The 122,229-nt window shown below is 41.9% G+C and overlaps 3 protein-coding genes and 1 pseudogene across 11 annotated transcripts; 3 read left to right on the top strand and 1 right to left on the bottom strand.

Annotated features, from left to right (window-relative positions):
• Window positions 1–14,364: 14,364 nt before the first annotated feature.
• On the top strand, window positions 14,365–15,579 carry LOC307208669 (multifunctional methyltransferase subunit TRM112-like protein pseudogene; annotated as a pseudogene). Its single transcript has one exon. The product of its transcript is annotated as a multifunctional methyltransferase subunit TRM112-like protein pseudogene (transcript).
• A 4,576-nt stretch (window positions 15,580–20,155) lies between these two features.
• PPP1R13B (protein phosphatase 1 regulatory subunit 13B) lies at window positions 20,156–87,246 on the top strand. 6 transcript variants are annotated; one of them, XM_079984933.1, is made up of 18 exons: window positions 20,156–20,418; window positions 44,014–44,161; window positions 46,276–46,395; window positions 49,174–49,238; window positions 68,135–68,236; window positions 69,289–69,463; window positions 70,975–71,171; window positions 72,145–72,309; window positions 72,795–72,975; window positions 74,655–74,810; window positions 77,741–77,907; window positions 78,127–78,628; window positions 80,732–81,492; window positions 82,314–82,451; window positions 82,547–82,680; window positions 82,819–82,985; window positions 84,467–84,666; window positions 85,969–87,246. In XM_079984933.1, exons 1-18 carry the CDS (start codon window positions 20,410–20,412, stop codon window positions 86,008–86,010), a joined length of 3,429 nt encoding a protein of 1,142 aa, XP_079841059.1. In that variant the 5' UTR covers window positions 20,156–20,409; the 3' UTR covers window positions 86,011–87,246. The 6 variants fall into 6 exon arrangements, with proteins under 6 accessions (XP_079841059.1, XP_079841058.1, XP_079841057.1 ...); XM_079984932.1 differs by lacking the exon at window positions 20,156–20,418 and adding an exon at window positions 20,547–20,651; XM_079984931.1 differs by lacking the exon at window positions 20,156–20,418 and adding an exon at window positions 34,784–34,986 and having other exon boundaries at window positions 72,145–72,285.
• Window positions 87,247–87,423: 177 nt separating this feature from the next.
• On the bottom strand, window positions 87,424–103,927 carry ZFYVE21 (zinc finger FYVE-type containing 21). 2 transcript variants are annotated; one of them, XM_079963045.1, is made up of 8 exons: window positions 103,726–103,927; window positions 101,334–101,384; window positions 99,735–99,903; window positions 98,567–98,642; window positions 96,396–96,487; window positions 92,894–92,947; window positions 88,943–89,085; window positions 87,424–88,155 (listed from the first exon to the last, which is right to left on the bottom strand). In XM_079963045.1, exons 1-8 carry the CDS (start codon window positions 103,855–103,857, stop codon window positions 88,120–88,122), a joined length of 753 nt encoding a protein of 250 aa, XP_079819171.1. In that variant the 5' UTR covers window positions 103,858–103,927; the 3' UTR covers window positions 87,424–88,119. The 2 variants fall into 2 exon arrangements, with proteins under 2 accessions (XP_079819171.1, XP_079819172.1); XM_079963046.1 differs by lacking the exon at window positions 92,894–92,947 and having other exon boundaries at window positions 103,726–103,924.
• A 334-nt stretch (window positions 103,928–104,261) lies between these two features.
• On the top strand, window positions 104,262–120,332 carry XRCC3 (X-ray repair cross complementing 3). Of its 2 annotated transcripts, none has more exons than XM_079956835.1 (8): window positions 104,262–104,351; window positions 106,410–106,504; window positions 107,294–107,431; window positions 107,815–108,027; window positions 109,315–109,469; window positions 113,808–114,020; window positions 115,176–115,225; window positions 116,260–120,332. In XM_079956835.1, the coding sequence occupies exons 2-8, from the start codon at window positions 106,450–106,452 to the stop codon at window positions 116,501–116,503; spliced, it is 1,068 nt and encodes a 355-aa protein (XP_079812961.1). In that variant the 5' UTR covers window positions 104,262–104,351; window positions 106,410–106,449; the 3' UTR covers window positions 116,504–120,332. The 2 variants fall into 2 exon arrangements, with proteins under 2 accessions (XP_079812961.1, XP_079812962.1); XM_079956836.1 differs by having other exon boundaries at window positions 104,348–104,357.
• Window positions 120,333–122,229: the final 1,897 nt, after the last annotated feature.

Below are 122,229 nucleotides of genomic sequence, written 5' to 3' on the forward strand. Positions count from 1 at the left end.
GTTTCAAAGGTGTTTTGCAATGGAATGTGAGGAAAATAGAGGAAGGATGCTATTTAAAGGAGAGAACCAAAACATCAGTGGTTCCTTGGATCTGATTAAATACTGGCAGAATCCAGGTTTGACTCTGTGCCATGTAAACTAGGATATGACGATGAATTCTGGATTGTTTCCATTCCTGTTCGCTGGAATTCTGTAGTGCTGGTTTAGTCACAAAGCAACAAATACTGAACATCAGACCCAGGTGTCACCTCTGTATGATCTCATCTCAGCTGGTGCCTGAAGTGAAATTCAGTGAATAAGAGGAAGCCTGCCTGTAACAGCTGCATTGCTGTAGTCCTGAAAGTTTGGAAATCTGTTCAAACGGAAGCTAGCAAGATTGGAGATTTCCCCTGAGCTTTGATTTGCTGATTACAAAGTTGGCAGATGGGAGAAATTAAATATTAGTAGTTAATCCTCATGAAACCTCTTCATCGTATAGCAGAAAGCTCTAGCAATTAACAGGAAGTTTAAAACAAAAACGAAAACAGAAAGGCAGCGAGGCTTTACGAGCAGCTTCTGAGAACTAGAAATTCAGGAATTCTAATTGTGGCAAATTGAGACCTTTCTAACTTGTAGTCACTAAAGTGGATTGGCCTTCCCTGTTTGCTTTCCATCTATCATTTTTGACACAAATGAATTCTACATGTAGGTAGTCATTATTTGGCCCCATGTTACATAACTGGGCTTCGTTTATTTCACTGTAGATTCTAGTTTGCTGCTGCTAAACTTTTTCTAGCTACTGCCTGCTCAGATAAAGGGCTGTTTCCTGATTCAGGTAAAAGTAGGATAATTCAGAGAGGCAAACCCACATTCAGTTCCAAATAAATTTCTGAAAGAGCCACATGATAGCAACATTACTCTAGTGACTTGAGGGATTCACATGTGTTGGGCTATTAAATCTGTTCATACCTTTATTGGATTTACTCCTCAACTTGTGACTACAAGTGCTACAACTTACACTACTTGAGTGTGTCCCGTAGTCCTGAATACATCTGAAATTTTAATTGCAGGGAGGCTGCATCCTTATGTTCCAACACAGCCAAAAAGAACAGCACTCCCAGCTTAAAAATGCCACTACAACCTTTGCAACTAATCATTTAAAATATTTTATGGGCAGTGGCAGCTTAGAAAATGCCATAAAATCAGATGAACATAGCCAATATAACAGCTTAAAAAGGAGAACTAAACAATAAAAAAATCACCACGGAAACCCTTTTGGGAACCAAGTCTGGAAGGTCTGCAAAGTTAAGAACGCAAGTCATAGGTCTTGCTGGATCAGACGAAAAATGTGTCTCATTCAGCATCTTGTTTTGAACAGTGGTGGGCCAGATTCCTATGGGAAGCCTGGCAAGCAAAATATGAAGCCAACAGCCCTCTTCCACACTTGTTTCCTAGCAAATTGGTATTCAGATGAATGCTGCCTCTGATTCTGGAGGTAGTATAGCCACTTGAGAGAAAGCCACCAGCCAGCATCAGATCTTGGGCCAGCAGCTTCCTTAAATTTTGTGTCAAGCATGCTCTAGTTATCTCTCACTTGGATTACTGCAATGCGCTCTATGTGGGGCTACCTTTGAAGGTGACCCAGAAACTACAACTAATCCAGAATGCAGCAGCTAGACTGGTGACTGGGAGCGGCCGCCGGGACCACATAACACCAGTCTTAAAAGACCTACATTGGCTCTCAGTACATTTCCGAGCACAATTCAAAGTGTTGGTGCTGACCTTTAAAGCCCTAAACGGCCTCGGTCCTGTATACCTGAAGGAGCAGTTCCCTCACTGTGAGAAGTGAGGTTACAGGGAACCAGGCAGAGGGCCTTCTCAGTAGTGGCGCCCGCCCTGTGGAACGCCCTCCCACCAGATGTCAAAGAGAAGAACAACTCTCTAACTTTTAGAAGACATCTGAAGGCAGCCCTGTTTAGGGAAGCTTTTAATGTTTAACAGACCACTGTATTTTAATATTTGTTGGAAGCCGCCCAGAGTGGCTGGGGAAACTCAGCCAGATGGGCGGGGTATAAATAATAAATTATTATTATATTATTATTATTCTAGTTGTGGTCATTCTGCTTTGTGCCTTTGCCTCATTTACGGCAAACTACCTCCTGTTCTGCCACATTAGCTTGAATCATAGAATCGCAGAATCGTAGAGTTGGAAGAGTCCTCAAGAGCCATCTTGCCCAACCCTCTGCAATGCAGGAATCTCAACTAAAGCATCCAAGACAGATGCTTTAATCCAACCTCTACTTAAAAACCTCCAAGGAAGGAGAGTCCACAACCTCCTGAGGGAGTTCAGTCCACAGTCAAAGCTTAGCTTTAAAGCGCTAGGCCTTTCTTAAGGTTCAGAATCCTCATGTAGACCAGGACCAGAATCTCCAAGATTAGGATCAGGGTTTGTTCCAGATTTTGGAAATACCCTCAAGCCAAACTTCCTCTGACTTACCTGTATCTTAGCATCTACTTGCTGGCTCAGAAAGCCAGCAGATAAAGGAGTAAGCATCAGTAGAGAGGGTTGCGGGTGGTGCTGTGGGTTAAACTACAGAGCCTAGGGCTTGCTGATCAGAAGGTCGGCAGTTCGAATCCCCGCAACGGGGTGAGCTCCTGTTGCTCGGTCCCTGCTCCTGCCAACCTAGCAGTTCGAAAGCACGTCAAAGTGCAAGTAGATAAATAGATACCGCTCTGGCGGGAAGGTAAACGGTGTTTCCATGAGCTGCTCTGGTTTGCCAGAAGTGGCTTAGTCATGCTGGCCACATGACCTGGAAGCTGTACGCCGGCTCCCTCAGCCAATAAAGCGAGATGAGTGCCACAACCCCAGAGTCATCCACGACTGGACCTAATGGTCAGGGGTCCCTTTACCTTTTCTCAGTAGAGGGAGGAGAGGGAGCACAGAAGGGACAGCCAAAATTATTTCCAGGGTGTTGATGCCCCAACAGCTCCAGCACTGGTTAGGACAACTCTCCCAGTGGAGATGGAGCCTTAGGGTGCAATCTTATACACCAGGGGTGGGGCATCTGTGGCCATGCAGTATGGCTGGACTACACTGCTTAGAGACCACTGTGGTTAAGTGGTATACAAATAGTTATCTTTCTTTTGGCTATCACCTCATGCTGGCTGAGGCTGACGGGAATCTGAGTGCCACGACATCTGAAGGACCACAAGTAGTTCTCACTCCAGTTATGGACGCTTAGCCGGGAGAAAACTCCATACAATTTAATGGTCCTTACTTCTGAGCAGACTTTTTTCTGGACTCTTAATCTTTTAAGTTACTTCACTAACGTAAAGGAACACACAGATATTAGGGTTGCCAGATCACCCTGAAAGTTGTTGAGCTTTGTTGAGCTCCCAGTATGTTTCTGAGCACAATTCAAAGTGTTGGTGCTGACCTTTAAAGCCCTAAGCGGCCTCGGTCCAGTATACCTGAAGGAGCGTCTCCACCCCCATCGTTCTGCCCGGACACTGAGGTCCAGCGCTGAGGGCCTTCTGGCAGTTCCCTCACTGTGAGAAGTGAGGATACAGGGAACCAGGCAGAAGGCCTTCTAGGTAGTGGCACCCGCCCTGTGGAACGCCCTCCCACCAGATGTCAAAGAGAAAAATAACTATCTAACTTTTAGAAGACATCTGAAGGCAGGCCTGTTTAGGGAAGCTTTTAATGTTTAATAGGTTATTGTATTTTAGTGTTTTGTTGGAAGCCGCCCAGAGTGGCTGGGGAAACCCAGCCAGATGGGCAGGGTATAAATAAATTATTATTATTATTATTATTAATTGTGATTTTTTGATTGACTTGCCTAAGATCCAGGAAAAAAACGCCGCCTTTTGGAAATCCCCCCCTCCCTGAACGTCAATTCCACCCTTGATATCTCAGAGGTATGGCAGCCCTAGCATATATACAGTCCTTGAACGATACATGTGTGGCTCAATCAAGAGTCACAGTGTGCTGCAGCAAAGACCGGGTTTCTAAGAAAGGGAATTAGCAATGAAAGAAAAATGAAACAGAACTTGGAACAGCTGTAGGAAATTGTTTCAACCCCTGAGGCCTGCATTCCCTTCTAGACAACTCTCTGGGGCCACATTCCAATGGTGGGTGGGGACAGAGGGAAAAGTAGGCAGAGTCATGGATGTAGCTCTTACCTATCTAGAGTATGCTAGACCTTATAGCTTAGTTGGTAGAGCATGAGATTTTTAATCTCTGGGCTGTGGGTTTGAGCCCCACATTGGGTGAAAGGTTCCTGCACTGCAAGGGGTTGGACTAGATGACCCTCAGGGTGTGGAAGTGAGAGGAACCGACCCAGACCCTGCGTTTGTCACCTGAGGCCCTTCTCTATGTCTCTCCATCCCAGAGAAGTTCAGAAGATGGCAACAGGTGAACGGGCCTTTTCTGTAGTGGCTCCCCGATTGCGGTATGCTCTCCCCATAGAGGCTCGCTGGGCGCCATCGTTACATTTCTTTAGGTGCCAAGCAAAAGCATTCCTCTTTACCATGGACTCACAGCTGTCCATGGAGGCACAGGTCAAATCTGTGTCCAAGGCAGCTGTTTACCAGCTCCATCTGGTACGTAGGCTGAGACCCTATCTGCCTGCGGACTGTCTCGCCAGAGTGGTGCATGCTCTGGTTATCTCCCGCTTGGACTACTGCAATGCACTCTACGTGGGGCTACCTTTGAAGGTGACTCGGAAACTACAACTAATCCAGAATGCGGCAGCTAGATTGGTGACTGGGGGCGGCCACCAAGACCATATAACACCGGTCTTGAAAGACCTACATTGGCTCCCAGTACGTTTCCGAGCACAATTCAAAGTGTTGGTGCTGACCTTTAAAGCCCTAAACGGCCTCAGCCCAGTATACCTGAAGGAGCGTCTCCACCCCCATCATTCTGCCCGGACGCTGAGGTCTAGCGCCGAGGGCCTTCTGGCGGTTCCCTCATTGCGAGAAGTAAAGCTACAGGGAACCAGGCAGAGGGCCTTCTCGGTAGTGGCGCCCGCCCTGTGGAACGCCCTTCCAGCAGATGTCAAAGCGATAAACAACTACCTGACATTCAGAAGACATCTGAAGGCAGCCCTGTTCAGGGAAGTTTTTAACGTGTGATATTTTACTGTATTTTTGGTTTTTATGGAAGCCGCCCAGAGTGGCTGGGGAGGCCCAGCCAGATGGGCGGGGTATAAATAATAAATTATTATTATTATTATTATGGCTATTAAATAATCTACGGCCTAGGAAAGTGTGGTGGAGAGGGCTGTTATTATGATGACTATTTTATTATTAGGCTATCTGTCATATGCTTGTTATTAGGTTTTTATCATTGATGTTCTGTAATGTGTTTTTAACATTTTTAACCGCCCTGGGATTTTTGATAAAGAGCGGTTAATAATAATAATAATAATAATAATAATAATAATAATAATATATTTATACCCCGCCTATCTGGCTGGGATTCCCCAGCCACCCTGGGCAACTTCCAATAAAATATTAAAATACAATAATCCAAAATTGAAATAAATTGAAATAATAATGATGATGATGATGTGGCCGGGTAAGAATCTTGGATGCCACGTAGGCCTGCAGGGCCACAGTCAGCCACCTTGCTTGAAGCTCCCCACTTTTAATTTAATACTAAGTTTATGCCTGGATAGCTCAGTCGGTTAGAACGTGGTGCTGATAGTGCCAAGGCGGCAGGTTCGATCCCTGTGTGGGACAGCTGCAGGAGGTTGGACTACTAGATTATCCTCAGGGTCCCTTCCAACACTACAATTCTCTGATTCTCCATTATTACGTAGCCATGGCAGAGGAGGGGAGGGGGAGTATAGGAGCCCGGGAAAGCTAGGAGATCCCATAATAATAAACCGTCCTTTATTGTGACATCCAAGCATAGCCAACAAGTTCATAAAGCTCCCCGCACCCACTAGGGAGACTTTACCTGCTATTTGGGAGTTGCTGGCTTAAGGTAACGTAACAGTCTAGCAACATTTGAGAATCCCAGCAGGCCCAAAGTTTGCTCTCGTTCCATGAGCATATTGTCTCAGAACAGATGCTCCTTGTCCGCTGAAACAAAATATTCAGCTTGAAAAATGTTGCTGAGTGGAGGATTGGTAGAAAACATGGCTTTGGTATTCTGTTAATCATTCCCTAAGGTCTCCACGAGTAATAAAGTTATTATGCATGTTTGGCTTTGCAAACAGGTTTGACCTTCAGCTGTTTGGCACTTAATGGCACCAGGTAAACCTTCATGAGAAAGAAATATATTTAACAAACCTCAGGTTCAAGCCTTGCGTAATTATGGTGTGTGGAAGAAAATTAAATTGTTTATTTGCTTTGGTAGTTCCTTCCCCCTCCCTTCATTTAGCACTTGAAGTGCTGCTACTGTGGTTGTGTAAGATGCTGAGCCAATGCACTTTTTTTGTTTTCCTGGTGAAGTATACAAGAAAAAAACTCCTGATCTTTCAGCGTTTTGTTAAAATGTCTTTGGACTGTTCTAACTGGGAGCGTTCCAATCTGCTGAGTTCCCCTCTCCACTAAAGTCAAGTGGATAAGGTAGTCTTAATTTTCTTTCCTAAGCTTCTGGGAGAATTTTGTGTGGCTGTTAAGAACTCCTCATTCCTGCAGGATGTAAAGCCATTATGTAAACAGATTGTGAAAAGGCTGTCTAATGAGCACTGATGAAGCCCCTCTCCTGTTCAGTGTGCTGTTAACCCCCGCAGAGCTTTGGGGATAATCACTCTGCCACATGGCAGCTGGTGTGCTGGGTTACGTAGGGTTCCACTTTGTCACTGGTATTAATGGTTGAATTTTTGTTGTTGTTCAGTCGTTTAGTCGTGTCCGACTCTTCATGACCCCATGGACCAGAGCATGCCAGGCACTCCTGTCTTCCACTGCCTTCCGCAGTTTGGTCAAACTCATGCTGCTAGCTTTGAGAACACTATCCAACCATCTCATCCTCTGTCATCCCCTTCTCCTTGTGCCCTCCATCATTCCCAACCTCAGGGTCTTTTCCAGGGAGTCTTCTCTTCTCATGAGGTGGCCAAAGTATTGGAGTCTCAGCTTCAGGATCTGTCCTTCCAGTGAGCACTCAGGGCTGATTTCCTTAAGAATGGATAGATTTGATCTTCTTGCAGTCCATAGGACTCTCAAGAGTCTCCTCCAGCACCTTAATTCAAAAGCATCAATTTTCTGGCGATCAGCCTTCTTTATGGTCCAGCTCTCACTTCCATACATCACTACTGGGAAAAATGGTTGAATAGTGTTGTTTAATATCAGGGATGGAGAACCTCTGGCTTTCCAAATGAATCCAGCTCTCACCTGCCCTACCCACAATGGCCAGTGGTCAGGAAGAATGAGAAAACTTGCAGCCCAAAAACATCTAATCTGCAGGAAGAGATGACCTGGCCCTTTGTAGCATAGCATTGCAAGTATTCGGATAACACCCATAGCTAGATTTCTGTGACCAAACTGTCAAAAGCTGCTGTTTCACTGCTGGACTAGTAGTATTTGGAACTGGAAACCACGATTAAGTGGATACAAGATGGTCAGCATAAGCTAAAGTTAGACACAAAGGAGGCAGTTCTCATCCCTAATCATTGGGGTGTGAGTTAATGATGAGTCAGCAATTGCTTGATCAATCCAGGGCTTCCTCGGAATCAGCATGTAGATAAGTTTCATAAGTTTCATTTTCCAATTGCAACAGGGCATGGCAACTGTAGAGTGTGGATCTTGTCATTGTTGTTCATCCCCTTGTAATCTTTATGACTATTTTAAGATGTCTCAAAACATAAGGATTTCCTGTCCAGGCCTAGAGCTGGGAGATAAGAGCATCGACTACCTTGTGTTGGTTTTAATCTTTAAAGCTCTTCACAGACTAGGATTAGCATACCTCATACAGTGTCAATATCATTCCTTCTCACTCTCTGAGAATTGATGGACGAGGAGCCCTGCTCCAGGGCTCTACTGGAGAAGCAGAATCAACAAGACCCAAGAGGAAGTTGTCCCAAAATTCTGCAATCAATTTTTGGAAGAAGTACACCAGCCCACCTTCCTTTTAACCAGCTCCAAAGCATACATTCTGCACGTAAGAAGCCCCAGCACAATCCTTGGCGCCTCCTATTAAAGGATCATGGCCAACACAGCTAGGAAAGGTCTCTTCTTATGAGAACTGCTGCCACATAGGGATGGCTATCCTAGGCTGACAAGCCAATGATCTAACCTCGTAACTTCATATGTTGATATATGTTCACACTTGGAATGGAGTAGCCTCAGGCAGTTTGCAGAGGTTTCATAGGAAGCTGTTTTATAGGAAGTCATTGGCCCCTCTTTCTCAGCACTGTGTACAGCAGAGGTGAGGCATGTTTGGCCTTACAGCTGATGCTGAACTATAGCTCCCAGCATCTCCAGCCATTGCCATACTTGCTGTGGCTGATGGGAGCTGTAGTTTAGCAATGTCTGGAGAGCCTAAAGTTCCCCTACTGTGGCCTACAGAGACAAGCAGTGGCTTTCCAGGATTTCAAGAAGCCATCTTTCTTAGCCAGTGATCCATGCGACGGTCACCTCCAGGCTTGACTACTGTAATTCGCTCTACACGGGGCTGCCCTTGAAGCTGTCCCAGAAACTCCAGCGGGTGCAGAATGCTGCAGCGAGGCTCCTCACGGGGTCTCTGCCATGGGAGCATATTCACTCAGTGCTTTTCCAGCTGCACTGGCTCCCAGTGGAGTACAGGGTCAGATTTAAGGTGCTGCTTTTGACCTTTAAAGCCCTTCACGGCCTAGGACCCTCGTACCTACGGGACCGCCTCTCCCGGTATGCCCCACGGAGAGCCTCAAGGTCCATCAATAGCAACACCCTAGTGGTCCCGGGCCCTAAGGAAGTTAGATTAGCTTCAACCAGAGCCAGGGCCTTTTCAACTCTGGCTCTGGCCTGGTGGAACGCTCTGCCTCATGAGACCAGAGCCCTGCAGGATCTGATTTCTCTCCGCAGGGCCTGTAAGACAGAGTTGTTCCGCCTGGCTTGGAGCCAATTTGATTCCCCCCCCCTCTTTCTTTTTTCTTTTCCTTCTCCTGCGATGAGGCTACATTTTAATATTTTAATGTTTCAATATTTTAATGTTGTATTTTAATGTTGTTTTTAAGTTGTAATCATTCAACTTGTTTTTATTATTGCTTGTAAGCCGCTCTGAGCCCGGCCTTGGCTGGGGAGGGCGGGGTATAAATAAAAATTATTATCATCATTATTATTATTAGCCCTACCTGGGATTGAGCCCTGGACTTTTTGCGTGCAAAGCAGATCCTCTGATACTGGGCCCTATATAGCCCTTTCCCTTGCAAATACCTTCTAGGATTTGTATTTCACAGCTGTACAGAAGTTACGGTTTCAAATAATTATTTCCAGTCCTTTCCCCACCTCCAAACTCCTTTTGCTGAACTAAATTTCAGCCATATGCAAGCACTGTCTTCTGCGCAGTAGAACATGGAAATGTGTTTTTTCCTTTAAAACTTCCAACTCTGCTGATTTAAAGAAAAGCAGAATGGTACGCAATCTCTTTAGCAAGCTTCCAATCAGTCCGGCCCAGCTGTATAATCCAGCAGAAGGAGTTTATCTAAATTAAAGTCAAGTGGTGCTCTCTAAATTACATATTCTTTTAGGCTAACCAGTCATATCCTTCTTGAACACAAGCTGGTACTTTAAGCAGTTGTTCATTTAGGGCCCAGAAGACAAAAATAGAAAACAAGGATAAACACATCTATGGAAAGAGGGCCTATGTGCCAATTTTGATTAAATATTTTTCTCTGTTTGTCTGGTTCCGACAATTACAGGAAGCTGCCTTCTAGTGCAGAAGTGACACACCTGTGGTCTTCAGATGTTGTGGGACTTCCACCAGTCCAGCCATCATTGTCAATAGTTAGGGAGGATGTAGGAACTGCAGTCCATCAATGTCCAGAGGATCACAGGTTAACCCCCTCTGGTTGAAATGTTTGCTTGAAAACTAGTCCCAGATGAAGTCAAAAATGGATGCCATGTGGTGAAGGTTTCAAAAGACAGGGATCAGAAAGGAGGGGGGGGGAAGGATGCAGCCAGGAAACTTAAGAGACATATTTGGCTTGATGGAGAAGCGCAGCAGAGGAACGAATAGACCAAGAAAGGGAGGAGGGGGATTGAAGAGTAGCCAGGCAAATGGAAGCAATAAAAACAGTGACATTTGAAAGGATATAAAATGAAGACCCGCTGTTCTTCTCTGTTCCCTGCTGCACCTTAAAGAATTTTGTGTGGCTCCCAAGCCCTGAATTCCACCTTGCAGAACAAGTTGTGCAGAATGCTTGTTTCTCTACATCCATGCAGTGGAAGATAGTCTTGGTTGGTTGGCTGGCTTTTATTGTCCGTAAGTGCACAATCCCCTGGATGGAGTCCAATTATTTTATGTGGTGCTTAACTGATTAATTCATCTCTTCCAAAGTGGGATTAGCCTATTTGTATTCTGTGCACCTGCTGAGATTTATATTGAATGAGTACCTTTTTTTCCTAGATTCCTAACTCAGTTAGGCTTGTTTTGGAAAATTCTTTTCAATTGCAACAGTGTTTTTGGCTTGCAGCCTAGGCCTGAAATCTTGCCTCCTTTTAAAATCAGCAAGACTTTGCCAATTAACCGTAACAGGGGCAAGATTTTGCATTCAGTTTGCAGAGTTTGCTCTCTCTCTTATTCACTTGTTAACTATTTTAAGGGTTGTGATGTGCCTTTTCGCTCCCATTATTTCACGTAAAAGGGGAGGAACAAGGGGGAAAATGTGTTTATGTAACACCCCGTGATAACTCTTTGGCACACAGATCACCTACTACTGCGCATGTTGAACATTTCCAGGCTAAGGATCTTACAAGTCTGTAAATCTAACATAGGCATTCTCTTTGTTCTACGTTCGTGCTTTCAACATTGCATGCCCAGGCCTACGCACACAATTGATGGTATTCATAAGAATTACATCCTATCACCAGTTAATCCAGGATGTTTAAAGTAGGGCAGTAGTTATAAGAAAGAGTTGTGGTTGCTGCATTGGTCTACGGAAATATATGTTGTAAGGCAGGGGGAAACGGTTGCCCAGTTACACTTCAGTATTTTATATTTGCACACTTTCTCCCAGGAGGACACAATAGACCTGCAGATGTTGAGTCATTGTGAACAAAATAATAATAATAATAATAATAATAATAATAATAATAATAATAGTATACTGCGGTTCATCTGAAGTTCTCAGGGCTGTTTGCAGCATAAAAATACAGAGTAAAACCACAAACAGCAGTACTTTATAAAAATATTAACAAAAACAGAACAAACCCTTAATAACTCCAGCCCAACCCCATATATCTTCCATATATCTCCCTGGGCTCTTATGGTGAAACACAAGCATCAGCTGAAGATCATTCTCTCTCACCAACTAGTAGCCATCATGCTCTGCCTTTACAACTAGTAACGCTTCTGAAGACCAGTTGTCTGAAACTGCAGAAGGGAAAGATGTTCCTGTGTTTTGGTTCCATTTGCAAGCTTCCCATAGGCACCTGTTGGCCTTTGGACCAGATGGGCCTTTGGCCTGATCCAGCATGGCTCATCTTATGTTCTTATTTTCTCCCTGCCCTGCCAGACAACATGGCTCCTTCATTCTTCCTTCCAGCGGAGACTCATCAAGTAAGACTTAGTAAGGAGGCTTAGTCAGCACAAACTTTGGCCAGTTTCTCCCTACCCTTTAGGCATGGTGGGTCCTACTAGTGCTGGCTGGTGCCCATTGGGGCTGGTAGGATGGAAGGCAAGGAGACCATCAGCAGGTGCAGCCAGAGCCAATGACAGGCAAAGCCAACTAATTATAATTTTGTCCTCCCTGCTGAGTTTTATGAGAGGCTCCCTGCTGAGTTTTATGAGAGGGAACTGTAGCTTGTTAAGGGTGCTGGGAATTGTGAGAAGTAAAGTACAGTTCTTGTGATTAAATGGGGGAGCCATACACTTTAAATGACCCATGGCAGAGGAAGTGACGCCCTTGGACTGGTTGTCCAAGATAAACGAGGCAGGCAAGCGAGAGCAAACTGAGGTTGATGAAGACAATGTTCCATTTGTCCAATGGGTCAACCTCCACTGACTCATTCTATACTTCATCAGGAGTCTGGCTCTGTTCCCTGGTGCAGTTCTACGTCAGAATGCATGACCTAACGGCAGCAACACAGAAACTATTATGATACCTGTGGGTGGCACCCATTTATTTGGGCTTACTCAAGATACAGCTTTTGTAACACACTTTTTAAGGGAGATCCCAAGAACCAGAACTTACCTGTTGTTGGCCCATAGATGAGTCGGGGCGGCAGCGGTGGGGGGGGGAGGAGGAGGAATACCGATGTATCAACAATCACTATCCTAGGATGGACAGCATATTGAGGCTGCATATCCCCCCCTCCCCCACTGAGGCATCTCTGGTTTCTTCCCTCATTTGGAATGCAAATGACAGACATACTAATAGGTGAAATGCGAAAAGTCTTCTCATCCTTTTTTCTAAGGGACTGCATGAACACTGATTAAATGTGCATTCATCTATTGCTACTTGTGGGCTGCAGTCCGATATGCATTCACCTGGAAGAAAACCCCACTCAGCTGAACGGAGCCAATTTCTGTGGACAGGACTGCACTTTTTAAAGGATAATGGCATTTAAAACTGTTGAAAACAATGCCTGTTTTAAGACATTGGTGATCTCTTCTACGAAACATGTCATCTCCTTCTGTGCCTTACTTTAAACTTAGTTTCTTTTTTGTTCTCTCACTAGAAAGCTATGGAATGGAAAACAAAACACTTCCTTTTATGAGTTTGTGGGGTGCGAGGCACCCTAAATTCTTGGGTCTGATAACAGTTAGAATTAATCAAGATTTGGGGAGTTGAACTGCAAGCAATGATCTCCCAGATCTAGTGGGGACTCAGGTTGGAAACAGCAAAGGCCAGTTTCCTGATGAGGTTCACCTGATGATGGTTGGTCCTTAATTTAATAAAATATGAGCCATCAGGGCATTCAGTACCAGGGTGACAATTCTCAGGGTTAGCAGTGAGAAGGAAGAAGGAGAGGGGCAAGGAGAACTATGTTGGCTGGCTGTGACAGGCTATAACAAAGAGACAGAGAGCATGGCTGATTTCTCTGTTCTGAGAGCCATTCCTGCTGCACCTATAGGAGAAGCCAGAGACCTTCTTGGGAAGACAATGCTCTGAACTCCCTCCATCTAGGCTCAGGTTGTATATATGTATAAATAAACCATACATCATAAAGACACCACAGTTTCTGCTCTTGGGAGTTGCAGACCCAAAATCTGGGAGGAACCAGATAAGGTATGTTTTCTTACAAATCCATAATGCACTTAATTCCATGGGCACTTTAACTTTTCAATAAATCTAAACTTGTGTTTAGCATCTTATCTTATCCTTTCCCAGGCTTTTATTCTAGGTGTACCGGGACCATAACATTTTGGTCAGCAGCACATGTAACATATTGGATGGGTTCCAAATAATGACTTTCAGGTGCGCCCAGGGTTTTGGGTGTGACAGGCTGCTTTTTTTTTTTTTTTTACATGTTTCATTTGAGTGGTGATACTCAAACACATATTACATAATATAGATTCCTGTTTACAGATTACAGGGTGAGGGGGATTTTCAGCAGACAAACAAACCATAGGGGAAGCTAGGAAGGTGCATTAAAACAGTCAGTCCATTGGTCCTTCAACTCAGTTCTGTCCATACCAGGGTCTTCAAAAGTGGTTGATTCTGGTCCCCTGGAGGTGAATGAAGACTTAGGGATCAAAAGGGCTTGGGGGGGAAGAACTTGGTGAGGTGTTGCTCCTCACCTTTGTTGTTGTTGTTTAGTCGTTTAGTCATGTCCGACTCTTCGTGACCCCATGGACCAGAGCACGCCAGGCACTCCTGTCTTCCACTGCCTCCCGCAGTTTGGTCAAACTCATGCTGGTAGCTTCGAGAACACTGTCCAACCATCTCGTCCTCTGTTGTCCCCTTCTCCTTGTGCCCTCAATCTTTCCCAGCATCAGAGTCTTTTCCAGGGAGTCTTCTCTTCTCATGAGGTGGCCAAAGTATTGGAGCCTCAGCTTCACGATCTGTCCTTCCAGTGAGCACTCAGGGCTGATTTCCTTAAGAATGGATAGGTTTGATCTTCTTGCAGTCCATGGGACTCTCAAGAGTCTCCTCCAGCACCATAATTCAAACGTATCAATTCTTCGGCGATCAGTCTTCTTTATGGTCCAGCTCTCACTTCCATACATCACTATTGGGAAAACCATAGCTTTTACTATACGGACCTTTGTTGGCAAGGTGATGTCTCTGCTTTCTAAGATGCTGTCTAGGTTTGTCATTGGCTCCTCACCTATAAGTTAGTTCAAATATCTCAAAGGCTGACATGTTACCTTCGCTTGCTTTGGTTGCCGCTGTCCTGAAAACATGAAGCTCCTGACGCACAACATGCTCACCTCCCATGTGCGAGGAGTGAGACTTGGTGGAGGATTCCCCCTTTGTATCCAGGCCACAGAAGTGAAGGTGAACAATGTAGATTTCAACCCGGAGTTCACAGCGCGGATGGTACCCAAAGTGGAACAAGCAGCTTTGGTAGAGGCAGCGGAGAGTTTGGGTCACCGATCAGATCTGTCCCCTGAGCCCATCCCTGACTTCGAGAGCAATGAGGATTTCCTTTGAAAAGTCCATCATGTGCTGATGGAGGTAGAAGTGGTGGAAGGTGTGCTGAAATGCCCAGAAACTGGGCATGAGTTTCCCATAACTAAAGGGATACCTAACATGTTGCTGAGCGAAGAGGAAACATGAGCTGGTTTATGTCAATGGAGCTTTGAGAAGCAAGCCTTGCGGGTGTGGGGTTGTGGGATATGTTCCTGTGGAAAGCCCAGCACCCTTATTTTTCTGTGGGGGGAAGGAGATGCTCTGGATATAATACTGGGTTGCTTTTTTGTGCATGTAAATAAATGCAAGTTCTTGAAAAAAAAATCTCAAGGGCTGTCACATGGAAGATGGAGCAAGCTTGTTTTCTGCTCCTCTGGAGGGTAGAACACAAACCAAAGGCTTCAAGTTACAAGAAAGAGGATCCTGACGAAACAGCAGGAAGAACTTTCTGACAGTAAGGGTTGTTTGACAGTGGAATGGACTCCCTTGGGAGGTTGTGGACTCTCCTTCATTGGAGGTTTTGAAGCAGAGGTTGGGTGGCCATCCGTCATGGATGCTTTAGTTGAGATTCCTGCATTGCAGGGGATTGGTCTAGATGACTCTTGGGGTGCCTTCCAATTCTGCAATTTTGTGATTCTATGTTGGGAAAAGCTTTACCTCTTAAAACTCCAGCAATGCAAGGAAGTGATTAAAACTGCTGGAAGATACATGCAGCATAAAAATGGAAGCCAGGACAGTACAACGTATGTTTCCAGCACATTCTTTCCTCCAAAGAATCCTGGGAACTGCAGTTTGTGAATTGTGTTGGGAACTGTAGTTCTGTGAGGGGCAGGGGTGCCAACTTGAATAAAGTATGGGGGAGCAGGTAAGTTTGACCCCACAAAACCGATCACAAGACACAGTGTTTGAATGGCAATGCCCATCAACTTTGGAGGGACCGGTCTCCTCAGATATTTTACTGGGTCCCTAGGAGTTGGCTCCTATGTTGAGGGGTGAAAACTACAGTTCCTGGGATTCTCTGAGAGAAGCCACTTGCTTTAAATATATGGTGTGTATGCAGCCTAAGTGTGTCACAGAACCACAGAATTGTAGAGTTGGAAGGGACCCTGAGGATCATCTGGTCCAACCCCCTGAAATATGCAGCTGTCCCATACGGGGATCAAACCGGCAACCTTGGTGTTATCAGCGCCATGCTCTTACCAACTGAGCTATCAATCCATTTAAAGTTACCCTGCAGGATGTCTGCTTATTGTCACAGAAAAACATTTCAGATTGGTTATTATTATTTAAAATACGAAATATTATTATTATTATTATTATTATTATTAATAAATTTATACCCCTCCCATGTTTCTCCAGCCACTGTGGGCAGCTTCCAACAAAATATTAAAAATACAATAAAACATCAGACATTAAAAACTTCCCTAAAGAAGCCTTGTTTTATTTTCAAATCTTTAATTTTTTTATTTTTTGCAATTCAGTGCTTGTGAATCAAAAGTCCCCCTCTGTAAAAAAAGGATACCGACAACCACTTCCCACCCTCCCCTGTGTTAGAGACCGACCTTAGGTTAACGCCGCGTACTTGATCCCTATAAAAGCTTTTGCTTTGCTTTTTTTATATTGTCCTCCAGGCAGCCTGCACGGCAATCTCGCCACCTCCCCATAACCTCGCCTTCAGGGAGCGCCGGGCGGAAGGGCTGGCCGTGGGCCCTCCCTGCTGCTTTTCGTAGTGCGGGGAAACGCGGCGACAGGAAACCCGGGGAAAGGGGCGGGGTCTCCGCTCTCAGCATTCCATGCATGCCTCGAGTCAGCGCAAGAGCCTGACAGCGCTGGGAGAGCCCTTTGCAAAAATGGCTTTTGTCTGCTGCCCACAGGGAATAAGGCAGGGGTGAGGAGGAAAAGGAAGAATTTCTTTGCTCCAGCAACCCTATTTTTAAACCACCATTCTCTAGCTGGCCAGGAAAAGCAGCAGAAGAGAGAAAGCTCAAGGAAAATGTGTGTGTGTTTTTTAAAAATATATTTTTAACCAGGCTCTATTTCACTAGGAAAAGCAGCAGGAGACAGCCAGCACAAGGAATATATTTCCCCACCCGCTAAAATATTTTGAGCACTGCCTAGCCATTATAAATAGTAATAATGAGGAGGTGTCAGCATGCCACACCCTGGGAAATGGCTTCGACTTGCCAGCTAAACCAGGTGAGGGTAGCCAGTGGGTCTCAAACCTTCAGTGAGTGAGGGACTTCCCTGCAGGTGAAGATAGGCTTCGGTGGATTAAGTGGATGAGGCCAATAGCGGGTCGAACGGTCGAAAAGGTGGTTCCTGCATGTGCTGTAGATGGAAGCGAGGGGCTGATGAGGCTTGTCAACCTGGGAAGGTAGCCCATCTAGGAGAAACAAAACTCTGATCCTAAACCTCCACTGCCTTGCAGGATATCTTGGGGAGAAGAAAAGGCTCAGGAGTAAACCCTACACAAATCTGGAGTGCAGTCCCTAAGACAGTTGGATGGTGCCTTGTACACCTCCTTCCAGTAACTCCTGCAACCCAGATGTTACAAAAAGTATTTCTCTGCTTTCCTTTGGGCCACACCTGCAAGCACACAACCCAGGTTCCCCCTAACTTTGTGGGAGCCCGGTGTGTGTCTGTATGATGTCACACAGTGGGAGAAGACCACCGGAGGGAGGGCCCAATGCAGGTGGGCCTGACAGTTCAGTTTTCCTGCATCTTGGCTTATGAGCGAGCAGCTGAAGTGTCCCAAAGTGGTCCAAAAAGTGGTGTGCAAATAAACCACGCCATACCATAAGAAGGGCCAAAGGGCTCTATCAGCTCCTCTCTCGCTACTCACATCACAGCAGACGGGTTAAAGAGCCTTTGTTTGTTGCAGCTTGGGAGAAAGCTGACAATATAACAATAATATTGTCTGAGAGGGTCCTTAGATAAATGATCTTTTCTGCAGCAAATACAGTCATACCTCGGGTTGAATGTGCTTCAGGTTGAGCGCTTTTGGGTTGCGCTCCGCGGCAACCCGGAAGTAACGGAGTGTGTTACTTCTGGGTTTCACCGCTCGCGCAGATGCTCAAAATGACGTCACGCGCATGCGCGGAAGTGGCAAAACGTGACCCACGCACGTGCAGACATGCCGTCGCGTCTTACATTCTGTTCAGGATGCAAACGGGGCTCCAGAACAGATCGTGTTCGCATCCCGAGGTACCACTGTATGAGGCATGTTCAGGCTTAGATTTGGCCCCTCGACCCCTTCTACTTCGGGGCATGTGTTCTAGTTCATTCTATACACAACTAGAAACGGATTTCTTTCTCCTAAAGAATAAGGTGTAACCTGCAATGTGGGACACAAGAAATCCCCCTCCCTAAACAACGTCTTAAACAATGTCCTTGAGCATTATGAGGGCTCCTCAAAGGTTTCATATGCTGCCAAACTCCCAGCCAGCTTGGGCTCTATCACTCAGCTGCTCATATGCGGTTTCCTGCACCACCACATAATCCACTTCTAAAGTTTAGGCTTTCTATCAACCACTGCCAAAATCAAGGTCTATGAAAATAAGCAAATTATGCTATGCAACGGAAGGAGGAAACCACAGCGGAAACACAGACAAGCCTTTGATATATCAGGGTTGGGAGAAATAAGGAAGAACTGCAGAGGAAGTATGTATCTGATTCTAATTATGTTTATTCAGAATAAAGCCCTGCAGATCTCAATGGGGTTTACTTCCATACAAGAATCCTAAATGATGTCAAAACAAGAGTGAGACCCATTGAACTGAGTGTGTGTGTGTGTGTGTGTGTGTGTGGTGTTTTAGGATTCTAGATTGATCATGAAGCAACTGATTTGCAGGAAGCACAAGAAGAAGCAATCCCAAATCATCAATGTATGTGGATAAATTTTATCTACCAGATTTCAGGCTTTGACTATCCTTACATGGGCAGATCTGGCCCAATTCAAAAGGCAGAACAGGTGAAGGCAGAACAGAAGGGCAGAGGTGACTGGCCTTTTTTGAGTTGCAAGGGACTATGATTTATCTAAAACAGGAGGCAATGAGGTGAGTGGTAGGGGTGGGAAAACTTTTCCCCTTCTGGGTAACATGCAGGGGGCGGGGAGGCATGGCCAGAGGCAAAAGTGGCTGCAGCAATATATGTAAACACTACCTTTGTGCAGCGGACTAAATTCTACACACATAACACGCCCTTCTATCCTTGCAGGCAAGCAAGAGGCATGAGCAGAGTTCAAGGACACATTGCAGGCAGGCAAAAACATTCAGGGAGGATGTGAAGCAAGTGCTGGACCTTGCTTAGGTTTGTGAATGTGCTCGAAGTTTTATTGCAACATCCACAAACTGGGGGAGAGGGGAGTAGAAAGGTGTCTCTCTACCCATGCAAAGCCACTTAACTAAAACAACACATTCCACCAGGGAAAACCAATGCACCAACTCCCAAAAAATTCAACATGGAGAAGAAGGCTATCAGTGGCCCCAATGGCTATGCTCTGCCCTCCACAGCAATGCTACCGAATACCAGTTGCCGCAAAACACCGGAGATCTGCCCTTGCGCTTGAATCCTGCCTTTCCCCCAGGCGGCTGTTTGGGCCCCTGTGGTGTGCTGGGCTAATGGGCCCCATATTGGATTGATTCGATTTATTATACGCATGCGCCGCTTTTCATTCAAACGAATGCCAAAGCGGATTACCAAGGGTGCAAAATCGATCACATGACGTGACACCATAGCTGTCAACATTTCCCTTTTCGTGGGAGGAATCCTATTCGGAATAAGGGGATTTCCCTTAAAAAAACGGGAAACGTTGACAGCTATGCGTGACATGCACAGTGAATCTGAATGGCAATGCCCATTGACTTGGGGGAGAGCTCTATTAGTAGATATGGGCCCCTTGGAGTTGAATCCCATGCAATCAACAACAGTAACAAGACCGAACGCCCTAGAGTGTCACAAACACAACACAAATCACGTAGAATAATTAGCTAACCCCCATAATAATTTCAATCTGGAAAACACTGTTCACAAAGCAGGGCTGCTGCTTCTTACTGCCCAGCTGCCACCAAGAGGCCCTAACAGGTGAGCGCGCCCGGCGGGGTGGGGCTGGAAAGCGACGGTGAGGAACAAATTGGAGGGGGGAGAGGAAACCCCGATCGCTTGCATTTGCTCCCCCGCGCGTCACGTGGAGCACCAAATCCAGGCAGGCAGGCAGGCAGGCAGGCGCGCGCCCGCCCCGCTCGCATTCCTTCCCTCCTCCCTCCTCTCCCCCGCCCGCCGTCCTGCGCCGCGCCGCACCACGGCCAGCTCCGCCCCCTTTTCGCTCCCGCCTCGGCCAATGGGGATCCGCCGCCATTAACCCTTCCCGGGGCGGAGCAGGGCCGGAATTCTGTGTGACTGAGGGAGGAGGGGGAGGGGAAAGAAAAAAAAACCTGAGGAGAAAAAGAGGCGGCGGCAGACGCGGAGGAGGCCGCGGCTTGGATTCCGACGGCGACGGGAAGGGGAGCCGCCGCCGCTGCTGCGACGACTGAGGAGAAAAGGAGCCCTCCCCGAAGAAGGCTGGCCCTCCGTCCGGCTCGGGTGGGCAGCGCAGCCGGCAGCAGGCCTCGTCCGCGCCTTCCCACCGCCGCGCGCCCGCTTCGCCCCTTTCCCTCAGAGCGGAGTCTCGGCTTGGGCGGCTCGGGCCTCAGCGGCGGCGCCGGAGATGATGCCGGTGAGCGGCGGCGGCGGGGCTGTGAGGGAGGCAGCGGGCTTCTCTTCCTCTCTCGGGCGGGATAATCCTCCCGTCTGTCTGTCCCGGCGGAAAAGGGCGGCCAAAGGCAGGCGGCTCTCGAGTAAAAGGGAAAAAACCACCTCATGTGCTCCCGCCTCCTCGCCTTTCCTTCCATCCCGAGCGGGGAGATCTCAGGAACGGCTCTCTTCCTCCCTCGCCTATCCCATGAAACGGTACAAAACGCACGCCAGGGAGGGATCCTGGCAACCCTCTTTTCGCGATCGGAGCCAGGCTGAGAGGAGGATTTAAGCTGTAAAGGGGGAAACGAAAAAGCCTAATCCGTGATGATCATGGCTAGCACTGGGTTGTGGGGCCGGCGCTGTTTAAAACAACGACAGGAAGGTTGATTTATTTTTGGGGTCGCCCTTTTGTGGGTTGATTGACGCTGTCATTGTTGTTGGTGGAGGAGGAAGAAGGGGGAGCGTAATCCAGGCGAGAGAACTGCGAGGTGTGTTTGCTTCCTGGCCTTATGGGTCGGGCATTGTTTTGTGTCAGCCCCTGCTGCCTCTGAATGGGCACCGCAGAAGCACCTGGAGGTAGATGGAGATAGAAGGGAATAAAAAGAGGCCGGGCGCACGAACGGGCTGCAATCCGATGCGCACTTGTGTGTAAGATCCACAGGGACTCGGAATACCTGCGCCTTACTTAGTTTTCGTGCCGGCTTGCTTTTGAGTAAAGCCCCACCGAATACAGTCGGTTTTGATTATTTCCAAGGAAAGATGCATAAGGCCGGGCTGCGGAGTTCCCTGTTAACCCTTCTTTGCATCACTGCTATTTCTTTATTAAAAATGTGCGATCTGCACGCCCCCCCCCCCACGGGATATGCATCTATAGCTGCTGCTTGCGTTTTCCGCTGCTTATCTCGGCATCAGTGAATATAGGCTTGCTTTGCTGCTTTGACTTTTTATTGCATTGGCAGGGTATTTCATTTTAAAATGGTTGTTTCTCTGATGGCCCGCTTTGTTGTAAATTTATTTCGATTCCTTGGGGAAATGCTTCATATTAATATGTGGTTTATTTATAGCTAGTTCTTAATGCTGATTAGTGAATTATTCATTTGTTGGGTTCGGAAGATTACTGTATTTTGCCTCAATTGCTCCGCAGCGTTTAAAGAAAAGGAAACTTGGAGGAAATCTAAATCGGAAATTCCAAAATAATTCACCCTCCTAAAACTAAATACTGCAGGGATTCCCACCCTTAACTATATGGAAGAGAGATAATGCTTGGGTATGAGAAAATAAGAAAGAGTAAGCAATGAATTAGGATTTATTATTATTATTTCTTCATGCTGAGAAGAACACAGGAAGTAGTATAAAGGGGGTTTGTCTGTTGCAGTGGTAATGTGTGACTTAAAATGCCCCTTTTGTCATACATTGTAAGACAAATACACATTCTCTCCCCTTTGTTGGAAATCTTAAAAAAACAGTCTGTTAAAATTGGCAAAAATAGAGTCACTGGAATGAATGGATTTACAAAATTTGGTTATGATCTAGGCCTCTGAAGTGGAACACATATACATGCATGTAATCTTACTGACTTTAGCTGCAGTCCATTAACCAGTTCCTTTGGAAGAGTATCTCCCATGACTTACTCGCCATATTCCAGTATCGGTGTTCTGGGGATTTCATCCCATGAGATGTAAACCATGATAGTGTGTGTAGTTCTTCTAGTATGCTCATGTAATAGCCTTTGTCAAGGCTGTAGCTTATGAATTTGAGATGATTGTATATGTTGTTAGGAGGGAGCTGTAAAACAGGCACAGTCAGTTTTACAAGCATAGCATGCAACCTGAAACATGGCTTGCATTTTCTGTCTCTGGATTGCATGTATTTTAATGCATAACTCTTAAAACAGTGTTTCAGTTATTATTTTGCTTTTTGTTTTAAGCTAGTGATTCATTAATGCCTATATTTTGTATTTATTTTATTCTTATATTAAATATTCTTTTTTGTCATATGAGACTGCAGTAACAGCAATGACTTTTGAATGTTACTTCATGTACCTTTCAGAAACATTTTAGTAACAATGATCACATTTTGTTCAATCTAAGTACAGTACTAGATACCACCCTGGGGTCCATTGGGAGGAAGAGCGGAATATTAAGTAAATTAAATAAATAAATGAAACAGGATTTGTTTTCCTTCCATGGCATGAAGTAGTAAAGTGATTTTCTTGATTTTTGTTTGATTTTGTATCTGTCATAATGCAGAAGATTATGCATAGAAAGAGTAAAATACCGTACTTATAGAGACTCTGAGTCCTGACCTTCAGCACCAGAATGTTCCTGTTCTTGGCTTCAGCATAAATTGCATATATACAGAAGTATGTCCAATTGTCTGATACCTCGCTTTGTGAATGAGGAGCTCAGTACAAGCAGAGTTACTTTGAATTGACCACAGCAGCTTTGAGCCTATGGCAGCTATCCACAAACCACTTAAAATAATTTAATCCTACTCAAGCCACGGTGGCAAAGCTTTATTAAGTGCGTACATTTATGTTCTGTAATAAAAAGGCCAGTATCATTGGGTATTGCAGTTGTTAGGGGTAATACACATATGCACTTAGGAGCCCCCTCAAAGTTGTGTTGTACCACATAGACATTTGCATTGCTGCATTACTGGGTGGGGTAGGAGGATTAAAGGGTTGAACTGTACAGAGTATCCTACTATTAGCATCACAGACCCACAGACTCATTTCAGTGTGGTGGAGCAGCTTTTCCTTTCAAAGCTGGTTTACTACCAGCAGTCTAGCCAGCTGCAGCTTTCTCTATCTTAGTCCACCACCCTCAATTGCAGCATTTTCCCAGTTCCTTGCCCTTACAGACTTTAAGACTGGAGGATTTACATTGAGTAGGACAGGAAACTGGAAGAGCCTGGCAGGAGTAGAACTGTGATGTTTGAGAGCCAATGTGGTGTAATGGTTTGAGTGATGGACTATGATGTAGGAGACCAGGTTCAAATTCCCACTCAGCCATGAAGCTCACTGGGTGACCTTGGACCAGTCACCATCTCTTAGCCTAACCTACCTCACAGGGCTGTTGTGTGGATGAAATGGAGAGGAGGAGAACCATGTACACCACCTTGGAAGCTAAAGCTCACTTGGAAGATAAAGGTGGTATATAAATGTAATAAAAATGTTTAATGAAATGAAAACCTTAACAGGAGCTGTGATGGGTATGAGATTTTCAGAAGCAGGGAGCTCAGTTAAATCAAAAGTCCAATTCTGTCCCAGTCCTTTCTCATCTATGCTGTGACTGTGGCCATGTTGGAAAGCATTGGAGCTCTAAAAAAACAATGTATGGATAAACCCAAAGAGATAAATGTAATTTTGTAGAATACTGTTTTGAAGTGATATTGGTAAAATTGATCAGAGCTATATTGGTGAGGTCTTTGTAGTTGTGCTTTATTGATTTTTTTTTTTTTTAGCATATATGGTAGATGAAATATAATGGTCAATTGCTACTCTAGCAGCATGCCAAGAATGGAATCTAGAAGGTGGAGTTATGCTGATGTAGGGTGGGGTTGTGATCAGTAGACTTGTGGGAGGAACTGAAGAGTCTGCAATTGGAGACACTGCTGAGTGGGGAAGACCTGCCTCTGGGCACAAACACTGGAGTTGTCAGGAGAGGGGCAATACTAGTTTGCATCCAGTAGGACTGTGAATGCTTTTAATTTGCTTAAATGGAGAAAATAAAGGGTTTGTTCCTATTACAGAAAAACAAAGAACTGGTGTTGGGGAAACCAGCACCTTTGGCACTATTCTCCAAAAGACTCCGGATTGCACATATACCCCACTGGTTATGTTGACAGGCATCTTAATAGAGTAGATAATTGTTTTTTTATGTATGCATATACATGTATTTTTAAAACACTTCTCTGTGTTCATCATGCCCCAACATTACATTTTTGTCATGCTAGATTGTGACAAAGGAGAGCTGTTGGAACTCTGTATAGAATACAGAAATCCACAGTGCCTTCCTTCCCCATTCCCTTTTATTATCTCTGTTTTTGCTCATTTCCCCTTCACAATCCATCACTCCTCACTCCTCTGTCTCATTGCTTCTCCTCTTATGTGTAGGACCCTCTAAGGTAGCATCAGCTTATTTTAGGGCAAGATCCTGTATACCTAAAGGAGCGTCTCCACCCCCATCGTTCAGTCCGGACACTGAGATCCAGCGCCGAGGGCCTTCTGGCGGTTCCCTCATTGCGAGAAGTGAGGTTACAGGGAATCAGGCAGAGGGCCTTTTCGGTAGTGGCGCCCGCCCTGTGGAATGCCCTCCCTTCAGATGTGAAGGAAATAAGCAGCTATCTTATCTTTAAAAGACATCTGAAGGCAGCCCTGTTTAGGGAAGTTTTTAATGTTTAATGCTGTATTGTTTTTAATACTCGATTGGGAGCCACCCAGAGTGGCTGGGGAAACTCAGCCAGGTGGGCGGGGTATAAATAATAAATTATTATTATTATAAGATAAGATAAGATCCTAAACAATATGGAACCATTGGGGTGGTGCCATGTTGTCCAATATACTGTCTTGAATTTGATATTACAGTATCTTAAATCAAAATAGAATTTTGCAACTGTAGGCAAAACATATCAAGGACTTGATCATGTGATCACTGCAGTAAGTTTGTTTACTACCAGTTGCTAGGGAGCATAAGTGGGCAAGCACTGTTGCATTCATGTCCTGCTTGTGAATAACTTCCCAAAGGCTTCTGCATGGCTTCTGTGGGAACAGGATGCTGGGCTAGATGAACTAGCAGGGCTCTTTTTAATTTCTTGCTATAACAGTACCTGTTGAATTTCAGAGCACTAAATGTAATTCTTTTGGCCTTTCCAATATAATAATGGTGGTGTTCGTGGGAAACTTTTGGGAATCTTTTTTGTTGTTAAAATAAAATTTCTATTGACAGTCTCAGCCATTTTTCCATATGTTGAGTAGAAAGCAGAAGCAATACTATTTTGGATTAAGTTCCAGTTACAGATAGGTAGCCGTGTTGGTCTGCCATAGTCAAAACAAAAAAAAATTCCTTCCAGTAGCACCTTAAAGACCAACTAAGCTAGTTCTTGGTATGAGCTTTCGTGTGCATGCACACTTCTTCAGATACACTGAAACAGAAGTTTCCAGACCCTTCTATATAGTGAGAAGGTGGGGAGGGGTATTACTCAGAAGGGTGGTGGGAATGGGTGATTGGCAGATAGCTGTGATGAGCCTGTTGCGACTCTTAACGACTGCAATAGGTCTTACAGGAAAAAGCAAGGGGTGAGAAGGTGAAAAATGGCTTTGTCATGTATAATGAGATAAGAATCCAAGGTCTTTGTTCAGGCCAGGACTCTCCATGGTTTTAAGTTTGGTGATAAGTTGCAATTCAGCAGCTTCTCCTTCCAGTCTATTTCTGAAATTCCTTTGTAGTAAAACAGCTACTTTGAGATCTTGTATAGAATGTCCTGGGAGATTGAAGTGTTCTCCTACTGGTTTCTCTGTCTTGTGATTCCTGATGTCTGATTTATGTCCGTTTATTCTTTGGCGTAAGGTCTGGCCTGTTTGTCCAATATAGAGAGCTGAAGGACACTGTTGGCATATGATTGCATACACAATGTTAGACGATGAGCAATTAAATAGTCCCGAGATGGTATGTGTGATGTTGTTGGGGCCAGTAATGGTGTTGTCCGGGTGTATGTGGCAGCAAAGTTGGCATCTGGGTTTATTGCAGGCTCTGGTGCCAGTGTCCGTGTTAGGTCTGGTTGTAGTATTATTGTGGGTTAGGAGTTGTTTAAGATTGGGTGGCTGTCTGTAGGCAATGAAAGGTCTTCCTCTCAGAGCTTGAGAAAGAGAACTGTCGTTGTCCAGGAGAGGTTGTAGATCTCTGATGATGCGTTGTACTGTTTTAACTTGGGAGCTGTATGTGATGACTAGAGGTGTTCTGTTATTTTCTTTTTTGGGTCTGTCTTGCAGCAAGTTCTCTCTGGGTATCAGTCTGGCTCTGTTGATCTGTTGTCTAACTTCATCTGCTGGGTATTTTAGTTCTAAAAGGTTTGCTGTAGATCTCTTAGGTGAGAGTCTCTGTCTGTAGAATTGGAACAGATGCGGCTGTAACGTAGTGTCACTACGTTACAGCCGCATCTGTTCCAATTCTACAGACAGAGACTCTCACCTAAGAGATCTACAGCAAACCTTTTAGAACTAAAATACCCAGCAGATGAAGTTAGACAACAGATCAACAGAGCCAGACTGATACCCAGAGAGAACTTGCTGCAAGACAGACCCAAAAAAGAAAATAACAGAACACCTCTAGTCATCACATACAGCTCCCAAGTTAAAACAGTACAACGCATCATCAGAGATCTACAACCTCTCCTGGACAACGACAGTTCTCTTTCTCAAGCTCTGGGAGGAAGACCTTTCATTGCCTACAGACAGCCACCCAATCTTAAACAACTCCTAACCCACAATAATACTACAACCAGACCTAACACGGACACTGGCACCAGAGCCTGCAATAAACCCAGATGCCAACTTTGCTGCCACATACACCCGGACAACACCATTACTGGCCCCAACAACATCACACATACCATCTCGGGACTATTTAATTGCTCATCGTCTAACATTGTGTATGCAATCATATGCCAACAGTGTCCTTCAGCTCTCTATATTGGACAAACAGGCCAGACCTTACGCCAAAGAATAAACGGACATAAATCAGACATCAGGAATCACAAGACAGAGAAACCAGTAGGAGAACACTTCAATCTCCCAGGACATTCTATACAAGATCTCAAAGTAGCTGTTTTACTACAAAGGAATTTCAGAAATAGACTGGAAAGAGAAGCTGCTGAATTGCAACTTATCACCAAACTTAAAACCATGGAGAGTCCTGGCCTGAACAAAGACCTTGGATTCTTATCTCATTATACATGACAAAGCCATTTTTCACCTTCTCACCCCTTGCTTTTTCCTGTAAGACCTATTGCAGTCGTTAAGAGTCGCAACAGGCTCATCACAGCTATCTGCCAATCACCCATTCCCACCACCCTTCTGAGTAATACCCCTCCCCACCTTCTCACTATATAGAAGGGTCTGGAAACTTCTGTTTCAGTGTATCTGAAGAAGTGTGCATGCACACGAAAGCTCATACCAAGAACTAACTTAGTTGGTCTTTAAGGTGCTACTGGAAGGAATTTTTTTTTGTTTGGATTAAGTTTGCATTGCTATTCTACCCAACTCTTGGGAAACCCTAAAATTCTATTATTCTAACCTACTTGGTTCTAGGGGATGTCCTTGAAAACAGTCTTTAGTTTTGAGGTCCAAATTTTAACAAGAATGTTCACAAACTAGAGAAGATTTGGAAGGCATTAATATAATGGGTTTCAAATTGAACACACACCCGTAATAGAAAGCAGTGCCCTGACTTCCTTTTGAACTGAGAGGGTGGGGGGTGGGGGGAGAATTACAAGACTGGTAAAAATAAAAGACACAAACATGTTAGTCAGAGACCGTGCTTTTGAACTGAGGGGGTTGAGAAAAAGAATTACAATATACAAAAATGTTGGAAACAGTGGCAGTAAGATAAGTAATATTGCTGAGCTATTACTTTTTCAAAATGACCCCTTTGACTGTAAGAGTGGCAGGACAATAAAAGTAATTGCTAAGGGAAGGTGTGAATGACTATTCCTTCAAGAGGCCTGACATATTTTTTTTCAGCCATATTCTGTGGATGGTAATTGATTTATGCTTTGGGGCACTATTGCCTATTAGGCAGTATACTATGTATTTTGCCCTACCAAAACATGGATTCAGGTATCCAAGAGTCTGGGGTTGTAATTATGCAAATACCTAGTAAGCCTAAATCTACAGCAGGGTGACACTTTTATTAGGACCAACTAAAATGGCAAAAAATAATAAGCCAGCTTTCAAGTTCTGCAGAGCTCTTTGTCAGACACAATATTGTGTGTGTGTGTGTGTGTAAGTTGGGAGTGGTATAGTTGCTCCTCAAGTCTGCAATTTATAACTATCTTAAAGAGGATCCAAGGAGGAGTGTTGTAGGCATAATTGGATTAGACTCTCGAGATACAAGACAGCATGTAATGCTTCTATTTTGGGGCTTTCAAATAATTTAACCCTTTTTTGCCATTTGTAGTTGTATGCGGCAGCTTACTTTTTGAAATTTTTTTTAAAGAAAGGTACTGATTTTTCTGTGGGTTTAGAATATTTTATGTATTACTTGTTAAGTTTGTTTTATACTGTATTATACTATTTTTGCTGCCTCTGAGAAGTTTTCTAAAAGCTTGGATATTAATTTATTACATAATAAAAATACGAAAGTCTTGGAAGAGAGTTAACACATGAAGCAAGACAGAGACCTGTATTCATGAGGCAGAGAGTGAGATGGGGCCAGTGAAGATGCAATACTACCAACGTCTTAAGCCTTGTTAGTAGATTGGAAGCAGGCCTCCTTCCCGAATACCTGTCCCTTACCATCTTTAACCACAGTTAAGCGTGGGTCAGCACTGATATTAATGATAACTAATGCAAACTAGAGTGGAACTAAACATTTCAAGGGAAATACTACATTTCATTTTCTAACCCATGTGCTTGTCTAACCTTGTGCTTGTCACATGAGTATAGTAGTGGGGACACTACCAGGGGGAAATTGGCAGGTCCAAGAGGAGGGGGAGAAAATAGACACTTGCATGTGCATATGAGGCATATTTTTTCACTCTTCTTCCAGGAAAAATGGAATGGGTTAGCAGCAATGCCCTCCACGAGTCATACATGGAGTTACACAGTCTTAGGAATCTTTTTGTGATATATTCAGCCATTGCAGCATAACTGTCTGTCTATAAGAAATAAAGGTAAAGTGTTTTGCTTGTGCAGCCAGACATACCTTAGTTGCCTATAAAGAAATATTTCATGAGCTGTTTCAAAGGTAGCAAGACTAAGCCAAAGTTTCTTAGCTGTCCAGTTAGTTAGGCACTTCAGAATAAAGTAATGGGAGTTACCTATTCAGTTCTACAATTTACTTCAAGGTTCTGAAAGAAACATGAATGCACCAATATAATAAGATGCAGCTCCATTGTGTCCCCATCTCATAAGAGCATAAGGGGAGCTAGATTATTTATTTATTAAAAATTATACCCTGCTTTTCACCATATATGGGTCAAAAAGAAACTTAAACAATAAAATTATATAATACATTTTTGGAGTAAGAGTGGAAGTGACTAATTAGCTGTCAGAAGGCAAAAGTAGGTGCACAAACTGGAAATGGCTAATGATGGGTGTAATTACAAATGCATGAATCTTTGGCTTAATTAAGGCAACTGTTCATAACTTTAATTAGGGATCCCTTCTATCATGGGTGTATAGCAGGCTTCCTCAAACTTGGCCCTCCAGATGTTTTGAGACTACAATTTCCATCATCCCTGACCACTGGTCCTGCTAGCTAGGGATCATGGGAGTTGTAGGCCAAAAACATCTGAACGGCCGAGTTTGAGGAAGCCTGGTGTAGAGAGCCAATATAGAACTAAACTTGATTATGTCCAGGTTCTGGAGTTGGCATTGTTAGGCAAAGAGCCTTTGATCTGAGCTTCAGGGCATTGCACAAAAAGGGGTTGTCCAAACTAGGTAGTTAGACAAGATATCAGTTGGAAAGGAAGCATGATGCAAGCAGGCTAGAGCCAAATGCAAGAAAGAGTGTTGTCCAGATAAAGTCCTGTCATAATCTGGAAGCATTTATAGCTAGGTGGTCATGAGTCAAATCAATGGACTATCTAAGGGGTGGAGCGATACAGGAGCCTGAAGGGAATAGTACTGCCCTATAGCTTTCCACTGTGTAGGCTTCAGTGGCCAATAATAATGGACATCAGCATGCAAAATCACAAGCTCCTGTTTGATCCCATGACCCTTTTTGACCATAATTCCCCTTTTACTTGAGCAGAGCACTTGAGACTCATTCACATGTATTTATCCTGAGATAGCAAACCCTTATCTTGCTTCACTCTATAATTTGCTTATAGTATCAAGGGATTACACAAGGACTTAGTGAGTTGACATTGAAGTAGTGATATATAGAAGTTTTTGTCTTTTCTTAGTTTGCATAACTGACGAGGTATGCAACATGACCTCAGGTATGTAAAGGTGGATGAAATTCAGGAAGCATATATAGTTGAAAATCTCTTATTCTGGCATGCAACAATTGCTGATTCACCGTAACAATCTTAAGTTAACAATCACTGAAATAACTTCAAGTATTCCTGTTTGTGTAAATAAGCCTTTAGTGATTGTGTCCTATGGTTAATTATCTAAGAATAATAATAAAAGGAGATTTAGAATTTATATGCTGCAGATTTACTGTATGTGAATTACTTAAACGTAGTTTGAGGTGTAGCACCAATATATGAAAGTATTAGGTTTAAAATATCCTTCTCCATGGTTACCAGACCTCAGTTCCAATTCCATAGACTGTTTCAACCATGAGTGTGATAACTAGCGCTTGGACTTAAACCCCATAACATTTTTCATTTAGTATGATTTGCTGCCATGCTGTGTTAAAGGCACTAGTCTTGAGCCATTGCTTAAATAAACCATGAAATCCATCTCAACATGTTTCTCTGAATGACTTAGAAGATTTGCAGCTTCATTTGCTCCTGTATATATCTGCTTTGCCTTTTTATTTTATGGCTATTTTGTAAGTACAATTTTAGATTCTTTGATGCAGAAAAAGACTATAGTAGGGGATGAAATCTCTGTGGTGAGTGCATGCACATCTTTGTTAAAGAGAACTGTGTGCATACAAAGTATTTGTGCATGTATAATTTACTGGATTGGAAACCATAGGTGCAAATCCTGCACTTATTAACTGTGTAATCTTTTCTATCTAGTCTGAAGTAAGCATCACTGATTTTAGTGTAACTTACTTTTAGGTAAGTGTAGTTGTAGTCTTAGACACACATTCAAGTGAGGATATGCAGTCTTATCCATACTTCTTTGGTTTGATTCAGGTGCAGAGTCTGATGTGCATTTAAATTAAAATTGCATTCTTGTGCTGGTTTTGTTTTTGTTTTTTTGTTTGCTGCATTGTGTATGACCAGATTTGGATTAGGGCCAGTAGGCAAAGAAAAAAAAAATATTTGGTGGCTGATTTGGGTATTTGAACCACATCTTGTTTGCTATCATTTTGAGCAGAAAGCTGTTGTCTTGACTATGTTTGGGGATATGTTTGAGCTAGCATAAAGCCAGCTACCTTTGGTATGAATAATAATAATAATAATAATAATAATAATAATAATAATAATAATTTATTTATACCCCGCCCATCTGGCTGGGCTTCCCCAGCCACTCTGGGCGGCTTCCAAAAGAATATTAAAATATTGTGATACATCAAACATTAAAAGCTTCCCTAAACAGGGCTGCCTTCAGATGTCTTCTAAAAGTCTGGTAGTTGTTGTTCTCTTTGACATCTGGTAGGAGGGTGTTCCACAGGGAGGGCGCTACTACCGAGAAGGCCCTCTGCCTGGTTCCCTGTAACTTGGCTTCTCGCAGTGAGGGAACCGCCAGAAGGTCCTCGGTGCTGGACCTCAGTGTATCATGTGGTTCTACTTTCGAAAGTGAGAGGAAGCATTTTGTGGTTTTGTATCTTTCAGCCATCAACAGATCAATTAGTGTATCTTTCTAGAACTGCTTTCTAAAATTTATATGAAAATGTTCTTATTTCCAAAACTTAATCTTAGCTGTACATTAACAGAGTAGTCCTATACATGTTTTTCTAGAAGTCCTATTGAATTCATTGGGACTTACTCCCATATAAAATGTGTACAGGATTACATCCTAACTAAATGCCTTTGCATTTCATGTCCCAAAGTGAAGAGAGAGTGGGAAAATAAAACTTTATTGCTTGCATAAAATAAGTAGAACTTGACATGAAGTTAAATGAAAGATGTACTGTACTAATTATTTACAGTCTTGTACTGTTTTTATAGCACCACCCTCAGTGTAGATCTGGTTTTTGAGTGAGAGCTATAGACATTGCAAGCCTATCCCACCACAAAAACCCCTACATTAAAGTGCTTCTAAATCGTTACATTTTCCAAAGCCTGCTTGAAGCTGCTTAAGAAGGAGAAATGGTTCATTTTCCTAATTAGCCCTTGGGGTGAGCTGTTTCACCTATTTCATTTATGGTACTAAATGAATAATAGTATACTAGGCTGGGCAAATATGGCTATCTGGCTTCGTAACCAATGTTTGCATCAAGGAATGAACTTGATTTTACTTGGTCCACATTTTTCTAAACTAATATCTAACTTTGGCTTAATGTGAACACACAGCATGCTCAAGAGTCTCCGCTTTCCTCCTACCCACATTCCTGACCATGCTACACCAAGAGAAACAAACTATAAGCCTTAGTTTGTTGTGTTGTCTGAACCTGCACTTGTGGGTTGTTTCTCTCCTAACCACAAATGGTAGTCAATATATACAGTATTCTTCTCCTTCCTGGTTGTGGTTTGTTTAAGGAAAAACAAACCATGAGTGCATAATATAACAAGGAAGGGCTTGTGGTTTGTTGCAAAGTGAGGACTTGGGGGCAGCATGCACCAGTGTGTTGCTTATTCATGCTAAACCAGAGTTAAAGATTTATGATTTAATGTGAAATGTGGGCACAGTCTAAATCTCTTGAGCAAAAGTAATCAAAAAAGTAACTGTAATTACTTTTATATTTTGTGTTAAAAAACCCCTAACATCTTGAAAATCTAGCCAATTAAATATCAAAAGGAATTATGTGCTTTATGTAGTTGTAAGCAACAATTTTCCCTTTCAGCTGATCACTTTCAAGAATTCCAGTTTCCTAATAGTTTAATATTTTTGTGTTTTTTTGGCATATGTGCTGAAGTAAATTGCTGACTATTCTAAAAGTAATTACTTTGCCTATACACAGCATACATGAAGATTATAGCTGTAAAACAAATTGTTCCTAAGTAGCTACATTGGTCAGAAGGACCATTACATATTATTATTATTATTATTATTATTATTATTAACAACAACAACAACAACAACAACAGACTAATTTCCCATTAATCCTAATCCTATGAAGTAGATTTTTAACAGGTTTTGCAAATAGACCTCTTGGGGCAAGATATTATTAGTTTGTCTTTGCCAAGTGAGTCTTTGGTTATGCTACATTTAAATCTAGGTTTCCCAGTTCTGTCCTCCTCTCTTCTTTAATGCATACTTGTAACTGCTTGTTGGGTAGTATAAAGTGCTTCTCTTCTTTAATGCATACTTGTAACTGCTTGTTGGGTAGTATAAAGTATAAAGTGCTTTTAGAATCAACAAAGGAGAGGGTCGACAACCTGTGCCAGCAACTTTTAAAATTCTGCAGATTATGGATATGAGTAGATAAGGAAGTATACTTATTGTGCTCTTTAGGCAACTTTCTATGGTCAAGCTGGATTGTCTAAATAAATGGTAGATAGTATTTAACTTGATGTGGCAGCTTCTTCTTCTGAGTGATTAGCTCAAGAAGATTACCAGTTGCTGACATGAATTCTGCGATCTGGGGTGTTTTTTCTTCAGTATATAACAGTCCTGTAGTGCTGGATCTTAATTTAGGAGCTTCTGTCCATGTTCCATAAAAAGTTTGATGCAGGTCATTTATATGGGGTTGATGTCATGCTAAAAGCAAGCTGATACCATATAATGGGTGCAGATGATGGAGGGGAGGCATTGTTTGAAATTGGAAGTAAGAAGTAGAGCTAATTTGTGCACCAAGTCACAGATTTCCTGACCCTTGTATAAATGCTTACCACTGTTGCTATTCCTTTGTCACTGCAAAAGGTTAGCATGTTTGATCATGGAGATACATTTGCACATGCTGCACAATAATGATTGCTGCTGAAAATAATTGCTGCTGTTGATATCTATTGATTTTAATATATGTATATATAATTGGTAGTGAGAACTGTCTTCTATATGTCAGGTAGTAAACAGACTAAATGCTGCATTTCTAAAGAGGGGAAATTTAAGTTTCCCTACTTATGTAATAATCACTTCAAAGTTAGCCCATCTTTTAAAATGCGACACTGCTTAAACAGAGGCAGCAGTTAGTACAACTACACACTTGATGAAGAGAGCTCCTCATGTAAGGTTACCTAATTAGGTGAAATTCAATCCACCATATCTACTTGCTGTCACAACTGTGCTCTGCCTTGTTTCATTAGGCTGTCTTATCTAGGCACGTCACTACCTCTTGTATTCATATAGCTGCAGACCAGACCAGAATATCCATTTAAGTAGATTGTAGCACTGTAGCCTTTGCACAGAAACTGTTTTAGATTCCAGCTTTCACTTTTTAAGTTCATTTTTAAATCTCTCTGTGTGGCTTTACACATGAGGAACATTTTAAGAATGATTGTACAAAGCGTCTTAAACACATCAAAAGAGAACATTTGGCAACTGGGGAGGAGCGGCCTGAAGCAGAGAAATGGGAAAATAGGCAAAATAATGAAAAAAAAGGTGAGAGCTAGTTAACATAACTTATAGCTATATTATTGTGTGTGTGTGTTTTGTAGCATTCTTTTATAGGAGTGAACATTATCTTGTGATTCTGCGCTTTTAAGTGAAAAACACTGTTTTCCTCTGTAGAGATTTGCATCCGTCCAATGATGCTGTCTTTGTACATGCACTTGTTTGGAAAGTTGTTTGGCTGGCATGTTTACATTATGTGTGTTTGAATTCTTTAAAACAAAAGCAAATTTTAGAATTTGCTTTCAACCCTGTTTTCTTGTTCTCCTAACTTGTGTTATATTCCTAATAACAACAACAACCACCACCAGAAGTTTGTGAGAAATAGCTGTCCTGAGCATATACCGTATTTTTCGTCCCATAGGACGCACCTAGTTTTTTTTGGGGGGGGGAAATAAAGGAAAAAAAATTCCCCCTAATTTCCCCCCCAAAACCAGGTCGGGGAAACCGAACCAGGTCGAGGAACAGCGGGATGGCGGCGCTGCGCCTCCCTGCTGGCCCCCAAGCTTGTGGGGAGCCCTGCGGTGAACTCCGGCAGGGCTCCTCACGCTGCGGATGTCTGCCCGGCGCGAGGGGCGCTCTGCCTCAGGGCACCCCTTGCGCCAGGCGGCAGGCTGCTATCTGCAGCGTGGGGAGCCCTGCGGGGAACTCCTGCAGGGCTCCTCACGCTGCGGATGTCTGCCCGGCGCGAGGGGCGCTCTGCCTCAGGGCACCCCTCGCGCCAGGCGGCAGGCTGCTATCTGCAGCGTGGGGAGCCCTGTGGGGAACTCCCGCAGGGCTGCCTAGGCTGCGGATGTGTTCCTGAAGCCTGGAGAGCGAGAGGGGTCGGTGCGCACCGACCCCTCTCGCTCTCCAAGCTTCAGCGAAGCCTGCATTCGCCCCATAGGACGCACCCAGATTTCCCCTTCATTTTTGGAGGGGGAAAAGTGCGTCCTATAGGGCGAAAAATACGGTATCTGTATATGTTTCTTTCTCCTATTTATAGTTCCCTGTAAACAAAAGCATTTTGCTAATGATCAACCGCTTCAGTCAGCAGAATTGGTACTACTATAGGTGCCACATAATACCTGTTCTGCATTTGTAAGAACTCAGTTGTTGAGTGTGGCAGCACATGCACTTTGGAACTCCCTGCCTATTGAGATCAAGCAGGCACCTTCACTGTACACTTTTTGACACCTGCTGAAAACATTGTTGTATAGACAACAAGCCTACCAAGATGCTTAAAAAGCTGAGGTAATTTTAATCTGTTTTAGTATTTTCGTGTATGTTTTAAAGAAGGGTTGTGAATTTTTCTCAATTTTATTGTTTTATCTTTTTTGTAAATCACTTTGAGATTTTTTAATAAGCAAGTGGTGTATAAATGGTAGAGGTAGTTCAGCCTTTTGCTACTGTTCATAAAAAGATACTGCTGCCATTAGTCACATTATTAATATCTGTGAATAAATTTTTTTGGGGGAAATGCAATTTCCTGGTGCAGGGGATCTTTGTTTGTTGTACTGAAATTGGTGCTTATCTGGAGAATTCATAAGTGACCTGGCAGCTGTCTCCCAATCTTCTGATTTGTTTCATGTTGCTGTACGAATGACAGAAAAGACTCAAGAGATCTGTATTAGCTTGGCTGGGGGGGGGCATATTTGTAAGTTGGAAAAGCAGTGCACCATGTTGCAGTGAACAAGAGACTGCATAGTTGTGAGATTGGAAAGGTTGGTTTGCGTAGTTTAACCTTGTAGCACTGATTTGGAAGGTCATGCCTTAGGCTGTTTTCATAAGTGACAGTTAGAACAGTTTTTGTATTTCCTGTGTCTAAAAATGGAATAAAAAACCTACGTTACCTAGAATACTCTTTCAATGTTAAAATGGCTGCCTTCATTTTTTTAATGCTTTATTAACAATCACAAGCGTTACATTTCAAGGGGAAACACACTCTTTACATCACTTGTGAAAACATCCTTAAGGTCATTTCATTGTTTTGTGTAGTTGTTACTCATTTGCTGTGTGTGATTCATTTTACTCTTTTCATAGATTTATATAACTGAATCTTTATATCCCAAGTAGAGAAATGTGCCCCCAAATTGTGTGGGAAGACTTGCTTGGGTTTAACTGGAAATACGTTATCCTTAGATTAGCTAATTAGGGCTCCATTTGACTTGGGTCTCAAATAAGATTTTAAACTTAGCCCCATTCCAAACAAAGGACCCATTGTGTTTAGGATGGGTCCTTCATAACTTATGGCAGCATACTGGGTGCAAGTACTGCAAAAGATACAGTTCTTATGGATCATGACATCCTAGGATCTATGATAACTACATCTTGTGTCTAAGATTCTGCACTGGCACCTGGCAACTTTGCAAGGATCTTAGCATCAGCAGGAAACTAATGTGGCAGTACTGATGGGCTAGGGTTGGGGAGGGTTTACTGATTTTGTTTGTTACTATGTTTGATATTTTGGTGTTTTTATATTGTAAATTGTCTTGTAATTCTTGGATGACAGGTGGTATAGAAATTTTAATAAATAAGTAATAAAATAAAATTAAGCCTCTCTGTTGTTGCCTGATAAGTTTGGATAGTGAAAGGAAGTGGTGACTGTGTTGCGGAGGGCTGGCACTAAGCCAAGCCTAACTTTAGAGCAGGGGTGCTCAAACTTTTTTCAAAGAGGGCCAGATTTGATGGGGTGAACATGCGTGAGGTCTGGCCAAAGGTGTTGAGCTTTTTTTAGTATTGAAGTTGCTGAGCTTTTTTTTAGATTTTACCCCAGGACATATACTGACACAGGGGCTGGATTAAATCGACTGGAGGGCCGGATTAGGCCCCTGAAACAGACTTAGGACATGCCTGCTTTAGAGGTTGGCTTTTATTTTAGCCTGGGAAAGGGGGCATTCTGCTCCATACTTAGAAACAATGGCTAGTGGAAATGTGTATGGAAATATGACCATAAAATGGACTGGGAAGTTAGCAAGTGGCTTCACTTTTCCTTCCCCCTCATGCTGCAATCCTACATATACTGACCTGGGAGTAAGCCTCATTGAATGCAGTGGGATTTACTTTGGAATAGACACGCATAGGATCCAGCTTTAAATTCCTCTGCTGTCTCCTTTCCCTCTTCCATTTAGCTGTAACATGTAACCATGTTAAGTATATAGATTTTACACATTTTTTATGGGTGCTAGGAATGTAAAAAGATCTTTGCCAAAGGTGGCGATTGGTGTAATTAACTTCTGCTGGCACTAAGGTGCTGAAGCTTTCCTAAAGAGAAAGAGTAAAGCAGTACTTAGGTCCAGGACAACTTAGCTAACACTTCTGCCTCCTTCCTAGGATCTGAGGGAGAAATGGTGTTTCGTGTCTTGCCTGCCATGGAAGCATGCACGACAGACAGACAGACAGACAGACAGACAGACAGACAGAGAGCCTTCCCAGTGGCCACACCCAGATCCTAGAATATCCTGTAAAATATGGTTGGCCCCATCCTTTGCTGTTTGTTTAAGTCCTTTTTATTCCAATAGACTTTTCGTTCTGTGGGGGACAGTGCATTTTATCATTCAGTTGCTGGTCCTCTTCTTCAATGTATCATAGAATGATTTTTTTAATGGAATTTGCAAGGGCAGGATGTAAGTATCTATAAACAGTCCCACCCCCCTCAAGTTAGATATTGCATGTTCCACAAACTCTAGTCTCTTACCGTCCCTTCTCTCAGTTTTCCTGCAATACATAGTTCAGTTGGAGAAGATGAGCAGGCAGACATGCAGAACTGTGGAGAATATATAAATTGTTGTGGACCTTTTATAACTACTTCAAGTATCTTCTATTTTTGTAGCACTGAATTGGCTTCTGAGGCTTCTTAATGTGTCCATAGCAACATGTAATTGTATCTTGCTGACAAAATGTTTAATATGTTAGGAATCAGTATGCACTCATGAAGACGTGCATAAATTTTAAAATGCACACCACACTAGATCCATAATTATTCATCCTTTCTGTCTGCTGTTGGAGGTAGGGAAGTGCCACTCCAGAGAATATAATTCATTGTTCACAGCTATCTAAAACTTAAACTTCCATAAAGTAGATAAGTTGTCTATTTAAAATAAAATAAAATAAAATACTCCTATCTATAGACATGGTGAAAGGGACTGGTTTGATAGGCCAAGGCAGCCAGGCAGTGTTTCTGTAAGTTGTTTGACTTTGTAGAAGTCTGTGTAGCAGAGTGGAGGTAGAGATGGGCTTCATAGTCCCTATTCTGCAAAGCAACTTAACTCCTGTTATGAGCAGAGGTTGTTAGATAGCTGAGTGTTCCTGCCTCCATCACACACCTCACCCTGGCATGGTCTTTCTATATAGTGGAGTAGTGTTGTTACTAATTGGTTTCTTGGAATCCTTGCCTTGCCTTCCTTTTGCACAGGTGAAAACTTTGTTAACCATGAACCTTTATTTTACAGTATTTATACATTTAACAAAATAAATTAAGGAAGGGGTTTCAAAACTTTTAAAATTTGGTTATGTCTTGTTTATATCATCATCTAAAAAGTCAATAAATTTATTACATAATATTTTAAAATGGAGGAGAAAAATAAAACAAATCCTTTATATTCCAACTAGGAAAATGCCCACCAAATTGGATTTGTTTTGGAATGTATCCATGCAACCAGAACATAGGGTCAAACTCTGGATTCTTACATTTGATGTTGAATCTCCCTACAGTCTTGGCTCCCCACCAGTAAACCTGCACTGCCAGCAGCAGCTTTCTAGACTGCAGAAGTCACAGAGTGGGAAGAAGCACCTTGAATATGGCTCAGTTTCATAGTGAGGAGCAAGGCTAGTGTGGAGGAGCCTGTTAAAAAAACCCACACACATATCCCAGCTCAGCACCAGTAGGCTAATCCAGTGCCTCATACAGTAAAATCCACACACTCCTTCTATCCTTCATTTTGTGGACAAAATGCAACAATTACTTTCTTTTTGTTGTTGCTGCAATCTAAATTAGAAAAATTCACCATGGCAATGAGAGCTGGCACAGGAGAGCCCAGGCTCACTCTCTTGTCCTAGACTCTCAGCTAGCAAGACTTACCCCAGAGATTGAAGCAAGTGATTTTGTAGGCAACATCAGAAAATCATTTTATTTAAAATGCAGCTAGCTTAAATAATCAGAAATGGTTTCTGTGATCAGAAATATATAAAGTTACAGTAGCTTTATTGTTCTATAAAAGGAAGCCTGGTTTTCATGTTTTTTTCTGGAAACATGAAGCCCATACACAATGTCTCATTTGCAAGCAACCCCAATAACCAGGAAATCTCTTAAAAGTTAACTGTCAAGTTGATTAAGCATTGTTTTTTAAAAAGTTCTTTCAGAATATGCAGGTTGCATTTTGATAGCTTGTTCATAGGGAATTCATTTTTCTGTTAACAGGATATTATAAAGATGCTATTTGGATTCAAATGCATTGAAACATGAAAACCCAATTCTTTCCTATGTGAAGTCAGATTCTTTCTTTCCTCATGTTCTAGAGGAATGCAGTCCTGTGGGTTTGACTCCCCCCCTTTTTAGATAAAGATGTGTTTTTCTTTGAAGATCTTAATGAAAATGGCAGTCCCACTGAAATGTCTGAAGTATTGCTTGGGAACTTGCCTCTGATCCAAAGAAGTTAGTTTGGTATGCCTGAGGGCTTAGACACACCCAGGGGTATTTTTTACTCCCTCCACCCCAGAACAGCAAGGCCCCCCTCCCCCTCCCTTGCTAGATCAGACTGCTTTTGAAAGGTCTCAATGTTTGAAAGAGGCTTGTTATGTGACACAAGGAGGCTGCTATTCAATAAACATCATCCCAAAGCTGCCTTGGACATGCAGAAGTAGTTTTGTGACTCTCTGGATTTTGGTCACTGTTTCCTTTTTTCTTCTTGGCAATAAAGCAGTTAATTATCATTTCATTACTACTGGGAGAGTTACAAGAGAGAAGGATTTCCTTCTGAAGCCAAGGTTTGTGTTTGCTCTTTATTATTTGAGGAAAACATATCATCCCTCAACAGCACTTTCCTTCCTGCTGCTTCTATATTTCCAATAGGCAAAGTTCTGCTGGATTGTATTATGTGATACACATTAAAAGATGTAACTTTAACTTGTGCTTGATTACACCTTGTGTAGGTAAGACATGTTTTATTGTGTTAAATAGCTGATGCCCAGTATAGTGTTGCATATATGAGCTGGAAGTTCAAGTTCAGCCATGAGGTGGCTTGGTAGCCTAAGTTTGCTGCCCCACAGTCTCAGAACTCCATCTGTAATAAGGGGAGAAAGTTGTCTTATCTTATAGGCTGTTCTAAATATTATTGATGACTGAGTCAAATGTACAGACATTAGTCTCTGCATAATGCAGCCCTTCCAGAACTGTATAGCTTCACATTGCAGGATTGTGTGTGTGCGGAGGATGGGAGATCATATTTGAATGCTCCCCTTTGTAGTATTGTATTTATATGGTAAGCCATCACGTCAAAGAGATGGTAAGGCTGAATGTTGGCTTTTGCCTTCCAGGTGACCCTGAGATGGTGAATGTGAAACAGTTTTACTTCAAAAAAGTGTTACATAACTATCAAAAGGGCCATGTGTGGTGTTCATGTGTTCACCAGGGCTCTTCTGCCAGTTCTTTCCTACTTCAATTCTTTGTACTCCATCAAAATCTGCTCTCGAAGCATCATTTGATATGGAGTGATGTGATACAGCAAAAAGGAAAAGGCCAGCATAGTGTAGTAGTTAGAGTACTGAACGAAGACCTGGGAAACCAGAATTCAAATCCCACTCAACTATGAAGCTTATGGGTGAACTTGGGCCAAGTCATTATCTCTCAGCCTAACGTATCTCAAAGAGTTGTTGTGAGGATAAAATGGAGAGCGATAGAAGTGTGTATGCCACTTTGAGCTAAATAAAGAAAAGATGTGATGTACCGTACATGCATTACAGACAACTCCCTGTTTGCTGGGGGAGAAATAAACTTAAATAAACATAAGACTGTATGGATCCCAGTCTAATATACTGCATGCAATGAATATATATTTGCAACACCTTTAACATGCCTTTTGTTACTGTTTTATAAGCATGTTTTCCAAAAACATTTTCTGTAGGTATTGTATACCATTCTTGATTGTTTTTATTTTCTTAAGTAAAATTATGCAATGGACAGTTCTGAAGAATCTAAGCAAATGGTTTGGCACAGGATGACACAGTCCTTTTCTCCAGTTGTCCTGTGATCCTACCCCATGTGCCATGGGAACTGCTGCACCAAAGTCTTGTTTAACATTCTAGCATGGTGCAACTGTAGGCTTCTCATGCTCATTTAGGAAAAATAAAGGTATCTTAGGCTGTGCACACATTACTGTTTATTCTTGCTCCAGTGTGCTCTCACTGCTGTTGTTTGAAGCCATGTGCACATGAAGTGAGCCACAATCCATATCTATCCTGTAGTTTCCTGAGAAATATTGCTGTTTGAAGCATTTCCCCTCAAACCAGCTTTCATCCAATTTGAAAACACAAGACACATTCACTTTGCAGTTAAGCTAAAATGTGTACATTTGAGAGAGCCATTATACATATGCAGATGGCAGCTTTGTGAATGCAAGTTTGGGGTAGGGTGGGATGGCTGGGGTGGGGGGCTTGCAGACATTGGGAAACCAAGCAGGAAGTGCACATTGGGTGAAGACATTCCCATTGCTTATCTGGTGTGTACAGCAATGTTCAAATGCAACTTGAAGCACAGCAGGGAAAAATGACCTTACTGTGTTTTAAACCACTAATGGAGACATAGCCTTATTTATGCATACAAATAAATTTGCCACTGTGAGAATATGTACTGGAATTAATAGCTTCTCAATGTCCGACTTCGCTTCTAAGTAGATTTTTCATTAAGATCTAAAATTAGCTGTGGGCCTTAGCTCTGCTATTCTAACAACAAAAATTTAATTATTCACTTTGAAAGCAGTAGTTTTGACAAGGCACAGGCTTTCTTCCTAGTGAGTCATCTGCATAAAAACATGTTTGCCTAACATTTTAATACTGCAGTAGCCTTAGTAGTATTTTTATCAATATGTTAAAACAAGAATTCTGCTGCTGGAATTACGTGATTGTGTTGTGGGGTGCTGCAGGGTACTATCTCGTCTCCAGTGCTATTTAACATCTACATGAAGCTGTTGGGAACCATTGGGAGTAATCTTTAGGAGATTTGGGGTGAGATGTCATCAGTATGCTGTATCAGGAGAGGCCATGCAAGTCCTAAACCAGTACCTGGACTTGGTGGTGGGCTGAATGAGGGCCCACAAATGGAGTCTGAATCCTGGCAGGATTCAAGAGCAGGGTTCATAGTCTGGGGCTACTCCTGGGTCCATCTCTAGCTCTTGAGGCCCAAGTAATCTCAGTGGCTAGAAGTACCTTTTACCAACTCCAGCTGTTTCTAAATCAGGATAGACTGACCACTGTTGGCCACATTGCTGCTGTGCACTTTGGTGGTACTGCCCCTGAGGTTGCCCAGAAGCTGCAGCCAGTGCAAGATGCAGCTGCTCAACTGCTCACTGTGGTAGAATATTGCCATAATCATTTGTTGATTGATCATGTTTTGCCATTGGTGAAAGCATGGCACCTTTAAGACTAATTAATTCAGCCTCTAATCCTATCTGGGAGCCATCCCCATGGACTTTAGTGAGAGTTAGTTCTGAGTAATATATGGTTATTGTGACATTAACCTCTCCTAAACCATGGTTAGGCACTTTTTAGTTTATTTAAGCACTAAGTACTTCCACAACGACAATGTTTTTATGTCCACACTTTTGCAAGTGAGGAGGCAATGTTTTATATAAGTTTAAAGTTTAGTATGTTCAGCTATTGGGAGCTGGAAATCCTTGCAGATCTATGGCAAATCACTTGGAGATTTGTCAGTGGTTTCAACCCATCTGCCTATCCCTGGTGTGTTTATGATATTTTATGCAAATCAAAATCTGTGCCACTTTGAAAGATTGACTCTATATGGTGCCTTTCCCCCCTTTTTTCCAGATGATATTAACTGTGTTCCTGAGTAACAATGAACAGATTCTGACTGAAGTGCCAATTACACCTGAAACAACCTGCCGAGATGTGGTGGAATTTTGCAAAGAACCTGGGGAAGGTAGTTGCCATCTTTCTGAAGTCTGGCGTGGAAATGGTAAGCAATCACTTGGTATCCTGAACTAGTGATTTTATGCTGAATTTTTACTTTTGAGAGGGCATTAGCTCAATAGTATGCCAGGCTTTATAATTTCATTCTTGTTTGAGACAATTGCAGTCTTTCTAATTTTCAACAGCTCTAGCACTATCAACCTTAGGGAAACATACTTACACACACAGTTCCCCCTTAGGCTCAACATGAGAAGGTATTTTCATAATGCAGGGAGATGGGTGATAATATGGAAATGGTTAATTAATAAAAATCGGATTGTCAGACATGTCAATGTTGTGTTTTAATGTTGTGCTCCCCCACCCCACCCCACCCCACCCCACCCCACCCCGCCATTATATTATCACTTGCCCTCTAAATTATCATTAGAAGAGGCATGGTATTCAAAATTAATTTAGTAGCACCTTTTGTAGCACCTTTAATTTAGTTTGTGAAGATGGTTTGTATATAACATGGACTTGCATGTACAGTAACGAAATGTGCGCATTTAGCCTTAAACCTATGGCTAACAAAATAGATGTGATGAGTTCCTCAGAATGGGAGAAGTTGCCCACCCAGCTAATTCTGGCAGAAGATGAAAGTCTCATATAATTGCCTTAATTACTGTAAATTAGCTCTGTATGGCATAATCCCCAGAAAATGGGTAAAGAGCAAATTAAAAATCAGTATACCTGGAGAGAGATTAGAGCAGACACTGAAGCAGTCAGAGAGCCAATGTTACAAAGATTCTTACTTCACTAAGGTCCATTTAATATTGTTAAGGTGTGGGGAGAGGAAGGAATACGTCAGGAACATGGAGGAGCTTAAGAGAGTCCTCTCCCCATTTGTTACATCAGCAGCCCAGAATGATGTTTAGCAATCCTCATGAACTGTAAAGAAGCACTTCTGTCAAACCCGCTTAGTTGCCTTCTTTGGAAAAAGTGATTGGCAAAAGGTCTGTTAACCCAATGCACTTTGACTTTAGCAAACCTTTGACCTAATGGTATATTATACCCCTTTTCTTTTTGAAAGCTTAAGAAATGAAGTAGAAGGGTCACCTTCTAGATGTTATCAGCCTCAGCTAGTATGGCCAATAGTTGGGGATGATGGGAATTGTAGTCCAGCAATATCTGGAGAGCACAACAATGGCTACCTCTTTAGATGGCAATGGAGTGAAGGAGAGATCATGCTCATTGGGACAGTAATAAATGAACTGGTATCATTCTGCAAAAGTCATTATTTGGCATTGTTTAGTATCTTCAGCAGCTTATTTATTTCAGCAATTTATATACTGCTTCACACCTTAGTTTACATAAATGACTTGTATGAAGTAGTAATACAATACCATCTAGGCTAGTAGAACTTGTGATCTGTCATGGCAAACACCTGCCATGTACTGTAGCCTTGCCAAGAACATGATATCCTACTGAGTTTTTTGGCTCACAAGTTGTTCAAGGCCTTGGCTAGAACAATGGCGATCTCCTTATAGACTGTTGAACTGTAACAGGGATAGCCAATGTGAAGCCTGCCTGATGTTATGGACTACAGCTCCCATCAGTCCCAGCCTGCATGGTCAGTGGTCAGGGATGATGAGCATTAGAGTACAACAACATCTGAGGGGCACCATATCGGCTATCCCAGATGACAGAATTAGTTATATGCAAATGGCTTGGTGGTATGAAAAGTATGCCCTTTAAAAACTCAGCTTTTGTAAGTTACAGATAGGTAGCCGTGTTGGTCTGCCATAGTCAAAACAAAAAAAATTCCTTCCAGTAGCACCTTAAAGACCAACTAAGTTAGTTCTTGGTATGAGCTTTCGTGGAAGAAGTGTGCATGCACACGAAAGCTCATACCAAGAACTAACTTAGTTGGTCTTTAAGGTGCTAGTGGAAGGAATTTTTTTTGTTTCAGCTTTTGTAAGACATGCAACTTTCTGAAAAATTATTCAAAACAATCTTATTCCTTGAAGAATAAGAATAAGATTATCCCTCAAAAAAGTTGGAAAAGCAAATGTTTGAAAAACTGAAATAAATTATTTGGACCCTACTAACGTGATTTAGAAAAAGTTATTAGGTGAGAGAAAAGTAAAATAAACTGTTAATACTTCATTTTATTTTATTTAGAACGACACATCCCCTTTGATCACATGATGTATGACCATCTACAGAAGTGGGGACCCCGTAGGGAGGAGGTCAAGTTTTTTCTTCGACATGAAGAATCCCCAACAGAAAGTAGTGAACAAGGTGGGTATATTTTAAATTGTTCATTGGTGCCTCAGCAGCTCATCTTTATGTGACTCAGTTTTGTAAAGACAAGTAAAACTTGTCAATATGATGACAAAATACTTGTGTTGACTCTATAGTACAGATGGTTGAAGCTAAATAAAAGAATTTCTATAGGGCAAAGCGTCCCCTGCTCCCCGCCCATAGGCCTTTACCACAGCTGCCCAACTCTATCCAGCATTATTTTGCTCATTCTTACTGATGTCTGGTCATTATGCCAGCCCCTACTCTCCCCTTGTTTCTTCTTTTTCCTCTTCATTACCTCTCAAGTCCTTAGACATTTCTGTTTGCTTTCTCTTCCTTCCACCTATCCACCCATTAAGCTCATGAATTGTAAGAACCATTTGCTTCCAGACACCACAGTCATTCTTCCTTCTCCCCTTTCTGTTCCCAAGATGTGCCCCCAATAATAATCTCAGCTTTAATTCTTACAAGTAAGCTGCTGGTTATCATGGTTACAGAGAAAATTTCAGAAACTGTTGGAGCAGGTATTTGGAAGACTAAATTTAAAAAACCCAGCCTATATGAATGACTTCAGAAATAATGTCAGGATTTTGTTGGAGCCTGACAAGGATGTGTAAAGTATTTGGGTTTGCAGACACCCAAAACCAATGTGCTTAATCTGTCTGTCTTTTGCTAGCTGAGTAGGTTTCCTTACACATTTTCAAAAAAACATACATTTTAAAATTGGGCAAAAAATGGGGTTTGGGCTCAGAAAAAGGCTTTTAAATATAATGACATTGTAGTAGGGAAACATCAGGAATGGTTGACAACAGCAACAACTTTTTTTAAAAAATGGGCTATTTGGGGAAGGCACAAAATCCTCAGGGGCTGGGAGCTGGATGCTGTATACAGGATACAGGCCATGTGTTAGGCATTTCTGACCCTCCAGAGAAGATGCAAACATTCTCCTTTTGGGCATTACATTCGGTGAAAAAAACTATCACTCTTACGTACATGCATGCCACCGCTTCTAACATTCAGAGCCACCTTTGGGCTCCTTCCTAAGGCTAATACCTGCTTCTTCCAACTTCTACATGTATGTATTTTTGCCTTTTACAAGCATGTTGTATTTGGACTTTTCTGCAGTTGAGCTTTTAATCCCTATGTTCTCTTGCTACTTGCTCTTCTCTAAATTCCACATTCCTTCCACCCACCCCACCTCTTCTTCCAAAGTCATTACAAGGTCAGTCACTCCCAGTATTATTATAGAGTGAGAGCCTGTAGCTGCATCCCCAAGCAGCTTAGCTGCCAGTATGTAGCAACAGCAGCAGCCAATCAAGCCAGGCATCATTCACATTCATAGTGGTGATAAAATTGTGTTCTGCCAAGCTTCACTATAAACAGGTTACACAAGCTAAGGTCGGTAGAAATATATCAAATATATAAAGTTACCACTGAGCTTAATGCTTAGTGTACATTTGCTCAAATGTCTAAGCAGCCTGCCTCCTGAGCTGATATAAAACATACCAACTATGTTCCTAAGTGCATAACATCTACTAAAAGAGACAATCCAAACATTCTAATCTGGAAGTGGATTCCTTTAGAAATCCATTTCAGATAATGGCTTTGTGATGATGGCTGTGTTCGGATGCAGTCCTAAACTCTGGTTTGTTTCACTCCACTATGGTATGTTTGTACATCTGCCCCAACCAACTAACTATGGCTTGATCTGAAATCAGGGGAGCCAACTTAAATAAAATATGGGGGGAGGGCAGATAAGTCCCACCCTGCATAATCAAGCACAAGATGTGTTGCATGCACACCACTTGAATGGCAATGCCCATTAATGGGGTGGGACTGGCCCCCAAATGCTTTATTAGGGGGCTGAAGGGACCTCAGTCCCTAGGAGTTGGAACCTATGTCTGAAACTACAGACAATTTGAGGTTGGCTTGTGAACCTTGACTTGGATTAACTGGTGGGCAAGGCCAGAGGCAAAAGCAGATGGAGCAGTGGGTGTAAATACACACACTCATACACCCCTCTGTCCTCAGTCCAAACAGGCAAGGGACATTTTCAGAGTTCATTGACACATTCCAACCAGGAAAAAACACCCTAAATAAAAGCAAGGACTGCGAGGAAAGTTCAGAGTGCCAAGTGGGCTGCATTGGACCTGAGGTTTGCCACTGCTACACTAGTTTCCCAGAAAAACATTGGTAAAAATTTCAACCCTCAGATACCCCAGATTTGCTTTCTTCCTTCATGGAGCAATACCAAGAGTGGTCGGCTGAGTGCTTACAAGTGAAGAGATGGGCAGACAATTATTGATGGGAACTAGTTAAAAGAGAGGAATGACTTTACCCTCCCTGGAACAGTTGCAGTGAAAGTGGCAAGTGCTCTTTACACAAAATGGGATGTTGCTTCCTCCAGCAAAAGTGATGGTGAATTTTCAAGGGGCAGGAACAGTGTTTGAAGTTTCCCAATCCTGTCTATCCCTTCTAAATTTCTCCACAAAGAAAGAGGATAATTACTTGATGGTTACACCACAGAAAAACTACTCTGATTATGTTGGTTTCAGCGGTCATTGCGTAGCTCTTAACTGAGCTTCAGATAGGGCTAGAAAAACAAACACCTGTCCCACCAGTAGGTTGGAAAACATTTACTCATAAATTGTTTTCATCAAATCAAAATAGGAGTTCTTGTTTTGAGAGAATCTTCTTTTAAAAAGTTGACTAAGATTTAGGAAGCTGTTTCAGTAGAAGCAATGCATTTAAATGTTCTAACTGTATTCTTCCCAGGCCGTCAGACTCAAAACCAAAGGAACGGAATCAGTATACCTGGGGAGAAGCGGTCTGAAAATGGGGTATGTGGCCAATTGCAAAAACAAGATATTTTATGGTTTATTTTATTTTGTTTTATTTTATTTTATTTTATTTTATTTTATTTTATTTTATTTTATTTTATTTTATTTGCATCTCCAAAATATTTATTTATACAATTTCAAATACTGCTATGTATTTCTGGCTGTAAATCTTTTATAACGATGCTCAGGGGGAGAACTTTATATTAGGAAATTGTACAAAGAACTTTTATCAGGACTGTTTGGCATCTGCTTATATTGAATTCCCTGTAGCCTTCAGTTTATAATACCTTGGAAATACTACATGTTTCTACTGTATACCCAGAATGAAAAGACATGTAGCTCTCTCACACATTTACTCAGAAAGGTTTGCTGGATCAGACCAAAAGCCAGTCTAGTCTAGTTTAAGTAGTTTTGGCGGTGTGTGTGTGCGGGTGGGTGGGTGAAAAGGTCGCTCCCTCCTGTTGGCTATTTGCAGTATGGTAGCGCTGCAGAGAGCTTGCTGGGGAGATCATGCATTAAAAAAAAGGGACTCAAAAATAACAAGGTTTTAATTACGAAGAAACAAAAACTCCTTATACACTAAATACATTAACAACAAACCAGACCCAACCACCAACCCAACCCCCAGGGTAATGGGAGAGCTAGGTGCTGCTCCTTATATACTACATGCAAATGCTGACACACCTTAATCAATGCAACTCGGCAGCACCTGCTATGTTTCACAGCTGTAAAGCTGCGTCTCGTTATCTTGCTCTGGCCCTTGCTCTGGCCCCTTAAAGACATACACATTAGGTGGAACAATGATGAACCTTTACATTTAAAGAAACCATTCAACATTTCCCCTGCGGTTCATCATTGTGGAACAAAAACATAAAGCATACTTTGTACATACTGAATATCAGGTATGTCCATGTCCCTTCGAATTAATTCGCCACGTATTGCCTCCAGACGTCTCAAGTGTGCTGCCAAATCACCACCAGGCTGCAACTTCGTCTGGTACAGCTGCTTGAAAAACGTCAATGCAGACGCTGACTCCTTTCTAACATGCACTGCTGCAAGACTGTCCCACATTTCTTTGGCAGTTTTCTTATTCCTTATATAGACTACTTGCTGGTCGCTAACTGCCAAATTAATTATCGCCCTGGCTTTTGCATCTCCTTTCGACCAAGCATTAGTTACAGGGTCAGGAGGGTCATCAGTCACATAGGTCCATACTTCCCTAGAGGTCAAAAGCGCCTCCACCCGAAAAGACCATAAACTATAGTTCTCATCTGTTAGCTGTGGGAAGACCAGAGCCTTCTCAGCTTCAGGAACCCGGTCAACCATTCTGGAAATCTTCCAGACCCACAAAAACTACACTAACAGGAGAAGGAGTTTTCAAACCTTTCTCAGAGTCCAAAAATATGCAGTCATCCACTCAGCAGCTGGGCCCATAACCAAAGATGTTGGCTATTTGCAGTATGGTAGCGCTGCAGAGAGCTTGCTGGGGAGACCATGCATTAAAAAGAAAGGGACTCAAAAATAACAAGGTTTTAATTACGAAAAAACAAAAACTCCTTATACACTAAATACATTAACAACAAACCAGACCCAACCACCAACCCAACCCCCAGGGTAATGGGAGAGCTAGGTGCTGCTCCTTATATACTACATGCAAATGCTGACACACCTTAATCAATGCAACTCGGCAGCACCTGCTATGTTTCACAGCTGTAAAGCTGGGTCTCGTTATCTTGCTCTGGCCCTTGCTCTGGCCCCCTAAAGACATACACATTAGGTGGAACAATGATGAACCTTTACATTTAAAGAAACCATTCAACACCTCCCTCCTCCAAAGATTCTTTTAATCTTTGTGAGACATGTGAAATTTAAGAATATTAGAGGTGGTGGTCTTACTTTAAAATGTGGACAGTTTCCCCCCTCCCTTTTCTTGTGTCCCCTCCCCACAAGACTTGTTTGCTCCATAGCATTCAAGGCACACATGCTTGGAAGTAAGTACCACTGAACAAAGTGGTAAGAGTTGGGTTATTAATCTTCAGTGGATTCTAGTGCAATATGGAAAGTAGCCCATTTGTATGGTTGGGCTAAATTGCTAAATTGCACTGAAAAATAGGCAGACTAATATTGAATTATTTGAACAATGCCAGTCTAATACGCCTGTGCTCATTTTCTGCCAGGAAGGCAAAAGTGGATTTATAGGCTTAAGTAATTAATCATCTTACCATTTAGTAATTCATTAGGATTATTTATTGTTTTTGGAATGCTGAATATTTTGCTAGCACAAGAATAAATATAAAAAAACCAGCCTGTGTAAATGTTTTCCCCCCACCGTAAAACCTATTCATGCATATAATCGATCTAAAAAATATTTTACTGATCCATGTAAGAATGTGTTAGTATATACATACCTGCTTTTATTCAACATGGATTTAAGACTAGATTATGAAGCTTCTCCATTCCAGTGGTTGTAAAGTTCTTAAAGAATGGCTCACTCTGGGTTTCCAACCTTTTTAGGCCTGTAGGCACATTTGCATAGTTGAGTGAGTTCTGTGGCCGCCCCCGCTCCTAGATCACGCACACCCTGGAGCAAAAGAAAGAAAGTGTATGCACACAATTTCTCTTTTCTAATGGATCTAGGTAGAAGCCAGATCCAGAGGAAATAATCTGAGCCTTTAAAAGCACATCGAGCTGAAATAAAAAGTGGAAAAAAGTCATTCTTCCAACTTTCTCCTTCAGCTTTATGCACATTTCAAGGAAGAAGAAGGTAACCGCCACCACAACCTCCTGACTTAGGGAAGGGTGTCCAAACTTTTTTCAAGGAGGGCCAGATTTGCTGAAGTGAACATGCATGAGGGCCAACCAGAGTTGCTGAGCTTTCAATTTTACCTCAAAGTTGTAGAGCTTTTTTTAGGATTTTACCTCAGGACATATACTGCCACAGGGGCCAGATTAAACCAGCGCGCCAGATTATGCCCCTGAAACAGACTGTGGACATGCCTGATTTGGGGCAAGTAAAGGGGTAGGCAGGGGAATTCATGAGCAGCAGGAGAAAACTTCAAGATTACCATTGAGCACCACAGTGTAATAAAATTGTCTTCCCAGCCTGAAGGCCGGTAAAGATGGAGGCCTGCCTTTGAAGGGTATTCCAAATAGTCAGTGCATCGACTTAGAGAGCCCTCCTTTTATGTCCACCCACAGCACTGCTGATGTTGGAAGAAAGCTGAACAGGGCCTTAGATATGGATCTCAGGAGACAAGCAGAATATGTTTCTTCATTTAGCCTAATCCTAGACCACAGAGGGTTTTAATATGTTAAAACAAAAAATAAAAAACCTCACACTTTGAGTTATATACCAAACAGTTTGATTTTAGTTATTGTAGTTATTTGAATTGCTAGCCTGAAATAGCATTCTGGTTACCACGCTTTGAACAGCTGAAATTTCTGGACCATTTTCAAAGGGAAGCTCATATAGTATGCATTATAGTTATCTGCTATATATATAAAACACAAGAATGATTGAGGCCATCATATCCTAAAGTGTCAGAAGGTCAAGGCTCAATGATATAACAAGGAGTATTTTCAATATTCATATGCCAGGCTTGTAAGTGATGATTGGGATGGCTTTGTATACATTTTTTGGTGGTTTTTTATCATAGTTTTGCTTTACTGTTCCATCTTATTTTAACTAAACTGCTTTCATCCCTTTAGAAAGGCAGCCTATTAATTTCCACACCACTGTTTATTTAAAAATAAATTCCAAGGTGACTTGCATAAGTAAGAATAAGCCCATAAATATTTTTAATTAAATGGGATTTCCCACCTTGAAAGGAGTTTGCATTGTGTTTAACTCATAGCTGCACGGATAAGTACTCCTTTAGGTGGTAACACTAATACAGAAAAGTGATGCATCATAAGAACAGGAATTTGACAGTCTTTCCTAATAATCTTCCTTTATTTAATAAACAGAGGCAGTGGTCTACTGAAAGAGACAGAGAAGAAACATAGTAGCTTTTTGTCATTGCTGTTTGCAATGAATAACATTTATGAATAACATTCTTTGCTTACGGCAATTAAATACAAATACTGGCAGTATACAGGTTTAGGAGAGAATATATCATAATTGCCTGAAGAATTTGCACCCCGATAAGTATACTGATACGATCACAGAAACAAACATCTATCTAAACCCACTTCTCACTATAGGTAACAGAAAACAGTAGAAAATAAGGTGAATTGGGAGGTATAATTGTGAACAGAGAGAAAGTGAAGGATGAGATTGAAGTGGTGGATGGTGATTGAGAGACTGATTCATTAAATGCAAAGCATTCTAAGAAGGGCCCTCTTAATTCTTTTAATGAATCACTGGCCTTGTAGGCTTTCTGTAGGAAGAAATAGTTACGCTGATGTTGTTTTGATTTGTATCTACAGAGAACAATGACAAGATTAATCCATAATTGTATCATCATTATTAGGATATGAATTCCTTCTGTAAAAATATAATTAGGTTCATGTACTAATAAAATCAAAAGGCTACATTTTCTGAGAGTGTTTGTGTCTTGATCATCCATTTTCTTTCATTGCTACAGCACAGGCTGATTAATTTTTATTTTGTTTCATTGTTTACTGAACCATTAGCATAAATTGTGGAATATGTGCAGTGCTGGAGGCCTTTCACAGAGTAATGACGCTCAGGTCAATTAACCATTAGTAAAAACATGCATAATCCTTTGAGTATTACATCTACATTGAACAGTGCAGTATAACATTTGCACAAAAAGTATCTTCCAAGAATTGAATTATGCATGCAATGTTAACAGCAGAGTGAAAAATGCTTTAAATATTATAGGTTGTAGCCTTCTACTGGGGACTGATTTTATAAGACCATTTTTATGGGAGCATGATGCAAGTTGAGTGAATATGATTTGAGGTTCCTATTTTTCCCCTTCCCCTATCCCCTAGCACATGCTCATGCAATTGCCTTGCTTTGCTCCTAGATTCCAATTTATTGCACTATTGCAAAGCTTTGGAACTGTATGGAAAAGTGTGGCCATATAATGAAAACAGAATCTGACTCACACTTGCAAATGTCTAGAGGTGTGGGGGAGAGAGCACTTGGACTGTATTCGTGCAAGTCACATCTCACCTAAGTATGGATAAATCAACCTATTTCTGGTCTATGTCACTTTTGTGCATTAGGTCTGTTCTGTCCTGCTTACTCATTAATCTGCAAATTTTAAAAATCTCCGTGTAAGACACATTTTAGCAAGTATTTTTGGAAGTGTTTTCTCTCAGAATAGCATTTCGGAGTATATTTTTTTCTCAAAATATAGATTTTAATTCATTTTTATGATTATGTTTTTGCCACAAGTTGCATCATAATACTTGTAGCAGCATGGAATCCAATGGATAGCTGTTTTCCAATGTGTTAGTCCAAGTGGTGCAGACCACACCAGCTAAAAATGGTCCAGTTTGCCTAGTAGTGTCAAAGTTCTCTCCAGCTCTTAGGCCAGATTTCTTAGTTTAAAAAAAGAGAAGAAAAAAGGCAAAAGATGGAGAACCCATGGCTTTTCCATATCATACTGGACTTCAGTTTCCAGATGCCGCAGCAGCATGACCAGCAGTTGGAGACGATGGGAGTTGGAGCCCAAACAACATCTGGAGGACCACAAGTTCTATCCTTGTTTATATCCTCAGAAGAGCTCAAGGTTTCTAACAAGAGAGATAAAACCAGAAATTGACTTTTAAAAGCATGTCATAAACCAGAACTGAAACAGCATCAAGAAAGTAATAGAATACAACCTTTATATAAAAACCCAAGGTGGCTACAACCAATTCAATAAAACAACTATTTACAAAACAATATCCTCCCTTAAAAAAGGTTATTCTTCAGGGGTATTTTTTTGTCCATTTTCTGCAATCATCAGAATCAAGTGAAAAAGCTTTTCCTGGACTGTTGTTGCTGAAGGCTGTGGGGGGGAGGGGCTTCAGGCAGAGGGAGGCATAAATGCTCCTCTGCAAAAAGAAAATCCCTTGATGTAGGAAAACAGTGCATTAGGGAGAAGGATAAGCCCTTCTCCTTCACATTCTTCTTTTCTGTGTGCAAGGATTGCCCCTTCCCAACCCGATGAACAATGTAACCATGTCACCCCTCATCCTAAAGCCATGTCCAAGCAAAACATTTCCACTTGATTCTGTTGTTTGCATAAACTGGCTCTCAAGAGAGATTCTGGGGATTGAACCTTTTGCCCCGTACATAACAAAGCATGTTATGTACTGCCCATCCCTGATCGGATGACATAAGCCTGCAAACAATATGCCTGTAACCCATCATTCAGATGGAAATGGTATAAACAGATGAAGTGTTTGTTTAAAAGCAGTGTGGAGGCATGGGGGAAGCGGCTTCTATTTTTAACATGTTGAAATGAAAGTATAGCTTCGGCTTCAGTGTTTGACACTCTGGGGACTTTGCAGACTACAAAACCTGATGTTTTCCTTTTCGTGTTGTATTCTTGCTAGTATTGAAGCCAGGTTCTGTATCGTGATACCATGTCACTGCTGCATAGTGGAACGGGGGATAACAGCATTCCTTTTCACTTAGTAGCAGGAATTCACAGTGTTCAAACAATATAAAACAAAACAATCATCCCTCTGCTTCCACGGTTTAAGCTATGAGTGTTGGTCTTCTGTAGCCAAAAGAGCACCAATCCATGCACAAAAGGAAGGTATCTTCAGGCTTTAGGGAACAGAATGGAGTACCTGGCATCCTGAACAGGAGTACTCCGCACTGTACCTTTTTTGTTGCCTATCCCACTTGCATAAATGTAAAATAAATAAATAAATAAGCAATTGCTGTGTAGATCAGTAATTGCCATCCAAGTCGGTAGCAAACCTAGCAGATAGCAAAGTCTGCCACTGAACTCAACAAGGTTTGCATCTATTGAAGCATGCATAGGACTGGGGTGCTGAACAGATGCCCTATATCTCCCTTGTTCCCAAGGGTTTCCCAGTCCTCAGTAGTGGATTTCAGGCCCTGTATACCCGAAGGAGCGTCTCCCCCCCATCATTCAGCCCAGACACTGATGTCCAGCTCTGAGGGCTTTCTGGAAGTGCCCTCACTGAGGAGTGAAGTTGCAGGAAACTAGGTGGAGAACTTTCTTGGTCGTGGCTCCCACCCTGTGGAACACCCTCTCGTCAGATGTCAAAGAGAGAAATAATTATATAACCTTCCATAGGCATCTGAAGGCAGCCCTGTATCAGAAAGGATTATGTCAGATGTTCCATTGTGTTTTTGTATATTCTGTTAGAAGCCACCCAGAGTGGCTGGTACAACTCAGTCAGATGGGTGAGGTACAAGTTGTTGTTGTTTTGTTGTTACTACTACTACAATAACAATTTATTATTTCAGAGGGCTACAGAGAGGGAGGGTGAGGTGGGAAAGCTCCATTTTATAAACACAACTCTTTTCGGGGAAGTTAATATCAAAGCCGTTGGTTGTAAATGATTCAAGAATAGAAAACGCTTATCCAAATGACAATCACTTATAATTTTTATGCCCTTGAGATTAATTGGTAGTTAGTATGTGTAGTTGTTTAAGCAGATAAATTACTGAGATTCTTCCTGGCAATTTTAGTTTCATTTCTCTTTTGAAAACATGTTAGACCTTTTATTGCTTTGCTATGTTGCTGGAGGGGAAGACAGTCTCTTGAAAAAAATAAAATATACATCCATTCTTGTGGTACAGAACTACCAGTAAGTGTGCTTTAACTACTAATCTATCCATCTTTCAGTACTATTCCAGTGGCATCTTTTTTTGCTAACAACACCGCCCCCCCCACATACATATACACCCCCCGCTTACAAGTACAGCTACAAAATATCTATGTGGAACTCCATTTTGCTAGTTTGTAATCATTATTATCCTGCTTGGGTTTTTTGTTTGCTTTTTTAGAGGACTAAAAGCATTCAACTATGAGTCATTCTGGATGCTATATAATCTACCAAAGCCTTTAAATTTGTTTTTCTCTTGTCTTTTAAAAGCATGAGCAAGTGAATTTTATTATTTTGATTCAGGGTTGGGATGGGTGGGAAATTAATTTATTGAAACTGACTGGTGCTTTTGGCTCATTCCATCCCCTTGGCTTTAATATTTTTGCTTGTGTTCTATGTTGTTAGCTGGTTCATGTGTTGTTCCATTTCCAGTCTGGAAAAAGTAGCACAGAGTATGTTATATTTATCTTGTACATCCTGCTTTGCCCTAAAAGAGAGCAGGTGTCAGTGCACGCCAGTCAACAAGGTACCCTGTTATCCTGAACAGCAAAAACTGGTCTAGCATGTGTAGGGGAGGCAGTCATGGCCTCCTACTTTGTTTTGACAAGCAGATTCACACAGTTGGTTAATATGACCAAAGAAAGACAGAGTTAAACCATTCTCTTCCAGACTAAATGCAAAGTGTTTGTATTTTGAATTTAAATCCAGAGTCAGCTGCAAAAGGAGAACCTATTCAACATTCTTCAATGAATATGAAAAGTGCAATGCATCAAGCTGATTCGACCTGACAGCTGGCTTGATCTTGTCATGATTAAGTCTTTCACTGCTGGCAAAATCCACTAGCCTTTTCTGTTTGCTGATTGCTGATGACTGCAGAGAGACAGCTTTTCCTATTGATAAAGGATTGTGGGGGCAGGGGCAGGGGCAGGGCAGGTTCTGTGCACGACAGAAAAAGCTACAAAACTTACCTGATAACGATTAATTTTTCACAAATTGAGAATGAGGGTTTACCTCCTGTAAGATTTTGAAGGCTATGTGCCAAGTTAGCTTGTAGATAGCAGTTATTGTGTTTGGGAAATCCGGGCTAGGTATGGGTGGGGAGATGGAGTTGAAGCATGTTAAAAAAATGCAAGAGTTCACAGCTGATGGGCAATGCAGCAAAATAAAAGTTTGCTCTTTTGAAATTACATGGGGAAGTTGCCAGCAGGTAATTACTCTTCCTATTTTTTTCCTTTTTAAAGAAACTATTTCTTTTTCATGCTTGACACACTCTGATGTTTTCCACTGAATTTTAATGGTATAGAAACAAATTGTTTTAATAACCATAGTTAACTCTGAAAATGTTTGTTGAATTACAGGAGCTGGGGCATATTAGTTTCATGCAAGATGCAAATTGTAAAGTTTTGTGTCATTATTTACTGAATTTCAGCTAAACTGTTGAAAAAGAGGATAGAGGAGAGGATGCAAGAGGGACATAGCAATATTATGGTGCCTCATGGTAACATATTCAGTCGTAAGGCTGTTTTCACTGTCTTTGTTTTCCGAAATACCTTTATGGTTTTGATGTTTTGCATCCTCTCCATAAATATTTCCTTAATACAACTGTCAGGAAAAACAAATTATAAAGTAGTCACTATGTTATTTAAGAATCATGTAATGAGTCTTAACATTTAGTGGGCTAGAGCATATCAAAATAAGATGGCATTTTCCCTCACTTAATATCCAGAAAAATACAGTTTCAGACGTTTCTATTTATAGAAATTGTGCCTGTTTGTATTGCTTGATGAGGCATTTCTATTACTCATATACTGCTTTTGAGTAAAGAATTATGGTAAACAAGTCAGAACATTTTGCCTTGCGTTTTTCAAGTTAGATAAATGGAGAATGAAAACCACATCTTTATTTACCAGTTTTAATTCTCAGTACCTTTGTAAGTATCACTTTACACAGTGCTATAAACAACCCACCCCACTTTCTCTCTATAGCTGCTTTAGAATTAATTTGTAGAAACTGCTTTTAGCTGTTGGAACTGATTACTAGTGATACTTCTTTGCTTGTGCAGTAGACAGTTGTCAGAGAGAGTTGTAGGGTATTTGTGTGTTGTATTGTATATGTTCCAGTGCCTCAATAGCTATAGTTCCCCCCTAGTGTAGTGTAGTTCCCCCCTAGTGTAGTGTAGTGTAGTGTAGTGTAGTTCCCCCCTAGAGAGCCAGTGTGGTGTAGTGGTTAAGAGCGGTGGACTCGTAATCTGGTGAACTGGGTTCGCGTCTCCGCTCCTCCACATGCAGCTGCTGGGTGACCTTGGGCTAGTCACACTTCTCTGAAGTCTCTCAGCCCCACTCACCTCACAGAGTGTTTGTTGTGGGGGAGGAAGGGAAAGGAGAATGTTAGCCGCTTTGAGACTCCTTCAGGTAGTGATAAAGCGGGATATCAAATCCAAACTCTTCTCTTCCCTAAAGAAGAGGAAAGACATTGCATTTACAGTTTGTAAATTTATTTATTTATATATTTTACGAAAGCTTCTTGATTGTAGAAAAAACCCTCAAAGCAGTTTACAAAAAACAATAAAATAATCACTTAAAGAATTACAACCATAATTGAAAGCATATGGAAAGTTAAAACCAAAAAAGAAGAGACTAAAACATATTAAAACACATACAAACTTTCTAAGCATCTGGGTAAGCTTGTCTAAATAAGAATGTCTTCAGCAGGCACTGAAAAGAATACAGTGAAGGCACCTCCCTGATATCAAGGCAGGGATTTCAAAAGTGTAAGTGCTGCCACACTGAACAATCAAGTTCTTACAGATGTGGTTGAATTAGAAGTTGTAAATGACAGGATATCTGAAAGCTGGCATCTGAAGTCTTTTCAGTAGTCCTAAGCCTTGTTTCAGGAAGCTTTTAGGTTTTTTGTATGCTTGTTGGAAGCTGCCCAGAGTGACTGGGGCAACTCAGCTAAATGGGTGGGGTATGAGAAAGAAAGAAAAAATATTATTAATGTAGACTGAGCTAAATGTGTCAGCATTTGGTGGTGGGTGATGCTAATAGGGTAGCAGCTCTATTAATTTCTGGGACTTACTTTATATGGGAAAATGTATATTTTACAGATAAAATCTAATAGACACAGAAATGGGATGATGATTTTCTGCACAGTAAAGAGTCCCACTTTACTAGTACAAGTTAAATGATTGCATACTTTTTATAATATCATAGTAATGTTAAAAAAGTTTCCAATCTAGAAATAAAGGGTTAACCTGTGTCAATAGTTCACTGGGCATATTATTTTTATTTTTAATTCCAAAAACTGTGCTTGATTTATCTGAATTTGATCAGCCTGTTTCTTTCTATGAAGTTAAGCAAGGGGCACTGGTGTTATCATCGGTTTTCCAAATGGATTGTGCTGCTGGCATTTTCTGACCTAATTAAAAAGACAGAGCTGTGGATGAAACCATCAAGTGAACAATAACGCCATGTACATTGTGAGCAGATAGTGTTCTAGTTCCAGCAGAACTAGATATTCCTTCCATCTGATTCAAATATTGATAGCACAGTCTGCTTGCTATAGGAACTGGCAGCTAGGTGATTACAAAATATGAAATTCTAGTTTTGACCTTGAAAAGGAATTCTTGCCCTGGTAGGGATCACCTTCTATCACTCTAAAGAGCAAGGCTTAGTTTATGCCACGGTACAGTCTGTTTTGAGTCTTGGTATGTAGCCCCAGGAGCAGACCGATAAGTCATAGCAGAGCACAGTCAAAGTAAACATTGCGCAAAACACGGGGACTGTGCAAATAGCTTCCATACTTTGGAGAGGAATACACTCCATTTCCCCAAGCTTGAGGCCCAGCAAATGTCTTGCCTTTTTAGTGGCTTAGATTTCATGAAGCCTTGATGCATTAGAGGAGAGGAAAGTGTTTCTCATTTCTGTAGAGGGGTTGGGGGCCTCCATACAGTCCTTGGACTTCACCCCAGCCTAAGCCCCCCCCATAGCTCTGATCTGTGCCCTCCTAAAGTGCTTTTGCTTGGCTGGCATGTGTCTTTGAACTGTGATAATGCCTTTTGCTTGCCTGGATGAATAATGGAGAGATGTGCGTGTAGAAATCTCTGACGTTTGTGTGGCTGGAATGTAACCTACTGTACAAACGTAAAAGAAACACCTACTGCTCTGCCCACTTTTGGCTCTGGCCTTGCCCACCACCGTCATGCAACCGCTGAAAGATTGCACATCAGGCAATGTAGTCATTGGACTAAAAAAAAGAGGCTCTTACCACCTATTAAACACTCTGGAACTTGGGAGCTGCCTTAATACTGAGTCAGATGATTTGGTCCACTTAACTTGGTATTGCCTGCGCTGACAACAGTGGCTCTCCAATGTTTCAGGAAGAAGCTTTTTCCATCCCTGCCTTGAGATGCCAAGGATTGAACCTGGTTCCTTTTGCATGCAAAGGTCTGCATCTCTAGGTCCTCTGAGCAGCATCAACCTTCAGGAACATTTTTTTGAGGTGTTTCAGAGATAGCATTTTGGATCCAAGCCAGACATTATTTTCTGCTGCTAGTAGAGCAGAAGCATAAAGAATTGAAAATGTTGGTGTAGGATGAAGCATCTCCACCATGAATCTTTGAGGGTAGTCATGTGTTCTGTGTCTTTGAGGGTAGATATATCTTTTCAGAAGTATGGGCTGGCATTTTGGTGCCTATGGCATTGTGTGGACATGCATAGATTCCCCATTAAACTGTCATCTGAAAGTATACTTAAACTGCTTCCTTTTCCTTAGCGTAAGTTCACAAGGAAAATGTTTGGCAAATCCTTCCTCTTAAAAGCTGTGTGAGTAGCCATTATTTTCTTCCCTGTTCCTGAATTGATAAATAAGGAAGGATGATTCACATTGTCTCAGGTACTGACTGTTCTCCTACAGTTCTGGAGAACTGTGACACATGGTTTGTGCAAGGACATGCATCTAGTGTGTGGGCCAGGTGAATTCCCCCACATGGTATGCACTGTAGAAGGGTATTATTTCAGTATTTGTAGCTGTACTTTATCAGGAGGGGTGCTGTAACTTGGCTTGCTGATATGAAATTATTCCTCTCGGAATGGTCACGTCCTGTCATACTGTACATCAACATCAACAAAGCTGCAGGGGAAAATGCAACCTGAAAACTCTGAATGAGGGACTAAGAGTTAGCTCAGATTCACACTTTTTGTGGTACAGGTGTTTGCTGCATGTTCAGCAGTGTCTGGGAAGGCAAATGTTACAAAGTATGAAGTTGGATTATGTATTTACAAACCACATGGGTGCATGCCAGGGAATGCCTTTTTTGAACCCACTTCATTGTTATGTTGCTTGCTGCTCTAAACACTGACACCTGTTTGGCAAACATCTTTGACAAATAAAGTGTAAATCAGTCCTTAATGGTTGTTTTAGAAAATGAAGGTAATAAGATGAGTCAACACTCAGAAGCTTAGCAGACCCTTCCTCAACCTTGGGCCCCCAGATGTTGGTCCCCAGATGTCATTCCCCCTCTTCCCCAGCCAGTATGGCCAGTGGTCAGAAATCGTAGATATTGTAGTGCAACAGCTCTGAGGAAAGCTGGGCTAAGCTGGGGCTAAGATACTAGGCTTAGTGACTGCATTATTATTTTAATAATATATTCAGTGGCTGTATTCTGAGCAGCCTTAGGAATTTTGTCTATGTGCAACAGTGGGGCAGGCATAAACACCAAATACTATTTTTACAAAAGGTTTTTGTTCATTGCTACCAAACTAGTGCCATTTTAGGTGCTCTGTTGCAGAGCGAGATTCCTCAGATTTCAACGAAGAAGAAATGTGTATAAGTCATCAGAATGTTAAGCCCGGAGTGAATTTATGGAATCTGTGGGAGTATATATCTTTTGCCGAAGGTCTTGTGTTTAAGTATATGTTTAAAAGTAGGAGGTGCATTTTTCCATTGGTGGGAGCAAGAAGGTTTAATGTCTTACATATGATAGGCTCAGGTTTGTTGTGAAAGGTGAGTGATGTCATTTTGAGATCTACTAATAGCTACTGTGAGCACAGCAGGAAGTTAGTTACCAGAGAGAGCTCTGAAAGACTAACGAAATGTTTGGCTCTCTTCTCACTGAGCATGATCTAACGAGAACTTCATATGGATTAGCAGGATTGCAAACTTTCCTGAACTTCATCTGCAATTTTGTTTGAGCTTTAGCTGTGAATTATAATGACTGAGATTAAAAGCAGGAACTTCAGTGATTAAGTAGAGCTTTCAAGAAAGAGCTGCTTGCTGGAGGGTTCTTCTATAACAGAGTTCTCCGATGTTCAGAGGCTTAGCTGTCCTTCTTTGGAGGCCTAAAATACTGGTTCTAACGGTACAGTTCTGTGGCTGAAGAGGAATCTGGCTTGTTCTCCCTCAACCATCTTTTGCCATGTGGATGGAAAGGAAGCAGTTGAGAGTAAAACTACAGGTTTAAATCTTTGTTTGTTTTTCCTTTCCCCTTCTCTTCCCCAGTGCTAAATAGTTACTGTGAAAGACACAGATGGTAAAGATTTGTGTCCAAAGTAAACACAGTAATGTTACAGAAAGTATGTTTGTAACTAATAGCCACTGTCCTGGTTTGTTATTTTGTTATCTTTTGTCAAGGGTGTGAAATTGCATTCTTTGGAAATAGTTTCCTTGTCTGTAGCCACTTTCTATTGCGGACTATTTTACAGGATAAAGTTAATTCCATAGACGTATACTGTGAAGTTACGTTTAGTCAAATGCTAATGAGTTTTAACGTGCTATCATTTTATATATAATGCAGGTTATATAATATTAATATGAAATTGATTAACATGATATAACTTTTATTATATAACGTATTATGAAGAACAGGAGAGCAGTACTATAAGAATTTAAGATAATAACTTGATTGATTGAGTTCACTTAGATTATTCTTTTAAAAAATAGGATTGTGTTCATTTTGAAAGCCAACATTCTTAGCTTTCCGCGTACATAACCTGATGCTCTTCTGTGTCTCATTTTTGCAAAATCCCATCAGTGCTTCCTAATGTGACAGTAACTGATGATCCTTGCCAAAACCATAGTTTGTAGTCAGATGACATCAGGGCTCCACCAAGGCAAACAATGGAGCTCTGAGTGCGTCAGAGACCTGTGGGTAGCAAAGCAGACCCTTCAGTGGAATGTGAATGTCAAATTTTGATAGCCTTCACAACCTGCTAGGAACAGTTTGTTCTTTTGGCATCTCTCATAAGAATATCTTGATTTTTGTTGTTGGAATTTGTAAATGCTCCATGGGTTGCTTTTAGGAAAAAAAAACCTCAGCAATGCACATTTCAAGTTCTGCTTATAACATAAGTTTATATGTTACATGTCGTATTGAGGATCAACTGTGTGAGCTCTGTGTAAAATTATAACTGTAGGAATAATTGAAGGTAGAAAGCCTTCATTATACACAACTTAAAAATTGAATCAGACTGCAAGTGAGGTTTTCCTCACAAATTTTTCTGATTCTTACTGTTCTTGTGCTTCATCTTTTTGTGGGGGAGAAATGTTTACTTCAGTTTTTAACCTTTATTGCAGAATGGTTGCCTAAAGTTGCAGAATGGTTGCCTAAATGGTTGCCTAAAATTGCAGAATGGTTGCCTAAAGTTAGTCAACCACCAGTTTTTCAGACCATCTGCTGCTTTTTTGTGTGCGAGGACTGTGTGTGTCCAGCTTTGTTAATTAGCTCACAAGAGTTGCTAGCCTTCAAAAATGTTCTCTAGCCTGCTGAGAGCTAGCAGAAGAGGGATGGAGGGGTCCGTCTCTCTTGCAATAGCCTGCTGCATTTCTGTGCTGAGAGAAGAGGAAAGGGCTTCCCTACTCTGGCAGTCCACTTGGTTTCTGTGTTCAGCGCAGTGGAGTGCAGTTTCATGCACTCCACGCCTGTGGAAATATGCCTTGTGGCAACCAGGGGGAGGGCCTCCTCTGTCATGGTACCCATTTTATAGAACCATCTCCCCTGGCTTTAAAGCAGGCACCAACCTTGTTGAGTTTTTTTGCACCTCCTGAAAACACATTTATTTACCTTTGGAATTTACCCTGAGAACTATTTGAGTTACAGACTGTATAGTTGCATTTTAATATGTATTTATTATACAGTTGTTCCTTGGTTTTCAAACTTTCAAACAATCGGTTCGGGAGTCCGTTCGACTCCTGGAACCATTCGAAAACCAAGGTGCGGCTTCCGATTGGCTGCAGAAGCTTCCTGCACTCAATCAGAAGCCGCATTGGATGTTCAACTTCCAAAAAATGTTCGCAACCCAGAACACTTACTTCTGGGTTTGCTGTGTTTGGGAGCTGATTTGTTCGGGAGCCAAGCCATTTGACAACCAAGGTACTTTTGTACTGTTTTACATTTTTGTTTAATGCACTGACCTTTAAGGTTGTAAACTGCCTTGGGATTGATATGGAAGATGGTATATAAACATTTTAAGAAGTAAAGTAAAAATAAAGCTACTAATTTTGATTTGGGTATCAAGGCTGGATGAAATTTGTAAACTACTGCATGAGGTTTCATCTAAAATAGTGTTTCCCAAACTTGGGTCTCTAGCTGTTTTTGGACTACAGTTCCAATCATCCATGACCACTGGTCCTGCTAGCTAGGGATTATGGAATTGTAGTCCAAAGCAGCTGGAGGTCCAAGTTTGGGAAACACTGATCTAAAGACTAAGACAGCAATCCTAACCCCTATATCTGCTGATCGGAAGTGGTGTTAAGATAGGGCAGAAGTGCCTTTTTTCCAGTACAGATGAACCACACGGGTGAAGGAGAGCCACAGTTACAATTGTGTAAAATTTTGCAATCATAGATCTACCGCTGGCACTGTTTTCATATGCAGTAAGCCCTAAAACAGGGCATTCCGAAGGCAGGATAGAGGCAGCTGAATCCAAAGCCCTTCATTCATTCCCATGTGATGCCCCAGGATCAGGCCCTCATTTATTTATCACATTTATATCCCACCTTTCCTCCAAGGAACTCAGGGTGGTATACATGGTTTTCACCTCTCTATTATATAGTCACAACAACCATCCAAAACAAGATTTGAAACTTTTTTGAATTGCTTGAGAATTGATATAGGAAAAACAGTAAAAATAAAAACACTCCCAATGCAATGCAACACACACACAAAAATGGTTCAGTTAATAAGCATAATATCCCACAGTGATCCCTCCAGCAAAGAGCCAAAGAACCCGTTGGCTCCAGCCTCTGGCAACAGAAGCATCTGAGCAGGAGGAGCATGTAGCCAGCTTAGTGGAAAGAGCAAGTAGCCATCTCAACTACCTTTGCAGTTACTTTCTCTCTGCATTTTGTTCTGCTTTTATGAGATGTGAAAGTCATTTCAGCAGACAGCAGCCTGCCCTAAGCATAAGCTTCCATGCTGTAGTTGTAAAACATGAAGCAACCATATATTTATGTATACATGATTATGGGATACTAGTAGATTAAGGAGTTTTGAAAGTGATGGTTTGGGACTCCATTGATTCATGTAAGTCTTCCTCCCTCTCAGGGAAGATTTTGTTTTTCTGCATCAGTATCTCCATTTGAAAATCCTGCTCCTGGGTCACTGCTTGGAGGCATTTAAACTCCTGGTCATTCTGGGATCAAGCACTGCTTTACTCTTGCTGGACACTACAGTGCCCACAGGTGGCCTGTGATGGCACATTATTTTGGTCTCTGCTCCTCAGTCTTTGTTTTGCTTTATCGTGCTGCCTTAGTCTCTTCCATGCAAAGCAGTGCTCCACATTCAATAGTCAAACCATCTTGTATTTTATAGAAAGCATATAGGAATGCAAACATAATTCCATAATGTCATGTATTGTTCATGTATGTGATTATATTTGTTTTACTTAACACCACGTTTGTACTTTCATTTTTACTTTATCCGCTCGCTGTTTTCTTCCTTTTACATAGTTGAACTTTCATTTCCTTTTAGTGGGGATTTCTAGGAGGACTTTGGGGAACCAGTAAATAATTTACTAGCTTTTTATTGAAGAATGAGCTCTGTTTAGGTCCTCATTAGAAATTGCATTTGAAGTCCTGTTAAGTAGCAAAATGCTACTTAAAGAACAGCTTGCAAGGAAGCTCTTAGTAGCTGGGATGCTATTTGTGAAGGCCTCACTGGCCCTCTGGCAGAATTTGTTGACTAAGATTTCCCACCTGAGCAGCTTTTGCTATTAAGTGTAAGAGTTTCTGTGTCCTTTCTAGGACTCTTAGGAGTGGTGTAGAGGAATTCTGGGATTGCAAAGACAGTATATATTGAACATTAATCTCTGGAGGACAAAATAGTCCATAAGAAGAGGAAATAACCTCTTAACATAAAGGAGAAAAAAGCACAGACATTTAGGAACAAAAACAGTGAAAAGCTGAATACAGTTTGAAACAAATTATCCATTGGGAAATTTTAATATTTTCAGTACTTCCTAATGGCATCTTTTTTTCTCTTTGTAAAGCCAGTTCCTCAGCTCTTGTAGCCTGATCACATTGGGCTACCTTGGAGGTGTGTTTACCTGCCCTCTAGATTTGTAAACACAGTTCTGCTGCTCATCTCCCCCCTCCACACACACATTGAAGTAAATGGTAGGCTTTCATGTTGGTGGGGGAAAGGAAAGCATTGGACAGTGGTCGTTTTGTATCTTATTTGGATTACATTGCTTTATTATCTATTGTAAACCACCCAGAGAACTTTTTGTTATAGGGTCACTTACAAATGCTACAAATAAAACAAATTCTATGATTCCCACTCACCTCTACCCCCACCACCCATCAGCTGTAGTGTGGGCTGCATCAAGGAATTCCAGTGTTTCCTTCCCTTATCCCTCAAGGTGATGCCTATCATGTATTGGTAGAAAAGGTGGGATCTGTCCTTCATGAGATTTTCCTGTTTCAAGGGTGGTAGGTTCATCATCTATGAAGGCATGCTTCATAGAATATGAACAGGGGCAAAGGGCAGGCTGCTTTCCAAATTGTGTTAAGGACAGTTTATTGCAGAAAATGGTCAACTGTTAATGTATGGCAACTAAAATGTGAAAAAAAAAATTATGAGCATTCACATAGTGTAATGACAGAATAATGTTGCTTCTCTTTATTCTCTGCAGGTTGGAAACCCACGTGTTGAACTCACACTTTCAGAACTTCAGGATATGGCTGCCAGGCAACAGCAGCAGATTGAAAATCAGCAGCAAATGCTGGTTGCCAAGGTAAACTGCACTTCCAGTAACAAGAGGAAGGAAAGAACAGAAAATGTGCTGTTTTCACAGAAGGCTCTAAGTCCCAGTAGTACAGAAAATTTGCAAATTGAGAAGTGATGTGGCATTAATCCTGTGTGTGATGCCATGTTGCCTTAGATGTAGGTCTCAAGTCTAGGGTCACATAGTCCATCGGTGATTGAGGCTTTATGGTTATCAACAGAGGTCCACCTACTGACTTGAGCAGAGACAAAATTTCAGTGCTAGTGTTCTTAACCCTTCTGAAATAAAGTCTTGTTCAGCGTTTTGTTCAATACAGTGATTCGCCACCATAATCATGTTATAATATCACTGTCATTTTGCTTTTAAATGGAAGAAACAATATTTACAAGGTGAAGTCTCTGTTGAGTTAGAGGACAGAAGTGAATTGAGAAGAGTTTAGGTTATACAGTAGTAGTTTAGTGTTGGTTTTTTTTGTTTTGTTTTTTGTTTTAAAAAACCTCAGGAGAAAAAGGAAGCATTTCCCGTATTTGTTTAGTCCATATGCTGTCATTCTAAAGAAGTGGCATTTATCTTGCTCCAGATCTCCTTATCTTTGCCTGTTTGTAGTTTTCTGCTAGTCATTATTTCCTCTGGGAAATTATGTAATGGGGGGTTGGGGAGCCATTTTGCTGCAGGAGGAAGTGTGTTTGAGGAACAGGAAGTACAAGTTGCAGGAAACTTCACAGATGTGTTGGAATGAATGTTTCAGCTGGAGCTTGTTTTTGTGTAGATGAGAGATTTTATTTTGTAGCTTCAGAAATGAAGGGCCTGGTATCTCTTGGAGGATACAACTGGGAGGCACATAAAAACTTTACATTAATAGGTTCTTAAAAGATAAGTTCATGCTGTTGTTTAATATATTTGTTTCCAGACTGAAGAAGTATGCAGGTAAGATTTTCCTAATTTAAACACTGGCTGACTCACACTGAGGTTTTGTTTTGTTTAGAAGTAACAGGCAAGTGACTGGTAATGCTTTTCTAAAAATAAGACAGCATGATTACATGTTCTACTTGTTTTGATAGGAACAACGTTTACGTTATCTCAAGCAGCAAGAACGCCGTCAACAGCAGTCTGTGTCTGAGAGTGAAAAGCTTCAGAAACTTAAAGAACGAGTGGAAACCCAGGAGACAAAGCTGAAAAAAATCCGTGCCATGAGAGGGCAGGTGGATTACAGCAAGATTATGAACGGCAATTTGTGTACGAGTGGCTTCTTCCATTTTTTTAAGCTCTTAGTTTCTTGGCCCAGAGGATGATTGGGGGCCAGGGCTAACAATATGTTTGAGCTACTGCTGTCAGCCAGTTGTATGGGGAAACATTAACATGAGTCATTCAGAACATGGAGTCCTCTGGAAGCCATTTTCACTATTTTGAGTGCACTTTTCCAGTTGCCATAATGAAGGGAACATATTGCAGCGTAGTAAGCATCCTGTATTAGGCACACGAGCAGAAACATGTCGTTCTGTAGCATTTCAGAATGTCTTTTCAGCATTCTCAGACTCTCGCGTTTGCTATTTATTTATTTCATAAAATTTATACACTGCTTGGTTGTAAAAAAACCTCCAAGCAGTTTGAAAAAGATAAAACAGCCCTACTTTTTAAAAAAACATACAAAAGTTGAAATACTAAAAGAGATTAATATCAGTCTGAAATCTTATAATAATAATAATAATAATAATAATAATTTATTATTTGTACCCCGCCCATCTGACTGGGTTTCCCCAGCCACTCTGGGCGGCTTCCAACAGAGATGAAACATACACTAAAATGTCACATATTAAAAACTTCCCTGAACAGGGCTGCCTTCAGATGTTTTCTGAATGTCAGGTAGTTGTCCATCGCCTTGACATCCGATGGGAGGGCATTCCACAGGGCGGGCGCCACCACCGAGAAGGCCCTCTGCCTGGTTCCCTGCAACTTGGCCTCTCGCAGTGAGGGAACCGCCAGAAGGCCCTCGGAGCTGGACCTCAGTGTCCGGGCAGAACGATGGGGGAGGAGACGCTCCTTCAGATATACTGGGCGGAGGCCATTTAGGGCTTTAAAGGTCAGCACCAACACTTTGAATTGTGCTCGGAAACGTAATGTGAATTGTTTATATAATGTGCTGATTGTAAGGAACAGAAATTAATTGACCCCTCATATCTTAATGTTTCAGGGACTCTGGAATATTAACCAGGGAACTCATGGCATGAGGCATTCAATTGTGTCCCTGCAATTGGCTTGTGCTAGATCTGATCAGCAGAGCACTGCCTTCTGCTTGCTGCACTTCAAACTCCAGCAGCTGATTCGGGGGGTTGTGGACTGGGGAACATAATACTCTAAAGTCCAATTTAGGCATGACCACTTAATAGCCTTATCCAGACAGAATCAACCACAGCACTTTCCTTTGCCCCCACCAGGGGTGCCAACTCGAATAAAATATGGGGTCAGGTAAGCCCCACCCCGTATAATCGATCAAATGATGTGGTGCTTGCACATTTCAATGGCAATGCCCGTCAACCTGGGGGAACATCCCCCTCAAATATTTTATTGTGGGGGCCAAAGCCCCAACGGCTCCTAGGAGTTGGTTCCTTTGGCCCTGCCCCCAAATTATTTTGCTTATAAGCTTCATTCTGCAGCAGCTCCGAGAAAATATTTGAACAGCGTTGCTTATGGCCTCATGCTCGTTTCTGTTTCTATGTGTTTGCATTCATTCTCCATTTTAATTGCAGCCACTGAAATTGAACATATCAGTGCCATCTTCCAGGAAAAGCAACAAGAGTTACAAGCTGCAGTGTTAAAGGTAGACCAGCTTACTCAACAGCTAGAGGACCTGAGAAAAGGGAAGCTGAATGGGTTCCAGTCTTACAATGGACAGATGACAGGGCCTGCCGCTGTAGAATTAAAAAAATTATACCAAGAGCTACAGGTAAACAATCATGACATACATTTTACATAGTGCCAATGAACAAAACTGGGGCTTTCTTCTATTTAGTGTCAGTTAAAATGCATCTCAATTAAAACGTAGCAGTTTCAAGGGACCAAGTAAAATTGTTTCAGGGCCATATCCAGGCTGCCAGTTGGTCATGACTCCCCATTACCATTGAAAGCAATTGAATAAATATTTTCCTTTCATCCCTCTTCTAAGAAAGAAAAGCAGTATTACAATTGGGCATTTTAGTTGGTGTTTCATTCACATATTAAGCACTATATATTCTTAGAAGTAAATCTTTGTGAGTTCAGTGGGGCTTATTCCCAGCTAAATGTCTATAAGATGACATCCTTTATTTGGAAATGGACAAAATCCAGCAGCACAACTTTAATACTGGAAATCATATCCTAATCAAATTTCTTATAAATTAAGGAAGGTTTTATATTACTGCTTTTCTTTTCAGTGTTCTTTATATAGTTTTGATGTTTTACTTAGGCGCTGTTAATTGATTGCATGCTGTATTTATTCATGACTGAACAGGTGCTTTCTGGGAAATGAAAGTATGTCAGAGGGCTTTACAAAGAAGTATATAGATTTTAGTTTATGCCCCTGAGCACAATCCTTAGAAATATATCTGAAAGAAATAAATTGGACTTACAAGCAAGTAGATGTATTTAGTCTTTAGGCATGTGTTAAACTAGCTAGGCTTGACTCCAAAGAACTATACAATTAATTTTGTATGCCCAATAGAGCTCTGGATTTGTTTTTTCTTATACAGCAGTTCCCCACTGAACCTCTTAAGTTTCAAAAGGCAGTTTTTTGTCTAGCATAACTATTCTGCTATTTAAATGAAAAATAATTCCAGAGGGCACACACAGGACATAGCTGTTTTTTCTACAGATTATTGAGGTTTTTTACCTTTAAAAACAACCCAAACCGAAGTAGTGATAATCACTCTGTTTATTTATAGATTCGTAACAGGCTTAATCAGGAACAGAACACCAAGCTTCAGCAGCAGAAAGAACTTCTGAATAAGCGTAACATGGAGGTTGCCATGATGGACAAGCGTATCAATGAGCTACGTGAGCGCCTATACAAGAAAAAAGTTGAGGCACGTCAAAAAGAAAACATCCCTGTAAGATAAACTATTAAAAGGGCCACATTTCAATACTTCTACAAAGCTCATCAAGCTTCATCAAGTTTCCATTTCCTCTAGCCCCATAGAAGTGAATAATGCATTACTTGTGTTTTCCTAATAATCTCATGAGTTCCCTATTATGCAGACTTTGCAGCTCTATGGCATGGAACCAAAAGGGAGAAGGGGATATATTATATGATGCTTTTTGGTGCCTTCTGAGATGAAATGCTTTCCACATTCCCAGTAGTTGGGAAAGAGAGATAATAAAACGGAAGCAGGACCGTTATTAACGTTGCTTATGAACGTAAAAGAGAAAATGCCCCAGGGGTGAGGGAGGAGAGGAGGAAGGGCTAATGGGTTTGAACCCCAGAGAGAAGCACACTGTAATTCTTCTATAACTCTTCCTTTTAAAAAGATTCTGCAGATATGTAGACACATGCTGATATTGATGTTAACACACCTTTTGATTTGCCATTTTTTAGTTAAACCGGATAAATGGAACATCCTCTCCTCAATCGTCGTTGAATGCTTCGGGCAGAGTTGCAGCCGTGGGGCCATACATTCAAGTTCCCAGCTCCAGCAGCTATGCTGTGCCAGTTGACCCAGTGAAACCACAGTCCCTCACTATTACTACTAGTGCAACTCACGGAAGATCGAAATCTGGTAAGCAGTTCACAAAAACAAGTCCATTGTTTTGTACAGTAGGAGGTGACAAAGGAGTTGCCTTTGGGGATGATGATCAGTCCCTTCCATAAGGTGGAAGGGATTAGGACCCCCAGAGCTCACTTTCATATTGAACAAACTCATTTGTTCAGTCATTTGACAAAAACATGAGTCGAGATGCTTTCTCCTTTGTCCCAAAGTTACTATTAAATGCCTCTGTGGTTTGCCAATATGATGTTGTACCATCTGCAACTCCTACATTAAGTATGGCTGTGATTAAAATTCATATTTAATTGCAAGAAGAACAATTCTGATGTGAGTATTGTGACAGAAGGGGAGTGTTCAGGAGAGCCTCTCATGTCCTTCCTTGCACAACTGCCTTGCGGAGTAGGGCAATAACCAACCAGTAACAGCTGCCACCTTTGAACTCACAGCTATCCCCCCCAAGGTGGGAAGAAATCTGGGGTGCTCAAGGAAGTTCTAAGAGTCCTGAGATCCTAGGAACAGAGCCTCTTGTGTTTCCCATCCAGATCCCTCACAGTTTACCCAAGGCATAAAGTGAGCTGAAAAGTTCTCCATCTCTCCCAGAGATCAGAGCAACTGACTGATCCCCCATTCTGTTCTTATTTAGCATGAGCCCAAATGATCCAGGGTTGTGGGGGATGATTAGAATCCTTGAGCTTGGCAAATGCACCCACTCCAGATCTGCAACAGTCAAATTATATGAAGTTTTATTTCTAGTAGAAGGAAAGAAGAAGGCAGTTGGACAAAACAAAATACTGAAAAAAAGGAACTCTGTGGCTCAAACCTGATTGATCCTAAACGACTTCACTTGCAACACAGTGCTCTGGCCCTAAAAGGGAATTTTCAGAGTGAGGGTATGCTAGAAGCCTCACAAGGGTCAGAGGAAGCTACTTTTTGCAGGTATAAATAGTCCCTAGGGTCCCCCATCTCATTGCTAGACAGCCTGAAATTTGTGGATTCAGAGGTTTGGCAGGGATTATTTTTCTCACGTGGAAAATGGAGGGCAGGCCAGTTCTTGCTCAGGCTTAATGGAGGGTGAGAATTGCCCTGCCTCATGAAAATGGAGAGGCAAGAGACCAGACTTTTAACATAAGTAGCATTTCAGGAGATGTAAAAACAGTATAACATGCATCTTCACACACATATATGTAGATGGTTTCTGCAACTTGCAGATTCCTTTTCGATAGGTTATCTTTGAAAACAAACAGTTGATACCTAACTAGTCAAAACAAGTCCTGCTTGCAGTTTCTGAACACAGAATGCCTCCAGATACGTCATTGGCTTTAGCCTTGTACAATATTTTGGATATCTGGCTAATTGGTTTTGGTTGGTTATGAGCCCTTGTCTCTAGCAGCCAAGTACAATATATGCAGAATGCACTTTAGTCATATAAATTACATATGCACTTCTTTTTAAAAAACTGACTTTTTCTCCCCTGTAGCTTAAGTTGAAAATCGTTTTCTACCCAGATTTTGTTTGAGACACAACGTGAGGGCTCTTTCTTAATATGTTGAGTGTCATACTTTTATCTGTACATTTTCCTATTCTCTTTTACGTTTTAATCTCTCTCTTGTCTTTTATGTTGTAATTGTTTTCCACATCCTATTTTTTCCCCCTTTTTCTTTTACTGTGTGACTGGATCTGGTCGTCTCCAGTAGATACAGACTATGGGTGTGTGAAAAAATCTCCAGGTCCCTGGAAGATTTCTGATTTAGACATTATAGTGGAACCTATTCTGTCACCTCCCTCTCTTCAGTCTGCTGTTCACAATATCATCCATTCAGCTTCTACTCTTTCTGAGATCCTGCACTGTGAGTCTGTAGAAGATCTTTGGCAAGCTAAGAAATCCCATTTTTAATATGGTCATCTGAGCTTTGGCACACAGATGCATATTAAACAGGAATTTTTAGAACTGTGTCTATATATTGTCAATAGAAGCATGTATGTGTGTTTCATTGTTTTCTGGGTATTTCGCAAGTGAACAAATCTAAAATGCTCTCCTTCATGTATCTAGAAAAAGCAGAATACTTAGCTAGCAAATAACTAACTATGCTGGTACCTTGAGTCAAGAAAGTTCACATAGGGTCACATTGTATATATTTTGACATAAGCAGGTACTGTTTTTTGTGTTCTCTAGTCTTGTTCTTAGGTGGTTTACTTTGTGGCTGTGGACAAGTTACTTAGGTTGTGATCTGTACTCATGTACCTGGCAGTAAGTCCCATTGAACTCAGTGGGGCTTTTTGAGCAAACATATACAGGCTCACAGGATGCGGGTGGCGCTGTGGTCTTAACCACTGAGCCTAGGGCTTGCTGAATCCCTGTGATGGGGTGAGCTCCTGTTGCTCGGTCCCAGCTTCTGCCTACCTAGCAGTTCGAAAGCACGTCAAAGAGCAAGTAGATATATAGGTACCACTCCGGCGAGAAGGTAAATGGCGTTTTTGTGCGCCACTCTGGTTTCGCCAGATGCGGCTTAGTCATGCTGGCCACATGATCCAGAAAAACTGTCTGCAGACAAACGTCAGTTCCCTCGGCCAGTAAAGCGAGATGAGCGCTGCAACCCCAGAGTCGTTCACGACTGGACTTAACTGTCAGGGGTCCTTTTTATACAGGCTCACATCATCAGTCTAAAATCCTAAACACACCTACTAATGAATAAATTCCATGGAACACAGTGGAACTTACTTATGAGTGCACAGATTCCACTGAAATTGAACTTCACTAACATTTAGTTTTCATCTTCTTAATGTGGGGGGGGGGGGAGGTCACTTTAACTGCCAGTCAGCTGATGGGTATTTACAGGAACTGACACTGGTAGTTACAAAAACTGCTGATTGTCACTGGGAGCGGACCATCAAAGGGATTCCCTTTGATTTTCAGTCAGCTGTTGAATTCTGAATAGTTTAACGAGCAAGTTGGCGGGGCAGTTTTGAAATAGAAACAGAAATAAAATGAAGTGTGCATGTTCTGCTGTGGACCCCAGGTTTCCAAGAATCATACAAATAATTCTGCATGCTCAAGGTGGCTTTGGTATTGTTTTCTTGAACAGCAGACCCCACCGCATGCCATGCAGCAAGACATGTTTTAAACCAAAGGCAATTTCAAAAGCAGTTTGTTATTTAGCATTGGGCTGTGTGTGTGTGTGTGTGTGTGTGTGTGTGTGTGAGAGAGAGAGAGAGAGAGAGAGAGAGAGATTATGGGGGTGGGGATCAGACCTCTCTGGTACAGAGAGAGAGAGATATTATGGGGGTGGGGATCAGACCTCTCTGGTACACTATTTCATGAAATAGCCTCCTAGAAAAAAATAGAGCGGGTTTTGTACCAAATGTTTATTTTCAGATTAAATGCTTTATTTCTGCTTGCTACTAACTGTATCAAGTGTTCCAAATCAGGCCTCTTATCTCTGGTTATAACTTTTATATAATACTGGGTTCTTGCTGTTCTTGAAATTATGAAAATTGAGATGCACAAATTGGAAACGTCGTTACAAAAGAAGCTTTTTACGGCATGTATGAGAAAGAGCATTTTTTTGTTCTAAGAGTAACCATTACTTTAGACAAATTTCATTAAAAGTTGAAGTTGGCATCCTCTTCAGGTGCTGTTTTGCTTCAAATTAAAAAAAAAAATTTTTTTTAGCTTCTGGGTTTGTGTCAAAGTATTCTGATATTCAAAGTCAATTTCTCGCTTGAAGAGGATACATTAAATGCATGGATACAAACCAGTTATTTCCATAGCCACCTTTCTAGTTTCTGCTATCCCCCTACAAAAAGGGGAAAATAACACACGAGCAGCAGATCCATCTGGTTCTCAGTGCATTTGCTTGACTGCTGTGCTTATGAATATGGCATGCATTTGCTCAGTTGGGGTGGTTTTTTCATATAATCTATATCAAAATTCACATTTAGAAAGTTTCTTCTTATTTTCCAGGTGGGCATGATGTCGGGGTGTGTTGGGGAGATAATATCTTCACTTGACTTTCTGATTCTTTGTACTACCCCAGATGATGATAATAGAAGGTCATGGACAGTGTCAGATCTTGATGTTGGCCCCGAAGGCAGCTCTTCGTGGCATTCAGGAAACAAAAAACAGCAGTTTATGAACTGTATGTTGCAAACCACAATGCATTCTCAATGATCTTAATTCTAATCAGAAATCAAAAGGCATCTTTAGATTAAGATAATGAATTATCTTTCAGCACAATACATCTGTAGAATTCAGTTTGAATTGAAATGGAATGTTTAGTCTTAATGTATTTTATTATAATTTTCCCATCCTGTGGGCTCAGACCAACTTACAGAAATACATGGGCGATATCCAGTTGTGAGAATCTTTATTGTGCGGCCTTTTCTAGAGCCAGCAGAAATCTATGAATGTATCCCTAAAATAATGAAATCTCACTAAACTCAAAACAGTACTCAGAGCTCTAAACAGGTTACCAGTTGCTTCTTTGGCCTTATGTATAAGCTTGTGATTTAATATGCTTTATTGCATATATGCTTTATCGGTCTTGGCCACCTTCGGAACCTAGTACAGATAGGCTGGGTGGAAATTTAATAATAAAATACATTAATAAACATTATTTTAGATTAAACACATTTAACTGATTGTTGGCATCTCTAATCCTACTCTGATTTTCTTAATCTGAATTATTCTGCACTATCTTCCATTCACAATTTCATATTCTCTTTATACAAATGTGTGGGCACCAGTAACCATTTCATAAACATTTTCCTTTGTTGCCAGCTAACGAGGGAACCTGGTCAGCAGTTAAGCAGAGCCCTGTTCCTGTGGTGAAGCCGCCACAAATCTCCAATGCAGACTGGAAGGAATCCAGCATGGACGCTGGTTTAAAACAAGGAACGATATCAAGTCAGCCTTTGTCTTCTTCATTAGGAAGTACTGATAAGCTGGTGAGTTTTTATCACTTCTACCCCCACCCCCTTGCTGCATACAGTAGCAAAAATTCATGGTGTTTTTCATGTTTGTGTACAACATTTCTGTATGGGCTATGGGCCTCTCTGTGTACTTCATCCATCAGATATGTGTTAAAAAGGGATTTGTTTTCTATATAGGATAGAAGAACAGCCTTCTCAGCTTTTCAGACACTTCTTCTGTTTTCCCCTCCACAGGGTCTTGATATAGGGAAAGTACCACCTACCATCCCTGGAGCAAGTAAGCAGTTGCCCCAGAACTATGGGACCTACCCAAGCTCCATTCCGTTGGGAACAGGTTCTACCAATTCCCTTGAAAGGCGAAAAGATGGCAGCCTCCCAAGACCAGGCTCTACAGCAGCAAGCCGGCAAAGACCTGTTCCGTTACCACCAGCCAGCAGCGTTCATCAGCCAAGCTCCTCGCAACAAATACAGCAGAGAATATCTGTGCCTCCAAGCCCCACATATCAACCTTCTGGCGCCCCATTATTTCCAGGTGGCGATGGCAGGCCTGATCTCCCCTTAACTGTGGCCATCAGGCCTTTCTTAGCTGACAAAGGCTCAAGGCCCCAGTCTCCCAGGAAAGGGCCCCAAACCGTGAACTCCAGTTCCATCTATTCCATGTACCTTCAGCAAGCGACGCCACCAAAGAACTATCAACAGGCTGTATACAATACCCTGAACAAGTCCGTTAAAGCAGGTAGAATAATTTGATGTTGCATCTCTCTTCTGTTTAAGAGCTGCTCGATACTTACAGGAGTTAAATTAGGTTTGATGTAAATTAAAAAGGAAAAGGTACCCCTGCCCGTACGGGCCAGTCGTGTCCGACTCTAGGGTTGTGCGCTCATCTCACTTAAGAGGCCGGGGGCCAGCGCTGTCCGCAGACACTTCCGGGTCACGTGGCCAGCGTGACAAAGCTGCTCTGGCGAGCCGGCACCAGCGCAGCACACGGAAAAGCCGTTTACCTTCCCGCTATAAAGCGGTTCCTATTTATCTACTTGCACTTAGGGGTGCTTTCGAACTGCTAGGTGGACAGGAGCTGGGACCGAAAGACGGGAGCTCACCCCGCCGCGGGGATTCGAACCGCCGACCATGCGATCAGCAAGCCCTAGGCGCTGAGGTTTTACCCACAGCGCCACCCGCGTTGATGTAAATTAGATCTTTGCTTAAAAAAGTGCTGTTTATTTCAAATGGTAGAAAAGAGCTTGGGCATTCTGCTAACCCAGGATTTCTTTACAAATGACTGTACATTACAGGTTTGCAGCATTGCATCTAATTGGGAGGCAGAAGTGGGTTATGCTTTGCTACAAATCTAAAATTGGGGCTTGTGCTCTTCCTCTCTCTACATCGTGACAGGTCTGAGGTGCTGAACAATATTTGCTTCAAAGACAGTTGTTAAGGGGACATATTTGAACCGGTTGGGGTGGAGCTGCAAAGCTAGATTCTCAGCATGTTTGTCACTGCTGCTTACCAAGAAGGAGAGGGGTGAGGCGTCAAAGTCAGTGCAGTGCATACACACTGGAGAGCTAATTCAGTGTCCCCGCCAGTGCACCCATACTGTGCAGACCTCTCCCCTTTCCTTCTCTCTAATTGGCAGCAACATACCTGCTGGGGAAATAGTGATGTGATTCTGTCTCACCTGATGAGCCACCAGTGGCGTAGTGTGGGGGGTGCAGGGGGGGCCGGCCGCACTGGGCGCAACATCGGGGTGGGCGCTCGCACCTCTCTGCCCCTACCTGGCTCACTCACTCTCTCTCACTGCAGGGGCCGCAAATTACTTGCCTTGCCCCGGGTGCTGACAACCCACGCTATGCCACTGTGAGCCACTTCTGCAACCATCTCAAGGATTACTTTGGGGGCCTGTTTTATTGAATGAGTTGTTTCCAACTAATCTCAACTCACTGAAATTAGTGAACCTGAGATAGCCCTGTTCATTAATTTCAGTGGGTCTACTCTGAGTAGGACTAACATCGACTACAACCCAATATTTACATGAGTGATTGGGGGGAGTGAAGTTAACACTAGGTTTATTAGCATTTCCAGAAGTGACATGGAGGTATTAATATAATGCTAAAAGACATAGGATTAAAACCCACTTGACCTGTCTAGTCACAATGTGAGAGGGAATATGATTGACCTCTGCAAACATTAGAGGGCGCTAGTGAGGGATTTACATTCTATGGCATTTATGTTGAAAATTACTGTTGATAAGAGAACTAAGAAATGTCAACTCGCCACTAATAACTTCATGTTGGAAATGGATAAATGCAACAAAATGGTGAAATATCTTGTATTATTTCTTGAAGCCACGGATGTCCTCAAGTATATTTGAGATATCATAACAGAATGTTGTTTTTCATTTCCCAGCAGTTTGCTGTCACTGTATCTGTAGCTTAGTGGGCACCTTTGGTGTGCTACTCCTTGTTCTCTTTTGCTTGCTATTTAAAGCACATCATATCTATATTTCATAAAGGGGCTGACTTGCAAGGAATGCTACACATTAGAGATGTTTAGGCTTTTTAGTGCTGTATGTCCTTCCTTTTTTAGATATCTATACCCAAGAACCATGACCTCCCTTCCAAATCTTCCCCACTTTTATGACTGCTTTATAACTGCATGAAAATGTCCATAATTGTTAGAAAGATGAGTTGCTTTTAAGTAGTTTCCTCATGCATTTGAAGCTACAAAATTGGCAACTGTCACCATTAATTTTTATATGATTTTTAAAACAACAAACAAAACTTCTGACAAGTTACTCCATGTTAATTTAGACCCATCCCTAACTGCTACTTTTTCTTCTCAGTTTATGGGAAGCCTGTTGTACAGTCCGGTTCGACTTCCCCTTCGCCGTTGCCATTCCTTCACAGCTCTTTGCCTGCCAATCCATCACAGCCTCAACCTCCCAATGAGTATAGTGAAAAAGATCAAGAACTGGAAAACATCCCACCCTCTGGTGATAACAGCAACGTAGAAAACATCCCTCGCCCCCTCAGCCCCACCAAGCTCACGCCCATTGTGCATTCGCCCCTTCGCTACCAAAGTGATGCTGATTTGGAAGCCCTTCGCAGGAAACTGGCCAATGCTCCCAGGCCCTTGAAGAAGCGGAGTTCCATCACTGAACCAGAAGGCCCCAGTGGGCCAAACATTCAGAAGCTATTGTACCAGCGCTTTAATACCCTGGCCGGAGGAATAGAAGGTGCCCCTTTTTATCAGCCAAGCAACTCACAGGACTTCATAGGCACCTTGGCAGATGTTGACAATGGGAACACAAACACCAATGGCAATATTGAGGAGCCCGTAGCTGTGCCCCCGACAGCTCCTCTTCCTGATGAGCCTTCATCAGATGCCAATGATAACGAACTACCTTCTCCTGCAACTGAGGAGTTGATCAGTGAAGAAAACACAAATCAAATGCCCGAGACAACGGAGGATGATAACAACAACAACAACCCTGCTGTAGCCCCTTCTATTGAGCGGCCACCTAGTCCAACCCCAGAGGCAGATTCCCCAGAAGAAGAGGAAATGCAGCCGCCACCTGCTCTTCCTCCTCCTCCTCTTCCTGCGGTAAGATACTGCGCCAAAACCAGTGTGATCTGGGGGAGGGGGGGCCTAAGCAGTGCTATGCCACATCGTGGAATCTGCAAAACTTTGAATCCACTTTAGGTTGAGTGTGTACAGCAAGTCCACCCCCCCCCATACAACTTTCTTAGTATATTCTAAATTTTTCCCAAACAAATGGCCAATAAGTCTAACCTGTGTCTTGGATGTAGGACAAAGGTGTTACATAGGGCAAGTCAGGCAAGTACAGAAGCAAGATTTGACTGTGCCTGCAATGTGTATTTTGGTGAAGTGCACTTTGATCCACAAAGCTGAAAGCAGTATAACAGTCGCATTGTGACCTGCCAAGTTCTTGATAACCTTGGTTTTGAATTCCCAGGCAGGCAGACAAAACAAAAGGTTCATCGAGCTGCTGGTGGGCTCCATTCAGCTTAAAATTGTGCAGGCCTGTCTTTTAAGGCCTTGGTCCTCAGTCGGTGGGTTATGATCATGCCACCAGCACCAAACATTTATAAGTAAAAGAGAGAGAGCAGGACATGTACAGTTAAAAGCTAAATCTTGGGTCTGAAAATATTAAAGACTATTGTCCTATGGGAATACACCAAGCGGGCTCCCTTTCAGTTACATTAGGAAAACAAGTAGTGGCGATTATCTAGATATTATGAGCATTAAAGAAAAGCTAGAGACAAAGTTGGGGCAGTTCTCATGTTTCTACTAGTTCCAGAAAACAAAAGTTTAAAACAGGATAAATTTGTCTATGATAGACTGCAGTTCACAATGTTCTGATACTGATGCAGTTTGAAACTCAGGGTTGCCTTTTTACTCAGACCAAAAGGACCAACCTGAAGAAACCCAATTCGGAGAGAACTGGCCACAGCTTGAGGGTCAAGTTCAATCCCTTGGCTTTGCTGCTGGATGCCTCTTTGGAGGGAGAGTTTGACTTGGTGCAAAGGATCATATACGAGGTAAACTTGGAAATATTGTTACTCGCCTATGTTATGTTTTGATGGTGGAAAATATTTAAGTTCATGCAGTCAGTCCTTGTTTTCCCCCAACTTAGGTGGATGACCCCAGCAAACCTAATGATGAAGGAATCACTCCTCTGCACAATGCAGTGTGTGCTGGCCATCATCACATAGTTAAGTTCCTGTTGGATTTTGGTGTCAATGTGAATGCAGCAGACAGTGATGGATGGTAAGAGACCAAGTCGAGCACACACTTCTGTTGGGTGCCAACAAAAGCTAGTAACCAGTTACTAGTGCAAATCCATCTTCACAGGAACGAGGGCACGTTTTGTCTCACTTGACATTGAGTCTTTTGCTTTGTTTTCAGGACTCCTTTGCACTGTGCTGCCTCTTGCAACAGCGTTCATCTCTGCAAGCTACTTGTTGAATCTGGAGCAGCAATTTTTGCTTCAACCATAAGTGACATAGAAACTGCAGCAGACAAGTGTGAGGAAATGGAGGAAGGTTATATTCAGTGTTCCCAGTTTCTGTATGGTGAGTTTCAGGTTCTATAACTTGAGATTTCAGAACTTTGCTTGAATTTGTCCTTCCTCACTTGTTCCAGGATCTAGAAGTATGGCATTGCTTACTTTACAATGAAAAGTGTGTATTCGATTTTGTGTGAAGATTTATGCAGCAGTACACCAAAACAACAATAATGTTAGAATACCAGCTGTTGTTGTAGAGAGGCAAATGAGGTATCAAATTAAGAAAGTGTGACATACACCGTGTGGCTAGTTTGCTCACTAAATCAGATGATAAAGGGGTGGAAACTAAGGTAATATAGGTTGTATTCTTCATTGATTTGAGGAATTCTGTGTGCTGTTAGTGGGAACACTGTGTATGTGAGTGGGTAGAAGAGTGGAGAAGGCGTTAGACACAAACACATCTTCAAATGTTCCTATGTCTGGCTTTAGGAAATGACTGCCTTTCTCGCCATGAGCTGTGACTCATATTTAGCCTGCTTTGGAGCAGAAACAGCTGTGCCACAAAAGGACAGTTAGAGCAGTTCTAGTAGGATCCAGAATGTAGCAGCCTACCTACGAAGGCATTTCCCGGCTACAGAATCTCCAGAAACATGCACTTGCCATATTGAATAATAAAAGAGGGGATAATTATTTCCTGTTGACTGTGCTTAAGCAAGTGCAATGTAAATTACTGCTTGAACTGGTGTAGCTTAAGCCAAGTCATAAAATTCATCCACCAGAACGTGTTCACAACCATTCAGAGCTTTGTGCCTATTGGCTTTGCCAGTTTCCATTTCCCATGGGACATGTGTTTCTACAAACCTCGGACAAAATGGCCAACCTCGTATTAGTGCTAGTAGAGTGAGGTACTCAGGACAGATATATAATGGGGTATAATAGGGACGCAGGTGGTGCTGTAGTCTAAACCACTGAACCTCTTGGGCTTCCCAACCTTTATTACCTTATAATGGAGTATAACACTTACTGGTGTAATCTCCTAGAACTAGTTGCAGGGTGCTTCTTTTGCCTTTCCCCATGACAAAACCACCTGTCTCTAGGAATCAGGCCTTATGACTGTGGTGGGATTTGATAAGACCCCTACTCCACCTCTGGTCCATGTCAATTTCACATGTGTGTACTTATGTCTGGTCCATCTTGTTTTCATAACTCTTCATATTTTATCCTGGTGTACACATTTTCAAGTGTTTTATCCAAAAATATGCACTTAAAAATGACTGTTGGTACTTTCATTGAGCTGAGGATTGCATCACAGAATCTGGAGAAGTGTGAAATATATCCATATATTAATCTGGAAGGTGCAAATTAGGTCAGTTTGCACAAAAATGCAGGCCAAACAGAATTCTCTTCCCTCACTACAATTATATTACACATTGTATTACATTTCTATGCTGCATAAGAGCCAGGGGTGCCACGATTGCAGTATCCATTTTCCAAATAGTGGTTATTGCTTAGTCATGTTAGGTTAATGTAGTTGTTTCTTGGTCATAGGTGTGCAGGAGAAACTGGGAGTAATGAACAAAGGCATCGTGTATGCGTTGTGGGATTATGAAGCTCAGAACAACGATGAGTTGTCATTCCATGAAGGAGATGCAATTACCATTTTGAGGCGCAAAGATGACAATGAGACAGACTGGTGGTGGGCTCGTCTCAATGACAAGGAAGGCTACGTGCCTAAAAATCTCTTGGGGGTAAGTCTTGCACGCTCTTCACCGTGAACCTGTACCTAATTCCAGCACAATACAGTGCTTTTCAGAAATCCTCCAGATTGCTCAACTAGGAATGATTAAGACAGGGGTACTGATTTATTTGGAAGAAAAGTTCTTCCTGAACTGTACCACTGCAGGTTCAAGTACAGACCAAGAACAGTAAAAAAAAAGGGGGGAGGAGCTGGTCATTTTAATCTCCCCAGGCAGAGTTGCAGACCTCAGAATAACTATTTTTAAGGTGGTGAATCATATGGAATGTATAGAATATGGGATAGTCAAACAGGGTTCATAGAGAAATTTAATAAAGTGGGGCTCAACAGAAATTACCATACTTTTCTGCGTATAGGACTGTTTTTTTTACTCTAAAATAATGTTCAAAATCTGGGCTCGTCTTATACACCGATAGTATCTCCCCCCATTTTCTCCCCAAAAATATACATGGGGGCGTCTTATAGATGGGAAAATACTGTAGTTTTCTTTGTACATTATAAATAATCTGGGAGGAATTCAACATTGTGCTGTTACAAACTTTCTGGCAGCACAGCATTTCTGCTTGCCTGATGGAACAATCTCCCCTCCTTCCCTTGCTATTCTGGTAACTCCCACACACCCCAATATTCGGTGTTGCTTCTGACACTCATAATTTCCAGTTACTAGTACAGTTCTCAAGAGTGCAGCTTTGTCTTCTAAAACACAATACTAAGCTGCAAGCCCTCTATGAAAGGAGACAGGATGTTGAACAGGATGCTGTTTGGCCCTTCCCTATACATGCCAAAGACTTACTTGTGGTGGGCCCAAGCACTCAACTAACAAACAGCAAGAAACCTCCATAGAGTGGGTCAGTATGGATCTGTAATGGAAGACAGTGTGGGCCTTTTGGCCCTAAACAAATCTGAAAGCAAACTCAAATCATGGCAGTAGAATTTGCTTCCAAATTTGTGTGTTAAGTTCAGAATGCTACTATTAGTCCAAAGCTTGAAACAATGTGGAATAACCAGTCTTCAAGAGAATCATTTTCTAATACAAGGGTTTGAACAGTTAAAATTACTAATGTTCTCATTTAGAACTGATTATTGCTATTGTTGTAAATTGTGAAGCATCAGCCTAAAGCACAAGAGCTCAGTTGAAAAGATTCTAGCAGAAATAAAGAGAAATGGAACTAATATGTATGATACTGTAGAATTGTTCTGCATAAAAGTTGCTTTTAATGCAATGGTAGAGTTGTAAAAACTAATATTCTTTATAATTTGCTAAATAATAATTTTAAATCTTTTTTAATTGCAGTTATATCCAAGAATAAAACCTAGGCAACGAACTCTTGCCTGAAAACCATCATTTGGCAATACAGTATCTTGCTGGCAACTGGAAGTATACACTGGAAACATTTTCAATCACATTTCACCAGAAGTAAAGCTATACTTGTTTTAATTGGTGCTCTTGTTAAATTGATGGACAGCATTTGAGATTTCCGATCTGAAGTTTGTATGTGAGATCTGTTCCATGTTCACCCACCCAGTCATTGGGAGAGGTACTCAACACAGCCTACAGTATTTTGCCAATTGAATTAAAAGAACAAAACTTGTGCTAGATGTTAAAAACTTTTGCAAAACGCAGGTATGCTGTCTGATCCATTCTAGTCCACAGTAACTGTCAAGGTCTTTATTAAAATTGTCAACTGATTGTTGAGTTTACTGTGTAAATCCTTGAAGAGCTTGGTAAGTTGGCATCTGGGAATTACCAACAGTCCTCTGGTATAAAAGGTGTTATTAACTAACAGAGAAGCATCAATGCTGAATGGATTTTTGCACATTTCTCAAAACCACGTTCCTTCACTTGATGTTTTTTCATGATATTCTGCTTACAGCACCACTTTAAACTTTCTCAAACACACCCACACTGAATTCCATCTTCTGGACAAACCTGCATTCATATTTAAGGGATCTGTATGTCTATATGAAAGAAAAGTGCAATAGTTGAGAAGGTAAGAGTCAGGTTATAAAAAAGCTAATAGGTTCCCTTTAAGGACCTTTAAATCTTATCTGTGAAAGTAGGGAGGGGGTCTGAAGGACTGAATAAAGGCTGAGCTGGCTATGTAGAGAGTGAAGGGAGAAAGAAGAGGACGTCTTGCTGTTTTGGCTGGGGCAGCATCTGTGGTTCTTGGCAGCCTGGCATCTTGTGCCAGGGTGAGTTATGCAATAACTTTATCCACTATCTAGTTTCGAGCAAAAAAAAAGCACTTCACTGGAATATTAGTTGTACATTATTTTATATACAGAAGTCTATTTTGAACTTCCCATTATGTTGTAGCCATATGTGTTTTATAATTTCCTCCCTGTAAACTGTAGGCCATTTGGCTTTATTCATGTACACGGTGTGCATAATTTATATATCCATTGATGCAGTGTTGTAACTTGCTTTTACCACTGTTTAGCATTAATTGTATATATTGTGGTGATGAGAAGTGGAAGGGTATTGTAAAAGAATATTTGCTAAATGAATGTGAGTTAAAAGCCTATGATACACTGCTAATCCAGTGTGCACAATAAAACTACTGCTAAGGTATAGCTGTGTTTGTAGGTGTTTCTTACCCAAAAACATTTTTTAAAGAACATAATTTGTAACGAAGCCCCCTGACCCATTGAATGTACCTGCCTCTGCTTTCATGTCTACACAGTAACCAGTTTGAGCATGGCATGAAACCTTGTGCAATAGTCAACAGCAATACTACCACAGACAACCTTATAGTGTTTAATCAGGCTTTATTAGCCAATGCTAGAATTACCACAAAAAGCATGAATATAAAACTTCAAAAATCAGTCTTGCTAGAAGCTTCATTCAAAAAGATTACACTGGACAAATTGTGGTATTTGGTAAATTGTATTTTACAAAAAAGAAATTTTTTATCTCATGATACAAATCCCCCACAAGAAAGAGTAGCTTCTATAAAATGACATCTAAGGCAAATTTCCATAGATCATTTGGATATGAGGAGAAAAAGAACCTGAGATCTACACACCTGAAAAGCTATTATTCTCTGGAGCATCAAATAAAGTTTGTTTCCTTGTTTAAAAATGAATTACACTGTATACATAATTTGTACTACAAAAAAGTTGTGCTATATACTTAGCAGTAGTGCAGGTCACACTTCATTTTACATATTAAGTGCAGACAAGATTTAACAAAATATAAAGTCATAGATGCAAGGCTATATTTAAAGCATTAATAATCTGTTTACATATTGCACACTAAAGTGAATACTTATAGGTCAAATACTCACATTGTAATTGGCCAGTGCTCACATGATGAACCACGTCTGGGATAGGAAAGGGTGGGTGGGGGATCCCTATTACCAAATACTTATTACCGTGTTTCAACTAGCAAGTAGTAAGAAGCTTATTCTTAGAGCTGATCTTTTCCCTCAAGATGGAGAAGCTGTTATTGGTCCCGAGATTCATAAAGAAGTTTTGCTGCCTGCAATGAAAGGAAAAAAAGGAGAAATGCTAATAGCAAAGCAGTACTACTCAGCTTTAACTAAATGCTCATGTCTTTCTGGAACATCCACACAGGCTGAATTGAGTATTTATCAATGCATTAGAAAATGCAAAGATCAAGACAATCAGAAATAAGGGTATGTTATAACAGATTTCACAGTTGGGCAAAGGAACAATGCGCAGTTCTAGAATATTTCTCCTAAGAGAAATGGTTGGAAGTTGTTTCGCTATTACATTCCTTTTAACAAAAACACACATACACCCTGCACCTTAAACACTCATTCACCTTTTGCTTTCAAGCACACGAACCAGTTTCCTACTGTTCTGTGCTGATTCCTCTACAGCTAACCACATAGAGCAAGGGGTGGGGAATCTCTGATGGGCAGGAGGACAGGTTTAATCCTGCAATAGCTACACACCCTGTTTCATGCAGCAAACAGGATTGTGCAGCCAAGGCAGCAGGGTCTAAATTTCCACTCATCAGCTGATGGGCCAAGGGTAAAAGCCCTTTGTTCTTTGAAGCTGGAGTGATGTTAAAAGGGTGGGAGCAGCTTCAGAGAAGTTTGGCAAACTGCTCTCTGAAATGTCTCCCCCCACAATTATTTTAACATTGCTCCAAGCAAGGAATTTCGGAATTATGTAACATAATGCCGCCATGTGCTAGTCAGGTTGATTGCCCCACTCCCTGATACTTGGACCACATGGAGCCAAAAAAGTTCCCTGCTCATGACACAGAAGGACAATGATCCAGCAGTTCAACTATTTACCTTATGCATGGCTGCTAGCCAAGTAGCTGATAGCTTTTTGTTGGAATTGAAGTCTTCACCAGCGGTAAATCTAAACTGCCTCAGTTCCTCCAACCCTGGTACCTTGTACTGAAGGAGCATACCTGTAGCGCGAGTATTGCCTCCTAAGGGAAAAAAGTAACCACTGAAAAGAGGGTTTAATCATTTTTCTAGTTCAGAGTGGAGTGATTCCACTCTGCTGTAACACAGGGGTGCTACAACCCATACAACTTTTGCCTAAAACCCTTGGTAAGGTAGCCAGGCTGAGTAGTGACATGGTCAAGACCACAAGCAGAAAAGCCTGTGGCTGAGCAAGTATGCCGATCTCCTAGCTTTGAGTCACACACACAGTTATGTGGGCTCTTGTTAACATGCTTAATGCTGAACAGAGAGGAACTGTGTATTTCCAATACCCCATGTACACACTATACAGAACATTAGTTTGGGGAATGTGTGTTTGGTGAGTCTATAAGAGTTTTGCACTAAACTTTGTTAGTGAAACAAACAGCCACCTTACCCCAAAGCACCAACCGAAGTGCTGTATTTGCATAGTAGGTGCCAGTATTCAGTGGAATCTTATTTGTCAAAGGTAACCAAATGGAAGAAGGCTGACTCCTGCTATATTAGAAGGATTGGAGGTTTGTAAGCGTGGATGGAGATGGTCACAGAGTGAAACAGTCCCATCCATGGACCACTGAATGCTTTCCCCAAAATCTCTGGGATTCAAACGATTGGGATTCAAACAATCAAATGAGACAGTTCAGAAATGAAATTCTAGATTCACACCGTCTTTCGTCCTGCAGATTAGCATACCTTCTGCAAATGGCACTAAAATGCAGAGCGGACGCTGCACATAACAGACTAGACTGGGCCTAGTCTGCTCTATATTTTGTATTCCAAAGGCAGTGCTACTTGAAAAAAGGAATTGGTGTGTGTGTGTGTGTGTGTGTGTGTGTGTGTGTGTGTAAAGGCTCTGGATTATAAAATACTGGGATCACCACACTCTTTGCTCCCACTCTGTCAGTTCTGCAGTAAGTTTTATACAAGTTGATCAAATGTATTAATGTACATATCTGGAATCCTGAGGTCTGATTTGTTTGCAAGCCTGGGGCTTAAATCAGGATTCAGCTGAAGCTGGTGAATTCTTCCATCTACAATCTCATTCCATGGCTTACTTTGTACCAGAAGAATTTCCACAAAGCAAAGGTCGTGTCCCAATGTAGGTATAGGGCAGAATAAAATATAATAATAATAATTATGTTGTCATGCTTCTTTGAATTTTGCTTGGATTAATTTATTCAGTTTCCGGGAAAGGGGGGGGGGGGACATGCACAGTGCCGAAGCCTTGACTTATTTAATATTGTTGCAAAAGGCAGAGAGAGTTTGACCTGATTCAACAGCAAGCAAGCAAGCAAACTCAGCAGCAGGTTACATAAGTCACATTGAACCAGAAAAGACAAAAGAGAGGGATGGGAGCAGCGAGCAGGGAGCAGATGGTCTTGCCACTGCCTAATTAACTCAGCAATGAGCAATGATGTAGCAAGGAAACTTTTCCCATTCTGGAAAGTTATCAGCTGCTGTATTTTTCTGTGAAAAACTTTCCAGTTTCCAAAAATGCTGTCTTTCATAACAAAAGTAGCAGCATCATACAACAGCAGTCAAGGACAAGTTTTTAAATTCTAATTAACTTTTTTTTTCAGATGGCTATACCCAAGAAATAGCTACAGAGCCAACGCACAGCTTGATTATGCTAAGATGAATATACCTTGCAACTTTTTTCACTTAAAATTTAAACAACGACTAGTATCCAATGTTGTTCAAACCCATCAAAGCCTATTTAGGAGGAGATGGGAGAGAACTGCCAAAAATTGCCTCCCTCTACCATTCTGTTGATGGATTCCTTCCAGGAGCAGACAGTATATCCATAGTAAGCCAAGTACATGCTACTGAATCATGATGTCTTTAAATATTTTAAGTATTCCAATAAAAATAAGTTCTTAAACAAAACTAAGTTTGAATCATTCTAAGTGTGCTTTATTGGATTACCCCCCCTCAAAAAAAGTTCAAAAAAGCTTTGAAATATTTATACTGTACAGCATATAAGATCACTGTAGTGGAGTTTTTAGTTGTCTTTACCACCCAAGTAAAATATGTTAAAATGGAATCCCCAATCAATTTAGGCACCAGAGAGGAAATGCAGGAACTCTTCCAGAATGGCAACATGACTCATGAGAAAAACTAGGAGGGCAGACATCTGGACCTGCAATACTCTCCACAAATCCACAAGCTTTGTCTGAGCACAAACAGCGGTTTGTAGAACAGCAGTTTAGTTTACATTTGGAGAGGACACACAATCATCCATGGATCAGAGTTCACTGCTTACTGTGCTTTCTGAATGACAGCAAGGAAGCTCTGCTGGTTTCAAGACTATTTTTCAAATAATATGAAACTGCAGCATCTTAAAACTTATTTGACACTTACTAGGGTGGGTACACGCAACCAGCTTCTAAATACCCCTGCGTAAAAAGCACAGCTATTAAAAGCACTGCATTAAAAGTGATGCCTCTTAAACCAGCCTTCTTCAACCTGCTGCCCTCCAGATTTTTCTGGACTCCAACTTCCATTAGCCTCACCCAGCATGGCCAATGGTCAGGGATGATGGAAGCTGTAGTCCAGAAACATCTAGAAGGCACCATGTTGGGGAAGGCGGGCCTAGAATATCCACTCCATTTACTACTTCTCACATGCACGGTGGCAGCCATATTCAACAGGGCAACCATAATGGAGGCTTAGCTAAGGAGCCCACCACATCGCTCTCTCCCCCCCCCCCCAATCCAACAGAAGGCCATTGTTGAAACTATCTACAAGGCTTACAGTTGCAATGCATTTATCCTTTGCAGGACTGTTGACATTTATCTAGGCCTGGCATGTTGTGTGAAAGCGTTCCCCAGTATTCCTGCTTCTTTCCATCTCACTTGTAATTAAAGGACCCCTGACCATTAGGTCGAGTCGTGGCCGACTCTGGGGTTGCGGCACTCATCTCGTTTTACTGGCCGAGGGAGCCGGCATACAGCTTCCGGGTCATGTGGCCAGCATGACTAAGCCACTTCTGTCGAACCAAAGCCGCGCACGGAAACGCTGTTTACCTTCCCGCTGGAGTGGTACCTATTTATCTACTTTCACTTTGACATGCTTTCGAACTGCTAGGTTGGCAGGAGCAGGGACCAGGAAACGGGAGCTCACCCCATCACGGGGATTCAAAATGCCGACCTTCTGATCGGCAAGTCCTAGGCTCTGTGGTTTAACCCACAGCACCACCCGCTGTAATTAGAGCTGTAATTATACAACTCTAAAACCTCCTTTCAGAGAGGTGTCATGGCCCCTTTAAAAAACAACAACAACAACAACAGGAAAAACAAATCTCTCCAATGGACATGAATAAGCAGGTACACACACAGCACTGGAAGAAAACCCTGCAAAAGGCGCCTATTCCTAGTCATCTGGGAGGTCCAATGTGTGCTGATATACACAGTACAGCCTCTGTGGTCCATTCCAGTGAGATTCCAGAGGCAGTACCCTCTGTTTGTACCCTATTCCATCATGTTCAAGTCATGGCTGTTCCCACTCCTCCTCTACCTTTCATTTCTTTGATGGAATATCTCTCAGTCCAAACCTGGCTGTAAAAGGAGGAGGAGAATATGAACAGGTTGGCTAGCTGAGCCAGATAGGTGTTTTTTTTAATAACAGGTTCAAGCTGGATAGAAAAAGGGGACTTAACCTTCTCCAGAACATCAGACAATAGATGGATTTTAAATCAAGCACTAATCCCCCTCCCTACCCAAGTACATTTGCCCTAAAGCCTGCGGCAGAAAACATGCATTGAATGGGAGCTACAAAAAGCATGCTTAGAAGAAACTGAGCTCCAGTGCTGACCTTCCATAATGTGTTCATTTTCCAAGAGGCTGGTGTAAGTATGAATGTCTTTTTCTACATCAAGGAGGCAGGCAAGCAGTGAGGAGAAAGATCAATCAAGAAAAATGAGTAAGAAAGTGTTCAGTTTTAAAAGGAAGATTTCATACACAGCCAAAGTATTAAAGGATTTGATTGCAGTTGGATTAAAGCATTTGGAAGAAACATACAGGCCAGAGATGTGCATAAATACAATCAATGTTACTGAAAGAAATACGGCGTGAATCACTAGTCCTAAATCTTACTATACTTTTGCTCCTTTGTCCCACACCTCCTGTTCCTTTTTCTGTGACTAAAACTACAAGAATGTAAAAGTTCAGCCAGGTCCCAAATGAATTTGACATGCCTCTGGGCTAGCGACGTTTTTCAAAGTTTGCCCTAACACAGCCATCTCATCACACACATCTAATAGATGGAGACAGTGATGAGCAGCCTATTGTTTAGAGCAGCTGCAGACAACCTGTTTAGAGCAGTATTCCCCAAGGAGTAATCTGCTGGGGGCCTATTGGCAGGGAATTGGGCAATAGCCAAAAGTGAGCAGGTCCAACCCTCTCTTTCTTTCTCCCTGCCTCTTCCTTCATGCTACGCAGGCTATACCACCCCCAATTTAAAGATTATCAGAAAGCATTCATTTTTGTTACTAACGTTTAGTTACTACATTAGCCCAAGACCTGCCAAAACAGAAATATTTCATGAATAGCAGCACCATGAAATTTAGGTGCATTATGACCCACATTTTTTCATTAACATTGTCAGCACTGCTTTTTAGCAAGTTACCCAGTTGCTATTGGCAACTGGAAGCAGTTTCTAGGCATCCAAATGGTGAGTCAGAGTTCCAAATTTGCAGCATATTCTTTTAGAAAACCCACTGGGCATGCTCAGTGCATTGTTTACTGAATAATCTTAAACCAGAAATTTCACAACAAATTGCCTGCTTTGCATTTTGCAAAGCACTTCACTGTTTGTATCTCTTGTTAAAAAACACAGAGGAAGACCTAATAAAGTAAGATTTAAAATCATCAGACTGTCTGTGCTTTGTGAAATGTGGACTTGCATTTTTCTTCGTCTGGGCCCAAATAACGGGAGGCTTTGAAATGAATCCTAATTGGTTGTTTGAATTCTATGAGAGCGATGTAAGGGTGCTTTTATATATTTGGCAAATAAAAACAAGAAGGCTTTACTAATGCTAAGAAATGATCTATACTGTCACATGGTGGGGGGGGGAGAGGAGAGAGAGAGAGGAGGTTATGATGTTCACTTCCAAGACCCTGCCCAGTCTTGTAAACAGCTGTCAGTTTTGGCAAAAAAGTGGTTATGTCATGTCTTTGGACAGTAAGAATCCAAGAATCAGATTCAGCAATGAAACAAAATGATACAACTGTGGCTGCATTTTTAAAATATGCTCTGCTCTTGTTTTTCATTAAGCAATTGCAAGGAAAAGAGATGATTCTAAAATTCATGTATGCATAAACAGACAGGGTACTAAAACATTTATAGGACAATAACTTTAGTGAACTTATCTAGCATGACAAATATCAGATCCTACACCTGGCAAACAATACATGCATTTTAATATGCTCATTCCTCACAAATGGGAAAACCCAAAAGCTTAACAGTTGAATATATCTTGATGTGTAGGCAACTCACAAAGGTTGAAGAAAAAATCATCACCTCCAATCCTTCAGCATCTGTTGGCATTATATTAATCTGCAGTCATGAGGGCTAGAAACTTTTTTCCAGATTACATGGAAACTAAGTTGCTAGCAGCCTGTCACAGACTGCAAACAAATGCCCTATACAGTCATACATTGGGTTACAGCCGCTTCAGGTTGCTTTTTTTGGGTTGCGGACCACCAAAACCTGGAAGTACCAGAACGGGATACTTCTGGGTTTTGGCGGTCGCACATGCACAGAAGCGCTAAATCGTGCTTTGCGCATGCGCAGAAGTGCCAAATCGCAACCCGCACATGCGCAGATGCGGGTTGCAAACGTGCATCCCGCACGGATCACGTTCGCAGCCAGAGCGTCCACTGTAGTCAGCATGCTTTCTGTGATGCTATAACTGCCTGCCATTGTGTTAACCATTGCCAGTCAGTTATACCTCATACTTTTTGCAGTAGGTGCTTCAGGATTATGATCTCCATTTACAACCTCCTCACAACACAGAAGTAAGTGCCATCTGAAAAGAAGCAGTCAGTTCTTCTCCAGGCAGTGAAGCATCTAGAACTGGTGTGATGGCTCTAATTGCTTGGGGAACAAGAAAGCTGTTTCCTGTTCAGCTTATATGGGGGAAAGGTGAATTAAAGTTTTTTTGGAATTTACATTTCATATAGAGGACTGGGGAAAGTCCCAGAAGGTATAAAAAGTGAGGGAATGGAACTCAAAAGCAAGGGAGTTAAAGGAAAGTCGAGAACTAGGCAAGGGAAGGACCCATTTAGAAGGTTAAAATAGAAATAGGCTAGAGGAACTGAAAGCAAGAATGAGCTATGCAGAAACCTCACTGAAGTCTATTGTGGGTAGAGAAAATGTGGAATTCTAGGAAGGTTTGTAAAGGGAAGGATGGCAAAAAGGAAGTGGGACAAAGTAGGCAGTAGCTTGAAAAATAAAGGGAGAAAAAAAATGGGTAATGGAGACATCTAGCCAATGAGAAAGGACTGCTTCTCTCCATATGGACCTACCAGCTCCCTGCAATCATCGTCTGAGGCCCTTCTTTGTGTGCCTTCCCCATGAGAGGTCAGGAGGGTGGCAACACAAAAACAGCAGTAGCTCCCCATTTGTGGAACGCTCCCCCCCCAGGGAGGTTTGGCTGGCACCTTCATAATACCCCTTTAGGTGCCAATGAAAACACTCCTCTTCAACCAGGCCTTTAAAATATGTTTGTGGGAGGGGGTGTGAGGAGATGAGGGTTTATTGGTTTGTGGTTTTGTTGTTCTTGTTCTTGTTTTTATCTTGTATTTTTATGTTGTGAACCACCCTGAGATCTATGGATAACGGGCAGTATACATATTCAATAAATGAAAATAAATTAAGAAAAGAGAAAGTACGACTGAGACATGTACTATTAACAAGAACAAAGCAATGGAGGGAGCCAACAGTAAACAGGGCTACTAGGTCTGGAATACAGACCTGGATAGGGGGATTCTGCTACTTGTAGCTTCTACTGTCAATGGAGCATTATGACCTGGCAACCCTAAGACAACAAAGGAAGTTAAAAAGCAGTGAACTATAGGGATCGACCCAAAATTCATATACTGATTTGTAATAAATCGCCAACTGTTTTTTGTCTTCACTTAAGACAGAATTCTACTGAATTGGACATCGGCAAAAGGACTGAGTTCCGAATGTATAAAAGGCACTGGGCTAGGCTTCCTGAATCAAGGTAACAGAGCGACACCCCTGCCTTCAGGATAGGCCAAAACACTACCAGCTGCTGGTTAAACATCAGTTAATTCTGTACAAGATTTACCTCCAGGAGTAAATCCCTCAGTAAGTATCTGGACTGTGGAAATCTGTGCAATTTCAATTTCATAATGGCTCTCTCCATCCAGAAATAGGTATCTACACACAAAAGAGGAGAACACCACCATATGTCAATCTGCAGGGCTCGCAATACTTACCAGTCGCACTGGTAAGAAGCACATGTTTTACTAATATAGATCCCTTGATTTTTTTAATTGGCAAAGCATAGCAAAGATAATTAGATTTAGGTACAACTGTTACTTAGGTGGTTATCTTGCACTACAGTGGTACCTCAGGTTACATACACTTCAGGTTACATTCGCTTCAGGTTACAGACTCCGCTAACCCAGAAATAGTGCTTCAGGTAAAGAACTTTGCTTCAGGATGAGAACAGAAATCGTGCTCCTGCGGCACAGCAGCAGCAGGAGGCCCCATTAGCTAAAGTGGTGCTTCAGGTTAAGAACAGTTTCAGGTTAAGAACGGACCTCCGGAACGAATTAAGTACTTAACCCGAGGTACCACAGTACTTCAGTCTGCAAGTAGGGGACTCATGACTGAATGCTCCTTCATTTAAAAACCGCCTCGACACAAACACCCCCAAATATAGGAACTAGATGTCACTGAGAACAGTTCTAGTTTAGTAAAACAGCATGCCAGCAGAAGCCTATGTGCAGGAAATTTGTTTATATAGAAGAACAGTGAATTTTGCTGTCCCTTCCACCAGATTCCTTCCATCTCGTGTCCAGGTCCCTCTTGAAATGGTAGATAGTGCAGGAGGTGATTCTATGAATTCACATTCTATGAATTTAGGCTATTGAGGCAGTGAATTCTGCAGAGTAATTCTCAGAGTTCTACTGCATTCTTGGTGCCCAAACAAGACATGTCTTGGAGGGCCATTTTGAAATTCCTAAACCTATTATAAAAAATTCAGGCTGGAGTCCCTCTTTATCATCAAGGATTACCATCAGACCCTACCCTGGTTGTGTGGGTAGGGTAGCTGTCTAAAGTTGGTTTGCTGATTGCACTATTACCTTGTCTCTGGCAATTCAAGAAGCACAAGACAGGCAAATTGCTGATTTGGTTTTATATGGATATTTGCATTGCTCTGTGTTCCTCCTGCATTTTTCTGTGCGTCTTTGACCTACCAGAGCAACTTCTGGCCTGGAGTCTGCACACTGCAAGGCAATCTACTTCCTCAACTCTGCAATCCTATGGGTGATACATGGCAGTATCTACCCATCTGGTAGATTGTCCTCCAGTAGAAATTACTTTCAGGTAAGGCCAACAACAGTGGGACTGTCCATGAGCTATAAAATTTTGGTTAATGGTCATTTCTGAAATGTTTGTTCCTCTAGTTCACGCATAAGAGTAAAAATAGTGAGCGATCCATAATCCATTAAAGCAGTGGTTCCCAACTGGCGGTTCATATAACCCACCCAGGGGACCCGTAGCACCATTTGCATAACAAAAACTACCTTAGAGTTATCAAAATTTTCAAAAGTAAGGGGTCCATGGCTTGGCTTTTGCAAACAGGGAGCCCACAGTACTTAGGTAACTGGGAACCACTGCATAAGAGTATTAGGATATGGTACTGCACCCAGAATCTACAGCAAGAATGATGCATGGGAGTCACCAGAAAGATGCAACCAAATACACAAAAAGAAATAATGGATGCTGTAGATATGTGGGAGATCATGAAACTGCTTAGATTTTTTGTAATGAAAAGAGCTTGTATATCAATTAATCAGGTTGAATTACCAGATGGAGTTTCCCTCCCACCTCACTCCAAGGTTACTTTTGTACATTCAAAACTTTACACCAAAACTTATGTATCAGTGCCATACTGGTTCAAAAACAGTTTTTACTGATGCTTTCAGTTATGTGATCCATTACTTTGAAAACAATTTAAATGCCTACATTAGTTGCCCAGAGACAGCTGTTATTTGGATGGATTCAGAGATCACAGATTTACTGCTACTCAATATCAAATCAAACTGAAGTGTGCTGCAAGTTTCAAAAGCCCAAAATACAGGTTGTTATAACAGCTGGAATAGAGACTGGCAAAATCAATTCTTGGGAAGCAATAAGGATCTAGAATTGCAGCTTATGCAACAGCACTATGAAGAATAAGACTAACTGCTGAGCAAGTCCTAGTAGCCAATGAAGCACACTTCTCACCTCTGGTTGTTGGAAAGTCGACAAACCATCATCTCTGACTTTTCTGATGTCCCTGGGGTTACAAAGAATGTAGCACCTAGATATCCAAGGAACGGGGAGTGGAAAAATGGGAAATATGCACTTAATATGCCTAGAATTTATAATTAAGATAATGACCTTGAAATATCTGGCTCTAAACCTGCCTCAATATAGGTAGCTATGAATTCATGGTTTATTAAATATTCTCACATCTACTTTAAGTGAAAAAGCAGTGACAGCATGTTCTATCATGATTAATCAAATATAGTAATATATGATATGAAGTCATTTAGGAGTTTAAGCTACCATTCAGAAGAACTAGGACGTTTCTGACTATATTATGCTTAGGAAAATATACCATATTTCTGCACTGAAGAGAGTGACTTGCAGGTTACTATTCCAGTGTAAATTAATAAGAAGAAATCCCTTGTTCTCTTTATGCTGAATGCTCTTTAGCATTTAATCTAAATATTCTGAAAGAGCTGAAACAAAACTGCACAAATTGAAATTAAAGTTTTCTACATTGGATAGAGGTCTATTTTGCATGTTTACAATTTGGGCAAGAATTGTATGTATTAGATACTGAAATGTGAATGATGTACAAAGGGACACTATTACATAAGAATCATCCTTCAAACTCACATGCAGAACATGCCATCCTTATTCACTGTGCTTGTTGCTGACTTTGTATGGTTTCCTGAATGTCAAATTAAGCTGAACACACAGAACAGGCATTAAAAAGTGTCAAAGAACATTTCAAAGAAAAATAATCTTGACAGAGCAACATGGCCGTTTGCCACTATAAAAGGACTGAGATTTGCCATTTTCATGATCTGACACTGCAGACAGATTCCCAAACTGAGAGAATGCATTTTTATCTAGCACCATTTTTTTTAAAAAAGGTCGCCTTCTTTCTGATATTTTAACCATTTATTTTTTAAAAGCAGATGATTATTAATTGCCCAAAACATACCTTTAAATACTGCCTTTTAGATAGTTAAGTATGAATTCTATAGAATCAAACAGCAAATCACACTGTCGTTTACCATGCTAGATTTAATACAAAACTCCAAAATCAACTCTCAAATTTCCCATGCCCAGCAAAAAAAGCAAAAATCTGGCCTATGGGCAGCCCATGCTTAGTACTTACCATTCATAAGCACTTTGAGCTGCTTGTCATAGAACTCTGCTTCCTTTTGAGAAATGAGAGCACATTCGGCGCACTGGCGCACGGGATCAACAAAGCACATACGAGGAAGAGGCACTTTCTTGCTGCAGCATTTGTCACAAAAGCACTTTCCGCATCTCCTGCAGTGGTGCTAGGGGGAGGGCAAGGAGAAACAAAGGAAAAACTGTATCAGCAAAGTTGGAGCTTTGTGTTAAAACCGATGGCTCTAGCATATGACTGAAACGCAGATGAGAGATAAATATAGTATGCAGTGTTTGGGGGATGGAGGGGATAGCCTTGATATGCCTAGTTAAAGAGTGCCAGAATGATTGTCAAAATGAAAACTATGGAAAAGTGTGTTTTGATCTAGGTGAATCAGGAAGTGCTGCCTTTTCAGATTTATAATGCACAACAATAATTGCTTCCCCTCTTCTACTAATGCTCAAGTCTACTTCTTTGAAATTGTAGTTATCAAGAACATTAAAATGTTCTCCCCTTTCCCTGTTCTGATAAAGCATGCAACATTCAACATGCTTGAAGTGTCAACACTGTGAAATTCATGTTTAAGCACTCAACTTCACTGCAGGGGAACAGCAGAAACCTGCAAGCTATTGTCAAAATGTAACATGTTACAGTGTGTTCCCTATCTTAGTCTCTGAACATCCTATATAGCACTCTAAGTGAATGGTCACTGGTTCCCAGGATGACTTAAAGTGAATAATTATGTATTGCAAGTCTGAAAAAAAGCTGAATATGGATTAAATATGTGTCAAAGTCGCCCAAGATTTTAAAAATAGCAAAAGATGGCAGCCTTGTGGCAATATTTACTAGTTAATGTGTAGTAAGGTAAAGGCCACGTTTGTGTGTCATGCTAAGCCATAGTTTAATAAGACATCAAGACACTGCAATGTACCTCTGGCTCATGCTCCCCCCCCTTCTTTCCATACACAGCTGAGAGGTGGCATTCATAATTTTCTGTTTTGTTTGTTTGTTGTAGTCAACAACTTTCCTCAGGAGACCCATTGTAATAAATGGACCCTAGTTAGCCAGTGGCTGCATTCTGAGTAGATGTTAGTTGAATACAACCCTTTGTCTCAACTCACAGTGGCTAACAGTCATTATGGTTTAACTGAAACAAACTATAGTGCTGACCACAGTTTGTTTAGAGGTTAAGGAGAAGTGGGATGATTCCAAACTTCTCCTGGTCATGAAAGAGGATGTTTTTTCTGGGAGTGGGAGAAGTGAACAAGTCCAAAGCTCACTGCAGCTCATTCAAGTTTTCCTAAACTATGGCAACTGACAATTGCTGTGAGTGAAATACGCACATAGGAAGGAGCTTCAATACAATTCATATTGCAGCAGCTCAAGGTGGACAAATCATAACACAAAACTAAAGAGGGGCTTTTATCACTAGCTATTATAAGTAAAGTGCTCAGGGGAAAACTTTTCTTTTCCCCCCAAAAGCAGCCCAGCTGTCACATTCATATGCCTAATTCTGGATCATGGCCAGTGACCATGCCAATTTTGCCTCAGAACAAGATTTCGTATTTTGGTGTATTTTTTTTGCGTTTATCTTCTTACCTTTCTGGTTATGAAGTCAAACTTTGCATTACACTGCATGCATCTGGGACACTAGAAGATAGTAATGGAAAACATGGGAAGACTTGTGCCCAAAACTAAAGGAATGCATTTAGTACTTCATCAACATATTTATATGCATTTACTTCTATTGTGTCCTAGTCTCGTCTGTAGAAAAACACACACAAGTTAGAACTGGAATTACTGAAAGGTATTTAAAGAATAACCTCATCTGCCCATTACTTTTCAAGTAGAAGATTTCATAGTACAACTAGGAAGGGGGGCCCAGGAACCTCCATATATTGTCAAACTACAACTCCCATCATCCCTGACAACTGGCCATGCTGGCTAGGGCTGATGGGACTTAGGAGTCCAACAACATCTTAAGGCTCATGTTCCCCACCCCTGCTTTAGAGCTGAATATACAGTATAGTCCATATGGTAGATTCAACTACACAAAGCAGACAGACTACAAAAGGGAATATGCAAACCATCATGAAGTTTACCTGTGACTTTTCTTTCTAAGAGACCCCTCAATGGATACTGTTATTATCAATAAAAGATACTGAGAAACTGTGATTATCAATAAATTCATTTCACACATCCTTTTGTCTCATATAAACCTGATTCCTTTGTAAGCAAGATAAAAGCCAATTTTTCTGCTAACCAGGTGCAAAGGGTCTCAAGGCTCAAAAAGCCATTTAAGCTCATGCATACCTAACATTATTACTGAACATGGAACAGCATTCTCTCAGATTCAGCCATGTCTCATCTCACCTCAATACCCTCCTCTGAGGCTTGCATTTGACCTGACTCCCTCACCAACATTCTTTATTATCTCTGTTGGGTATTCCCTCTTTGACTGCTTTACACATACCCAAACTTCCTGTTGCTCTGTCTCTTGATATCCCCATGCCTTGCAGTTCCCTGATGCAACAGCTGCCTCAGAAGACTTGTCTGCTCTTCTGGCACTTCTACCTACTTCTGAGACTCCACAGTTTCTACCTTCAGTCTTCCTCAGGCCTTGACTTGCTTGCTCATGAGTCAATAAATTGTGACCACTCCTTCTACCTTTTTGTTGAAAAGTGGTTTAAGCTCCACTCATCCCCCATCTTGATTTACAGCAACTGTTTTCTCTCTGACCTTCCGTTAACACATCTCCTCCAGCTTGTCACCTCTCTCAGGAACTCCACAGCCAAAATAACCCGCTACTTAGCCTCTCCTTTAGATTCCTGTGCTGGCTTCTCATCAGCTCCCACACCCAGCACAAACTGCTGCTGATCCTTAACTCGGAGAGTGTAATTTCAGAGTTGGTGCTTGGCGAGGATGCAGCCAAATCCACACACATTAGCAGAATGAGGTGGCCGAAAAGAACAGGTCAGGTTACCACCAGAATAGAGTTCAGATTACAGGTGGGATATACAGCTTCCGAATGCTCTTCCCCATCCGTCACACTAACACACACAACAAAAATCCTCCCTGCAAACAAAAAAAGCTGGCATGTCTATTTCAAGCGGAGGAATGAGGAACTGATGACCCTCCAGACATCACTGAATGCCCAACTCCACCCATCCCTGGCTGGGGTTCATGGGAGCTGGAGTCCAGCAAACCTCCCAAGGGACTCCTTGCCACTCTTTCGGTGCCTCCTAAAAAACATTCTGGTCCAGACAAGACAACCCAGATGCTTCGAAAGCCGAGGTCAAAATCCTTCCTATGCTTTTAAGCATGGAATTTTTCTATATATATATATATATATATATATATAGAAAGAGAAAAATTTCATGCTGAAAAGAATGTGTATGCGTACCCATACACACACACACACACACACACACACACAGGAGAAAGGGCTCCCAGCTGCAGCACACACCTTGTTGCAAGGCGCTGGCTTTCTACTTGCAGGGAAGCTACCGTGATCATATTTTACAATTGGAAGGGACCGTAAGGGCCAGCTTGTCCAACCCCTCAGGAACGCAGGGATATTGTGCTATTGTGATATTCTGTATTATGTCTTATTATTATTATTATTATTATTATTATTACGCCCCGTAAATTATGTTCTTAATGCTGTGCACCGCCCTGGGGTCTCTGGATACAAAGGGCGGTATATAAACCCAACAAATAAATGATATATATATAAAGCGAGGACATTCGGCGAAGGGCCCCACCGGGGGGCTGTCAGGGCAGGGCCCTCCTTCTCCAGCCGAGGCGGGGAAAGAGAGATCCTGAGGCGGGCGAGGCGAGGGACAGCCAAGCCCAGTTTAGGGATGGTGTTTTCTTTTCGGGGGGGGGTGTCTCCCCTTCCCCCGAGGTTCCTCAGGCGGGATTTCTGAGGGGAATCGCTATGGGGAGCGGCTGGAGCCTCGCCTTCCCCGCCCTGCGCTGCTTCCGTTACCTCCTTATCGGGCACCCACGGCGGCTCCTCCAGCCCGAAGGGGCTCCCCGCCGAGCGGCTCTCGGGCACCATCCGGAGCCCGCTGGGAGAGCGGACCAGCTTCTTGGCGTCGAGGGCCTCCCGGCCCGACATCTTTCGCCTCACAGCCGCCGCCGCCGCTCGGCGACTCGCTCGAAGCCACCAGCTCGTGGCAAGCCCCCGCCAATCAGCGCCGCTTGGGCAGAAGACGGGCGTCCAAGCCGCCCAATGAAACTCTTTCAAAAAGCCCTTGTCCTTTCCGCCCCGCCCACCAACCTCGGTCTGTTGTTTTTCCCCGCCGCGGGGAGGCGCTGAGGGACGTCCCCGCCCGTCTCTTTTGAGCCAATCCCGTCGGCTCGTGAAGGCCCGTCGCGCGCGGAATGGGAGGGGAGAGCTTCGCGCGTGCGCATTTTGCAAGAGAACGTTTGCAGGAAGCCGTACACTCTCCGCCCTTTCTGATTGGCTGTGAGGTCTCTGAAGCGTTCTCGGATTGGCTCGCGCTCAGCGCGGGCTACGATAACCCGCTAAGGGGAGGTTTGCAAGTTTGCAGTTGCAATGCAAGTCCTGCTCTCTGGCGTTGCGTGAGTGCGGCTGCAGTTGCAGTTGCAGTTGCGGTAGGTTGTTTCCGCGCGTTGTAACGTGGTTGTTCCTCAGGGACAAGGGGGGAAAGCACACAATTTAAATTAGTGGCCAAGGAATGGAAAGATCACGAGGCTCCAAAAATAACAGAGTGTGCAAATCAAATTACAGGAATTGGTGGAGACGGCTCAATTGACAGTAATAGTTTTGCCTCGGTGCTAGCATTAGAGTGATAAAGGAACTAAAAGGAGGTGGACAACAATTAAGGATTTATTATGTTTTCAGAATGTATTGGAAAAATTATATAGAAAAATTATATATGTTTTGACTGTGGCAGACCAACACGGCTACCTACCTGTAACTGGATATATAGAAAGGTTTATTGTTTTATGTACATTCGATTGTAAGATAAAATATATGCAAAGGGACTTGACAGGAAGTCAAAGTTGAAGAAAAGATTTTGTAAGATAAAAGGGGGAAAAATATTTACTTTCATTATTTACTTTCATTATTTTCATTGTGGGTGTGGGTGTCTGCACATATGTGTGCTTTTGTCTGGAATGTTTGGGAGGAAATAAGATGGTAAATAACAAATGACAAACTAAATATTGATGTATGTAATTTTTATTTCTTAATTATATTTAGTAGTAGTAGTATGGTTGTATTGTTTTTTGTAACATAAAATCATTCAATAAAAATTATTTTTTTTAAAAAAATTAGTTGCAGAGGACCTTGGCTTCTGCTTGGGGGCCTTTGGAGTTTTGCTCTCTTGCATGCCTGATCGGCTGCAGCCGCTGCACATGCTGAAGAATCGCAGGAGTGGAAAAAAACCCTCCCTGGCTTCATTAAAGACGCAGAGGCTAGAGCAGGCACCCCCAAACTCGGCCCTCCAGATGTTTTGGGACTACAATTCCCATCATCCCTGACCACTGATCCTGTTAGCTAGGGATGATGGGACTTGTAGTCCTGGAACATCTGGAGGGCCGAGTTTTGGGGTGCCTGGGCTAGAGAGTGCTTAGGACCACAAATTTACTTGGAGGTGAGTCGGGTGGCTAATTTGAAACACTGAGAAGTATGCAACTCAATCCAAAGTTTATTTCTAGATACGTTTCTGTATATTTATTTTCTTACGCTTCTACCACAGGCAGGGCATGAGCACAATAGCACTTTAATTGCTAGTGAGCTGCAGCAACTGGGATTCAAAGAAACACCTTCTCCTATACTGGAGGAAATATAAGCACCGTGACTAGCAGATCCAATAGCCTTAAACTCCCTGAATTCATCTACACTGTAATCCTCTTTTGGAGACAGACATCTAAGTAGATAACCATCAGAACACATTGTGGTAGCAAATTGCATCCTTTAAATATGTGCTGTGTGAAGAAGTGCTTCCTGGATGAAGGAGCTAAGAATTATTATTATTATTATTAATGCCCTGCCCATCTGATTGGGTTGCCCCAGCCACTCTGGGAGGCTTCCAACACATATAAAAACATGATAAAATGTCAAATATTAAAAGGTTCCTGATACAGAGCTGCCTTCAGATGTCTTCTAAATGTTGTGTAGTTCTTTATCTCCTTGACATCTGATGGGAGGGTGTTCCACAGGGAGGGCACCGAGAAGACCCTTGGAGCTGGACTTCAGTGTCCAGGCTGAACAATTGGGTGTGTGTGGAGACGCTCCTACAGGACTGAGGCCATTTAGGGATTTAAAGGTCAGCACCAACACTTTGAATTGTGCTCGGAAACGTACCGGGAGCCAGTGTATGTTATGTGGTCCTAGCAGCCGCTCCCAGTCACCAGTCTAGCTGCCGCATTCTGGATTAGTTGTAGTTTCTGAGTCACCTTCAAGTTGGCATACTTGTGTCTCCAGGAGGTCTCTCCAGGCACTGGGCCACACCCTGGCTTGCTTAACTTCATCAAGATAGTGACCTCATGTGCCTTCAGAGCATGCCCTGTGTACATGTGCATAGAAAGAGGAGGTGGTGGTCAGATCTGGGAGTGATGCAGTTACCATCACTCTTTCGGGAAGTAACTTTCTTAAGTTTTCTCTTAGTCATATTCTTTTCTTCTCCATGCTTCCCATAGCTGCTGTGTTGCAGGATATTGGCTCAGCATTTGTGAAGAAATGGACTGGGAACAGCTTGACATGAACCCCAGAGTGATTGCAGCAATTAAGAAAGGTAATTTGGCTATTTGCTCCTATTCTCATATTTGCACATAACACAATCACCGTACAGGCATAAAGAAAAGGGTTTTTTTGTTTTTAAAAAGTCTCTTGCTACATTTGACATAGGGGAAATGTCCTCAGACTAGATAGGTTGCTGTTGCTGCCACCAGGTAATTGCACATGCAGCCCAGACCTGTTAGAAATGTTCCACTCATTTTCCAGTAGGATTTGCATCTAGTTAGATGTGTGTAGGATTACAACTTTGCAACCCAGAACTTATTGATCTCAATGGGATCAGGCATATATAGATCTGTATTTGGTTGTCTATAAATCAAACTTCCCCATCCTGGTGCCATCCAGACATTGGTTGACTACAACTCCCCATCATCCCTAAGCATTAGCTAAGTTCGCTGGGGCTGATGGGAGTTGTAGTAAAGCTGCTGTAAAGGAACTCAGGTTGTTTTCTGAGGTTCAGCCCCATTGAATACTCCGAGACTTACTTCTGGGTAAACAGACACAGGATTGAGTTGTAACACTAGCTAGTATGTAGAGAAGGGTACCAAGAGGTGATAAATACAGAAACTTCATCTCAGAACAGTAATTGTCAGTGCAGTCCTATTTCTATTCAGAAGTAAGGCTGAGGAGTTCAACAAGTTCTTTCTCCCAGGTTAGTATGTGTAGGACTGTAGCCTAAGGGCCTAAAATACAACACATACCCAAGACCTGTACTCCGCTACTACTGCATTTCATTATTTTTTTTTAAATCTAAGCAGGTTATGTTCAATCACTTTTCTCATTTCAGCAAAAATCAAATCTATCCAAGAGATTATGAACCTTTCAGGAGCAGATTTGCAAAGGCTGACAAATCTGTCTCGTACAGATGTACAGTGCCTGCTAAGGACCATTTCTGGTGCATTAAGGAAAAACTCTGTACTTACAGGTAAATCTACTTTTTCATGATGTTTCTTTAAATGCACATTTAAAGAAATATCATGAGTTTGCAGTGTGGATATGAATGTATGGCTTTTTCCAGTTATGCCCTTCCCCAATTGGGAGTTCTGAAAATGGAAGATTCTCTGATCTAGCAGATGTGAAGGGAACGTAAATTGTGATAGCGTTCAGACCTGTTCAGGGAAGTTTTTAATGTTTGATGCCATATTCTGTTTTAATTTGTTGGAAGCTGTCCAGAGTGACTGGGAAAACCCAGCCAGGTGGGCAGGGTGTGTGTGTATTTATATAAATTTTTTATTATGTTTGATATGGCTACACAGGGATTGGGGATGGAAATACCAGCTTTTTTTCTTTTCTGAATCCTCCTTTTAGCTCTTCAGCTATTCCAGGACAGAAACCACAACACTTCCCAACACCAGAAGCTAAGCCTGGGCTGCCCGATTCTGGACAGCTTGCTACAAGGCGGCATTCCCCTTGCAGGAATCACTGAAATTGCTGGTGAGAGTTCTGCTGGGAAGACCCAGATTGGTTTGCAACTGAGCCTTTCTGTGCAATATCCGTATAAATATGGTGGACTGGAATCTGGTAAGAAACATACATTTCTGTACATGTGCTTGGCGTGTCTAGTATCTGTAGGAGAAGTACTGCATGCTTGAAAAGCCTGTGCCCAAATAAATCAGTTCTTCAACTGGCACATTTAAATTTGTGATAATTGTGCACTACTTTTATTCTGCATAGTGTTTATTCTGGCTTTGCTTATCCATTGGAAGAGCAAATGCTATGCATTGGGCTTCAGCTACATGCTTTGTTATGGAGAGGGGCTTGAGGCTCCACTGAGCAGTGCCAGCGCACTTTGCAACATGACTTTTCCATTCTTGTTCAGATATACCATATTTTTCTGTGTATAAGACTAGGGGCTTTTTTTAACCAAAAAACTAGGTTTAAAATTGGGGCTCGTCTCATACACGGGTAGTGCTGAAGGGTGTTTTCTTAATTTGGAGTCCCCTCAAATAGGGGGCATCTCATACAGTGGTACCTCGGGTTACAGATGCTTCAGGTTACAGACTCCACTAACTCAGAAATAGTACCTCGGGTTAAGAACTTTGCTTCAGGATGAGAACAGCAATCACGTGGTGGCAGTGGGAGGCCCCATTAGCTAAAGTGGTACCTCAGGTTAAGAACAGTTTCAGGTTAAGAACAGACCTCCGGAACGAATTAAGTTCTTAACCCGAGGTACCACTGTACATAAAAAGGTAAAGGACCCCTGACAGTTAAGTCCAGTTGCGAATGACTCTGGGATTGCGGCGCTCATCTTGCTTTACTGGCTGAGGGAGCCAACGTTTGTCCGCAGACAGTTTTCCCAGGTCATGTGGCCAGCATGACTAAGCCGCTTCTGGCGAAACCAGAGCAGTGCACTGAAATGCCGTTTACCTTCCCGCCGGAGCGGTACCTATTTATCTACTTGCACTTTGACGTGCTTTCAAACTGCTAGGTGGGCAGGAGCAGGGACCGAGCAACGGGAGTTCACCCCATCACAGGGATTCAAACTGTCGACCTTCCGATCAGCAATCCCTAGGCTCAGTGGTTTAGACCACTGCGCCACCCATGTCCCTTGTGTTATACGTGGGGGCGTCTTATACACGAAAAATATGGTATTTTGTACCACTTGCTGTGCCCACAAAATGCAAGTCAACCAGCCTAACATTGAAACTTCTGACAGGTTGACATACCACTGCTTTTACAACAAAAGTGCTGATTGTGTTTCCTCTGTGTGATTTATCCAATGAAAACCAACAGCCTTGGTATATTCTTCCACCCTTCTGCCATGATAGAAAGCCTGTCATTCCAGGAGTTCCCTCCTGAATTTTGCAGGTGCTGTTTACATTTGTACGGAAGACGTTTTCCCAAATAAGCGCTTGCAGCAACTGATTGAACAGCAGCCCAAAGCGAGGGGTGACATTTCGCCCGATGTGGTGCAGAAAATAAAATTTGGAAGTGGTATTTTTGTTGAGCATGCCGCAGACCTGGTGAGTAGCAGAGCAAGTTTCTGGCTGGTGGGTTACATGGATCTAGGGTAGTTGAACCAAAATCTCACTGAAACCAAAGGGACAAGTTAGTTATGACACCTAAAGGACCCATCTCTGCTTTGTGCAAAACACATAGAGCAGTACCATTTGAAATCCCACAGCTGGTACCCAGTACTTCAGCACCTCAGTTGGGGTGATAATTCATGGGAAAGGCTGCAAAAATGCAGAGTCCTTGCTGGATGCAGAAATTAGTTTTTTGGGAACCTAATCTTTCATGGTTTATTGTTTTTCTTTCAAAAACAAACGTTTCTAGACATTAGGGCTGTGAAAATGTACTTGAAAGTGGGTAGGTATTGCTGCTGAAATCTTGGAAGCTATGAAGTGATTGACTAAAGTTTTTGCTGCCCTACATATCTCCTTGTCTCTCGTTAGCACATTCAGAATATTATTTTAAAAAATTAAAATTGCACACAAACATGCATAATTTATCAAAGTAGCAGAATTTCACTAGTATTTTTTTTAATGCAGAATTGGCACTGTTTTTAATTTTAATTTTAATTTTTAAGTTATGGGCATTATATTCTACCAGGGTGGATAAAAATCAATGATTTTGTTAAAAAAATAAAAAATCGGATTTATTAAAATTTAAATCGGATTTTTTTCAATTTAAATTGGATTTTTAAAATAAAATGCTTTTTGAGGAAAAATCTTTCTAAAGATAGTTTTCTATTTAGCCCAAAGGCTATTCATCCGGAAATAATAATTTGTTTTAAGTTTTTCATGTGTGCTAAAACTCAATCTAAGCCCTCCCCCCCCCCCCCCCGCAAAACCGTTTAACCATATCAGTTAACAAACATGGATACATATGCTATAATGTTATTGTTTTAGTTAAATAATTTGTTTAAATTGTTATTAATGATTATTTTTCTCCTTCCAATAAAGTACAGCAGAAAAGTTGTCCAAATATAAACAGTTAACTTATTAAACCTCACAATAATTTCATAATTATCTGTCTATGTATTTCTAATAGTATATAGCCAAATCAGTAATTTTTGATATAACTGTAAAAACCACTCTGAAATTTTATTATTCCAAAAAATGAAACCTTCATCTGGTTGTAAATATTAAGATTATACCAGCAAGAATGATAATGGTAATTTTTTTTAAAAAAAAAACCAGGTCTTCCTGACTAGTGATTTAAATCGATTTGATTTAAATCAAATCCACCCTGGATTCTACAGTCTCCCCAGTCCTACTTAGATTAAAATTTATTAGTCTCTCTTCCTCTGACATCAGACCAATTAAGCCAAAAGCAGCCTGCTTAAGCATCCTGTGATATCAGACTAGATTGTCCATTCAGAGCTGGACAATCTTGGCTGCTCATGGGCGGTGATTATGCATCTCTGCAGATCTGCTTGCCAGGGTCAAGGGTGCAGGAAAGCACCTTCCAACTGTGTACAGAACCACAGAGACTTGGGGCAAAAACGGGAATTGAGCAAGAGGGAGCAATCCATTGCATCAAAGGTGGCAGCGAGAGCAAGGGAGGTGCAGAATGAATTGTACAGTATTGTACCGCTGCACGCCTAAAGCCCTGCACTGCAATAAACGCCTAGAGTTTGTTTCCTGTTGTAGCTGTTTTGTTGCAACATCCTGCTTTTGAAGAGACGTCAGCCTTGTATAATCAATTACTTGGCAGAAAACCAACATTCCCTCCAGCATGTTCATCATTCCCTCTTTGTAAGCACAACAAAGGGATCAATTTGGTTTTCCAATAGGGCACAGTGTTATCTTTTTGCGTAACCATGTTTGCTTGTTTTTCTTCTTTTTACAAAGTGGCACAATGCATTCTTATCTGCCACATTTTTCGTATAAAAATCTGCCATGTGTGGATTTTTATTTTTAAAACTGGTTCATGCTTAAGAGGCGCGAAAGGGGAAACATATTTGCTAAATGCTGCCCTGCGGCTGTGGAATAGCTTGAGCTATAAAATTAATGCTTTTTGAATTAGTTTAAAAACAAAACAAAACCTTGCTTCTGTTTTAGCATTGATTACAGTGGGATACAAGTTCAGCTTCTGTTCACTTTCAGTGGGGCTTAGCCATGACTGATCTTGGCATCCCAAGTTTTTTAGAATCTTCAACTTAAATCCCTTTCAACTCTATAGTTCTATGAAATCCTTGTTGACAGCCAGGAATGGGGAACCAATAGTGCTTCTAGTTGAGGTCCTTGCCCTGTTGAACTTCTGGTGCCATCTATAGGCTTAAAAAATAAAATAAAAATCCAGCAGACATTTAAACCAAATCTGGTTTGTATAATTTAACTGGCTTTTATTTTCATTGTATTGTGGGTGGGTTGTTTTTTTTTTGTACACTGCTTAAGAGACAGTAGCAACTAAGCAGAATATAAATGGTCAGAATGAAATAAAGAAATTAATAACAGCATTGTAAAGGTAAAGGGACCCCTGGCCATTAGGTCCAGCCATGACCGACTCTGGGGTTGCGGCACTCATCTCGCTTTATTGGCCGAGGGAACCGGCATACAGCTTCCAGGTTATGTGGCCAGCATGACTAAGCCGCTTCTGGCGAACCAGAGCAGCGTACGGAAACGCCGTTTACCTTCCTGCCGGAGCGGTGCCTATTTATCTACTTGCACTTTGACATGCTTTTGAACTGCTAGGTTGGCAGGAGCAGGGACCAAGCAATGGGAGCTCACCCCGTCGTGGGGATTCGAACCGCCGACCTTCTGATCGGCAAGTCCTAGGCTCTGTGGTTTAGCCCACAGCGCCACCCGCGTCCCTATAATAACAGCATTAAAAATGCTATAAATCAGGTGTGGGAGCCTCTGACCCCTCTCATCAGCCCCAGTGGCCAATGATGATGTGCATTTTAATGAAGGCCAAAGGTTTCCTGGCACCTACTTCAAGTATATAGTGTGTGATCACAACAAAACAGGAAGCAATCCATTTGTGGAGCTCTCAGAATTTTAAATTTGGGGTGGGTCTGTTGCACTTTGCACCCAAAGGTCCTCGGCTCAGTCCCTGGAATTGTACCTTTGCTTGAGACGCTGCAGAAACGCTGCCAGTCTTAAGATTCAAGAGGGGACAGTTTCTGGCGGGATGGACCAGTGGTCTGACTTTCAGCTCCATTTGTTCAGTTTTCCAAACAGCAACAAAAAAATGAACTGTCTCATTCCTGGGCTATGTAAAAAGTTGCTTGATGTAACAAAGATCAAGACTGTGTTGTATCATACGCTATAGTCCGGCCACACATCGCAAGCTACGGGACTCCCTTCCAGATACCATTGTGTTGCCTCCTACGCAGGCCACATATTGGGTGTAAAGGAATATGCCTTTTAATTTGTATTCTATTGGCATTTTTAAAAACGATTCTATGGCTTTTGTTCTCTCCCCTATTGTTGCTCTATTCTGCTCACGTATCTGGTTATGATGTGATGCTAAAGGTACACCTTGCAATTGTGTGCTGCTATTTTTGGTACAGATTTGTTGGCAGTTCTGCTTTCCCACTGGGCAGAATGGACAGGATGCAAATATGAGGAAATAAATATGGAGTTTCACTGGGGCTTACTCCAAAGTTAACGTGCACAGGTTTGCAGGATTGCAGTTACAAATTGCTGATCCAATAACTTGCTTTTTGAATAGTGTATTAGTGGGTTGCTATGATAGCATCTCAAGCAAATGCAGCCATCAAAATGCGAATAGTAGTAATAATAATAATTTATTATTTATACCCCACCCATCCAGCTGGGTTTCCCTAGCCACTCTGGGCAGCTTCCAATAAAAGATTAAAAATACATTAAAACATCAATCATTAAAAACTTCCCTAAACAGGGCTGCCTTCAGATGTCTTCTAAACATCGGATAGTTGTTTATTTCTTTGACATCTGGTGGGAGGGCATTCCACAGGGCTGCCGCCACTACTGAGAAGGCTCTCTGCCTGGTTCCCTGTAACTTCGCTTCTTGCAATGAGGGAACCACCAGAAGGCCCTCGGAGCTGGACCTCAGTGTCCGGGCTGAATGATGGGGGTGGAGATGCTCCTTTAGGTATACTGGGCTGAGGCCATTTAGGGCTTTAAAGGTCAGCACCAACACTTTAAATTGTGCTCGGAAGCGTACTGGGAGCCAATGTAGGTCTTTCAAGACCAGCGTTATGTGGTCTCAGGGGCCACTCCCAGTTACCAGTCTAGCTTAGGCTCAAGATGCTTCCAGCTATTAGCTGAAGTATAGCAGAACAGACCCAGTGAGGTTGCAGAAGAACCCCCTGCAACAGTGCAGGCCTTGACCTCCTCACTCTGATTTCTGAAGGTTCCTTATCATTGCAGGAGACTTTCCACGAGTGTATTACTAAGAGGATTAACTTGCTGGTCTCAAGGGGCATGGTTCGCCTGGTCGTGATCGATTCCATCGCTGCCTTATTCAGATGCGAGTTTGCTGCCAAGGATTCCGTCCTGAAAGCCAAATATTTGCAGATGTTTGGAGCCAAACTTCACAAGCTAAGCAGCAAGTTCCGAGTCCCAGTGGTATGCATTAATCAGGTAAAGCTTAGAATTTATTTGATTTCACCATTGTGGGCATGGATTTCAATGGATCTAAATGTCCCCAATTGGATTTTGGCTTATCTGGCAGTTCTGGGAAATGTAAGCACCGCTGATGCACTGAAGGGACAGTGAACCAGAATATTACATCAGATAAGAACATAATAACAGCATGCTGGACCAAGCCAATGATTTGGCCTAGCATTCTGTTCTCACAAGGGCACAAGCGAGATAGGGGTGGAACAGGATGGCATGTATGTGTGAATGCAAAAAGCCCTTGGGCTTATTTATTGCATTCTCAAAGGTCATTCTTTTTTGGCTGGTCTTTTGGGAAATGGTGAGAGGTGGCGGTATTTTTCTTCTTCTCCATCAGCTGCTCAGCATGGAATATTTTGTGCACAGTATCCAAACTTACTTCCAGATGCGATTGCAGTTTTATGTCCACATACCTGGTTTTGAAATGGAATTGATCTTGCTTATCTGGAAGCGAGTCCTGCTGATCTTCACATTCCAATTCAAAAGCGTATTAAGTAGCCCCATCTAAACATGCATCATGGTACATTGATTCCAATGGAAGTTGACTCCAAATAAAAAAAATGCCCTTATGTATGAGCTTTTTATCCAGATACTTCAAACTGGTATTGGGGATCAGAAACATTCAATCACAAAGGAGTTTCTCTCTCTCTCTCTCTCCACCTTCTGAAGCTGCAGTCTCTCAGTATAAATGCAAGGGTGAGTAGCTCAGTTGGTGGAGTAGCTCATGAAATGCTTATTCTTGGGGTCCTGGGTTCTTCATTGGGCAAAAGATTCCTGCACTGCAGAGGGTTGGACTAGATGACCCTCATGGTCCCTTTCAACACTACAGGTCTGTAATTTGTAGTTCTAGTCCATCACTGCTTAGGTGCAGACCTTGCATTTAAACATTAGTTACCTGGTAGCCATGGGCAACAAGGAATTGAATGCAGATAATAAAATGTTGATGTGGGCATCTAGAGTCTTGTTGCCTTGTCTGCCGTCACCACTCTTTCCCTCCTTTGTGGGGGAGGGAGAGAATTGTACAGCCTGTCCAAAATCCTTTATTGCAAGGGGAGCATTTTCCTGCCTATACCCCTCTTGGAAATCTTTCGCTTGCTCTCTCTTTTTTCCGCATTCTAGGTAACTGACACAATAGATGAGAAAGGAGGTGCTGCTCAGAGTAGCCCTGGGTGAGTACAACACAACATGCATGCATGCAAACACACACACACACACACACAAAAAAACCCCACACACACCCTCATTTGAAGAACATACAACGGGTAGTTCACCTCTCCCCTAGCAGCAGTGGACTCGACACACGTGGCAATGTTGCACCAAGAGGCTCCGATTCTCCACAGCCCCCTTTGGCACATACTGAATGCATGGGGTGGGGTGGGGGTGGTCATCCAAATTGACATATTTTGTGCCCATGTATTGTGTGGGGGTGGTACTCAGTGCTCTGGTGCACCCAAAAAACCACTCAACACATTAAGCCAGGGATAGAGAAACTGACCCTCCAGCAGCTCCCAGCAGCCCTAGCTAGGGCTGGAGTGGCCAGTGGTTAGGGGCAAAGGGAGCACAAACACCACCAAAAGGGCCATAGGTTCCCCGTCACTGATTTAAGCCGTCTGTTCCACAAGGCCAAGGCCCTAGCAGAGCCCTAGAATTCCTGCATTGCAGGAGCTTGAACTTACATGACCTTTGGGGTCCCTTCCAACTCTGCTATTCTATGATATGCCTCTGGGTCAACTCAAACTGTTAACTTGGGGTGGAGAGCCTGGCACCCTCCAGATGTTGTTGAACTTCCATCAGCCTCACCCAGCATGGTCTTAGTAAGGGGTGATGAAATTACCGTATTTTTCACTCTATAAGACGCACCAGACCATAAGGCGCACCTAGTTTTTGGAGGAGGAAAACACGGGAAAAAAATTCTGAATCTCAGAAGCCAGAACAACAAGAGGGATCGCTGTGCAGCGAAAGCAGCGATCCCTCTTGCTGTTCTGGCTTCCGGGATTGCTGCGCAGCCTGCATTCACTCCATAAGACGCACACACATTTCCCCTTACTTTTTAGGAGGGAAAAAGTGAGTCTTATAGAGCAAAAAATACGGTAGTTGTCCAGCGATCTCTGAAGGTTCCCGATCCCCGACTTAACTGGCAAGTCTGCCCGTCTTAAACTTAGCAGGATGTTTTGTTAAGACACAGGCTTTGTTGTGTTTTCAGATGCGCAACCAAGAGAGTAGTTCCGGCACTTGGAATAACTTGGTCCAATCAGCTGTTGATGCGGCTGATGGCAAGCCGGAGAACAGACCAGCCGCTGGCTGCCAATGAAGCACCACACCAGGGCAGAAGTGCGCTGCGGACGTTAAGGGTGCTTTTTGCTCCTCACCTGCCCCCGTCTTTTTGCTACTATGCAGTCAACTTGGAAGGTGTAAAAGGAATAAAGGAGACACCACCGAATTTATGAAGAAAACTGTGAAGCTTCTTGTGTGCTGCAGATTTATTCATGCTACAGTACAATGGAATTTAGCTGCTGTAGTAAAAACGGCAGCGAACCATGGTTGCATCCAGACTGCATCCTTGGTTAAGCTGGGAAATGCAAGCAAAACTAGGGAGTAAACAAGACCAGCCCAGTTTTAAAGTAACTGCAGAGTCAAGCAGCTAACAAACAGCCTAAGTATTATCTGAATCCTCTGGAGGGTTAACTTGCTAAAATTTGTCGAGGCAAAAACTGAGTAAGCATCTTATATTTATTGGTCCTAGGGTAAGAATATCCTTTCTCTAGAACCTGTGTGTGTGAATATTTACACTTGGTTTCATCTGTTGAGACTGAACATAAGAGTCTGTATAAGACCAAGACACTACTTTAATCCAGTTTATCTTTGGAGCCCCTTTGTACGTTTCCTTGTATATTCCGAAGAACTATAATGAGTTTATTCTACAAAGCTTTGTCTTTTATGTTTTTTTTTTTAAAGAATGGGTTATTTAAAATTTGCTTTTAAAAGATAAACAGAAATATTAACTGCTTTTGTAACACTCTTAACATAAAAAGCCACATTTGCAGAAGTCTTTTTCTTTCAATATTTTATTTTTACACTTTGAAAATGTCAAGGACGCTTTACATGTTAAACAGTTTCACAACGGACCACAGCTCTGTAACAGGTTTAAAAGAAAAAGATCAGGAATCATTTCATGGAAATAAGCTATACATAAGAAGCAACATCTTTTGTTCTACGTTCTAAGGCTGCTTTCTATGGAGACGTGTATTTAGAGAACTAAACCGCCAAGTTGAAAGCACAGTAATTCTAGTTAAACATCCAGAATATTTTAGCATTAAGAGTTAATGGCTTAACTACTGACCTCTCATCTTCTACCGTGCAAGAATGGGATTCAGAATTTCATATTTAAGCAGGATCTAGCCAAATCAGGTTTAGGTAGATCAATGTGCAAAACCCTTTACTCATTCTTCAATGATTTAAATTTATCTTGCATCAATTTTTTAAAAGTATATTTCTAATTTAAAGCTGAAGTGCAACTCTTAACTTATCCAGTCAAAGACTTCCCTTTTTTAAAAAACAAAACAAAACATTGCTCCCTTGTCAACTCTTCACTGACCGTAATTGCCTCAGTGCTTTAAAGTGACATTCAGCTATGCCTGTTTGTTTAGATTAAGCATCCAAAAGGTGAGTGATCCAAATACTCCGCATTATTCAAACTGAGAAGATAGAATTTCCTATTACAGTACAAGAAACACAGGTCTGCCATCAAAAACAACAGCTTAGATGTCACGTCCTCTATCCTAATCTACAGCACCATTTAACCTGGAATGTCCTGACATTACACTATCCTCCCATTAGCTGCTGCTCTTGTCATCAAGTGTGGGAGAACAAGCCAAGCATATCATCTATATGTAAGGATTTTGGAAAAGCTGTTGGGGTTGGGGAGCTGTGCTCTTTGCTGTTTCTGGCAGCAGCCCTTTTGCTCCTTGTAATGTACAGACAGAACAAACGTGTCCTTGGTTTAGTATTTCCTGGGTCTCCCTGTCTCGAAATCACAAAATAAAGCTCAGTATTCGAAATCAAGAGCAGTATTTATGGGCTTTTCTGAAGTATGCACGAGGCCAAATTCCGTTATGCTAGCTTGCTTTATGAGAAGCGCACATTGCATATGACTTGAGCACAACAACATAGCAGCATTCAGGAATATATGTGCCCTAGTAAACAAATCTGTACATTTCAACTTAACATTGTAAACTGTTTCAGTACAGCACTGCACTCTCCGTTTTCGGCTCTTATGTACAAAATAACCGTATTTCATATACCAAAGTCAGTGGAATCCTGTTAGTTTTAACTCCAAATAGCCCTCAGTTTTCCCAGCTTGATTATTTGCATCCAGCTCATTGCCCTGCATTATCCCTTAGTGCGTTCCGATTTGTCCCTTGCCAAGCTACATTTTGCTGACATTGGCAGAAATAGCCCTATTGGCTTGTATTGTTTGTATACCTGACTGGGGCTTGCATTTAAATAGCACTTGGGTCTTCTTCAGATTTAACCTTTGCTTCCATAGAATTGCTCTTGTAAAGCTACACTTGGGGGAAACCTTGTCCGATTAGTAATACACATGAATTTTCTGGAGCAAGAGTTGATTTCTGCTGGCTCCTGCTTAAGGAACAGTCGCACAACCATACATAGTGGTGATCAAACCGCGCACGTGTGTGTGTGTGTGTGTGCGTGTGCGTGTGTATGTGTGAGGGAGAGAGAGAGAGATTCCCTAAGACATAGGCATACATGTTAACTAGAAGTTACCCCACTTAGAATTCCTTTTCAGGGAGTTTTGCACAAGAGTAGGTCCTGTGATATTAATAGGGCAGGAAGCAAATAATATAAGGGCAGGAAGCAAATAATATAAAGAAATGACCATATTTAATATTGTGAGTTGAACACCAACTTACATTATTGTGTAGATGCTAGATGCTTTCACAACAGGTCGCTTGTGATAACCACCTGTTTGGTTCTAATTCTAAATTGCCAAACATGGATTTTCATGGCCTTCATTTGCAAGAAATTGCAATTATGTGTATACGAGGTATTATTCAGCAAAGTAATCTTTAACATTGTAGCAAAGATGCTTACTGAAAAGAGGGCAAGCAAAGTATTGTAGCAATTTGACTTGCAATTCATGCTATATTGGCTGCAGTGCTTGTTATAATTGCTTGGGGGAAAACAAAAAACTTCATAGTATTGTGCGCACTGGAAATGACAATTCAACAGGATTTCTAGGGGGCATGATTTAACCCAATTGGCATAAGTAATAGCTATCAAAGGAAGCAGTCCTCTGGCGAGAGAAAAACATTCATGTCGTGGTACAATGGAAGTTGTCACTAAAACTGCTTCCGCAGTGGATACAGAGCTCTGATCTCTAGCAGGAGGTATTTGCATATGTGCAAAGGATCACAGTTCCCATCAAGCATGCACTGAAGTTGCACAACTTCAAATGGAACTTAGTCCTGCACCCAACAGAAGAGCTCAGTACAGGGAATGGAGCATTTAATAGGGGGCTTGTGTGTGTTTTAACTCACAAGTTGTGCAAGTGAAAAGGCTGAACTGAAGCCTGTCTCTTCATGCACCATGGATTAAAGGGTTGCACAATCTATCCATAGTGTGGCCAAAACTGTGATCTTACGACTCCACGAAGGGCTGCATTACACAGCAGCATGAGCCCGCCACAGGCTTTGGAAATGGCATAAGCTACAGAGCAAGTGACTGAGTAAATCACCCCTAGGCTGCTCCTCTCCAATCTCTGACAATCTGCAGGTACATTTTCAAGGCTGGCTAGCCCTGTTGCACAGCACGGCTCCTGCAGATCCTAAAAGGCAGTTTTGGTTACGCTGGAATATAAGCCATTAGCATAGTCTTAAAGGGGAACTTCTACAGAAGTTCTGTACTTCTGCCGTCACTAAATTTGTGCGCACCTTTGCTTTTTCTGCTGTGCTTAGGCCTGTCTATAGGATCATTGCAGAAGACAGTGTTTCTCTCCACCACTAGTCAACCACACATTATGTTTAATTCACCTCGAGTTTTAGTTCTTAAAGTGCATGGCAAGTGTGTCATCAACTGTAATCGGATACCGATTGAAAAGTTAAAATGTGAATGGTTCTATCTGAAAACAAAAGCACCTCTGGACTGGAGTTGTGGGACAAATGTCATTCTCAACTATGTTAACAAGCACAAACAAACCTCCCTGTGTATTTCATTTAAATCTATGTTTCTGTAACTTACCCTTCGCAAAAAAAGCCCCAGACAACTGGAGAGGATTGAGGAGATAAGCAGGAATGAAGGAAGCCCCCCCCCCCCCAAATTCCTCTGTAATGCATACACCAGCTTGTAAATATACATCACACTGGCCATCATTAGCCTAAAACAATTTCATTCTGAGGAATTATACAGATCTACAGTTTTAGTTTAATGTTATAACAGCATATTTTCTTCAGAGTCTAAAACTCTGTGGAGTGTTCCACATGTGTGAAATTTCAGCCTTGGTACCAAATGGCCTAAACGTCTCAACTGCTATAGGAAAGCACAGGCCTGTTAGAAGCACCTATGCCAAATGGCGACATCTTCAAGGAACAATGGGGGACAATTAATAGCCCAAGCATACTACGTTTATAATAGTCCCAAGGTTTCTTGACAGTTAGGGATGGAGTGCTTGTACTAGACGAGAAGTACAATTAGCTTCTCATTACACCAACTTGCCAAAGCCAATTTCTATTATATGCAGGACCAGGGTGGTGAAGAATGGAAGAACCCCTATTACCAATGAAAAATTCTCTCAAAGTTCAGTGGTTTGCAACAATCTGTCCCAAAATTCTACCCATTTAGCAGCACTGGGTCTCAGGACATTACCACACAGCTATTGTCATTTAAAATTCAAGGGATATACCTCAACACACAAACCTTGACAGATGCACTCTCTGTAGACAAGTCGCTTGCTTATTTAAAAAAAGAATTCTGCAAAATAGGTAAGCACTTTTAGCAACATTAAATATCTTCAGCTCAATCTAATAAAACTGCTTTCCTCTTATCCTATGACTAAATGATGTTAATCTTGCCTGATTATTCCTACTGGCCAGAGAGCAACCTTTGCTACCATATAGCCGTGACTCACAAATACTTTCTTTCTCTCCTTTCTGCCTTCAATTAATAGCTCTGCAAAATGGAGACAGACTTGAAAAGTATACACATTTTATTAGACTGACTGTAAAACCAAAATGCTGAAGCATTTCCTCTTCCCAAGTTGGTCCCCTGAGCATAGACAGTGCATCACCCACAAAGTATATCAGGCAATTAGATTATTAATAAACAAACAGCCTGCCAGTAGCAGCTATCCAGTACAACTTTGACATTATTAGTAGCAAATTTCCAACAAGGCCCCTATCCACAGCAGCTGCTTCACAGTGTAACAGTCCAATATGCTTCAGTTTCCTCCTGTTCCCATTCTGAGCAGTGGCAGAAGTTTGAAACTCAAGAGACAACAGTAACAGTATTTCCATCTTGGAGAAAACAGGAGTGCTCTGAGTGACTGGAAAGACTCAAAAGGTGGTTGGCTTCCCAACCAGCCTATTCCTTGTGTTCTTCCCTCTCAGTTTAAAAATAATTGCACCTCTTTCCACTGATTTTTAGGCCCAAGAAGGCCGCAACCACCATGTTGAAGTTCTGTCTTAGAGCTTCTCTATTCCACTAGCATTTTCTTCTACTTATTAAAGAACCTTGAAGCCCAATCACTAGTCAGACGAACACTCTGCACATTCTGATAGCTGATGGTGCAAGGCTAACTGTACACAATCCTGGTTTTATACAGTGATAAACTTAATTCAGCTCTCAGTCATTCCATCAACATTATAAATAGTCCAACACACTATCCCATTAACAGCTTTTAAAACAGCACATCCCAAGGATACATTTGCACTCCTTTAGATTTCAGTACATTTTCATTGGGGTACATTTCCCCCTTGCTTTTGAAGGCTGCAACAGGGAGATCTGTAACATAGCTTTGTGATGACTGGACTCACCTGACGGGTGTATATCTGTGCCACCCAGGTGGGATTAGCATTGGCCACTAGCTTGAGACAGGAATTTAGTTGCCTCCTAGGAACTTTTGTGATTGGTCTCCTGGAAGCGGCTTCAGTTTGCAGTT

This window comes from Podarcis cretensis (assembly GCF_951804945.1).
Source record: "Podarcis cretensis genome assembly, chromosome: 1".
Lineage (NCBI taxonomy): Eukaryota > Metazoa > Chordata > Lepidosauria > Squamata > Lacertidae > Podarcis > Podarcis cretensis.

Bases quoted from the DNA above. Each gene is read 5' to 3' on its own strand.
- PPP1R13B (XM_079984930.1), top strand. From the start codon at position 34,861: ATGAGGAACATTTTAAGAATGATTGTACAAAGCGTCTTAAACACATCA. The intron at 77,908-78,126 runs GTGAGTTTTTAT...TCCCCTCCACAG, and splicing joins TAGGAAGTACTGATAAGCTG to GGTCTTGATATAGGGAAAGT. The intron at 81,493-82,313 runs GTAAGATACTGC...CTTTTTACTCAG, and splicing joins CTCCTCCTCCTCTTCCTGCG to ACCAAAAGGACCAACCTGAA.
- ZFYVE21 (XM_079963045.1), bottom strand. From the start codon at position 103,857: ATGTCGGGCCGGGAGGCCCTCGACGCCAAGAAGCTGGTCCGCTCTCCC. The intron at 92,948-96,395 runs GTAAATCTTGTA...TCCTTGATGTAG, and splicing joins TGAGGGATTTACTCCTGGAG to AAAAAGACATTCATACTTAC. The intron at 89,086-92,893 runs GTCAGCACTGGA...TTTTTCCCTTAG, and splicing joins AAATGAACACATTATGGAAG to GAGGCAATACTCGCGCTACA.
- XRCC3 (XM_079956835.1), top strand. From the start codon at position 106,450: ATGGACTGGGAACAGCTTGACATGAACCCCAGAGTGATTGCAGCAATT. The intron at 108,028-109,314 runs GTAAGAAACATA...TGAATTTTGCAG, and splicing joins ATATGGTGGACTGGAATCTG to GTGCTGTTTACATTTGTACG. The intron at 109,470-113,807 runs GTGAGTAGCAGA...TTATCATTGCAG, and splicing joins TTGAGCATGCCGCAGACCTG to GAGACTTTCCACGAGTGTAT.